Source organism: Malus domestica, chromosome 06 (genome assembly GCF_042453785.1).
Source record: "Malus domestica chromosome 06, GDT2T_hap1".
Classification (NCBI taxonomy): domain Eukaryota; kingdom Viridiplantae; phylum Streptophyta; class Magnoliopsida; order Rosales; family Rosaceae; genus Malus; species Malus domestica.
The window spans coordinates 1,460,540-1,604,718 of record NC_091666.1 but is presented as its reverse complement, the minus strand read 5'-3'; the positions used below and the strand labels follow the sequence as shown (position 1 = coordinate 1,604,718).

General features: G+C 37.6%; 9 protein-coding genes and 1 long non-coding RNA gene across 14 annotated transcripts; 2 read left to right on the top strand and 8 right to left on the bottom strand.

Moving 5' to 3' along the window:
- Nucleotides 1-16,978: 16,978 nt before the first annotated feature.
- LOC103436810 (agamous-like MADS-box protein AGL80) lies at nucleotides 16,979-17,925 on the bottom strand. Its single transcript, XM_017332901.3, has one exon. The coding sequence runs from the start codon at nucleotides 17,883-17,885 to the stop codon at nucleotides 17,388-17,390; it is 498 nt and encodes a 165-aa protein (XP_017188390.1). The 5' UTR covers nucleotides 17,886-17,925; the 3' UTR covers nucleotides 16,979-17,387.
- Nucleotides 17,926-25,980: 8,055 nt separating this feature from the next.
- Nucleotides 25,981-27,976, bottom strand: LOC114825518 (uncharacterized). Its single transcript, XR_003774276.2, has 4 exons — nucleotides 27,661-27,976; nucleotides 27,459-27,568; nucleotides 26,841-26,907; nucleotides 25,981-26,170 (listed from the first exon to the last, which is right to left on the bottom strand). It is a non-coding gene; the product is annotated as an uncharacterized lncRNA (long non-coding RNA).
- Nucleotides 27,977-34,688: 6,712 nt separating this feature from the next.
- On the bottom strand, nucleotides 34,689-35,589 carry LOC103436407 (agamous-like MADS-box protein AGL80). The gene has a single exon (XM_008374837.4). It carries the CDS (start codon nucleotides 35,534-35,536, stop codon nucleotides 34,814-34,816), a length of 723 nt encoding a protein of 240 aa, XP_008373059.3. The 5' UTR covers nucleotides 35,537-35,589; the 3' UTR covers nucleotides 34,689-34,813.
- A 14,800-nt stretch (nucleotides 35,590-50,389) lies between these two features.
- On the bottom strand, nucleotides 50,390-58,351 carry LOC103436767 (uncharacterized). Its single transcript, XM_029104375.2, has 6 exons — nucleotides 58,160-58,351; nucleotides 55,544-56,584; nucleotides 55,004-55,198; nucleotides 54,764-54,918; nucleotides 53,339-53,449; nucleotides 50,390-50,773 (listed from the first exon to the last, which is right to left on the bottom strand). Exons 1-6 carry the CDS (start codon nucleotides 58,349-58,351, stop codon nucleotides 50,713-50,715), a joined length of 1,755 nt encoding a protein of 584 aa, XP_028960208.2. The 3' UTR covers nucleotides 50,390-50,712.
- A 3,940-nt stretch (nucleotides 58,352-62,291) lies between these two features.
- On the bottom strand, nucleotides 62,292-68,033 carry LOC103436766 (pectin acetylesterase 8). 4 transcript variants are annotated; one of them, XM_008375217.4, is made up of 14 exons: nucleotides 67,343-67,801; nucleotides 66,185-66,309; nucleotides 65,993-66,075; nucleotides 65,705-65,834; nucleotides 65,447-65,526; nucleotides 65,248-65,334; nucleotides 65,046-65,170; nucleotides 64,906-64,966; nucleotides 64,730-64,783; nucleotides 64,562-64,639; nucleotides 64,340-64,445; nucleotides 64,055-64,200; nucleotides 63,810-63,959; nucleotides 62,292-62,663 (listed from the first exon to the last, which is right to left on the bottom strand). In XM_008375217.4, exons 2-14 carry the CDS (start codon nucleotides 66,303-66,305, stop codon nucleotides 62,568-62,570), a joined length of 1,317 nt encoding a protein of 438 aa, XP_008373439.1. In that variant the 5' UTR covers nucleotides 66,306-66,309; nucleotides 67,343-67,801; the 3' UTR covers nucleotides 62,292-62,567. The 4 variants fall into 4 exon arrangements, with proteins under 4 accessions (XP_008373439.1, XP_017188511.1, XP_070680022.1 ...); XM_017333022.3 differs by lacking the exon at nucleotides 67,343-67,801 and adding an exon at nucleotides 66,989-67,164; XM_070823921.1 differs by lacking the exon at nucleotides 67,343-67,801 and adding an exon at nucleotides 66,498-66,615.
- A 24,210-nt stretch (nucleotides 68,034-92,243) lies between these two features.
- On the bottom strand, nucleotides 92,244-98,899 carry LOC103436765 (beta-amylase 8). The gene is made up of 9 exons (XM_008375215.4): nucleotides 98,297-98,899; nucleotides 97,868-98,197; nucleotides 97,514-97,717; nucleotides 96,780-96,974; nucleotides 96,346-96,510; nucleotides 95,787-96,047; nucleotides 94,297-94,506; nucleotides 93,870-94,089; nucleotides 92,244-92,679 (listed from the first exon to the last, which is right to left on the bottom strand). Exons 1-9 carry the CDS (start codon nucleotides 98,735-98,737, stop codon nucleotides 92,648-92,650), a joined length of 2,058 nt encoding a protein of 685 aa, XP_008373437.3. The 5' UTR covers nucleotides 98,738-98,899; the 3' UTR covers nucleotides 92,244-92,647.
- A 1,762-nt stretch (nucleotides 98,900-100,661) lies between these two features.
- On the top strand, nucleotides 100,662-118,542 carry LOC103436763 (lysine-specific demethylase JMJ29-like). 2 transcript variants are annotated; one of them, XM_070823920.1, is made up of 14 exons: nucleotides 100,662-100,885; nucleotides 109,811-110,633; nucleotides 110,717-110,832; nucleotides 111,295-111,397; nucleotides 111,509-111,647; nucleotides 112,159-112,222; nucleotides 112,321-113,044; nucleotides 114,130-114,459; nucleotides 114,665-115,099; nucleotides 115,405-115,477; nucleotides 115,752-115,837; nucleotides 116,505-116,624; nucleotides 117,278-117,330; nucleotides 118,144-118,542. In XM_070823920.1, the coding sequence occupies exons 2-14, from the start codon at nucleotides 109,851-109,853 to the stop codon at nucleotides 118,256-118,258; spliced, it is 3,141 nt and encodes a 1,046-aa protein (XP_070680021.1). In that variant the 5' UTR covers nucleotides 100,662-100,885; nucleotides 109,811-109,850; the 3' UTR covers nucleotides 118,259-118,542. The 2 variants fall into 2 exon arrangements, with proteins under 2 accessions (XP_070680021.1, XP_028960206.2); XM_029104373.2 differs by lacking the exon at nucleotides 100,662-100,885 and adding an exon at nucleotides 100,888-100,906.
- On the bottom strand, nucleotides 105,449-107,661 carry LOC139196973 (uncharacterized). The gene is made up of 2 exons (XM_070823354.1): nucleotides 106,713-107,661; nucleotides 105,449-106,266 (listed from the first exon to the last, which is right to left on the bottom strand). Exons 1-2 carry the CDS (start codon nucleotides 106,992-106,994, stop codon nucleotides 105,532-105,534), a joined length of 1,017 nt encoding a protein of 338 aa, XP_070679455.1. The 5' UTR covers nucleotides 106,995-107,661; the 3' UTR covers nucleotides 105,449-105,531.
- Nucleotides 118,543-125,720: 7,178 nt separating the features above from the next.
- LOC103409419 (rop guanine nucleotide exchange factor 14) lies at nucleotides 125,721-132,485 on the top strand. Its single transcript, XM_029104371.2, has 8 exons — nucleotides 125,721-126,127; nucleotides 127,269-127,399; nucleotides 130,016-130,405; nucleotides 130,612-130,766; nucleotides 130,852-130,926; nucleotides 131,037-131,306; nucleotides 131,471-131,818; nucleotides 132,051-132,485. Exons 2-8 carry the CDS (start codon nucleotides 127,333-127,335, stop codon nucleotides 132,405-132,407), a joined length of 1,662 nt encoding a protein of 553 aa, XP_028960204.2. The 5' UTR covers nucleotides 125,721-126,127; nucleotides 127,269-127,332; the 3' UTR covers nucleotides 132,408-132,485.
- Nucleotides 132,486-132,635: 150 nt separating this feature from the next.
- Nucleotides 132,636-135,426, bottom strand: LOC103436762 (glutathione S-transferase F13-like). The gene is made up of 3 exons (XM_008375213.4): nucleotides 135,207-135,426; nucleotides 135,016-135,064; nucleotides 132,636-133,346 (listed from the first exon to the last, which is right to left on the bottom strand). The coding sequence occupies exons 1-3, from the start codon at nucleotides 135,351-135,353 to the stop codon at nucleotides 132,889-132,891; spliced, it is 654 nt and encodes a 217-aa protein (XP_008373435.3). The 5' UTR covers nucleotides 135,354-135,426; the 3' UTR covers nucleotides 132,636-132,888.
- Between the last annotated feature and the right edge of the window lie 8,753 nt (nucleotides 135,427-144,179).

The following is a 144,179-nucleotide window of genomic DNA, read 5'->3' as shown; positions in this document are numbered from 1 at the left end:
TGATGGAGTGTGCTTGGAAGTAAAGGTGAAGTTTTCGAGCAGACATGACCAATGCTAAAGCCAATTTCTCAATGTTGGAGTATCGTGTCTTCGCATCTTGTAAGGCCTTGCTAGCGTAGTAGACAGGCTGTTCGATATTACCATCATTTCGAATGAGAACAGAACTTACCACTGAAGCCGACACCGACAGATAGATAATGAGAGTGTCACCAACCTCAGGTTTGGAGAGCAAATGGGCTTTACTCATGTAGTCTTTGAGGTTCTTGAATGCCTCCGCACATTCATCAGTCCATGTAATGTACTTCTTACTTTTCTTAAGTGCTTTGAAGAAAATAGCACATTTGTCTGTGGCCTTAGAGATGAACCTAGTTAAGGCTACCACCTTGCCAGTAAGGCTCTGGATGTCTTTTGAAGTTACCAATTCCTTCATGTCGAGGATTGCTTTGATCTTCTCAGGATTAGCCTCAATGCCTCGTTGGTTTATCATGAAGCCTAAGAATTTGCTTGAGCCTACGCCGAAGGCACATTTATTGGGGTTCAACCTCATTCGATACCTCTTCAGAATGGTGAAAGTTTCAGATAGGTTGGTGATGTGTTGGTCAGCATGTTTGCTCTTGACTAGCATATCATCAACGTAAACTTCCATGATCTTCCTAATATGTTCGGCGAACATTGAATTGACCAGTCTCTGATAAGTCGCTCTTGCATTATTTAGGCCGAAAGGTATGACTTTATAGCAATATAGTCCCCTGTCAGTAATGAATGTTGTGTGTTCTTGGTCCGGAGGGTTCATGAGGATTTGGTTGTATCCTGAGTAAGCATACATGAAGCTCAGGAGTTCACATCCTGCCGTAGAGTCTATAAGTCTGTTTATGAGAGGAAGAGGAAAGTTATCCTTCAGGCATCATTTGTTTAGGTCGGTGTAATTGACACACATTCTCCACAAGACCTTTTGGAACAAGAGACTTTCCTTGGTCAGATTTTTAACAAGGACAACATTTACTACCCACGTTGGATAATTGACTTCGCGGACGAAGCCTATGCCTTTGAGTTTTTCAACTTCTGCCTTCATTGCCTCGTACCGTTCAGTATCATAAGATCTTCGCTTCTGTCTCACTGGCTTGGTCTTAGGGTCAATACTTAAGCGATGACATATTATATCGAGAGAGATGCCTGGCATGTCCTCGTATAACCAGGCAAATACCTCAGTGTTCTCTTGCAAAAAAGAGATCAATGCCAACCAAATGAGTGGTGACAAGGTGGTACCAATCTTCACCATGCAATCCGGATAATCTTTTGAGATAGGGACCTTCTCCAACTCTTCAGCGGGTTGTGCTTGCTGGTTAAAAGAGTCATCTCGAGGATCGTCGGGTTGACTGTTGCCACCGTGAAGATCCAAGTTGGCTTCGTCTGGGCTGGTCTTTATGACTTAGTCATGTATAGAAAGGGTTTCCTTGGGCACAGGCAGGTGTTGTTGCTTGACCAAAGTGTTATAACATGATCGTGCACTAAGTTGATCTCCTCTGATGTAACCATTGCCATAGGGGGTTGGAAATTTCATCAACAACATATATGTGGATACCATGACCTTGAGATCATTGATGTCTGTTGATAAGCTCATATTTATATATATTTTACATAAAATTCACTTGTCTTTTCTTAGTTAGTTCCTTATATTTTTTAGCTATTTACTATGTTTTTGTGAGCTTAGGCTACTCTTAATTTCCCTCACCCAGGCCTGTGGCTTGCAATCCACCCTCGAAGCCTTAAGGCCTTGCCTATTCACGGCACCCAGCCCAAATATTTTAGGGCTATATTTTCGATCCAATAATATCATCTTAATATTATTTAGGTTCTACAATCGACCCCGTATGGTCCGATTTATTGAATTAATTAAAAGTGACCTGCAGTCCATTAATTTGATAATGAATTCAAAATTATTGACATGAAGATCACTTCTGGACATTAACGATTCAATAATTTACTTTTATACTTTGAACCGTCACATACTTTCGTAGTAATGAAACTCTCACACTTGAGTTCCCAATGAACCTCAAATCCAATATATTCAAATTAGTATATTGCATTCTGTGTTTCTTGCAGGAACCTCTCATTATGAACTAATTGTTCGTAAAACTAAATTGAACCTGTAGTTTCAAATTTTGTGCCTTTGAAATCCGAAGTTTTCATTCAAAACATACCACATGAAACCTGTAGTTTTCATGCATAAATTAAACCAATACATGTCTATAGAATCTGTATGTTCTACGATATATGTATATGGCTTATCACTCACGTTTTTTCCTCCATTTTAGGGACATGTCGAACTTGAACAAGCTCGATTTCTCCGTTCTAGAAGTCTCTGGAAGAAACTATCTGAAGCGGGTTTAAGATGTGAAGCTCTATTTGACTGCAAAGGGCATTAAAGCCACCATCGAGACACTTATCGTCGACAAACCTGTTGACGAAGCTCAGAAGGCTATTCCAATGATCTTTATTCAAAGACACATCCATGATGCACTACAGACTGAGTATCTAGCTAAGGAGGACCCACGCGGTTGACCGTTTCGATCACTAGAAAGACATATACTTACCTAAAGCAAGACACGACTAGCAGCATCTTCGCTTCTAGGACTTTAAGCCTGTGAATAAATACAACTCTGAAGTCTGTAGAATCCGTTCTTTGTTGAAATTATGCAAAGTGGAACTAACCAAATCAAATATCTTGGAGAATACCTATTCAACCTTCCATGCCATCAATATTGTCTTGCAGCAACAATATAGGGCACACAAATTCACCAAGTTTTCGGATTTGATCTCTGTTTTACTTCTCACTGAAAAGCAGAACCATCTTTTGATGAAAAATCATCAAGCTCGACCGATTGGCTCGAACGCCGTGCCTGAAGCGCATGTGATTAATTCTAGCAGCCATAAATAACGAAAAAATCTTCGTAACTGTGGCAATGGGCGACAAGCCTCACCACGGGCCCAAGGTCAACAGAGTGCCACACCTAAGGGAAGAAATGTGACCCAGCAGCGTCCACCACTCGTCCCTAAGGCCTCAAACTTCAAGAACATGGGCAAAGCTCCCGTTCAGCCCGCTTCTACTGAACTGGACACATGCTATCGCTAAAGATAAAGGGATCATTGGTCACGTGTATGCCGAGCTTCCCTTAAGGCTATTGCCAAGTATCATTCCCGTCGTGAGCCTAACTTTGCACATGTGGATTATCTGGAAGATGCAACTACATCAATGAAGATATCAGATTTTCAGAAGGCGTCAGTGCCTATGGATGAATAAATTAGACATGTTTTTAGGGTGTTTACCCCTAGTGGCCAAACCCACTAGGAGTGGTCGGCCCTACCCCCTATTTTCTAGGTTTATGGTTTAATTTTGAACAATTTTTCTAAGTATTTGGAATAATTTGTCTAGTTTTGGTTTGTTTTGAATTAAGGATTGTTATTTGAATGGATATTATCTTCTCTAATTGCTTAATTGAATGAATGGACTTATATGTATACATGTGATCAATTCAATCAATTTATTTCTAGGTATGTTTAGTGGGGAAGTTAGTTGTCTGGTAGATAGTGTAACCACGCACACCATCTTGCGTGAACGACACTATTTTACTAACTTAATACCCAAGAAAGCTTATTTGACAACTCTCTCAGGCCCATTCAACCTGATTGAAGGATACGGAAAGGCACGTATCATGTTGTCTAATGGTACAATTTTGACCATTAAAGAGGCACTATATTCTCCACGTTTCGGAAGAACGTTGCTGAGTTTTAGAGATATTCGAGATAATCAATATCATCTTGAAACCACTGAAGATAATGGTTCTGAATTTATTTGTATCACTTCATACAAATATGGCCAGAAGCATATTCACGAGAAGTTGGAACGTCTACCGAGTAGGTTGTACATCACAACCATTCGCGGCATATAAGCCCACAGTGTGGCCGGCCCTATGCCTGAGTTCCAGGACACTTTATTACTTTGGCATGACCATTTAGGACATCCTAGATATGACATGATGCGCCTTATCCTCAAATCTTCACACAGGCATAAGTTATATCCTTATGTTGGACTCCCACCATGCAAAGCGTGTTCTGTAGGGAAGTTGAATACTCAACCCTCCCATAGAAAGATTAATCACGGCCCCCCTAAATTTCTTCAGAGGATTCAAGAGGATATTTGTGGACCTATCCAACCAACCTGCATACCATTTAGATACTTTATGGTGTTGGTTGATGCATCGACAAGATGGTCACATGTTTGCTTGTTGTCCACATGCAACGCCGCGTTTGCTAAACTCTTAGCTCAAATCATTAAGCTAAGGGCGCACCATCATGATTATCTGATTAAGTCGATTCAACTGGATAACGCTGGAGAGTTTACGTCACAAACTTTTGACGATTATTGCATGTTAGTAGGGATTGATGTGGAACATCATGTACCCCATGTTCACACCCAAAACGGCCTGGCAGAAGCTTTCATAAAGCGTCTTCAATTGATATCTCATACTTTGGTTATGAGAATCAAATTGTCGGTATCTGCCTAGGGTTATGCAATATTGTGCGCAGCTATGTTAGTTTGCCTGAGGCTCACCACTACCCAACCATATTCACCGTTACAGTTGGTCATTGGATACGAGCCTAACGTCTCATATTTACGGGTGTTTGAGTGCGCCATTTATGTGCCAATAGCGCCGCAGCTACGTACCAAAATGGGTCCTTAGAGAAAAATAGGAATCTATGTCGGTTATGATTATCCATCAATTTTTCACTACTTAGAACCCTTGACATGAGATCACTTTACCACATGTTTTGCGGATTGTCACTTTGATGAGGCAGTTTTCCCGTCATTAAGGGAAGATAAGCATGCTAACGTTCCCGTAGAACACCGCGAATTGTCGTGGTATGCTCCCACTATGTCTTATTTAAATCCCCGCACTGCCCAGTCTGAAACTAAGGTGAGTCGAATTATAGATCTTTAGAGCATTGCTCAAAGCATGCCAGATGCTTTTAATGATCTAGGAAAGGTGACAAGATCACATATACTCGCTGCAAATACATCTGCAAGGATATATGTACCTCTCGTATGTCAACAACCCATCTGGGAAGGCCGGACCGTCCCTGAAGGTGGGAAGGTCGTACCCTCCACGCGGTAAGGTACATTGGTGGCTAGCCAATCACCTGTTCCAACCCTGAAATGTGGCAGACCTCTTGGTTCAAGGATTCACAACCCTAGAAAAGGAAGATGACACCAACTAGTGACCCTAGTTTGAATCCAACCATTGGTCACTCATCCGTTCCAACGCATGAGGTTATTCTAGATTACGGTGATGCTTCAAATGAAACATGCTGGCCTCCGGAGAATCGTAAGATTTCAATTGACTACATAGTATTGGATAAGGTTCGGAATAGGAATAAGATGATCGTCGACGATGCATTCGCGTACTCAGTAACTACTGACATCATGCTTAGCGATGACATTGAACCACGTTCTGTCGATGAATGAAGACGTATAACCGATTGGTCAAACTGGAAACAAGCAATCTAGGTCAAACTCGATTCGCTCGTGAAATGTAAAGTATTTGGACCTATCGTTCCTACACCACCACGCATGAAGCCTGTTGGCTACAAGTGGGTTTTCGTCAGGAAGCATAATGAGAAGAATGAAATAGTGCGATACAAAGCACGCCTCGTAGCGCAAGGCTTCTCTCAGCTCCCTGGGATTGATTATGAGGAGACGTATTCCACCGTAATGGACGTTATAACGTTCCGCTACCTAATCAGTTTGATAGTTTTCGAAAAACTGAATATGCAGCTTATGAAAGTGGTAATTGAGTATCTCTATGGGGATCTAGATATGGAAATTTACATGAAAGTTCTAGAAAGACTTCCATTGACTGGTTCAAATAGTTCTAGACCACAGAACACTCTCTTAATTAGGTTAAGGAAGTCACTCTACGTATTGAAATAATTCGGGCGGATGTAGTATAACCGTCTGAGTGAATATTTAACAAGTCAGGGTTATGTGAACAACGAATTATGCACATGCGTGTTCATAAAAAAGTCACATTTTGGATTTGCAATCGTTACAGTTTATGTCGATGACATGAACCTCATTGGGATTGCTACACACTTGAAATCGAAATTTGAGATAAAGGATCTTGGAAAAACTCGATACTATCTTGGCTTGGAGATCGAGCATTGTTTTGATGGAATACTATTACATCAATCGAACTACACCCAAAAAGTGTTGCGTTGTTTTAATGAGGATAAAGCAAAACCTTAGAGTACACCCATGGTCGTTCAGACTCTAAATGCTAAATGAAATCCCTTCCGTCCAAAAGAGGATGAGGAAGAAATTTTGGAACCCGAAGTTCCTTACCTAAGTGCAATTGGGGCTTTATTGTACTTGGCTCAGTACACTAAACCTGACATCTCTTTCGCTGTGAATCTTTTGGAAAGATACAGCAATGCGCGCACACCCAGGCATTGGAATGGTGTTGAAGACATTTTCTGCTACCTTAAAGGTATAACAGATTTGGGCTTGTTCTATACCCACGAATCTCCGAATTTTACCGCCCCCTATGGTCCTCGGATTGATTCTCGCCTTCTTGGTTACGCAGATGCTGGATATCTGTCTGACCCACATAGAGCATGTTCTCAAACGGATTATGTCTTTACCGTTGGAGACACCGATATATCTTGGAGGTCTACCAAGAAAACGCTAGTTGTTACTTCGTTTAACCATGCTGAGATTCTCACACTGCATGAAGCATCGCGTGAATGCTTCTAGTTGAGAGAAGTTATGGGACATATTCGAAGCACTAGTGGTCTTACATCGGTCGTTGACCTTCCTACGATGATCTTTGAAGACAATGCGGCATGTATCGCACAGTTGAAGAATGGATACATCAAGGGAGATAACACCAAGCACATAGCGCCGAAGTTCTTTTACTTACACTAGCAGCAGCAGCATCAGAACATTGAAGTCAAGCAAATCTGTTCCCATGACAACCTGGCCGATCTCTTCACCAAGTCATTGCCCAAGTCTACATTTCAGAAGCTCGTCCAAGGAATCGGTATGTGTAAATTATCTTAGTTGAATCACTTATAGTTCTCTTATTTAGAAGTTATGTCTAACTCAGGAGGAGTATCTAGAAGCATACTCACATGATCTTAATGTACTCTTTTTCCTATGATTAGGAGCATTTTTCCCACTGAGTTTTTGCTACCTAACGAGGTTTTAATGAGGCACCCATCCTGGGATGATCATACTCCGTTGGATTCACTACTTTCATCCTGTTTGACGTTTGTTTTAGACATTATGCATACTTCTCACTTTTCTCCTTAGTCTATGGGGTTTTTTCGTATGCCTTAGGTTTTACCATAGCGAGGTTTTTGTGAGTTTTACTACAAATGCATACTTCACTTAAATTTGAGACTCGCAATCACCCGTTGTGCCGATGGCTTCATCAACTATTCCACCTTATTTATTGAAGATCTGATGTGATGATTTGTTGAGTATTTACACACTCAAGGAGGGAGTGTTGCAGACATATTTAGAATAGGAATGTGATTGTAGTAGATATGGGAATGTATCATATATTTCTATTAGGAGTGGATTACCTATTAAATGTTGTAATCCTAAATGGAAAGGTTTTTACCTCTCCTACTACTATAAATAAAGGCACAATGGGGTGAATCAAACACACCTCATAATTAAATCATTCTCTCTTCTCTCTAACCATAGTTGGCCCCATCTCTCTCTCTCTAAACCCTAGATCGTTCAATCAAATAGGTTTACAACAATTTCATTATTTTATTATTGTTCAAAATATCATTCATTATTTTGTTTTGGTCCAAAATATTAGGGCTTTTACATTTAAGCCTTTCATAACGCATTCAACTGCTTGGAAGTAAAGGTGGGCATGGTCTGGTTCGGCCCGGTTCCACCCTCAAAATGGAATCGGAATCGAAAAATTTCAACATTTTGGTTCAGTGCGGTTCCCCTTAAATTTATTACTAAAACCGTACAGTTCAGTTCAGTTCATGCCGGTTTACGGTTCTAACCAAAATTATATATATTTTTTCTAATTTTTTGCTTCTAATACCAAACACATATTTCAACCACAAATTCAAGTAAATTTGAGTTTCCACTACTAGATCTACAAGATTTGTGGTGTGCATATAAATCAAAAGATAGAAAGGCTTATATCAAGACCAAACTGTAGATCTTAAACTAAAACTAAAATGTACATAATGCATAATATACTGGAAAAGAATGGAGAAAAATAATGTAGGGGGAGAAAAGTGATAAAACAACAAAGGAGGGGGAGAGAAGTGAACAAAAATATTGGGTTTATGCACATGGTCTTCTAGGAAAAATGTCTTATTTATATAAAAATAATAATAAAACAATAATTTATATTAAAAGTGGTTCGGTCCGGTTCTTAATATTTCCAAACCGGAGCTGGAGCCGTTTGAAACGGTTCGGTTCGGTTCAGTTCGGTTTTTGTTTCGGTTTTGACTTTTTTGGTCAACGCAGTTTTTTACTGTTTTTTTTATCATGATTCGATTCGGTTTTCCGGTTTGGTGGTTTTTATGCCCACCCCTACTCAGAAGCTTAGGCCATTTTCAACCGAAGGAGGACCAGATGGCTCGTTTTAGCCCTCTGGCCCTCCAAGAAATTAATATTTTAATGAACAATGCAAGGCCATATTTCTTAGGCCATCTCCAACCGAACGAGGGCCAGAGGGCTCGTTTTAGCCTTATGGTCCTCCAAGATATTAATATTTTAATGAACAATACAGGGTCATTTGCCTCTATCTCCAACTCAAGGCCAAATGGTCATAGGCCTCGTTTTAGCCCTGTGATAAAAAATCGTCTCCAACTAAGGGCTAAAGGGCTATAGGGCCAAACATAATTTATTATTTAAATTTAAAAACTACACTAACTTAAATTTAAAAAGGGTGAAAATTATGTGAAAAATGGTGTCGGAATGGCTTAGGTATTTATAGAAAAAAAAGGACAATATTGTCCGATATATCCAACACTAAAGAGGACAATACCGTCGAATATATCCGACAAAAAATGTATTAATAATGAAAAATCTAGCCCGACCCGGGGCTAGCTAGATTGGGCCAGCCGGTTGGCCCTTTTGCCTTTTTTTGTCCAGTGGGGCCCATGAGCCATTTAGCCTAGCCCTCGGTTGGAGACGATTTTCGGGCTATTTTCGGCCCTCTGAACCCTTCGATTCTTAAGCCATCTCCAATCGAAGAGTCCATAGGGCCAGAGGGCCGACAATAGCCCGAAAACCATCTCCAACCGAGAGCTAAGCCAGAAGGCTTGTGGGCCCCACAGAATCTGAAAGGGCCAAATGGCCAAAGGGTTGGCCACAAGCAGCCAACCAGCCAGCCCGGGCTGGCCAGAAATTCATAGCAATCTTGTCGGTTATAACCAACAGGATTGCTTAAAGAAAATTTGAATCCAACGGCTAGCTAACGTCAGCTAGCCATTTGTTACCGTTGGATTAAATTTTTTTTTTATTTTTTTGGGCCAATTTTATTTTTTTTAATTCTAAAAAATTCTAATTTTTTTCCTGTAAATACCTAAATCGTTTATTCACCATTCCTCACAAAATTTTCACCATTTCAATTGTCATATTTTCTTTCCTCTTTCAAAAATATATCCTTCAATTTTTCAATAATTTTCAAATGGCCTCGTCTACAATGAAAGGTAGGGCTTGGAGCCGAAAAGAAGATGAAGCTCTTTGCAAGGCTTATAGATGAGTGTCGGAAGATAGTGTGAGGGGGAATTGTCAAACAAATGACGGTGTTAGGACTCGTGTGTCCAAAAAATACTTAGAGTTCTATAAAGGCACCACTCCACTGAATATCCGAAACCACGAATGTTGTTCTTCAAGATGGAAGAAACATCTTCAGCCAAGTTTGAACAAATGGCATCAAGCATTGTTAGCAACTGCAAGTAGACATGAAAGTGGTGAAGTAAGTGTTTTCACAATTTATTTTAAATATTTAATAATATTACATTTAATTTCATAATTTATTTTCCCTTAATTTTTTTAGGTACGCCAAGTGGGGGAATTGTCACAGCCCGTCCCGAATTATTACTATCAACAATGTAAAATGATGATTTTATCCTTGGACGTGGAGATTGTAGAGTGTGTAATGTGCTTTGGGACTTAGATGTGTTTTCTTTGGTTAGTTGGTGACCCACGTGGAACACACACACACCCAAAACTCTCCCTCTCTCTCCTGTGCCTTTCCTCTCTCTCCTTCCTCTTGGATTTTTGCAGAAAACCCGTACAAACGTACAGACAAACTCCAAGCTTCCATTTCAAGCACGGATCGATGTCAAAAAGGTAAGATTTGAACTCCTTGCAAGTCCCTGAGTTCATATATGCCATTTTTAGGACTTGAAAACCTCAAAAACCCCGAAAACTCTAACCTCCGATTTGGCACACTATTCATGCACACTTAAATGTGAAGGTTTCAGGTGATTTGAAGCTTGTATGAAGCTTTAAAACATCCCTACAAAGCTCGGAGAACAAAAACCAAGCGATTTGGATGTCGGGATCGTCAGTTTCAAGCTTGGTCAGTTTTTCTTTAAATTCTCCGACCAGATCCCGTGAGATTTAGGCCCTAAAAACTGGTATGGGTTTGTTCTACAAGTCCTAAGCTTCATTTTGATATATAATTCGGGAAATTTGGTTGAAAATCAAGTGAGATATCAAGATTTAAAGATTTTCCCAATTTCCGATGCCGACGACGGTCGCCGGAGTCTTGAGGTTAGGGGTGACGGAATATTCCGTCAACTTTGACGAAATATTCCTAACGGCATTGGTTAGTTTTAACGGTTTTTGTTAATTTTGATCGAATATTCCTAACGGCATCACTGTTACTGTCAGTGTGCCTGGCACGTGCCTGTGCGTGGGTGACGCATCTGGCCGTGCCTTAGCCTGGGCGTGGCAGCGCGTGGGTGGTCGAAAAATTATTCTAAAAATATGGAGATGTTCGTCGAGTTGTGTAGATCACGTTGGTATATTCAAACACCCTATTTGAGCATTGTATGAGAAGTTATTTGTTAGTTTTGGTTAGGTGCTTTAAATTAACGTTTATTCAGTTAATTCGCATATAGGTGAGACTTATCCCGAGGACGAGTGCAATCAAGGACGACTCCGGGGCTACAACCCTTCAACATATCGGTGAGTGGGCTTTTGTTTTTCAGTATATATTTATATACTTGATATTTTTCCAGAAAATGCGTTTAAATGAAAGTATGCCTTGAATGCCATGCATCTAAATTTATATTTCGTATATGAATTAGTATATGATGCTTATATATAATTGTGGTGTTGTGGATGCTCAGGTAAGTACCAGGTGAGTTATGTTTTGTGATGAGAATTAATGATTAATGGCATGTGATTGAATAACATTGAGCTCATAAAACTGCACCTAGGGTGATTGTGATTTAGCCAAAGATATGGCACAGGCCTGTTATTACAATGTCACCTCCCGCACCATATGCTCATATTGGATCCAATTTAGGTGCATAGTCCTGTCGTACAGACCTTTACTATGGTTCCGACTCGTAGGTGACTAGCGATTTATTGCCCAGCTATTATGAGAGAGTAATATTGAGCATAATTATATTACACCCAGTATTGTCATACAGACTTTTTCATTTGGTTCCGACTCATGTGCAGTAGAGTGCCGTATAGGTCATTGTAGTGACTCCAGCTAGATTTGACTATTGAGCTATGAATTCAGCCGTACAGACTTCCATAGGGGTTCCGGCTAATATGTTATATTTTCATGAATTTATTCTCACCTGAATTACTTACTATGTTTTATCTTGGCATGGCATACTTATGATTATGAATATGTGAAGCATGATTTGAATTGATATATTAACATATATATGTATGCATATGTTTATATTCTATTTCTGAGAAAATTATACATGTTTTATGGTAAGGGGGTTAGAACTTTGAAAACTGAAATGGTTTTGTAAAACATTTGTTTTTGCCCACTCACACTTTCTGTTTTGCGTCCCTCCAGGTTTTAGTAACTACTGTGGTGGCGTAAGAGGATTCCGGCAGTTCTGACATATTAAAATAATTGTAGGACATCTTATGGTACTGTATAATTAGTACTTGTCCTAATGGACTGCACCTAGACTTTCTATGCTCTGATTAGGAGTAATTACACTTGTATTTCATTCCTAGCACTTACTGTCTATTAGTGCACTTTAGTAGCTTTTGGTTTTTATTTATTTGTATGACTCTTATCTTTATTATTTCCGCACTGTGCACATGGCTACGTCATTCTCACGTGACGGCCAGCATGCCTTGATCTCGGTCGGGGTGTGTCAGGAATTGTATATGGAGAGCAGCTCGAAACCCTTTCAGTTTCACAGTTGTTAGAAAATTTGTAAAGGGTGGGTGTTATTTGAAAATCCACCACATAGAGCTCATACGTCGGTGTTCAGAACTGCATCCTCAGCTGCAGATATGGATGAAGATGAAAGTCCTGCCATTCAACAAACAAGGGTAGAAAATCCGTCTTCGGGTGAAGGTTCCATACCTAGGGCTATGGGACGAAACAAGGCACGAATGTTGAAGGAAAAACGCAAGGCAAATGATTATTACGTCGCTCAACATGAAGTGGCCGCCTCATTGTTATTACTGGCGAAGCAAAATGCCCTTGAGGCGAAAGAAAAGAAGTGTAGGCATGAAGTATGGGCCAAACAAATACAAGAAGAGATGGATGATAAGAATATGGAAACGAACACTTCGAATTACACTCCAATGAGTAAAGCCTATTTTGATAGGAAAAAGAAAAGAAATTATGACTCGGCGGCAGTTGTTTACCTCTAACTATACTCCTACAATGGTGGATGATGAAGATGATGTCGATTATGAATATTAAATTTAAGTTGTTGTAGTTTTTAAATTTAAGTTAATGTTGTTTTTAAATTTAATTTGTAGTTTTAAATTTAATTTGTCGTTTTTAAATTTAAGTTGTAGTTTTCAATTTAGTTTGTCGTTTTTTAATTTAAGTTGTAGTTTTAAATTTAATTTGTAGTTTTAAATTTAATTTGTCGTTTTTAAATTTAAGTTGTAGTTCTTAAATATAAGTTGTAGTTTTTAAATTTAAATAATAAATTATGTTTGGCCCTTTGTGTCACAGCCCGTCTCGAAGAAGTATATTATTTAATTATCGACGGTGTGAAAAGACTAAAATGCCCTTAGGCGTTGAGATGTGTTGTGTGTGACATGCTATTAGAAGTGGACTATATGTTAAATTCCTAAGTTTTTGGGACCAATTGGAACTAAAGGAAATTAATGGTGATTGGTTGGTTGTTTGTAAACCACACACACAAAAGTACCACTTTCTCTCTCTCTCACTCACGTGCCCTCTCTTTCAGACTCTCTATCTCTTCCTTCTCCGTACGGACCACACCTAAACCAAGCCAAATCTTCACAGATCGAGGGATTCAAGGTCACCATCTTGTTCCTTGTGACCTTATTGAATGCTACTATTCTCTAGGATTAGAACCTCCATTTTCCCCGAGAACTAAAAAATGTGCATTGTTCATGCACACGTAAAAACGAAGGTTTCAATGATTTTGGAGATCATAGGGAGCTTCTAGACTTCTCCAAAAAGCTCGGAGTAGTCCGTTGATGTGTTTTGGACGTCGGGATCGTGAGTTTCAAGCTTGGCCGGATTTTGTGGAATTTCTCCGGCGAGATCCCATGACTTTTGGAGCTTCAAATTGGTAAGGTTGTGTTCTTCATGATTAGGGCTTCATTTTGGTGAAAATTTCATGGAAAATGGTGTTAAATTGGCTAAGATATGAAGGTTTTTTTATTTTCCAGTTTTTCGGCCACGGCGAGAAGTCCGATGAGCAATCGGAGAAGACGAGCGAATATTCCGTCAGAGTTAACGGAATATTCTGATGCCGTCAGGTCAACTTAATAGAATCCGTTAGCTTTTAATGGAATATTCCTAACAGGGTTAGAGAATCTGTCAGGATTCCCTGCATGTGGCCGCGCGTATTGCCGTGCACTCGCCGGTGCATGCAGGGTAAAAAAATTATTTTAAAAATTCCTGGGTGATCGTGACGTTGTGTAGGTCACTGTGGTATATTCATATACCCAATTTGAGCTATGTATGAGAAGTTATTACATAGTTTGGTATATGTACATTAAAGTAACGTTTATATAGTTGCTTTTCCTATATGCGAGACCTATCCAGAGGATAAGCGTAGCTAGGCTAGGCATGGAGGTTACGACCCGACTTCATATCAGTGAGTGGGCAGTTATTTTCAGTATATATATATATATATATATAGACTTGACGTTTTTCCCATAAAACGTATTTAAGGAAATGTGATTGAAATGCCATGCTATGCCTATATTTTATTTTAGTATATGCATTATCATAATTATGCATATTGTTGCATGGTGTTATGGAGGCTCAGGTAAGTTATGTTTGGTTATGTGAATTGTCGATGATGTGATATGTGATTGAATATTGTTGAGCTCATAAAGCTGCACTTAGGGTGATTGTGATTTAGCCAGAGATATGACACAGGCCTGTTTATTATGTCACCTCCCACACCATATGCTCACATTGGATCCAATTTAGGTGCACATTCTTGTCATACAGACCTTATTTATGGTTCCGACTCGTAGGTGACTAGCGATTTATCACCCGGCTATTATGTGAGAGTAGTATTGAGCATAATTATATTACACCCATTATCGTCGTATAGACCTTTGCATTTGGTTCCAACTCTTGTGCAGTATATTGCCGTATAAGTCATTGTAGTGACTCCGGTTAGATTGACTTTTGAGTTATGAATTCAACCGTACAAACTACCACAGGGGTTCCGGCTAACATATTGTATTTCTATGAAACTATTCTTACCTGAATTGCTTATTCTGTTATATATAGGCATGGCATACATACAAATATGAATCTTGATTTTTTAGCATGATTTGAAATATATACATATTTATGTATTCTATTTTTTGGGAAAGTATCTATATACTTGTTTTACGGTGAGAGGTTAGTATATTCAAAGGAAAATAAGGTTTTTGTGTAAATGTGTTTTACTAACCCGCTCAACTTTATTTTTCGCCCCTCCAGGTTTTAGGTAGCAGAGTTTGGTGGCCACGAGGAATCTAACGGTGTTCTGACAGAATCCAAAAAGTAGGATTCACCTTAGGGTGTTGTATCTTAGTAATTGTCCTATTTGACTGCAACTAGATCTTCATATTGCTCTGAAAGTGTATTTATACACTTAGACCCTCACTAGCATCCTTTCTTAACTGGAATTGCTAGTTGCTTGGTTTTAAATTGTTCGTTTTTCCTTATTCTTTATCGTTTCCGATTTGTGCACAAGGGTATGTCACGCTCACGTGATGCCCAACACGTCTCGACTTCGGTCGTGGTGTGTCACTTTGGCCCTCGGTTGGAGATGATTTTTTGTGACAGAGCTAAAATGAGCCCTATGGCCCTTTGGCCCTCGGTTGGAAACAGAGGCAAATATGGTCATGTACTGTTCATTAAAATATTAATATCTTGGAGGGCCAAAGAGTTCAAACGAGCCCTCTAGCTAGCCCTCGGTTGGAGATGGCCTTACCATCTCCAACCAAGGGCCAAAGGGCCATAGGGCCAAACATAATTTATTATTTAAATTTAAAAACTACAACTTAAATTTAAAAACAACAACTTAAATTTAAAAACTACAACAACTTAAATTTATACGTTCTCGTGCCACAAACAAGTACCTACAATCGAATCTTGTTGCACACCTTCGGGACAAAAGAAGGATGGAGTAGGCGTTTAAGTTTTATGTTGTTAAATATTTTTAAGTTTCATGTTGTTAAATGTTTTTTTTTTAAGTTGTTTAATGTTATTTAATGTTGTTTAACATTGTTTCATGTTGTTTCATGTTACTTAATGTTATTTAATGTTGTTTAATGGTTTAGGAAGTTAACATTGTTTCATGTTGTTTCATGTTACTTAATGTTATTTAATGTTGTTTAATGGTTTAGGAAGTTATAGGAAAAAAAATATAATTTTATATATATTTTTTTTTTAAAATTGGAAAATAAAATATTTCAAATATAACGTCACGCTGACGTCAGCTAGCCGTTGCATTCAAATTTGTGGCCCTGCCCGGGCCTGGCTGAGTTGGGCCAGTCGGTTGGCCTTTTTTGTCCCGTGGGGCCCACGAGCCCTTTGGCCTAACCTTTGGTTGGAGACTATTTTCGGACTATTTTCGACCATCTGGCCTTCTGGACCCGTCGGATAGAGATGACCTTAGAACTTTAAGATTGAGAGAAGCATAGATGTTGTTCGCAAGACTGTATTTGTCTCATTATGAAGCTGCCCATTTATCCTGCATTTTATGTCGTCCTATTCTATTCTAAATAAGATAAAAAGGCTTAACTTTCCTCCAATCGGGAACACGAGAATCTCCACTTTTGCTTGATCTAGTGTCTCAAATTTTCCATGTTATCCTCATCTAATAAATTTGTGTTCTCTTGACATTTACTTAAGTAAGAGCATTAGTTGAGTTTTTGTTTAATTTAACCCAAGATCTTTTTTATTACATATATTGATATTAATGCTAGGAGGAAATTTTTTTATAATAATACGTGAATTAGTAATCAATAATTTTTTTACGTACAATACAAGTATCGATCATAGATCTTTTTTTAAGTTGAATAAAATGTACTTCTTCGCACAATAACTAAAACTATTTGATTTCTTCTGAAGGATACATTCCAATCAAGTAGGACGTCTACACCGACACTCCAATCAAGTAGTTCTTTATGCAAAGTATGTTAAATTGAAAAAGAAAAACCAAGGGATGAACTAAGTATTTTATTAGTAGCGAATAAATTAAAGTTACATCCAAGAAATATAAAATTACTAAAATTAAAACAACAACCTCTTTCTGGTTTACTTAAAAAAACAAACAAAAAGCTCTCCTATGGTTGGTCTCAAAAGAAATCTGCTTAAAAGAAATCACATAATTATTCAAACACTGGTGAGAAACTCATGTGGTTCATATCATAAGAAAACTAAACAGTACGTCGCCGACGTTCAAGGGAAAAATGGAGTATTAGGCCACATAGCATGGTGGTCCTGGTTCTCAAAGGACAGAAAGTCGTCCCCTGTGTTTGCTCCAAGCCCCGCCAGCTGCTGTTGCGGCTGCTGGTCTTCTGGGGTCGTCATCTCCATCGGTACAACCTGAGATTGAGCTTGTTGCAAGTTCATCGTTTCGCCACTGATCGATGGGGGCGGTGGCGATGTTGGTACTACTTGGACTTAACTGCTCCCGTTCCTAGCCAGCTCGTCATTCACTTTCTTCACCTTTTTATTGATCTCTTCCACTTTGTGGTCAACCACCCACCCTAGGTCTTTCAGATCCCCCATGTTCAGATCTTGAAGGGACCTCCCAGTCAGACACTGGTTCATCAGGATTGACATTTCTTTCTCCCGGTTCTCCTTCTTCTGTTTCCTCAGCTGTTCCTTTGCCTTCTCGATCCGCTGCCTCAGAAAAGTCACCATGTTCAGTTGATTTTTGGTCTGCTCCATTGACGGCATGGCCCTGAACTTCGCGTAAGTGCCTTGTACTCCCGAAGGGGATGGCCAAACCTCGGGCTGAGTATCGTTCTGTCCGTAAACAACAGCACATGCCTCAACATCACAAAGGGCAGTGATTTCACTCATCTTCTTCATGAAACCCTTCTTTCTTTTTTTGAATGTTAGTTTTCGAGTCGTGTCGTTTTGGATGTAGGCAAGCTTCACCTTCTTTCGAGACATGGTTGCTAGCTAGGGCACAAGGAAATGCCTTAGGGATTGCTTAAGGAGGAGCCCTACGGTTTACTTGCTTGCTTAACCCCAACTCCACTTACTGGTATTTATACTACTTGTAAGGACCCTCCTCATTAATTTTCTCAGATTTAGTCCACAACAGAAAGTTAATGCTCTTAGGTTGCGAGATTTACAAAATATGAGTATAGACCATTGATATGTGTATATATACACACACACACACACACATTGGATGTGAAATTTATGACTGCCAACAAATTTACAATGTGAAATTTGGTGGAGGGAATCATATTAGCAAATTGTGATTTAAATTAAGAAAAAATTGTAAAACGTGAGTTTGTTGGGTGAGTATTTGATATTATCCACCCTTGGTTTTATATGGAAGGCTTTTCTATAAATTTCCATGCATGCATGAACATTCATGCATTAGGACACAAATTTTTTCGTGGCTCATTCATCCATTGAAAGAATGTTAATAGGGCAAACTTTGGTAATTATCATTAACAAGGTAAATCTAGGGGGGTTCTCCATTTTAATCCTTGATAAAGATTGAAATTCAATTAAAACCTTATGTTAGATTATATATTCATTATAGTCCTTTGACTAAATTTCCATGTCAGCATAAATATTAAAATTTATATTTTCTTGTTTTTAAATATTTAATGCGTTTTTTTGGTTCCTATAATGCCCCTATTAAATATTTGATTTTAATTTGCTTCATATTTTTTGGCATTGATTATTGTCTGACTTTCTAAAATGATAAACATAATTCAAAAAAATATTAGTGATACGTTACAAGAATTAACAAATACCTAATTCAAATTATTCATTATCACCATTCAAAGCATAGAGGAAATATAAATAGTCAAATCATATATTTTACATAATCGAATGCACTTAAACCATGTCCTAATGTGCTTAAATCATATAACCTAGTCGAATGCACATAAATCATAGTACCAAGTCGAATGCACCTAAACCATGGTACCTATATGAATGCACCTAAACCATGGTACCGAAATGAATGCACCTAAATCATGGTACCTATATGAATGCACCTTAATCATTTAGGTACTATCAATTAGGTCTTATCCATTCGGTATGGTCGATTAGGTACTATATAGTGTATGTCCGATTAATTTGGTATGGTCAATTAAGTTGTGATTTCACATTCTATTTTCTCAATTTGTATTTTTTTTTTTCATTTATCTCTGGATTCACCGTCAATTTGGCATCTAAAAGCCCCTTTTTTCTTCTTTCTTCCGAATACAACGAGATTTTTGGTTTGTAAGTTTTATGGCTTTTTTTGTTTGATCATGGTTTCTGAGTTTTTTGGGTTCTTTGATTGGAATAACACATGGAGATTTATGTTATAACAAACATGTTAATTATGGATCTAGTTAATTAAGCATTCTTGAAAAATTAATTATATATTTGTTTCTCTAATTGGTTCTAAGAGAGTTATAAGGGTAAATAGGGAAACTAAAAATGCAATAAATTTATTTAAAAATGATTAAATGTGACATGGAATACTATAATCTGACATGGAGGACTATTTTTAGTTTTTAATCTTACATACAATATTATTGAAAAAGCAATCTTATTTAGGGATTAAAATGAAGTTTTCTAGTAAATAATCTAGCACCCTCTTTTTTGTTGATAAGGATGAGAGTTCCATTCCAAATATCACAACAACATACCTACCCAATAAATAACAAATACATAAAAAAAAAATTGTATGCAGACGGTCCTAAAAATTCAACTTCGTGAATTGAGTGGCCAAGATTTTTTTTTTATTTTATTTATAAAAGGTAAAATTCATTACCAATTCTTACAAACATAAACAAAGGCCTATAAGCACAACAAAAACAAACAAAAGATGGGCCTCCATGATAACAACCAAACAACCCAACCCGAGGGTCAAGGCCAAAAAGGAAAAGCACATAAACTACATAAACTAAACCCTAGCCTCCTGGTACCCCCGTCGCGGCCAAAGTACGCCATGGTGACCACAAGCCAGCTTCCCAACCAACATCGGAGGTGAAACCAATTGAATATCAGAGTGCAGAACAAACAAGACTACAAAATAATAAGAATATTATTAATAGACAAGAATGCCGGAATGGCTACAAAACCCTAAGATGCTACATTGTGACTAACTTATTCTCTAATGAATAACAAAGCACTCTATTTATAATAAACTAACCCTAATCTCTAACAAAACCTAATTCTAACGGGCTGAGCCCAAATGTTAAATCTATTATTTTCCAACACCTTCCGTCAAACTCATAGTGGTAAACAACATGAGTTTGCCAAAAAGTAGATGTGGATGCAGGTTTCGTTAGTCGGACAGACAGGCAGACTCTGCAACACGAGCAAATAGACAAGCAGGATCCGCAACTCGGACAAATAAACAAGTAGGCTCCGCAATGGGGACAGACAGACAAGCAGGCTTCACAATGCGAACAGACATACAGGCAAGCTCCATAATGCGGACAGACAGACAGGTTCCGACAAACGGACAGACAAGCTATGTTACAAGCGGACAGGTAGGTATGCAAACAAGATTCGCTACAAGCGAACAAGGCAAGATCCGCTACAAGTAGACATGCACTAATGCTAACAGTTACAAATTTTGGCAAACATATGTTGGAAGTATGGAGCCCGTCACTTAACGACGAGATTCCTATAACCCAACGACAACAAATAAGAAGACAGAAACTTCGACAATAATCACTCGAGGCAGTCACTAATCCAAGCACTCGAGTGACGGTCACAAAACAATCTCAAACAAGCCAACAACTCGTGTGGCCCAAAAACAAACTTAACCATGTTTTTCCCTTTGCCCGTGTAGGCCTAAAACAAACAGCCAAAATTATTTTTTTTTCCTCTTTTTTCTTTTTTTTTTTTATCTTTTCGTCGGTTTTCTTTTCTCCTTCCCTTCAACCTTTCTTTCTGGGCAGTGGTTTTCTCCAAAACAAACAATACAATTGTGAGTGCAGTGGATTCAACGGAGGTGTGCATATAGTGGATACAGTGGTGCAAAAGGGTCTGGTACGACTTGACAAAGATAGGTCACGTGCGGATTGTTCAGGCTGGTCTGGCAACGGGTGGTGGTGGACGGCGATGGATGCAGGCGACAAGCAAGTCGGTTACAGACGAGGTTCTGATCAGGCGACCATCTGACCGTGCGTTCAATAACGTATGTGGTATAGCGGCTGTGCGGTCGTCCGAACTGGTGTAATGTAGGAGTAAGTGCAAGCTGAACGATTTTTGGGCAGGATCTGGTGAGAGCGGTGGCTTCAGTTACATACTTTAGGTTTTGGCTTGGTTGCGACTCAGGACGATGACATTTTTTATATATTTTTTTTTTCAAACTAAACCAACAACAATCTAAATAATGAACAAGACAGACAAACAAACTGATACGAATCAAGGGAAAATTAAATCCCGAAGGATCAAACATGCTCTGATACCAAGTTGAATATCAGAGTGCAAAACAAACAAGACTACAAAATAACAAGAATATTATTAATAGACAAGAATGCCGAAATGACTACAAAACCCTAAGAAGCTACATTATGACTAACTTATTCTCTAATGAATAACAAAGCACTCTATTTATAATAAACTAACCCTAATCTCTAACAAAAACCTATTTCTAACAGGCTAAGCCCAAATCCTAAATCTATTATTTTCCAACACCAACCAAGCCCCAACAAAAAGAGAAGCCGCCATACTCAATCAAGCTCCACAAAGAATCAATCTGCCACCACCAATGGTAGAAAACCTAGGAGGAAGTCTGTGGATCCATTGTCAACAGTGCCGAGACCGACACACAAGTGGAAGGTGGTAGTGTGAACACCCAAGCAGAAGCTCTACATCTTCCGATAAAACCGTTGAAAATGGCAGAACAATGTGGAAGCATATCGGTTCAAAAGTGAAATCGAGATAGGCTGAACCCAAGTGGGAGAGAAAGAAGAAGAAAAGAGTGAACGCATGGAGAGGGAAAGGCAGTGGGGGGAAGAAGATACGGGAGATCGGAAAAATAAATTTTTTGATCAGAGAAAGGAATGGTTAAAATGGAAGAACAAGGGCTAGGAAACAGAAGCGAAAACTACGAAAAGCAAAAGAAAAAGCATAAGAAAATAGGCTGTCACCGACCTTGGCCGGAGCTAAGGCCAACGACTAAACTAAAAGACTAGATTGGAAACACTCACATAGGGTGAGAAAAGCTCTCAACTTGAGAGAAGAAAGCCTCGTCGATGAGTGGCCAAGATTAGTAATAGCATCCATCATAAAATTGGCTAATTCTAAAAAAATGTGGTGGCATGAAGCCAATCAGAAACTGAGTACAAAATAGCTTATGTTAGAAATGATTAATTTAAGCGTCAAAAGAATCGAATAAGGACCGACCACTTAGTACTACTGTTTAGTATATTCCTATTTACTTGTAAGTGAAAGGTTTTAGGTTCGATTCTCACCAAATGACAAGTTGAACCACATTATTGCTAGCCTATTGTGAGGCTTAGCCCTAGACCCGGCAGTTTCTGACACGACACGAAAATAACAGGTTTCGAGTCAACACGATAACGAATCGGGTCATTATCGAGTGACCCGTTAATAACAGGTTCTTAACGGGTATACACGCAGGTAACAGGTGGGTAACCCGTTTCGACCCGTTAAAAAAAATATTTTGATAATTTTAAAGTTTAATTACTAAAAGATTTATTTTAAAATACAATAGCCATATTAATATATACAATATATTATATATTAAATATAGTTTTGTATTATTATTCTATATGAGTTAAAAAAAAAGTTTTTGTCATTATTTATTTTTATTATGAGAGTTCCTTATTATCATTACTAGGATAATTTTTACTTAACATGTTGTCCAAAATTAAAATAAACTAGTATAGTATTTGTATAGGCAAGAATTAAGCAGACATACATACAAGTATGAAAAATGTGAAAGAATATATAAACACTCGTGATTCATCATTATTCCTCCACGAGTAGATAATGGTTACACTTACATTATCGTTTAGATTTTTAAAATCCTCCAAACCCTCATGAATAATGTTTTTTATTTGACGGAAAAATTAATAATAACTATTGTAGAAGTGTAAAAAATGTAAACAAAAATATAGTCGGCTTCGAAATCCAACACTATAATCCATAAGCCTTAAATTTATATTTAACGGTCGATTGTCATTTACGCTTTATTCTTCTTACTGAATTTTATTTTTAAAATTTTCTTTTTTGAAAACATGATCATCTGGCGGATGTAAGAATATGAACAGTTCAAATCTTTGATATCACGTGTCGATATTTACGGTTAACTGAAATATGAGTCGATGTCATATAGTTTGTAGAAACTTTTTAAACATCAAGCAATATTTTCACTAACCGTAAAACTCTGAACGTAATATCAACGATCCAAACCATTCATCTTCCTGCATTCTCTAATAGATCATGTTTTCAAAGAAGAAAATCCGAAAAAAAAAAACAAAATTTGATGAGAAAAATGAAGCGTAAATGTAAACAACAATCAACAATTAAATTTTGATATATGATTTATATGATTATAGTGGCGAATTTCAAAGTTAAGCTCTTCACGAAAGTTGTAAAGCTTGTCATTACAAGCGTTTATATATTTTTTTTCTATATTTTTTACACTTCTACATTAATTAAAAAACTATTAAAGACTTTACTTAAATAACAACCGTAAGATAAACGAGACTAAATATGTACCTTGGATTCTATTTCACTTATATTATTAGAACTTTTTTGGACAAAAAAAAACCCTTCTATTCCATTATTTTCCAATTTTACCATTTGATCAAAACAAAAGCCCTAATCCCTTTCTCTCTCCCCACTCCCGTAACTCTTTCTCCCGATCCCGCCGTCTGTTTTTCCTAGCCATTCTCTCCCGCCGTATGTTCAGTTCTTCCAGTAGGCTCTCGCAGTCTCTCCTTTTTCCTCCCTCGTGCAGTGGACGAAATCATCCTTGTCATCTCTGGTCGTCTCTACAGCTCTGCATCTCTGCATCTCCATTCTCCAGATTCCACTTCATGTTCGATTTTGTCTATACATCTCTGCATCTCTTTTCTCCATCTTTTTAAGTTCTTCATTTTCCCCATTTGTTATTAATTTTATGTTTTATGTTTGTGTGTTCTTTGTTCAGTTGGTTGGTTGTCTTCTTTTTAATCTTTTAAATTTGTTGTTATCATTCTGTCTGACTTTTTTGAATCTCTGATTGTGCATCACCTTGGGGTTGATTTTCATATTTTCTCATTACTTTTTTGGGGATATTAAGTTACTATCAATTTCTGTCAACATTTATTCATATTAATTGTTCTGTGGCAGGCATTTGCAGTTAGATCATGTTTTATATCTTTACCATAAAGTTGATATTTTCAATTTATTATAATGTTAAACTTGCTGTTGTAGAAGAGTTAATTTCTGGTAGGCAGATGATTATAGTGTTGTTCCTATTATGTATAAAGCTGTGGTAATAATATTGCATAAATCCAGTAATGGTTTTGATAATCAGAAGGTAATCTCTCAACTTCTTTGTGATTATAGTTGCTTTGATACTGTCATAGGGACTTTTATAATACGTTCAAATTAATTTTGATATATCCATTTTCTGTTTAGTATTTATAACACTCTTTGCATATTTACATGTGAAAAACATAATCTATAGTTATATTTTCGCTCTCGCAACAACGTGTGGATAAAATTTACCAGTTTATATCTGAAGGTAGATTAAGGTAACAATGGTGCTTTTAATGTTTCATTTCCAAAATTTCTACGAAGTAGACTATCTGATTTACATCGTTGGTGACAATTCTTTGATATAATTATTAGTTTATATATATATTAGAGAGTGATGGGTGGATCTATGCATCATGAAGTTGAACACTAAACTTTTCCTGGAGGTTGGGTTATAGGTGGATCTCCCTTACTCAACTCTTCAGCCAATTTCTTTTAAATTACCATTGTCTTATATCAGTGTTGTTATTTGAATTATAAGTTGTACTAAAATAATGTCTATACTAGGCATGTTTAATTACTCACTTCATTGCTTAGTAATATCCATTATTGGTTTGTGTTACTGTTTGTTCATGCTTCTATAAATTGGATTGAGTTCGGGTGTTCCTAGAATTCTACCTGTTTAAAAAGCTATTAATTAATTTATACTCATTTTGTTTGAGAAGCAATGAATGCTAAAGATTCAGATTCAGTAAACCATAGTGATGAGGAGTCTGTGGAGATTATAATGGGACCAGAACGAGATTTTGGAAGCAAAAGTATAGACAATAGAAAATTGGATACTATTTTTAAAGATGGTAAAAGTCGTGCTGAATGCAAAGATTGTAAGAAAGTAATGATAGATGATAATCATCATGGGACAGGTAATATGAAAAGACATTTGAATACATGCCCTGCAAAGAATAATGTTGAATTGTTAACGTCGGCATCTGAATTGTGTTCCCAAAAGTTTGATCCAGTGGTATTATGTGGCTTATTAGTAGAGGCAATCATCAAGCATAATCTTCTTTTTAGTTTTGTTGAACATGAGGGAATTAAGGCTTTGTTTGCATATGTATCTCCTGATATTAAGCTACCATGTTGAAATATTATCAAAGCTTGTGTGTTGAGGATGTTCAAAACTGAAAAACAAGCACCGCATAATTTGTTAGGCTCAGTTGAAGGTAAAATTTGTTTGACATCATAGTTATGGTCATCTCAGTGCACTGATGGGTATCTTGCACTTACTGCTCACTTTGTAGACAAGGATTGGAAATTGAATAAAAAAATGATAAGTTTTTGTCACATGCCTCCTCCGCATACTAGTGTTGCATTATGTGAGAAAATAAGTGTGTTAGTAACTGAGTGGGGGATTGAGAAGAAGTTATTTTCTATTACTTTGAATAATGCTTCTTCAAATATTTGACACACCCCGACCTGGAAAGGTCGAAGCATGTTGGCCGTCACCATGAGATGACGTAACCATAAGGGTAAGTGATGCAAAAAGTGAATAAAATTAAATTAGAACTCAACAGTGAAAGAGTGTGCAATTTGTGGGTTGAACCCACTACAATTATTCAGAGCGTAATAGACTGTGATACTACGAAAGAGTAGTCAAAGCAACCAAAGTACACTTATTACATAATAGTGATAAGTTCGTACGTCTAAACATAAGGAAATGTCAGAACTGCCGTGATTCCTCGAGTGCCACAGAGAGTACATCTATCTAGGTCCTGGTGGGGCGAAAAACAAAGTTGAGTGAGTCAACAAAACAATGCTTATAAGAAAACCTTTATCTTTGAATATACTAACCCCTCGCCGTAAAACAAGTATAGTTTTCTAAAATATACTACGTAAGTATGAAATCCAATATATAAGCCATATAACTAGAAATATGACAAGTAAATGATGTATCATATGCCACAATAATAATCATGTGATAATCAATATAACTAAGTGCTCATCCATCTAAGCTAACACACAAGTTTGAACATATGGTTTCTGACACGAACAGAACTGGGTGTAATCAATATGTTCTAGTACTACGATCACGTGAAGACCGGTGCAAAAGCACATCACATACAAGTCGAATCACCTAATGCAATCTACCCGACAAGACTGGCACCTAAACTTGGATCCAAGGTGAGCGAATGGTGTAGATATGAACATACACGTGAAGGACTGGTCCTGGCCCTGGGGCAAGTACTAACACCGGGTGCAGCAAGATGAGTATGTACATATGTACATATGAATGCCATGACAGTAATATCACAACCATATAGCAGCATTTATCACAATTTATATCACAATAATGATACTAGGCAAGTTAGGCGTAAAAGTGAAGTAAATACGCATTTATGGAAACTATAAATATATATAGGTATAAAACAACTGCCCACTCACAAGTATGTCGCTGAGTCGTAGCCCCTGAGCCTAGCTTGGCCTCGAAAATCCTCGGAATAAGTTTTCCCTATATGTGAAATAACTAAATAAAATTAATTAAATTACATAACGGAAACCTAAATAAAACCCCCATAGTTTGCTTAAACCTAGGGTGTAAATATATGAAATCGATCTACTCGATGACACAAACACACACGTGTCAACCACACGCCGGCCGGAGGCTGGACGCACCCCCACGTGCTGCCTAAAGGGGCTATCCACGCGCGCCCCCGCGAGTACACTGTACTCGCCTTCTTCGCGAAAATCTGCAGTTTTGCAGATTTTTGGGCCAACTTCCAAAGCCCCTAACGAGCTCGATTATCAACCAAATTCACTTCTACAAAAGCCAAATTAAAGCTAGTAATGTTCTCTACTAATCTCAATTTACAGAAAGTTCAGATATGGTCTGAGTTAATCGGAAATTTGGCCTGAAAGTGGCCAAACGACCACGGTTACAAATTTTCCAGAAACTGAAATTTTCTTCCTAACTTCCAAAGTTGATTTCTAACTCGTTACTTAACCAAACTCAGTGATTCAAAAGCCATTTTGAAGTTATAAATGTAGAGAACAATTTTGCACCTAGAAGAAGTCCATTTATGGTCAAGGTTGACCAGAAAAATGGTTTGAAAGTGACCAAATGGCCACGGTTCTTGAGTGAAAAATGGCAGGTTCTTCTTCTTCTCGAGTTTCTGGGTAAAACCACACGTTCAAAACACAAACAAAGGATCAATAACAACCCATAGAAGTGAAATGAAGGTTCTAAGGGTTTCTCAAGCCTTACCTAAGCCATGCATGGCTTGAAAATCGATATGTCGAACTCGCCGAGTCGACCTTCCGAGTTGGTGAGTCAAAACTCGTCCACACCAAATTTCAAGGACATGGTTGTGATCGTGGGACTGAGATGAGCATGATGATGTAGTTTGTTTGTTCGATCTACAAGCTTTGGAGCTCGCTCATGGATTTGCAGAGGAAGAGAGAGTTCACAGGAGAGAGAGAAAGAAGAGAGTGAGGTTTTGAAATTTTCTTTGCTTTTTCTGATAGAGGGGGGACAGAACATACAAAAAAGATGGAATAGGTGAGACTGAATGATGAAGGGAAGTGCACGGGTATGATTTAAAAAGAATCCAAGGATAGCGTTTTAGATTTCCTACAGTAAAAGGAAATCGAAATCTATCCGAAGTAGATGTTTTTACACTTTAAAATTTATGCCTACTCGTACTAGCGTGTACAATTTAAATGCGATAGCGAGAAATAAAAAGGAAAGCGATAAGAATAAGTCCATGTTACTTGCCGATAAGGGCATAATCGTCAATACACATACTCGGGGAGAAATTACATAGGAAAATTAGGGACGGGTCATCACATATTTGTTTTGTTAACATTTTGAAGATTCAATTAAATATTAGAGGTCTTCACTTGATGAATGGTGACTTCTTTCATGTGCATTGTTATGCTCATATTTTTAATTTGATAGTCCAAGATGGACGTAAAGAAATTGATTCTTTGGTGGCAAAAATTCGTGAATGCATCAAGTATATAAAGGGTTCTAAGGCTAGGAAACTAAAGTTTCATGAATGTGTTAGGCAAGTAAGGATATTGGATAGTAAGAGAGGTTTGAGACAAGATGTCCCTACTAGATGGAACTCAACCTATCTTATGCTAGATTGTGTCATTTTCTATCGATATGCTTTTATTAATTTAGGATTGAGTGATTCAAATTTTGAAAGTTGGCCTTCTTCTGAAGAGTGGGATAAAATGGTGAAGATTTTGAAGTTTTTGGGGTACTTTTATGATGTTACATGCTTATTCTCTGGGACAAAGTACCCCACATCAAATTTATTCTTCCCTAACGTGTTCGTAATTCAGCTTCAAATTAAGGCAGCCATTGATGATTGTGATAGTTTCATGAATAAGATGGGGGATTATATGCACATGAAGTTTCAGAAGTATTGGTCAGATTACAGTTTGATTATGTCAATTGCAATCATCTTGGATCCTCGTTATAAGCTACATTTTGTGGATTGGGCTTACACAAAGCTTCATGGCATGAATTCTATGGAATATAAAAATGTTTATGGCACATTGACTGCTCTTTTTAATGTGTACTAGGAAATATATGCTCATCTTAATTATTCAAATATTCCAATGAACTCGGCACCTAATCATCAAACAGAATGTGAAGATGCTCTCTTGAGGTAACATAAAGTTTGAATTTTCCTTTTTATACATAGTACTTTAAAACTATTAATATTATATTTGAAATTGGGTTATGCATAATTTTTATGATGTTTCTGTTTTTTTATTTTATTTTTTATGATGGAGGATTTTAATAATAATTACAATGGTCCAAATTTAGTTGAAAAAAAAAGTGAATTACAAAAGTATTTGGATGATAAAAAACTAGATAGAAAACAAGATATAGATGTTCTTTCTTGGTGGCAAATGAAGCATTTTCACTATCCAATACTTTTTCAGTTAGCACGAGATGTGTTAACAATTCCTATTTCAGTTAGAATCTGCTTTTAGTATTGGGGGTAAAGTGCTAAATCAATATCGTACTTCATTGTTGCCAGACACGGTTCAAGCTTTGTTGTGTACACGAGATTGGCTTTTTGGAAAAAGAGGTAGTATATCATTTATATAGTATTGAACTATTTTTATTTCTTTTCATAATTATTTTTAGTACCCATAATTTGAATGGTTTACAATGTTTGATTTTTCTATGTTTAGTTTATGTGGAAGAGAGTGCTAATGTGGAAAGCCTCTCTGAAAACATCATCAATATAACTCTTGAAGACAATATATCAAGCCAAAGTTCCAATACTGTTTCCCATGGTGATTGAGGAAATTTGAAGGGTTTGATTGGAAGAAAATGTGCAAGGTTCCAATGTTCTAATGTTCCAATGTCCTTAATTTTGCAAATCTTTTGAACATTTGATATTTTGTAATGTTCTAAAGTTTTTTTTATTATGCTCTTATTTTGGGTATGTAAATATATACTTAAAAGAAAATTGCGTTGACAATATGATATGTATATACTTATTTAGTATTATGTTTTTCATTTGATTATTTATTGGTTTAAAATATATTTTCCTTAATGAGTAACGGGTCGGGTCATATTACCTGTTAATATTGTCATGTCGATTTTGGGTATGGTCATTTTACTCGTTTATTTTAACAGGTGTTACACCCGTTAAGATATCAAATATGACACGAAAACGACACAAACACGGAAAACACGACACAAATGTCAGGTCTAAGCCCACTCCCCCACCCCAGACCTACTCCAACCCTGGGACTAAAACTTAAATTTTAGGTTCCACACCTATCCCAACTTGCTCCAACCTTTTGGCCAAATATGAGCTTTAAACCAAAGCTCATTTCTAGGGCAAATTTAAGAAAAAATTCCTCCTGAATTAGTGGGATGGGCCACCATATATGTATTTTATTTTTTTTTGTATTTATAATTCATCAAATCCAACGACTAAGATCTTATTTGATCCAATCCAATGGCAAAAAGAAAAAATTTGATGGTTCAAATTTAAATCCAATGGCTAAAATAATAAAAAGAAAATATTTCTTGTGTATCATATTTTGTCATAGTGTTCCACGAGTATCATGATGTAAGTTTAGTAATTTTTTAATATTTATCAGAATCTAAATATTTTTAGTTTAAAATATTCATAAAATTAAATATCACAACGAAACATTAGTTAATTAACAAAAGACATAGTAACACGGGTAACATTGATCAAAATAGCAAATCAAGTCAACATTGATCGAGTGTATGGAGAGCACAAGTGCATGCAGTCACTTCCATACCCGTTGCATGATCCTCATCTTTTTTTTTTTTTTAAGATAAACACATAAAAATATGAACTTCAAAAGGAAAAGAGAACAACAACTAACACGAAGCTTAATTTGAGAGCCCGTACGACATTTGAAGTACCAATCTGAAACACCACTCGATTCTTTTCCTCATCGCACGTCCGAAAACAACACTTCCAGTACCTCTCTCCACAAAATCAATGGATCCCTAATTTCTCTGAGCAACAAACAAGCACAAACAGTACACAAATTAAAATTCCCAAACTTAAGCACTCTACAACTAAAATGGGTCAAATTCTTTGCTTCCATAAATCTCCAGGAAACAAATATATAAATATGGGAGACTTTGGATGCGGTCCCTAGTTATGAATAGTCTTTGACTGAAACCTTGTTGGTTTTCAATTTTTGATCCAAGTCCCTGAAATTAATTGATAATTTATTTCTATGTACGTTACTATATTTTTTAAATTAAAAATTAAAATTTATAGTTGTTTATAGTAATGAGATTTTAAATAAAAAACCATAATTTGTGTGATTAAAAATATTAAAATATAAATATACTATTGTGTGTGTGTGTGTAAACATGGGTACATTCATAAAAAATAACCAAAAAATTATTGTATCAAAACATGGGTACATTCTTCAAAATGGGTACATTTAGCAAAAATAAAAATGGGTACAAATAAATAAAAAAATATGGGTACAATACAAATAAAACTTTAAAAAATATGGGCACAAAAAGAAATTAATATATGGGTACAAATTAAAACTGAAAGGAAAATTGGTACAAATTAAAAAAGGGTTGCAAATTAAAAATGGGTACAAACTAAAAATAAAAATATATGATAAAAAATTTAGCCATAAATATAAATATACTAATTGTAATATTTTTAATATTAAATGAATATATTTAGAAATAAAAAATATTTTATTATTGAAATAATTAATGATATTATTAATACAAAGGACCTTGATCAAAAATTGAAAAGTAATAAGGTTTTAATCAATAGAGTAGTAAAAATAAGGATGAAAACCTAATTACTCCTATAAATATATAACTTGTGACAAAACCATGTGAGAAAAATGAAAAAGGTATCATACCATTGAATTTGCTGTGGCATTTGACAAGTTTATATATGGTCGATAATTTCTTCACCGTAGGTTATATCAGCTCCATATTCAGCAGCTAGTAATTGAAATTAACGGCAAAGTCCCCTAATCAATTTTGAAGAAATTTGTACGTAAATAACAGGAATTAGAAGGTTAACTTTTCACTGAAATTGAAGCAAAAAATAGAAAAGAAAGAAGAGAGGGTCTACTGAAAACGCAAACCATGGGGGACAAGGATTGTCTGCCCTCCACTTCAGGTGCCCTCCCTGTGCCCTCCTATTTGTGTGATCACGGTTAAGTCACGTCAACATTTTATATTACTATTCATTTTTGTCTTATTATATCTATAAAAAAAAAACAATATAAAATGTTGACGTGGCTTAACCGTGACCACACAAAACAGGAGGGCACGGGAAGGGCACCGGAAGTGGAGGGCAGACAATCCTTGTCCAACCATGGGGGCGAGGACAAGTTTGTTGCCGTACTCCATCTTCGTGGGCCCCGTCGGATAATTGGATGATCTGGATGGACAGAGATCCCAGCCAGATCTCACCCCATCAAATCCTAAGGATCCAAAGATCCGGACCGTAGAAATTTGATTTAACGACTACAAATAGAAGCCCTCTAAAAGTGATAATAATTGTAGTCATTTGATCAAATTTCAACGATCCGGATCTCTAAATCCTTAGAACTTGGTGGAGGAGATCCGGCTGGAATCTCTGTCCGATCTGGATGGCCTTGACCAGGAGAGGAGACCCTGCTCCTATTTGCGGAGAATCCGCAGGACCAAACTTAATTACTGTCTTCGTTTTCTAAAATTATTCATTTTTTTAATTATATTTCATTATTTTCTTCTTATCCAAAATATTGTTCATTGTTTTATTTGGTCCAAAATATTAGGGCTTTTTACAGTTAAGCCTTTCATAGCATTCAACTGCGTAGAACTTATTTTTATAACAAATTACATGTCGGTTTTGACTAATGCGACATAATAATGTACTTGTCTCATTATGAAGCTACTCATTAATTCATCTCGAATCTCATGTCGCCCTATTCTGCTCTAAATAAGATAAGAAACCTTCACTTCCATCTAATAGAACACAAGAATAGTCACTTTTGCTTGATCGAGGTGTCTCATATTTCCCATGTTAACCTCATTTAATAAATTTATGATCCCTTAACATCTACTTAAAGTAAGAGCATTTGTTGAATTTTTAAAAACTTAATCCAATATCTTTATTTTTTTTTAGTACATCGATTTTTTTACACTAAAGAGAGGGAGTGTTCGGCTAAGCCACACAATGGGCAACCTAATTTGGTATCGAATTCACCATCCATGATATTCGAACCTAAGACCTCTCACTTCCAAGTGAAGAGGAATATCACCAGACCGTAATATTGAGAGACAATCCAATATCTTTTTTATTATATATAGTATACATTCTTTTTATATTCTCCTTCCCTTTCAGCTTGATCGTATCAAAGTTTCAGATTTTTCTACCAAGCGGTTTGTTTATGGCGATGAAATAAAGGTTTAGCGTGCAGTGCTGTCAAAGTGATGTTTCATGCTTATTTGGGCTTTTTGGCGTCCAAGATGATGTCTTTTGGGTTCGATGCCTTCTGCAATTATGTTCAGGACATCTCAAGCTTTCATTTTGGGCCTGTTTTGGAGCCCTAAAGATCCAAAAACGTGACTGCTTTTTGGCTTAGCAGATTTCCCAAAGTTAGAATATGAATGTATTTCCTAGTTATCTTATTCTATTATGTTTCCTAGTTTTTAGAAGATCTTTTCTAGTACAGATGTTATTTTGTAGTGGTATAAATAAGGCTTTTTAGCCATTAGGGTTTTTAAAAAGGGGAGAAGAACGCATTATTTTAGAGAATTCAGCTTAGAGAGCTTTTGGCTATTTACAAGGTGTTTTCTATCCTTATTTTTAATAATATTTTGTTTTATGATTGTTCCTAACTAATTTCTGTTTGCTAGGGCGTAGGCCACGAGCCTTAGCAAGAATATGTAGTTTCTTTTCAATTTGCTTATGATATTATGCATGTAGGTTTTGAATTATTAATCACCATGTTTAACTAGCTATCTAATTGTCTTAATGCTTGATCACCATTAAGATATTTAGAAAAGTAATTTGATGCAATTTTGGTCGGAGGTCAGTCCCTGAAATTTACGAAAGCTTCTTGTGGTTAATATGTGCAAGTTCACTTAGAATAAATATCACGTCTTAAGGGTTGTATGGTTTTTCAAAAAGTTTCACAAAACTTAATGAGTCATGTATGTTTAGATTTAATCTGAATACCACAAACGGAGATTGGATTTTTGATATAAGCTCCATGTTGAGGTCCAAGTAGACACATATTAGGAAAACCTAACTTTCAAAATATGTGTGTTAAGTCATAAGTAATTTGAAGAATTGTGTAGGATTGTTAAGATGACGGCAGAAGCCTAGTGCATTTACAATTTAACTTTCAAAAACCGTTTTCTTTTAGTTTATTTTATTTTGTCGATTTATTTAATTATTTCTATTAAATTTGTTTTTATCATTTTAAATCATAAAATCGCCTTTTTCTGAAACTTTGATTTAAATAATTAATTAAACTTTGCTAGAGCCGACTATACTACAATTACTTTGTACTCTTGCAAGTATTTTTTATCTCTACTTTTGCAGATAGTACAAATCTTATCATATGTTAAACTGAAAATAAAATATAAAATAAAAATAAAAATGAAAAAAAAACAATGGATTTTATTAATAGCGACTAAATTAAAGTTACATCCATAATGTAAAAATTACTGAAAATAAAACATCCTCTTTCTCGTTTACTTACTTAAAAAATCAAACAAAAAACTCTCCTTGTGGTTGATAAAAAATAAAATAAAAAAATAAAAAAACTGGATAAATGAAATCTCATAATTATTAAATTAAAACACTGAGGAAACAACATATGGTTCATATCATACGAAAACAAAACAGTACGTCGCCGACGTTTCAAGGGTAATATGGAATATTAGACCACAGAGATTGGTGGTTCTGGTCCCCAAAGGGCAGAAAGTCGTCCCCGGTGTTTGCTCCAATTGCTCCCATCTGCTGTTGCGGCTGCTGGTCTTGCAGGGTCATTATCTCCATCGGTGCAGCTTGAGACTGAGTTTGTTGCATGTTCATCGTTCCAACACTGATCGCTGGTGGTGGCGGCTGTGTTGGTACTACTTGGACTTGATTGCTCCCGTTCCAAGCCAACTCGTCATGCACTTTCTTCACCTTTCTATTGATATCCTCCACTTTGTGGTCAACCACCCACCCTAAGTCAGTCAAATCCCCCATGCTCAGATCGTGTAGGGACCTCCCTGTTAGACACTGGCTCATCAGGATTGACATTTCTTTCTCCCGGTTCTCCTTCTTCTGTTTCCTCAGCTGGTCCTTTGCCTTGTCAATCCGCTGCCTCAGAAAAGTCTCCATGTTCAGCTGCTTTTTGGTTTGCTCCATTGAGGGCATTGTCCTGAACTTCGCGTAAGTGCCTTGTACTCCAGAAGGGGATGGCCAAACCTCAGGCTGAGTATCGTTCTGTCCATAAACGATAGCACATGCCTCAACATCACAAAGGGTAGTGATTTCGCTCATCTTCTTCATAAAACCCTTCTTTCTTTTTTTGAATGTTAGTTTTCGAGTCGTGTGGTTTTGGATGTAGGCAAGCTTCACCTTCTTTCGGGACATGGTTGTTAGCTAGGGCACAAGGAGATTCCCTAGGGTTTGCTTAAGGAGGAGCCTTACAGTTTACTTGCTTGCTTAACCCCAACTCCACTGAGTGGTATTTATACTACTTACAAGGACCCTCCTCCTAAATTTTTTCAGATTTAGTCCACAACAGAAAGTTAATACTCTTAGGTTGCAGGATATATAAAAATCAGTAGAGACCATTTTGATATCTGTATACATTGGATGTGAAATTTATGACCGCCAACAAATTTACAATGTGGAATTTGGTGGAAGGAATCATATTAGCAAAGTAGCAAATTGTAGAAAAAATTGTAAAACGTGAGTTTGTTGGATGAGTATTTGATATTATCCACTCTTGTTTTTATATGGAAGGCTTTTCTATAAATTTCCATGCATGCTGAACATTCATGTATTTGGACACAAATTTTTTCGTGGCTCATTCATTCATTGAAAGAATTTAATTATGTTTAGCTTAGGTAATTATCATTAACAAGGTAAATTTATCACCCTCTTTCTTGTTGATAAGGATGAAAGTCCAGTTACAAAGAACACGACAACATACCTACGTACCCAACAAACAAACAAATATAGAAACATGTTTTGATGCAAATGGTCTGTGAAATACAGTGAATTGAGCAGCCAAGATTAGTAAAGCATCCACAAGGAAATTATCTAATTCTCAAAACATGTGGAGGCATGAAACTAATAAAAAACCACTATGTTTGGATGAAGAAATTTAAGATTACTAAGGAATTTTAAAATGACGGAATTTTTTTTTTTTAGGATTTTGTAAATTTTCTTGTTTGGTTAACCTAAAAGAACAATGAAATTTGAAATGGAATTTGATATTTTTAAACTCTCACTTATATATGGAAATTCAGAAATAACACCTATTTACATGGAATTTAAACTAATTAGAGGTCCCAAATTCCACATTTTTTTTCCACCTGAAAATTCTAAATTTCTATGTTTATAAATCCAAACAAAAGAATTGGTGCAAGTCTTCATAAATTCTAACTTTTATCAAAATTCTAATTTTATTTCCCTCATCCAAACATAGTAAGTGCAAAATAGCCAATGTTAGAAATGATTAATTTAATCCTCAAGGGAATGGAGTACGGACGGTTCTTTTGTAGAATTTTTTTTTGTTCTGCGTCTTCTCTCGAATGCATATCTCCTTTGTTAAGTCTGAAAACCCTAAAACCTATTTTTGGATTTTTTTTTTTTTTTTTTTTTTTTTTTTTTTAGTAAAAAAAAACTCTCTTGGTAAACATTGGATTTGATCTCAAGGGTGGAGTTAAATTGACGTTCTTTTCATGTTTTAATATTAATCCATGATATAAAATCTAATGGTTAATGATTATGAATCCGTTGTTACATGGTGACCAGTATACTTGCATGTTAAATAGCTCAACGAAGCACGAGTTAATTACCAGAAGACATAGTAAAATGCTTAACATCGATCAAAAGTAGACATACGAAGCACATTTCAATCGAACTAATAAACTAGGATGAATATGATATATTTGTTCATCAAACCTTTCCCTTGTCGGAGGTAATGCCGATTGCAAGCAGTTCAATCCATTTCTACTGTCGTTAAATATTACATTTTTCAATGAGAGCAAATAATGGCGGGCAGCCATGATCATACGAAACATTTGTTATCGTTACCTCAGTGCAAAGCTTTGGTCCTCGTCTGTTCGTCCGTAGGCCTTCAGAAGAGTGAAAAATAACCGTCTCAGTTCTCTGCAGGCGACACCTCAGATTCAGCAGCTAGTAAATAACATGAATGAAGGTTAATTTTTCACTGAATTTCAAGCGAAAGATAGAAAACAAAGAAGAGAGCACTCACAATAATAGAAAACAAAGAAGAGATCGAGCACTCACAACGCGAACAATGGGGGCGAGGACAAGTTTATTTTCCTACTCCTCCGTCGGCGTGTTGTCGGATGATTGGATGATCTGGATGGCCTTGACCAGGAGAGGCGGCCCTGCTCCTCTTTTCAGGGTAATATATGATGGATGAAGACACATGGCAGTAGATCAAACACATGGCAGTAGATCAGTGGCTGCTGCCATGTCAGCTTATATGGTTGGAAATGGTTGCTGCCATGTCAACCAATGTGGTTGAGGTAGTTGTAGTTGGTTGTAGGTAGTTAGAATCTGATGGTTAGGATCTATTGTCTAGATAAGGAAGGGTATTTTAGTCCTTAAGAAATGTTACTCTATAAAGCTTTGTAATCATGCTTTACAGATTCATTCAATACAATCAGCACTTTTCTTCTTATTTCTCAAACTTCTCTATTCTCTCTGTAATTCCTGTTTTGCATTTCCTTTGAACCTTCCTTTCGTAGCTATGGTTTCTGTGAAATACTTTTGTAATCATGGTATCAGAGCCATCGATCCGTTGTGGGTAGGCGAATGTTCATGGGTTCTGCAATTCTGGGTCTCTTCGGCTGAAGTTGTAGCGGTCGATTAAGCTTCTGGTATCTGCGGATCTCAGGTGATAAGTTTCTGTTTGGAGGTGTTTCTTTCTTTTGCTATGTTTGTCGAGGCACGAAGCCATTTCTTGTTGATTCGTTGAGGCATGAAGCCATTTATCTTGTGAATTTGTTGAGGCACGAAGCCATTTTCTGTTGATTTGTGAATTTGTTGAGGCACGAAGCCATTTCTCTGTTGATTTGTTCGTTGAGGCACGAAGCCATTTTTCTTGCGAATTTGTGAATTTGTTAAGGCACGAAGCCATTTTTCCTGCTGATTTGTTGATTTCTGCGGCACGAATCCATTCTTGCAAATTCTCTGTGTTTCTACAATTCTTGGATTTGAGGAAAATGACGGTTCCTGGTGTGAAAATTGAAGGTCTTTTGGGGATGTTGACGATTAAACTGAATGATAGGAATTTCTCTAAGTGGGTTTTTCAATTGAAGTCAGTTGTGAAATGGTACAAGTTGTTTGATCATTTTGATGGATCTGTTGTGTGTCCTTCAAGGTATATCATTCATCCAGAAAATGGGGTTACCACACAAGTTTCTGAAGCTTTCTTGGAGTGGGAATCTATTGATATGGCTTTATTGAGTCTGCTTCTTGCTACTTTGTCTGATGAGGCCATTGAGCATGTTCTTGGATGTAGAACAGCACATGAAGCTTGGTCCAGTTTACAAGATAGGTATGCCATACTCTAAAAACTGAATTCCAAATCTTGCAGAAAGGGGGAGATTCAATAGATCAGTTCTTGTCCAAACTTAAGGATATCAAAGAACAATTGCTTAATGCTGGTGAGACTATCTCGAATAATGATTTTATCTTGGCTGCTTTATCTGGGTTACCTCGAGAGTATTCTACGATAAGGACAGTAATTCTTACTAAAGATACTCCTCTCACATTGAGAGAATTTCGTGAACAGTTGTTATGTGCTGAACGGGAAGCTGAATCTGTCTTAAATAATGTGTCTTAAAGTTTTTCAGGATTGTATATGCAAGGGTCATCACAAGGCTCATCTCAGGGATCTACTAGTACTTCACAAGGGGTTTCGTATACCACTGGTGGTGTCCTTACTCAAGTGCCAAGAGGAACATCATCTTTCGGAATGCAATCATCTGGTCTATCACAGGGCACTCCCTTAAATGGTGGTTCTGCGTCATTTCCACTGTTGCCAATGCCAGTTTCTCCTACTATGCCAGTGCCTTATCCTCTGCTTCCTGGAAATCCATATGGTGCCTCTCCATATCCATTTCCACAATATTCTGAGTTCTCAAATGCCTACGGTTTTGTGGGAAATGCCGGTGCTCCAAAGCCTTACTCAAATCCAAATAATGGTTCTAGATCTTTCAGGCCTAACAACAACATGAATGGAAATGGTGGTTTCAGGTATTCACAGGGAGGAAATACTACAAACAATGGCAGAGGTCAACCTTCGGGTAACCGACAGAATACCGGAAGTTGGAATTCGTGGTCCGGTAACACTGACACCAGATCAAACATTGTTCAAGAATGTCATATTTGTTTTAAACGGGGTCATACTGCTCCAAATTGCTGGAAAAGATCTAACAATGCAAGTTCAAGTGGCTCGGTAGTTGAGTGTTAGATCTGTGGGAAGAAGGGACACAGTGCATTAGACTGCTATCACAGGAATAATTTTGCCTATCAGGGTACTGCACCATCACCAGTGTTAACTGCAATGCAAGCTGAAGCTCAGCCTAATTTCTTGCCAAATGATTCCTGGATTGTGGATACAGGGGCGTCACATCACATGACTGCCGATGCGAATGCTCTTCAGCAAGTTAATACATATGATGGTACTGATCGAATTACAATTGGCAATGGAGAAGATTTGCCAATTCATCACATTGGATCTGCAAAATTATACACATTACCTCGAACTTTAATTTTGAGAAATGTGTTGCATGTTCCTACTATTGCAGTTAGTTTGTTGTCTGTTAAACAACTGTGTAAAGACAACTTCTGTTGGTTCATATGTGATGAGAATAATTTCTTTGTGCAGGACAAGGTAACCAAGGCTGTGATTTACCAAGGAAGAAGCCATGAGGGAAAGTTGTTCAAGATTCCTACCAAGTTACTTACAAGCACAGCAGTGAAGTCTAAGCACAGGTCAACATGTTTACTTGGTCAGAATGTGAAGCATTTAGTTTGGCATCAGAGATGTGGGCATCCCAGTAATGAAGTTCTATCTACAATGTTGAAGCAATCTCATATACATAGTATTGTTGATGACACACACTATATGTGTTCAAATTGTATTTCTGGAAAAATGACTAGGCTACCTTTTCTAGATAAGAAAGACAGATCTGTATTTCTTTTTCAAAAGGTTCATTCGAATCTTTGGCGTCCCTCACCTACTAAATCAGTTGAAGGATTCAGATATTATGTCAGCTTTGTAGATGAATTTTCTAGATATGTTTGGATATTTCCATTGGTAAATAAATAAGAAGTATTTGATGTTTTTCTCAAGTTCTACAGTTTTGTCTCTACTCAATTTCAAGTTGGTATTAAGTGCATTCAAACAGATGGAGGTGGTGAATATATGAGCAACAGATTTCAGAATTTCTTAGCACATAAGGCTATAGTTCATAGAGTTTCCTGTCCATATACCCCTCAGCAAAATGGAATTGCTGAGAGGAAACATCGCCACATTGTGGAGACAGCTATAACCCTTATGACTGCAGCTGGTTTATCTCAGGAGTTGTGGTTTCATGCATGTGCTCATTCTGTTTTTTTTTATTAATAAAATGCCATGTAAGCTTTTGGATTTCAAATCCCATTATCAGGTGTTGTTTGGGCTTATTCCTCGATTACAAGAGCTGAAAGTGTTTGGTAGTGCAGTCTATCCATATATTAAGCCATATAATGCAAATAAGTTGCAACCAAGAGATGTACAATGTATTTTCCTTGGGTATGCACATGGATATAAAGGTGTCATATGTTATCATCCATAGACTCAAAAATTCATTATTTCTAGACATGTTCAAAATGAAGATATGTTTCCCTGTAAGAGTAGTTATACAGTTTCAAGAGATCAATCTAAACATCAGTCTAATTCTCATGAAGCTACAGATAACAGGTCATCTGCAACATTTGTTCTTCCCTTGCATCCTAGAGCTGCTAGTTCAGTATCAGATACAGTGAATTCATTTTCTAGTAATGCATTGCCTAATTCAATTTCTGAGTCTGCATCTTCAGTATTACAGTCACAAGTTCAAGTCTCAAGCTCTCCATCATCTCAACAATCTGAACCAACTATCCCCTCTCCAAATCCAGCCTCTGTGTTACCTGTCCTTCATCCTGCACAATTAGAGGTACTTCTCCCTCTTGATACATCTGATATTGCTCATGATTCACATAGTGCTCCTCACACTCACAGGATGCAAACCAGGTTACAAACTGGTACTATTTCTAGAAAAGATTACTATAGTTATATTGCCTCTTTGCCCGAATTATCTACTTTGAAATTGGATGATATAGCTACTGGTCAAGGTGGATTTTCTTTTCTGGCTCATAGTAATGATATTGTTGAACCACAATCCTTTCGAAGTGCTGCATCAAATAAACATTGGCAGGATGCAATGCAAGAGGAGTATGATGCATTGAGGAGTCAAGGTACTTGGATTTTAGTTCCCCCACCTCCTCATAGAGCAGTTATTGGAAGTAAATGGGTCTACAAACTGAAGAAGAATCCAGATGGTTCCATTTCAAGATATAAGGCCCGATTGGTTGCTCAGGGCTATTCTCAAGAACATGGTCTGGATTATTTTGAGACTTTTAGTCCGGTTGTTCGACACACCACAGTCAGACTCATTATTTCACTTGCAGCACAACACAGATGGGAATTGAGACAACTTGATGTGAAAAATGCATTTTTGCATGGTGAATTAGAAGATGAGGTTTATATGACACAACCAAGAGGGTTTGTTGATTCTCAGCATCCAAATCATGTATGCAAGTTAGTCAAATCTCTGTATGGTCTTAAACAAGCACCTCGAGCATGGAATGCGAAGTTCACTGGTTATTTACCTGCAATGGGATTCATAATGTCTCAATCCGACACTAGTCTATTTGTAAAGCATGATGGAGTGGATGTTATTGCATTATTACTCTATGTGGATGACATCATTCTCACTAGATCTAATTCTACAAAGGTCCAAGCGGTCATTCAAGAATTAGGGGATGTATTTGATCTTAAGGATATGGGTAAACTGTCATATTTCTTGGGACTGCAGATTGAGTATAAGTCGAATGGGGATATTTTTCTAAGTCAGTCGAAATATGCTAAAGACTTGTTACAAAAGGCAGGGATGGATAATTGCAAATCTGTAACTACACCATGTAGACCTCATACTCAATTTCTTTATTCTGATGGAACTCCTTTGGCAGATCCTACATTGTATCGCAGTTTGGTTGGTGCCTTACAATATATCACCTTTACAAGACCTGACTTGGCATATGCTGTCAATGCTACATGCCAATATATGAACACTCCCACTGAGGTGCATTATGATCTAGTTAAAAGAATCATCCGATATGTGCAGGGTACAATTTCATATGGCCTCACTTATTCATCTTCATCAGATAGTTCACTTGTTGCTTTCTCTGATTCCGATTGGGCGGCTGATCCTAATACTAGGAGATCCGTCACAGGTTTTGTGGTGTATCTCGGCCACAATCCAGTTTCCTGGCAATCTAAGAAGCAAGCTTCAGTTTCTAGGAGCTCCACTGAAGCTGAATATAAGTCTCTTGCTCATTGTACTGCAGATATTACATGGATTCTGAATTTGTTGCGCGATTTGCATCAGGTCTTACTGGAACCTCCTCTCATCCATTATGATAACTTGTCTGCTTTGGCTTTGTGTTCCAATCATGTCTTTCACACACGAATCAAACATCTCGACACAGATTTTCATTTCATTTGGGAAAAAGTTCAAAAGAAGGATATGCTTGTTCAATATGTCCCCACAGAGGAGCAAACAGCTGATATTCTGACCAAAGGATTACACAGTCCAGTGTTTTTTAAACACCGTTGCACTCTTCGCCTTGGTTCCCCAGCCAAGATTGAGGGGGGATGATGGATGAAGACACATGGAAATAGATCAGACACATGGCAATAGATCAGTGGCTGCTACCATGTCAGCTTATATGGTTGGAAATGGTTGCTGCCATGTCAACCAATGTGGTTGAGGTAGTTGTAGTTGGTTGTAGGTGGTCAGAATCTGATGGTTAGGATCTATTGTCTAGATAAGGAATGGTATTTTAGTCCTTAAGAAATGTTACTCTATAAAGCTTTGTAATCACGCTTTACAGATTCATTCAATAATCAGCACTTTTCTTCTTATTTCTCAAACTTCTCTATTCTCTCTGTAATTCCTGTTTTGCATTTCCTTTGAACCTTCCTTTCGTAGCTATGGTTTCTGTGAAATACTTCTGTTATCAATATCCGTACGCAGTACATACACACAGTAAAGAAAAAAAAATTGGTCAATGCACCTAGCAAAATTTGATTAGTGCGCCATTTTATTCAACGTCTCGTTTTTTAATTTTGTTGGTTAAACATTTCTTCATTTTAAGACTTTAATTAAACATTTTTTTTTTTTGATAATTTTATTAGAGGTATATTTGCTTATATTGGTACATTTAATTACCTATAATATTGGTACATCTGATTTTATGATATATTTGTATTTTTGATATATTTTCTTTATTGGTACATTTAAAATCTAACGTACCAAAAGGCACGTTTATTTTCAAATGTACCATAAGTTTTATATACATTTTTTCTTATATAATTATCTGTAAAATTTTAACAAATTAATGAAGTTTATGTATGAAAGGATTAATGACATTTTTTAATGATGAAAGACACTAATAAAATATAATAACATAAATAACAAGTTACTTTTGTTTAGTGATAGTGAGGAATTAGTTAAATTAATATTTTTAATAAGGCACAAATTAAAATTTTCAAAATTTTAATAATTCAAAGTATCAAAATCTCACCAAAATAATTACCAAAAATAATAAGAATATGGTAAAATATATAATATAAAATTGACTCAACAAGTAGCTTCTCTGTCTAAGGGATTCCTTGGACCAATTCTCCAAGATCTTACCAAAATGTCTCCTTCATACTCTTATCCAACCCCACTTGAGGTGTATACAAACTAATTACATTGAGGAGTTCGTGTCCTAACATAATTTTAATTGCTATAATTCTATCCTTGACTCTCTTAATATCTACAACATCTTTTGTTAGTTTTATCCAATAAAGTAATGCTAGAGAGGTCAACTTTTTAGACTAGTTTTTGTAGACTACATGAAGTGATAGTAAATGGCTCCATTCTCCCTTAAATTATTAAAAAATGAGATCAACCATCAATTGCCGCATCATGTGGTGTACAAAAGATGGTCTAAAAATTTGGTATCTCCAGCATTTTCTTTATTAATAGCATTTGCAAAAAAAAAAAAATCGTTTCTATCAGAGGCGAAATCCAGTCGGAATTGCCTATGATCTCTGATGATGGGAGAATAGGGTTGATTAGAGGGTGTGATTGAATCCAAATTGGATTGCCAACACATCTCTTGAGTGGAGAATCAAATCATTGGTGTAATTCTAAGAAATAATGGTGTGATGTGAAATAAATTGTGATCCATCCTTGACAAATAACCTATGACAGGGCGTTAAGGACTTCTCCATACACGTGTTTATTCATAAAAGGCGGTGTATCTGAGAGACGAGTCTCTGCTAGGCAATGGAGAATATAAGAAAGATGTATCTTTAGTTGTGATTGATCAAAGAATCCAGATGAGTGTCCCTTAATAGATACTCAGGCGATAGTATTTATAGAGATCTTGAGAATCTTTATAGAGAGAGTGATCCTAATTAAATTGGGAGACTATCTAGGAGATATAAGGATAAGATATCCCATCTTCCTAGGATTACATTGTCTGATCTCCAAGAGATTCTAATTTGACTTGAATTAGGGTTTCCGTACTTGGGAAACTAGTAATATCTATAATGGACTTAAGCCTAACTCGTCAGACTATGCTTCATGGGCTCTAGGCATTCTGGTTCTTCTTGCCACTCGAGGTGCCACGTGTTATGGTCCCAAAAAATTATGGTCCCATAGTTGCCCTTAACTATGCTTCTGAGATTGCACTCCGCTTTGAAGATGGATAGTTACCAATGAACCATGAGTGAAACATCCTAGAATAACTTTTCTAAAATACGCATTTGAATGACCTTCAAAATTCTTGTTGATCTGAAGATGGCCAAGTTCGATTAATCCTACTTTCTTGTCTCTCAAAGATTCGATCTTTTAGAATTCCATACCATATTGTAAACATTGGTTGGAGCTCTGGATGCATAACTAAAAAGCTGGGTGGGAGGTGGAATGTGCATATATATTCTTAGAAGAACTTAGATGCCTTAGGGAATGTTTTGCTAAGTGTGTTTTACTCAAGTCATTAAGCCTACTAGAGTCAAACACTTAGAATTTTTTATCCTTTACTTCCTAAACGCAAAATGTAGTTTAATCTGACAATCTTTTCGAAGTAAACCAACTTAGGAGTAAAGAGTACTAGAGAGAAATACAAGTAGAATTGTACACCTGGGACAGAACTCGAAGACCCCTTAGTAATGTTGATTCGAAAAAACATCACCTCCCAAACTTAGTGTTTATAAACATTTTATGGGGTAATCGGAGTACCACTTTACTCCGGCACCTTGTACAAAACCCATGAGAAATATTTTGCCCCATGTTTGCTTTTATGTATTGATCGAACAAAAGATGAGAAAGTGACGAATCATATCTAGAATGACCTCCACATATCAATGTCAGTCTGACATGTTTGAGCTACCTTGTTTGTTTATAACACTTTCAGAAGATTAATCAAGTGTTGCGAAAGATTGAACATAACTCTAATTTTGTTTGTTCTTTCACCTTACCCAATTATAGGTCTAAGTATTTTACATGTCACCGAGAAGGGGTTTCCTTCCCAGTTCGAAATGTGTGTCCGTCCCTAGTGAATCTTAAACAAAAGTTTGTTCGTGACTTTGTCACCTGCATGCAGGTCAGAAACACTTATGAAATCCTTTTGTCGGATCTTATGTGTCGAACCTGAGCATTTCCGATTAAACTACACTTATCTAACTTGCATAAACATTTACGTGTATCGGAGCTCCATTGGAATAAAATCTTCTTGAAGATTTCTTAGTTTGGATGCCTCTTCCAGACTTGCATTAGACACATGGTGCCGTTAAACGTACTTGACTTAGTGCACTGGTCAGAGATAGAAGTAATTTTAATCAGGGTCGGAGTTTAGAGCCACCCTTCAAATAATTTCTAGATCACCTGTGATTATTCCCTTGAATTATGTAGAGTCCAGGTTTGAATGTTAGATGCCACAACCCTTAGGTTGTATAAACTTTTTGGATGCCAAATGGTAGGTTGGACTTCTAGAATCAGTGCCCATGTCCTTGTGTTCGTAGCCCGCCTATCGTAATCGCGCTTAATATAGCTCGAGACTTCCAAGATGTTAACTAAACACTAGGGAATGGGCAAAATAAGACTCTTCTAACACGATCACTTTGAATTATTGGACTTTCAATTATGATGTGTGTCATTCTAGAATTTAGGGTATTCAATGTACCGAAAAGAATGGTGTAAGAAAGAATAAACAAAGTCATGCGAGAATCTAAACAAATCATTGCAATATCATGTCCAGAATATGCATTTAATCATATATATAATTAAAAATAATCAAAAGTACTTATCTTTTGGAGTACTACCATGGTTTGGACCAAGGTTTTTCATCTGTCAGATGGACCTTCGAGTTATTTTCCTCATTCAGTTTTGATGAAACATTCGAGAATCTCATAAGATATCTAGGAATAGATATTGCATGGGAATCCAAATCGAACTTCTTCATGTATAAGAATCCAGATCCATAACCGTCATGTGGTGTAGGAGTCATTTGGATTCATGAAATTTTTCTTCTTACTCTAGATAGCATGCCCTCTATCATTTTCCCTTACAAGCTAGTAGTAGAAGAGGACAAATATGGAGTTGTCACACAGTGTTTTGCGAGTGACATTAGTTTTTAGCTTGTCGGAGTGGACTTGCATTGGTTGGAACCCTTAGGTTAACTGTTAACTTGATCATGATTGTGTATATTTTGAATTCATAGGTTGTTACGGTGTGTTGGACTTCATTTGATATGAGTTAGAAGGAACAACTTGAGGAATTAGCAGAGAATTCCAATCTCCAGTGAGTGGTAAAAGGACAATAACGCCATCTCCAACCGAATAGTCCAGAAGGCCAGAAGGCCGAAAATAGCCCAAAAGCCATCTCCAATCGAGGGCTAGGCCAGAGGGATCGTGGGCCCCACGGAATCTGAAAGGGCCAAAGGGCCAAAGGGCTGGCACCTTCCAGCCAGCCTGGAGCTGGCCATAATTTTGCTTAAAACTGTCGAATATAACCGACAGGAATAATTTTGTTTCTCGCAATAATGTCGGTTATAACCGACACGAATAGTAACGACTAGACAGGAATATTTTTGATTAATTGCAATCGTGCCGGTTATAACCTACACGAATAGTATGAAAATTTTGAATACAACGGCTAGTTGAGTCAGCTAGCCGTTGTATTCAAATTTTTTTTTTATGAATTTAAACCTTTTTTTTCTATTTTTAAATTCCATTTTTTTTCTATAACTTCCTATAACTTCTATTTTACAAAATTTGTTTCATATTTTTTTTTAAATTCTATTTTTTTTCCTATAACTTCTATTTTACAAAATTTGGTTCTTTTTTTTTTTAAATTCTATTTTTTTCCTATAACTTTTATTTTACAAAATTTGTTTCATTTTTTTTTTAAATTCCATTTTTTCCTATAACTTCTATTTACAAAATTTGTTTCATTTTATTTTAAATTCTATTTTTTTCTTATAACTTCTATTTCACAAAATTTGTTTCATATTTTTTTTTAAATTATATATTTTTCCTATAACTTCTATTTCACCAAATTTGTTTTATATTTTTTTTAAATTATATTTTTTTTTCCTATAACTTCCTAAGCCATTATACAACATTAAATTAAATTAAGTAATATGAAACAACATTAAACAATATGAAACCACATTAAATAACATTAACCAACATACAAATTATATAACATAAAAAAAAAACATTTAACAACATGAAACTTAAACAACATTTTAAAAAACATTTAACAACATAAAACTTAAACATCTACTCCATGCTTCTTTTGACCCAAAGATGTGCAACAAGATCCTGTTGTAAGTACTTGTTTGTGGCACAAGAACGTATCATTCTATAGCGCCTCATGTACTCATTTATAGAGATACTACCAGTTCTTGGATTGAAAGGCAAATTAGGCCCATCATATATTTTTGCACGAGCCATTCTTTACCTATTTGGATCTTCCTTGTCGTCATTGGACTCTCCATCAATATACCCATCTCACTCATTCTCCACTATCATATTGTGTAATATGATGCAAGACATCATGATGGAATCCAAATTTTCTCGACTCCACCCTCTTGCCGGTTCGTAATGATCTTCCACCGTACTTGTAGAATACCGAAAGCTATCTCAACATCTTTCCAGTATGCCTCTTGGTGTAATGTAAACAACTTTTCTGCGTTATTCCTAGGGTTTGGAATTGCTTGGACAAGTGTCGCCCACTTTGGGTAGATGCCATATGCCAATTAATACCCCATATTGTATTGACAGTTGTTGATGTAGTAGTCAAGTTAAGGTGCTTTACCTTCCGTCAAGTTATTGAAGAGGGGTGAATGCCCAAGAACTGTAATGTCATTTTGGGATCTATGGACTCCAAAGAAAACATGCCAGATCCATCTGTCATATGAGGCAATCGCCTCTAACACAACAGTTGGCTTTCTCGACCTTCTGCTAAAGCCTCATTGCCATCTAGTGGGACAGTTCTTCCAATCCCAATGCATGCAGTCTAATGACCTTATCATGCCTGGAAACCCACAATCTTCAGTTTTACGAATGAGCCGATTCAAATCTTCTTGATTTGGCTCGCGAAGGTACTCGTCTTTGTAAACCTGAACAATTATGTCACAAAATTGTTCAAGAGTATAAAGGCATGTAAACTCAAGCATACCATGGGTTTCATCCATCGAATCAGTTGGGGAGCCATAGGCCATCATTCGGAGTGCAACAGTAACCTTCTGATGAGGTGAGAAATCAGGGCGGCCTGCTCTGTCCCGCTTCTGTCGAAAGTATGGATTGACCTAATGGACATCACGAAGTAAACGCTCGAAGACATGACGCCTCATCCAAAAGCGACGTCTGAAATCCTCTTCTGTGTACACCGCGTTGGGGTTGAAGTAGTTGTTCATCAGATTGGCATGCGACATCACTCTGTTTCTTGGTTTGTAAGAGTGACCAGCAACAGAGCCACCTCATTGAGGTTGTTCCTCAGTTGGCTGACACACCATGGCCGCAGTCATGGCTGCTGCTCTGTTTTATTTGTTGCACCTTACTTGAACTTCTTCATCAGACTCCTCATCTTCTCGTCTCATTTGTGCCCATTTTGCTTCCAATTCCCTCTTGCCTGATGTGATACCGATTAGTTTATGTCGAGGCGTGAAGATGATGATTTCTCCATGGATGTTCTACGAGTAGACGTGGCGCATATGGAAGATGATCCTCTATTAGACGTAGAGAGAATATAAGAGAGATGTATGTTCAGTTGTGATTGATTAAAGAATCTAGAGAAAATACTCATGCAAGAGTTTTTTTAGAGATCTTGAGAATCCTTGTAGGGAGAGTAATTCTAATTAAATCGAGAAACTATCTAAGAGAGAATCAATGATAAGATATCCAATCATTTTAGAATTACATTGCCTAATCCCATGATATCCTAATTTGACTTGAATTAGAATTTTCTTATTTGAAAGACAAATAATATCCTTAATGAGCTAACCCTAGGCTGTCGGACTACGTTCCACAGGCCATGGGCATTCCGGTCCTCCTAGCCACCCAAGGTGCCACATGTCATGGTCCCAAAAAATCAGAGTCCCACAATTTCTCTTAAAATGCGGCAGCATGAAACTAATCGATATCCATTGAGGGCAACTTGGCATCTTTTAGTAGTTATTAATTTAAGCCTCCAAGGAAAGTAGCTACCATTTTTACAAATAAGTTTTTGGTTTTCGTCCTCGCTCTTATTCATATCTGCTTTGTTAACTCGGAACACCCTAAAACCTAATGTGGATCTAAAACAATGTTCTCTTGGAAATCTGGAGACCAAGGAATGCATTGTCATTCACCGTTGAATTCGATATCAAGGGTGAAAATAAATTCATGTGCCTGATATATTTCTACTGAAAATTCACCAATAACAAAATCAGGAATCAACCAGAATGCACAGAATTTGGGATACAACAATGGGGACTCTCCTTTCCTCCCCCTTCCCTCTTGCCAGAGGTGATGCCGGTTACAAGTAGTTCAGTCCATTTCTACATTTGCAATGAGAGCAATTAATGGCGGGCAGAAAAGGACTGAACTTCCTAAAATATGATACAAACAAACATTTCTTAAAGTTGCCTCGGAAAGCTTTGCTCCGCATTTGTTTGTCCATAGGCCTCCAGAAGAAGAGTGAAAAATCACCGTCTCAGTTCTCTACCGGCAATGCATCAGATCTACAGATATCCCTGCGACACAGCGGGCATACCCTGCACACAACATACAAGTTAGACTTTTCCATTAGAAGAAGCACCAAAATATATGAATACAAACTGAAAATGTCAGCAACTAGTGGCACTGATACTTCAGGCACCATCAGTTATCTTATCAGTTCGTACTTGTATGAGTTAGAGTGGTGGCATGAAGAAACAAATGGCTCTTGTAATATCTATGGTGTTCAATAAAATCAAATGCAGAAATAAAATACAATCCCAAGGCATCCTTTGAATGTACTACATTTAAACTTCCATTCTATATTGTTAGGCCAAACAAGGAAAACTGGCTGCTGTGACATGTATGAGAATCAATGACCAAGAATTGGGCAGATGGCGCTTTACCGCAATGGCAGAAAGCAATCATGCCTATGCCCTATCCCCCTAACGACTAATAATTTAACTCAATAACGCTATCGTTTGTCAAAATTGGGAGGACTACAAAACTTATCATGGAAACCAAATAATGCAGCTAATCAGTGTTTCATTAGTTGCGATCAACAATCAGACAATCAGTGGCAAGGAGTTACATAGGACTTGTGTTTCCAAGAAAATTATTTCAGCGCCGAGTTCAAGTACAGCTAAGAGAGGGAAATGAAAAAGTAAATCAAGAAAGAAGTTATCTCCAACTATAAAACATATGAAAGAGAGACCCATTGGAAAGGAAACAGATGTTAATTAGAAAGCCGCCAGATCAAACTAGTGTTTTAAAAACCACACCTATGCAGCATTGGAGGTGGGGCGACAATGAAAACGCCTGTCCAGTGGGAGTAGGCTTAAACTTGCCTAGACGTGGTGAGGCGCACCTGAGGCGGTCGACTGGGTATCATTTTTGTTTAAAAGTTGCTGAAATCTAAAAGTTTTAATTGCAAACACGTTGCACTTTAAGAACATGAAGAAGACGGCCTCGTTTGGAGTTTTTTTTTTGCTGATTTTTCATTTTCTTTATTATTTTTTGGCTGAATTTTTGGCTTTCTTTAAACTGACCCACTTATTCCCCAGTAGTCCAGCATATTCCCTTCATTAGAATTTTTGTTTTTAATATTATTTTATAGATCAAACTCAAAATAAGACATTTTTATAAAAGCATTTTATATCCCTAAATTATTCTTTCCTTAAAACGCAATTGTTCAACAAGACAAAAAAAATATCTTTTTGTTTTTAATTTTTGTTTTGTAGCTATATATTATTCTTTCTTTTTTAAGTTGTATTATCCTTGTTTTTCTCTTTTTAAGTCCACATAACAAGGATAATATAACATTTTAAAAATAAAAAAAGAATAATATATAACGTTAGATAAAAATAAGTATCCATCACATTTTTAAGGAAAGAATAATATAAGGTTATCAAATCATTTTATAGAAATGTCTTATTCTGAGTCTCTTGAGATCTATAAAATAATATTAAAAATAAAAAGTCTAAGAAAAAGGAATATGCTGGAGAATATACTGGGGAATATGCTGAACAACTAGGAACAATTGTCAATGCGACAGTTTAAAGAGAAAAAAAGATAATAGAGAAAATGAAAAAACAGCTAAAGAAATTAATGTTTTTCAAAGTGCAACGGCTTTGCAACTAAAACTTTTCGGCAACTTTTAAACAAAAAGGACGCCCAATCAAACACCTCGACCACGTCTAGGCGAGTTTAAGCCTACTCCCGCGGGCAGAGGTTTTCATGGTCACCCGCCTCTGAAGCCTCCTTAGATGCATCTTAAGGCGCGCTTTTTAAAACACTGGCAGCTCCTCAACAAGATAAGTCAAAAACCCATTTGGCTGTGCAAAGCCTAAAACCTCATGATGAAGAATACACTCACCTAGAAGAGCTAAGGGCTGTTTGAACCATTTGGTTTTTTAGTCAGTAGTATTCTTTCTTTTTTTTTTTTTTTGGCTATAGATAGGGGAAAAGTATGGAGGAGAAAATATGAATGAAGAAGTTGAAGAATGGTTGAAGGAATGTATGGAATGACACACAAATGAATAAAGAAAGGTAGCCAAAAATGCACAGTAAGGGAGGATAAGACGGAATAGATTAACGTAAGCTAAAATTGGAGCGTTACTGGTCAGTTTAACATATCAAAACAATTTGTTCAAAAAAAAAAAAGAGAACATATCAAATCAAACAAAATGGCCATTCCAGCAACAACTGAAAGGAATTTTCATTTTTATTACGACAAGATTTGAACCTAGGACCTAAACATTTCCCCATCCTCCCAATTCCACTTGAGCTAAAGGTCTTGGGCATAATATGCGTTCTCATCATCTATCAGGTTAACTTCAACATATTACCATGAATACCAAACATTTCCAAATTCAAGCTTATGTTACCAAGACCAGCATGTATCAGACCACCAAGCACCAACTACCATGCAAGCACTACTAATTTACTAAACATGCAAAAAAGCCAGAAGGACAATTTATCCAATGATTTATTCTTTTCCAACCCAACTAGATACTAAATTTAGCAAAACCCCTTTCAACATTATCATGGCCAGAACATATAAAGTACATGTCGGTTTAAACTGGTCATATTAGAATATTCAAAAGCAGAAAATGTAATTGAACCTGTGAATCTCCTTGAGCCACTTGTCAATACAAGTTTTATGAAATTCATGATGGCAAGGCAGTATTCTCATTCTGTCTCCTTCTTCATACTCCACAAGGCATATGTAGCATCTGTTGCATTAAAGGATACGCAAAGCAAAAGTTATTAAACTCTTTCTATATTAAAGGGATGCAACTTACATTCCTTTTCAGAACCTAAAAAATGCCATTTCGGATACAAAAAAATCAAGTAGAGATATCAAAACCATGTTATAATCAGCCCATAAAAATCGTCTTTCTAAAGACACTTCATTTTGCTAACAAGAGAGAGATAATGTACCTACAACAACACACATATCAGATTATAAATGTAATACCAACATGCATTTATATAACATCAACATGTTTACACAAGTTACTAACTATTTTTTGGTACCATTTTCTTGAAACTAATGTTAAGTCAAGTAGAGATGAGCAAGGAAAGATAAAGATATGTTCGTAACCTAAAATATATAAACCATTACATTAGGAACATCATCTCAATCCACTAATTGACAGTCATCTGGATGCTCCATAGGGATTGCAAATGAATTTGTACTATTTTTGGGTTGCTTGAAAAGCTTATCCATTATGGCAGTTTATTTCTTGTAAAAAAATGAGAACAATCTAAAACAAGGAAGTAGAACTCGACTCAGGAGGTTCAAGTATTAATTGCAAGACAATATGCTTCTTGTGATTTAGAATGCTTTTTCAAATGGACATATACTGAGATTCGATATATTGTTAGGCACTCAGGAGCCGCTCAGCACTAAACAATGCTGTGATAATAGCCGTTTTCATGCTTCTAGTGATTTAGAATGCTTTTCAAATATGGATACAAAGTACTGAGGTTCTACATATGGTTGGGCACGTAAGAGCCGCTCAGCACTGAATAATGCTGTGAAAATAGCTGTTTTTCATGCTTTGTTCCAAATCCATGAATAAAAAACTGAGATAATAACCTTAGGTATTTTTGGTTGAACTGAACTCTCTGAAGCATGAAACTTGCACAATTGTGCTAGACAACCCAAAACTTTAGAATGCACCTACAAGCGATACCTAATTCACTTAATGTTTGCATCACAAACAAAAACCAAAACACTGGATTTGTCTATTTCAGTGATTAAAATGGCAGAAGGGGGACGTTAATTTTTTATTTTTATATATACACAAGCTCTACTCTTATTAACTAGCACTACGAAAATCGATGTTAAATTCTCAAATATTTTGTTCAGTGATTAAAGAAAGTAGTGGAACAGATTTCCTTAGCTAAACATTCACTTGCATCTCAAAAACGGAAGCAGATAGATTCTTTTACTCTGGCAACATACTGAATCAGGTCAGCCACATCCTTCAAAGATATAAGGTGAACTGAATGTTGAATATCAGATAGACTTAGATACTTACTGTGCAGCCTCCTCGTACTCATTTTTTTGCAACTTCGAAAACAATTTGACAGGCAAAGATTCCACAACTTCATTAGGAGCAGGAACAGATCCAATTGAAGATACAGAAGGTCGGGAAGATAAAACCACAGATTGCTGGTGAATTTCATCCAGAACCTAATTAAATTAAGTTCAAACGGTTCAAGTTATATAATTAGTAAGGAAACACAATGACAAAAAGGTAATCACACATTAACATTACCTCAAACAAAGCCTCAGCTAACATAACTATTCTTGATATGCTAGCCCTAGCACTGTTGTCATCATTTGGACGGGCATCTTGATTACTCGTACGACATGTACAACGACCTGTTCTCTGTTGACCAGATAAGATACAAGACCTCTCATGTCCAGGCATGTTTTCAAAGCGGCTCCCCAACCGCTGAAGTGCACGAACCTATAAAATACACATGTGCATCAGCAAACCAAAATGTTACACAAAAAATAAAAGAGTGAGGAAAATGTATCAAGAACAGATTGTAAGAAGTTTATATGGTCCCCTTAACAAAGTTCTGCACAAGTTAGACCTATAAACTAACCATTAGGAACATTGGGTATAAAAAACATTGGGCATAATAATGTCCATAAAAAGGCAGCCAACTGGTTGGTGCATTGGATTAGCAATAAGCGTAAGGTTGCAATTATTAAATATCCGTTTAGAAGATCATGAACCCAAGTGCTATTTATTGTTCCATTGAATCTCACTCAAAGCACCAAAAATGACTGTGAAAAAGAAACAAACCTGCGATCGTATTCTTCTCCTACGCTCTAGGAAATTTGATCTGTGTTCAAGTAGATCATGATACCTAGCCTGTCTTGGTCTTGATGATTCCACTCCATAGTCTTGAATGCCAAACAATGAACTAGGCATATTAGATGGAGAATAACCAGACCCATTTTCGGAGTTTACAACATTACCTTCAGGTTCCAAACTTCTTGTATCATCTCCCTGATTTGTATCTCTCATTTCTTGTTGCAAAGAAGAAAATGTTAAATCAGATAATGATGATCGACGAAGTACCCTGTCACGAAGTCTTCCAACACTTAAGGTTCTGCTGAAACGAACATTCCGTTCAACAGGTTCCCGAGCCCCTGAACGTCTATCAGAAGGTCTAGTTCTGCTGCTCCCCGTTTCATTATGAATTCTAGGAGAACGCAAGTTTACACCAACGCCCATTATTGAACCGTTAGCATTTCTACCAGCATCACGTCTCGAAGAATTTGTTTGGTTATCTTGCAAGAGACCAGAAAAACCAGATCCCAGAGTATTTAATCGTGCATTACCAGAAGTGTCGTCATAAATATGTGCTGGCATCCTATTAACCTGTGATTCTGGAAGAAAGTCATTGGTTTGTTGGCTTTCATCTGTATCTATCAAACTGCTAACAGGCCTTGCATGTAAATGAAGCTCATCCTCATTGTTCGTGACACTTGTCGAAGATAGAGGATAAGACCTGGATGACCCTATACTTGTTGCCCGGCTTAACCTGAAGCTTACATTACCTGGAATGAAGCTAAAGCGAGAAAGGAAACGACTTGAAGGGTTGATAGTTGAAGAGGCAGAAGGTTGGGCAGAGCTGCTAGCAGTTCTGGAAGCAGTATCAGTGATACTAGCCTGACCCCATTCAGTCAGCCGAACATTTGGAGATATACAAGGCATTTCATCAGGTTGTTCAACTTTAACCTTTCTGAAACATTCAATGTTTGCATGATCTGGCACTGTGCCATTCAGGCTTCCACATGGAGCATTATCCCTGATTTCTTTGTTCCGATGATCAGAAACCTAAAGCATGAGTCCACTTTAGTTCCTTAAATAATTTGTGGCCAATTAACACCAGCCATTTAAAAATATAAAAATTTCAAATGACAACGTATCAGAAATATTTCCAAATACCAATGTTTGGTAGCAGGGAAAAGATAGAAGTCTTGTGTAGGAAAACAGAAGTAACCATGAAAAAAGAAAGTCCCACGTGAAAAGTCAGCTACTTTTTTTAACAGTTAAAGGTTTACAGGTAAAATGTGATTGCTGCTGGTTTATAATATACCCTACATGTACGGCAGGCATGCTCCTCTTTGAAATACAACTTTGGTGAGAAACTTTACATAGTATACATGGATATTAGGATTCAACATGTAGTTGGATTATATTCCATAGTTTCTTCGCTTGCTAACAAGATAGAAAAGCTAAAAGCTCTGATTTCAGTGAACTTTATTTAAGGGTTTGGAGGTGTAACGTTTAATAGATTTCCAATCATCACATTTGAAGGTTACTAACTACAAATTTATTCTTTAAGGTCTGGGTTAGCATTGGTGAGCTATTAAATTTTTCCTCACAATCCTAACTTATACTTCAGAAAATAAATTCAAATATCTTGATTCCTGAGGTTGAGTACAACCTATAAGAACTGTTCTCAGATTGTTTATAACAGGTGAGGTTAAGGAGATGACTGTAAGTTCTTACACGGGTTGTTGACAGGGACGGTGGTGGGGAGGAAGGATGACCCAGGTTGGAATAGAAAGGACTGCTAGGTTCTATACAGATTCTCATCACGAGGAGAGAATCTCTCATGCAAACAAAATGTAGTCCTACTAGCATCACCGTCCAATAAATCATTGCCAAGTGTTCAAACATATGCACTACCCTAGACAATTGACACATGGTAAATTGGCTACATGAGAGAACCACTCCATCACGAGACCTAAATAAATCTGAGAGTAGATGTGTTTTCTTACTACAAGAATGGAACGTTGCTAAAAAAAGTAGCCACCTTTCACAACGCAGCCTTGGACGAGATTGCTACATTATTGATTCTGGAAGGAACTTTCTACATGGGAAAAGTTAATTCAACTTCACATGAGCTGAGGCAACATAACAAGGCCAAATTAGAAGGGAAAAAAAAAAAAAAAAAAACCTTCTTTTACTTCCATATTTTGACTTTATACCAAAACAAAACCAAAAATGGTTTAACAATAACAGTGGAATACATTTCTTAGAGCGAAACGCAACTCTCCGATCTTCTTTTCCACCATTTAAACACTCTTATACAAACCTTGACACCTAAATACTTAATGTCCAGAACCAAAAGTATAACTAAAGCTTTATTTAATTAACATGTATATAATTTTTTTTTTTTTTGTAAAGTTCAAAAACTAGTACTTTCAGGCAGCATTTTACAAACCAAGAACAAAAGAATTTTTTTTTTCTTCTGTTGCTAATAAAATAGAAGTAAAATTAAAGATTGTGCTCCAAAATGAAAATTCAGACATTGATGCTCAAACTCAAAGAAAATTAAATAAAAATTCAAATGCAGGGGTAAAACAGGAATCAAATTTAAATAGAAAAACAAAGAGGAGGAACCTGGTGTTCATCATCGCTGTCGTGAGATCGAGATTTGGTTCCGAGTCCCAAACAAGAATACGACTTGAACAGTCTGCGGCATTTGGATTTGGATCGACGCCTCCGGCTCCGGCCATTTCCACCAAACGACAACGTCGAGGAAGATAATGCCGCCGCCGACGACGACGTCGCTTTGCTGCCACTCGATCCCATCTTCCTCCCTCCGTCCGGCCAGGCAGGGTCCACTAGTCCAATGCCCTTAAGACTTGACCCTTCAAATGTGATTCAAATTACATCATGAACCACGCATTTGAGATCTGGAATCATGGAGCGGGGGAAGCTGCAGGGAGGAGAAGATTGGGTTTTCAATAACATTTTCACCTTTTTATCGATATAAAAAAAAGTGATAAATTTAGAGAGAGAGAGAGAGAGAGAGAAGAAGAAGAAGTTACTTACTTGCAGGGGAGGGAGAGAGAGAGAGAGAGAGAGAGATGGCAGATGTGGAAATGGAGGTTTCTGGCTCTTTTTTGGTGTGAGTGACTGACGACACTGACTCGTCTTTTTGAGAGGACGACATGAAAGCAGAGAGAGTGGCGTTCCCTCTGCCTCTTTTTGCGGGATTCAAAATTGGTTTTCGTCCCAACTGGATTGGATACTTCTTCTTCGTCCTTGGGCTTTTCGGCCTTGGGCCTTGGGTCCAGCCCGACTTCTTTCTCTTATATTTTGCATAACTCAAAAACCATCCATCTAAAACTCAAACGTGAAAATCAAGAAATAGAAGGAACAAAAAGACACGTGCACCAATTTGATCTCCTAAAATTTATACTCTTCCTTACGTTCATGATTGACAAGTGCCAACAATACATTAAATTTCAATCCCACATTGACCAACTCTACAAAGTTGGGCTGAAGTAAATGAGTGTGATCAAAGGTGTGGGAGCCAAAAATTACTCTTCCACTAAACAAGCAACTAGCATGCTAAACATGGGGAGTGGGGGCAAAGTAAATGAGCACGATCAAATACATCCATGAATGTGGAACATGGAGAAATATAAGGAAAGTGGGACTTCAAGCCCAAGGCTTGAATGCCTATAAAAGGCCAACAACTCCACCAACATGGACGAGGGAGGAGGAAAGTATCATATCGCTTTACAATGTACTACAACCATTTTGAATAAAGATTGACTTGATGGCGAGCGAAGATGGTGTCTAAAGCTTATCAACATGGTTATAAGATTTACTTATTGGAGGATTAGAGGAACCAAATTTTTTCGCTTCAACATAAGGATACCAAATTTTGAAATCAAATTTACAAACCAAATGATGTGTCACCAATAGGAAATAAACACATTAATCAACACTTAAGTAATAGTTCAATCATCAACATCCACATCATTTAATTCACAAAATTTGGTTTAGAAATTTGGTCTCCTTAACATTACCCTTTATAAAAGGAACTGAAAACTCATTTTTATAGGGGGTAACGTTGGGGTACCAAAATTTTCAAACTAAATATGCAAACCATATGATGTTCAATTAATTAAGTGTTGGTTAACATACTTATCTCTAATTAGTGACACATCATTTGGTTTGCAAATTTGGTCTCTTTAGCATTATCTTTTTACAAGTAATCATTCATTCTCAAACACCACCATGTTACCACTAAACACTACTCATGCACATGTGACACCCTACACAAACTTTGCTAATGTTGACGCTAAAAACTATTATGGTTATCAAAAGATTATGATGGTCAAATATTGTTACGTGATCGTTGTAAATGAGAAATTTAACACTAAAAGATTAAGTGATTCGCCTAAAAATGGGGGATACGTCAACTGAAAAGCTATAACTAGTTACAAAGTATCAAATGGAGAGGGGTAGGGGGACCTTAATAGATGTTAATAGCCAAAGAAATATTAGGTCTCTCTCTCTATATGTAAAACACAAACTTTCTCCTAGAGTCTCTTACTCTTTTATATGTCGGCGGCCGCCTTCTTTGGGCCAGAATTTCTTTGCCATGTTTTTAAAGATTGAAAAAAAAACAAGATAGAGAACCATCTTTAAAGAACAGACAATGTTAGAAACTAAAATGGTGTGGCCAAAGAAGAATTTGGTATTCTTCTTAGTACTACGGTCTAGTGATATTTATCTTCACTAGTAAGTAAGAGGTCTTAGGTTCGATTCTTACCAAAGACAAATTTGAACCACATTATTGCTAGCCCATTGTGAGGCTAAGCCTCATTTGTTCAAAAACAAAATGGTGTGGCCTTATCCACAACTCAAAAAAGCTTTAGCATATCCTGTCCAAATAACCACAAGACCCGTGGAGAGCAAATCCCACATATTCGAGCAACAAATTCGTAGGACTTCTAAACTGATTTTAGAAAACTAAGCTGTATTGATGATGGGGATGGTGATGATGATGATGGTAGAATAGACATACTCAGCCGTCAAACACTCCCAACTAATCACATCAAAAGCCATATGGCTCACAAAAAATTAAGGTCCAATGATTGTGCGACACAACAGTGCCATGGTTAAAAAGGGCGTTCAAGGTGTAAAAGAACTAAAAACTTATGAATTTTAACCACGAACTAGTGGTCTAGTGATAAATGGCAGATTATGAGGCTTCCTTAAAACTAAAGCCTGGAGGTCTTGGGTTCGAAACCCATTGTTGGTGTGGAAGCCAGACTTGTGGCCAAGGGAGGCTGAAATGCCTCTATGAGTCTTCCCGGCCCTTGGAAGAGGTGGATAACCATGATTTGCCACCAGTTGTCCCCTTTTTTAAGAAAAAAAAAACTTATGAATTTTGAGCAACAAATTGATCAAAAAAACAAGAAGTTTTATTTGCCAATAGGATCCTCACCAAAAGGATCCATAGAGGATCCTATTGGCAAATAAAACTTCTTGTTTTTTTGATCAATTTGTTGCTCAAAATTCAAAAGTTTTTTTGATCAATTTGTTGCCAATAGGATCCTCTCTGGATCCTTTTGGTGAGGATCCTGGGAATCCATAAATCATGTCCATTCATTGTACATCATGCGATCAATTTTTGTCAAGTACTGTTTATATTTAATTTTAAATAAAAATATTTAAAATAATTTTTGATCGCATGATGTACGATGAACGGATATGATTCACGGATCTCCGGAATTCTCACAAAGAGGATCTGACAAGGATTCAAATTCTTTGATTTGAACTCAAATATTATCTCAACTTAAAAGTGTGCCTCATAAACTTCCCATTTTACCCAAAAATGTAACTTTAAGAAACACAGACAAAGAAACCCACTGAGCATGATAGCAACAACCTCTCGTCGACCTTCTATCCTCTTTCGTTGTTGTTCAGTTTTTCTGAGCAACCTCCATAGGGCTGGATCTTGTTCCGATTTATTTTCTTTTCTTCAATGAACTAATAATTAAGCTCACCGATTGTTGTTTTGGGGGGGGGGGAAGAGAGAGAGAGAGAGAGAGAGAGAGAGAGAGAGAGAGAGAGAGAGAGAGAGATAGAGAGAGAGAGAGAGAGAGAAAGAATTATGGATTAAGCTGGTTTTTTAGTTATAGGGTTGATGCTTTTCTTGAGAGTTTGGGTTTGATGATGAAGTAGAGTGAAACAATACAGAATTTGGGTTGGGGTGGCAATGGTGAATATGAGTATGCACCAAATCTTTTTCTATTAGGGTTTATGGTTACAACGAGAGATCAAAATTGAGAGAGAGAGTGGTGACCTGCTACTCGACGGTGGCCGATGAGGAGGAGGTGGAGGCTATTGTAGTCTACAACATTATAACCCCTCTCTTTTATCTTACGAATCTAATCCAACTATGGCTACATTCCTCCTATACCAGCAACCAAACCCCACAAACCCTCTTGATCCCCTACAACCGACCCATTTGCCAATTGTTAATTTTTTTTCTCTACACCCATTTTTTATTGGGAACTTTAACGAAAAACTTATGTACTGTTCACTTTAACGAAAAACCAAATTTTTACACTAAAAAGTCAATTCTAATACCATTCATTTTACTCTTTATTTTGTATTAATCGTCAAAACTCAAAATTTTCCAGCAATTTTCATTAGTTTTTTTTTTTTTTATTTAAGACAAAATTGGAATATAACTAAAAAAAAAAAACAATGGGTGGAGAGAAGATTGCAGGTTAAATAAAGTTTCCCATCAAAAAATTATTATGAAAGAAAAATGTGACAATTTTTCAGTGACCCAATTCCAATTTCTGCATATCTCAACAATTCCCCTTGAAAAAACTGTTCTTACCCTCCAAGTTTTTATCTTTTTTCAACTAACCACATAAACAACCATTTGGTTCATATAATTTAACATCAGGTAGCTAAATTCTATGACCTACATTCCATTCAATGGAAACAATCAATTCATGTTCATACACTACAATTAACTACCAATTTATGCTCATACACCAAAATCGAACGACGACCAGCAGCAGCCATGGAAATTTGGAAAGCCAAGGAGGTGCACGAAAATCAGGAGCGGCCATGGAAATTCCTTCTGCAATTAACAACAGCAGCAAGTTCAAAATTAATTCAATCCTTCCCTGTCCACCGAATTCAATCCTACCCTTAATATCAACTAAATTTTAATTTGGTATTAACAACAAAAACCCCCAAAAAACAATTTAATCTGCCCAAGAACCCATCTAATTGATGCCAAATTCATCCAAAGCCACCAAAACCCAATACCCGAATCCTAGCAACAACTACAATTTCAAATCTTTGATTCAATTTGAGGAGAGGATGACGCTGGACTTAGCTTCCGTCGGCTACGGAGACGGCGGCGTCAATTAAATGTGAGATCTCCACTTGTGACTCTGAGGGTGAGATGTAGAGCAGAGAGTTGAGAGAGAGAGAGAGAGAGGAGAGAGAGACGAGAGAGTGAGACGCGAGAGGAACACGAGGGATTTCCCAAAATTTCTTAAGTTTTACCCGTGAGTTATATGGGTTTTTTGGACCCGGAACTCAGTTTTAGGGCACACACCTAATTTTACTTTTTTCATATCTTTTTAATTTTTATCAGTTAAATCAGATAAATTAAAGAACATCAAATGACAGAAATTAATAAAAGGTGTGAGAGAAATAAAAAAAAAGTGTGTGGATAGCATACCCTAGTTTTATTGTGAGCTGATTTCACACTAAGCTTGCTTTGATTGATTTGTTTTCAGCCGTTGAAATCAGATCCAACGGTCCGAATTTGGTCCGCACGCAAGGTCCGTAAAAGGTGGTCCGCACTTAGAAATGGCGGAAAGTGAAAGACCCTACTTTTGGCGGCTGGCCTTGAACAATTTTCAAGCCCAAAATTAAAAGAAATGACCTTGTTTACGGTCCGCAAAAGTACACTCTTAAGTCGTATTTCATTGAATTGCTCTCTAAAATTGTCTTCTGAAACTGAATTAAGGTGGAAGAATGTGAATACAATCGAGATTAAATGACTAATTACATAAACAATGAGGGAAGACACACCCAGCACACAAGCTTCTGTGCCGTGGTGGCCTTCGATTATTTTCGTACTACTTGATCAATGACATTTTTCTTTTCTTTCATATTCGACATAATTAACTTGACCTATAAATCTAGCTAGTAAAAATGAATATATATGTGTCTCACAAATTGATAAATCTATTTTCTACATTTAATATACCTTTCTCGACATTTTGGCGAAATTACTGTGTTGGTGGTGATTTGGATCAAAGTTACGGTTATGGCAAGTGGGATTGCAAGGGTAAGGACAATCAATCTTTTGAAAGGGAGTTCGGTCGTAGAACCAGTCTCCAACTGCCTTTGCAATCGTCTGCCGATGAAATACAGTTTTAACAACAAATTAGAACTGATGTATAGCAGTAAGTCATGGAAGATGCATGAATGAAAGCTGTGTTCAATGTTTACCGTCTTGTTCAGTACTGGAGAGTCGGGCATTAACCATGTCTCCTGCAGTTCAGTTTGGCAGTGTGCATAGCAAGAGTCTATGAACATTCCTTTTGATCGAGAGCCGCTCACACCACCAATTGCACTTAAAAACTGCGCCCTGAAATCTGAAAACGGGACAAAGATTCATTCAACCAGGATCAACTAATTTCTGTTTCGGGTTGAAAACTTTTGAAGGCCGGATGGCCTAGCTATAGGCCTGTCCGTTGATACTGGCTTAGTTTTCTGGCGTTTATAATTACGTACCTTGCATGGTTTTGAGTTGAGTGGGTTTACAATGCGTTATGTCAAGCTTGCAGTTTTGCCAAGTCCCATGGGGATCGGCAACTCCAGGTGCCAAGATGTTCTTTATCTGGATGGACACAATCAGATCAAGTAATAAGAGGAAATCAAAAGGAAAAATAGACAACGAACTGAAATACAAGGGAAGCAACTTAGCAGAGTTCGTAACAGAAAGAATAAGCTAACCTGCCATGAATCGTAGGCTGCATTTACATAGAACATTGGCGTCCGGATTTGTGAGGCAAAATATTGCGGGAAAAAGCACTAGATTATTGTTTCAAAAGTATCATTAGAATTTACAAATGAAAAGGATATAGTTGCAATTGAAAATCTTTACAAATGTCAAATACTTACCAAACCTGGACTCAATTTTGAAGTGCAAGATGGAGGCAAATTCTTCGCCGAACCCTACACAAAGATTGACAATGAGAAGTAACGTGGATTAATATTTGAACCACATTAGGAAGGGCTGACAAATAAGGGAAACTCTCTTTTCGCGTCTTATATAGAGAGAAGGAGAGAGGGAATACATGTGTTGCAACCACTTGACTAAAAAACTGTTCAACGTGTCGTGCTCCAGAAACATCCTTCCTGCAATTCATTACCAGGTGGATAAGCAACTCTCGTGTAGTTTGGGAATCGGAATACAAGGTACTAAGCGTAAGCTTACGCATTAATGAAGTAACCAGCGTCTGAAACGCATTTCACTTTAGCTCCAACAGGTAAGAGGGCATGGAAGTTGTCACAGTGAAGAATGGACGCCAATCCACCAGCAGAACAACCAGAGAGAATAGCCTGCAGTAAAATGTGCTAGCAAGTCATCAGAGCTGACGACAACTGAGCTGAAATGGTTGACAGTTAAGGGGTCATACGTTTTTAGCCTTCCCCATTCCTTTTGCTAATAGTTCTTCAATGACTGCACGAAAAATCCTTGCTCCTCTGAAGAAAAGACCGGTAGCCTGCTCAAATTGTTATTTCATTGATAATCCCACAATCAGAAATGAAATGAGAGGCTTAGATTCAGGACAAATGGTGTCTGCAAACTCAGACTGCTACTTGAAGGTAACTTACTAGGTTTACAGCTGCAACATCACCAGTGAATGATGCCCCGTCGCAATACCTAACTTTGACTCTATTCCAGTTGTAAAAGTCTGGCATGGAATACGGACTTTTAGTTCTACTGGTAAAAAGCAAGGAACTCAACAGACAAAAGAAGAATGAAAGCTATATTGATCAACTATACTACTAAGCTTTTCATCTTAAAAAAGAAAATTGTTCAAACAATGGCAAGAAGTACTGAATCTTGATTAGCGAAAATAGATATCAAACCCGGATTAAATATATGCCTGCTGTTCAGAATCCCAGAAAATGCAATTTCCTTGAGCATTTTCTTAGATGAACCTAAACGGTTGTTTTTCCGGACAAGACAAGTTGTGATATTGTTACACCATCCTCCTCCCTAAGATCAAAACATAAAGAAGAAGAATTACGGCATCAGAACTTCACGAGCTATCAAATATTCAGATTTTCATGAAAATTATCGATATAACTTGTTCTTTTTGTTCTCTCTTATCTTGTGAAATAAACTGTACTGGGAGCTGAGAGAAAAGGACAAACCTCAATGTGAACCAACCAATTGTTAATTCCTGAACCATATCCCTTATCAAGGTGGTAAGCTGGGGGACTCCCATCCAAGCAAACTGCACAACATGTCAAATTCCAAATTCTGAATCAAATATTTGTTTTGAAAATGAAACTCGAAAAAAAGGAAATTACTCTCATCAGCATATTTGCACAAGAGTTTCTCACCGGCTCCTTTGGCAACCGCACTATGAACGTAAGTTATTCCCACAGGCAATGCGGCTGCTTTCAGCAGCATGACTGCACATACTAGAACAGACAACCATTGGCCTAATCTTGCACCAGCCATCTGCCTATACGAAGTAAAGAAATCAATATACCAAAAACAAAACCGAAGGAAAAAAGAAAACACCAACGAAAACAGAGAAATTCATTTAGAGGCATAACCAATTGACAAAATCAATCAAGAATCTACATCTACTGGGACAATCATCGATATATCGTGTCTACAACATGCATACATACATACATACATACATACGTAAGTAAAAGAAAGGGAATCTAGTTTGCAGGTTTTCCACCATAACAAAAAAATAAAAAAAATCCCAGAGTATCTAACTAGAGCCGATCCTCCTCGAATGATCCAAACCAGTTTAATTCTCAGCTTTTGTATTGCTTAATGGTCAAGGATGAGCATTAGCAACAAAGAGCTTTTTCCAACTTTTGCAAGGTATCAAGACTTCAAGGCCATAAAGTTGGTTCTTTTCAAAACTAGGTGGCTCCTTTTTCATCCAGCCAACATTATACACTCAGAAAAGGAAAAGTTACCAAAATAATAATAAATTATATTAAAGAAAAATAATAAAAACAGACTCATCAATCATATTATATATGCAAACATTTCCAAATCTAAATGCTAACAAAATCATTCAGAAATCTATTGGCTGACATAAACAAATCGATTTTTCTCAGAAAAAAAAAAAAAAAAAAAAAAAAACCATCTTTGATATTGCTTCAAAGTACCCAACTTACCCTTGGCCTTGGTTCAGTGGAAAATCCCAGTTCAACTTCAACCGCACAAAGAAATATACATATATTTTGATATACAGACAGAGGAAATATTAATAGCTCACTTAAACACTCTCTTAAAAAGGAGAGTGCTAACTGAAAAAATAAAGACGGCAACGCCAATGTGCTGACTGACATTAATGAATATATATATACACACACAGAAAGACATATATAAATGTATAATGTGGGTTGTTGATGTTGTTAAGCATACAAACAAGAAAAAAGTGGATCCAAATTTATGAAAAAAAAAATGTTGTTTACAACAGAAACAAAATAGCTTACTATTATGGCAAAACCAGAAACAGCATAATGTACCTGAAATGAAAGATCGAAATTGATGGGTTGGAGGAGTGATGCAATGGTAGCCAAAGGAAAAGGATGGAGAGAGTGATGAGAGTTCGTTTGCAAAGTTTTCGTATATATATGCACAGAGAGAGAGAGAGAGAGAGAGAGGGAGAGAGAGAGAGATTTCTATTGAGTTTTTGGAGCAGCGAACCCGAGAGCCGACACTAATTTTCGTTCCCTCCCAACCATTCCCCAAAGAAAAGGGTTAATGATTGGATATGGACTCGGGTTTGGGCCTTTCCTCATCTAGTATGACCCGACCCAGATGACAAGGAAAGCCTCCACTGGCGACTGCTTAATTCTGCTGCTGCAACGAACCTTATCGTATTACGCTGTATTTTAACTTTTATTTGAGGCAGAGATGGTGTATGTAGGGCGGAGAATCCTCTACCTGTTTCTTATGAGAAGAATCCTCTCTACTTGTTTCTTAGTGAATGACAAGAAAATGAAAGTTTAGGGTGGTTGGTGAGGTTATAATTTTCTTTCGAAAGAAAACGAAAAGCCATGACAACAAACTCCACTAAAAAAGAGATTTGTCAACGCGTCCGGACTATATAATGATACACCATATATCATTATACAAATAGAAAATCACTTAAAAAATAAAATTTTCATCTACTTATATAATTATGTATGATGTACTATCTGTATGCCTGCATACTGATTACTGAGCCAAACTGCCAGGCATGTAAAGCTTTCATGAGGCAAAACATTAATTCAAACTTGTAGATCGGCTTTTTTACGGCTTTTTTTTTCTTTTTGGTACCTAATTCATCATATTTGGTGACTTTTTAAGGAAGCAATTATAGTTGGGCTTTTCCCCAAATCAAAAGAAAAATTAAAGATCGGCACTACAAATTGATACAGAGTTTTGAACCCTAGATGCGCTGGTAGGAGGTAACACTATATTCACTAGAAAATTAAATCAGATGTCAAGTAACCAAGTTTCTTGAACAAACCTACTATTGTCAATTGTCATTGTAGTTTGATTTTACTTCTGTAACACGTTATCAACATTACATTACGTGTTAATCGCACATTTTTTTCTCCTTGAGTTGGATTTTGGCATGACCAATATTCGTAGCAACAATCTCAATCTTAATTCTACGTGGTGCGGGTGTTGCGAGTTATATATTAGTTAAAATGTAAATAGTAGTCTATTGTCTCACACTGATAAAGTGCATATGTAATACCAATTGTAACTCTCAAATATTGTCACATATATTGTTGGTATTTACCATGTTTAGTTTAATATAGCATCAGAGCAGTTCGCTCTTGGTGACATGTGTGCTTTAATTTTGTGTCCACCTTTGTCGTGATTCCCTTTGTTGAAAAAAAAAAAGAAAAAGGGCGAAAGTGAATAGTGCCACGCTACAGTACAGTGCCGTGAACAGTAGTCTACTACAGTGTTTGTGGACAGTAATATGTTATAGTGTCGTGAACAATGATCTGCTACAGTATCATGAACAGTGTTCTGGTAAATTGTTTTCATTTCGCTGCGTATCTTTTGTGCCTTTATTGTTCGTAATTTAGTTCAATGGCTCAATATAATCATAGTGTTATTATGCATCTTAATGGAACAAATACATGGATAATTAATACTGGAGCCACTGATCATATGACTAGTGACCCTAGAGTGTTTGATGAGTATGTGACTATGTTCGTGATCCGTGTATTACTAGTGCAAATGAAGCACATTCCCCTGTGATGGGTGAAGGCATTATCTCTCTTACTCCGACCTTATCATTGGTCCATGCTTTACTTGTTCTTGATGTTAAGTGCAATCTTTTGTCGGTAGGAAAACTACTGGATACCTTATATTGTTATGTTCACTTCTACCCTATGTATTGTTATTTTCAAGACATTCAAACTCAGAAAATAATTGGTCGTGGTAAAAGAATAGGGGGTTTGTACATCTTAACTATGGAGGATAATGTTGTTTCCGGTTCAAATAAGTTTTAAGTGCTAAAGTGGATGATAGACATCAAATTTGATTGTGGCATCAACGATTGAGACATCCATCATTCAATTATATGAAGCATCTATTTCCTTCTTTGTTTTGTACTTGTAGTGATTTAGAGTTCAAGCGTGAAACATGTGTCATAGCTAAGAGTCATCGTGCTTCCTTTCCCATAAGTGATTCTAAAGCTACTTTGTCGTTTGATTTAATACATTCTGATGTGTGGGGTCCGCCGAATGTTACTTCTAATGGATTTCGTTGGTTTGTTACTTTTATTTATGATTGTACTCGATTAACTTGGATGTTCTTGATGAAGAATAAGAGTGATGTTCCTTTACTTCTTCAAGAATTTTGTTCAATGGTGTCTACTCAGTTTCAGACCAAAGTTAAGGTCTTCAGATCTGATAACGAAGGAGAATATGTGAATCACACTTTGACATGTTTTTTTAGTGATCAGGGTATTATTCACCAAACGACTACTTCGTTTACACCCCAACAAAATGGTGTGTCCGAACGGAAGAATCGTCAAATAATGGAGGTTACTCGCTCCTTGATGTTGGATAAATGTGTTCCTAATCATTTGTGGGGTCATGAAGTTTTGGCTGCTGTGTATTTGATAAATTGTGTTCCAAGTAGGTTCTTGATTTTAAGACACCGCTTGATATGCTACAAAAACATGTTTCTCTTATTTTTGTATCAAAACTTGCTCCGAAGGTGTTTGGGTGCATTGCGTATGTGCATGTCTACTCTCATCAACGAAGTAAACTTGATGCATGTGCTATTCGATATGTATTTATTGGGTATGCTAACAATCAGAAAGGCTATATGTGTTATTATCCTCCGACTTATAAAACTTATATTACCATGGATGTCACATTCCACGAGGAAGTTTCGTATTTTGTGAAGTTCTCTTCCAACTCTCCACTTCAAGGGGAAAGGGGGAGTGAAGTGCAGATTCGAAAAGATGGTATGGATGATGTGTTACAGGCAGAGTTGGGGACAGAACCTATTATGTTGTGTGATATTGATCAGTCGGCTATAGATAGTGATCAGTCACCTGTTATTCCAGAAAATATTTCTACTGATGACAGATCAGATGTGCCTAATGAGTTGCATGTTAGTATGTCTGACGAATTACCTTATGATGACCGGTTGCTTGCTTTTGGTATGTCTAACGAGTTGCCTGATGATGGTTCGTCCAGTGATGATTCTTCTGAAAATTTGGTACAAGATGGTGACATACATGAGGTAAATTCTGATGATTCTTCTACTTATCAGTTGCCTCCACGAGCTAATCGTGGAAAACCTAAAGTACAATATGAGCCTGATATGCATGCCAAAGCCAAATATCCTATCAACAATTATGTGTCTACTTATTGTTTGTCCTAACCATATGCATCTTATGTAACATCCCACGTCGCCCAGGGGAGCGGATCCTGTAAGCCTTATATGTATATTCCCATCTCTACCTAGCACGAGGCCTTTTGGGAGCTTACTGGCTTCTGATTCCATCGGAACTTCAAAGTTAAGCGAGTTCACGCGAGAGCAATCCCAGGATGAGTGACCTACTGGGAAGTTCTCATGTGAGTTCCCAGAAACAAAACCGTGAGGGCGTGGTCATGGCCCAAAGCAAACAATATCATGCTACGGTGGAGTCGAGCCCGGGATGTGGTGGGGGCTCGGGCCGGGATGTGACAATTTGGTATTAGAGCCAATCCCTGGTGGGATATGTGCCGACAAGGACGCAGGGCCCTTAAGGGGGGTGGATTGTAACATCCCACATCGCCCATGAGAGTGGATCATGTAAACCTTATATGTATATTCTCATCTCTACCTAGCATGATGTCTTTTAAGAGTTCACTGGCTTCGGGTTCCATCGGAACTCCGAAGTTAAGCGAGTTCGCAGCGAGAGCAATCCTAGGATGGGTGACTCACTAGGAAGTTCTCGTGTGAGTTCCCAAAAACAAAACAGTGAAAGCATGGTCGTGGCCTAAAACGAACAATATCGTGCTACAGTGGAGTCGAGTCCGGGATGTGATGAGGGCCCGGGCCGGGATGTGACATCTTATATATGGCAACTATCTAGTGTATCAATTCCAACAAAATTGCACGATACTTTATCTAACCCTAAGTAGGTTAATGCCATGAAAGTTGAGATAAAAGCATTGGAAAAGAATTCTACTTGGGATTTAGTTCCTTTACCAAACAGGAAGAAAGTTGTTGGATGTAGATGGGTGTTCACTATTAAGCACAAAGCAGATAGTTCTGTTGACCGGTATAAAGTCAGATTAGTTGCTAAGGGTTATACTCAAACCTATGGGGTGGGCTATCATGAGACTTTTGCTCATGTTGCCAAACTTAATAATGTTCGTGTTCTTCTGTCCTTAGCAGCAAACTAGGATTGGTCTATGTTGCAATTTGATGTTAAGAATGATTTCCTTCATGGTTATCTCAAGGAGGAAGTTTATATGGATCTTCCACCTGGTATCGGACCATTTCCTGGAAAAGGTGTTGTATGCAGGTTGCAAAAGGCTTTGTATGGTTTGAAACAATCTCCTAGAGCGTGGTTTGGGAGGTTTACAAGTTCAATGAAGAAGTTTGCGTATGTCCAGAGTCATTCAGATCATACTTTGTTTCTAAAACGACAAAATGGTAAGCTAACTGCATTGATTATTTATGTTGATGACATGATAGTGACTGGTGATGATCAGAATGAGATACAACGCCTTCAAAAGTACCTAGCTACTGAATTCGAGATGAAAGAATTGGGTGAATTGAAGTATTTTCTTGGAATCGAGGTTGCACAATCCAAGCATGGTATTTTTTTGTCTCAACGGAAGTATGTTCTTGATTTGTTAGCTGAAACAGGTATATTAGATTGCAAACCCGTTGATACTCTGATTGAGCAGAACCATCGTCTGGGCTTATTTTCGAATCAAGTTTCTACTCATAAGGAACAATATCAGAGGCTTGTGGGGAGATTAATTTATTTGTCTCACACTTGCCATGACATTGCTTATGCAGTTAATGTGGTAAGTCAGTTTATGCATGATGAGTAGATTTTATATTATATATTTTACCCTAATCTTAGTATATTTTGGTTAATATATTGGAAGAATTTTGATACTTTGAATTGTATTTTCAATATAGGACTTTCGACTTCCTCTGGAGCAAAACAGGACCAAATGGACGAATTTTGGAGTAATTTCAGTTGGAGGACGTTCGTGAGTCACTTAGCTTGATCGTACCAAAATTTGGGATTTTTTCACCAAGCAGTTATTTTCTGGCGATGAAATAAAGAAGCAGCGCGCAGTGTTGGAAAATGACGTTTTTGGGCTTAAATGACATTTTTGGAGCCCAAGATGACCTCGGATGGGTTCGTGGCCTTCTGGAAAAGTGTTCAGAATATTCCAAACATTAAATCCAGCTATATTGAGCCAGTTTTGGAGCAGCTTATGGGCCAAAACGTGGCTGTTCAGATTTTAGACGATTTTTACTATTTTAATTTAGGGCTATGTTTGTCTTTAGGGGGATTAGGGTTTGTGTGGTGGCTTAGCAAATATATTGCTTAGCCGTCTACAGTTTTAGAACGCTTTATTTTATGCAATATTGGAGACAGAGAGAAGGGCTAGGGTTTTGAAGATTTTCTACTTGAAGGTGTTTTCAATCCTTTTCTTAATAGATATTTCTATGATTTCAATTATGAATGTGCGGAACTAATTTCTTTTGCTAGGGCGAAGCCTTAAGCCTTAGCATGAATATGTGATTTTTATTTAATTGCTTATGATTGATTGCATGCGTACTTTGAATTGTTAATCACCGGGATAAAAACTATCTAATTGTTTTAATGCCTGATCACCATTAGGATTTTTAGAAAAGTAATTTGATGCAATTTTGGTCGGAAGGTTCCCTGAAATTGACATTGGCTTCTTGTGATTAATAATTGTAATTTCTCTTAAGATAAATATCACGTCTTAAGGATTGCATGATTTTTCAAAGGATTTTCATAAAGCATAATGAGTCTTTCATGTTTAGATTTGATCCGAACGTCCGGACGGGTTGCATGTTAGATATACGTTCTATGTTGGAGGTTCCAAGTAGAATATGAATTAGGAAAATCTAATCTTCAAAGTGGCATGTGTAGATTATAAGTAATTGGTAAAAATTCATAGGATTGCTAGGTGATGGTGGAACCCTAGTGCTTTCTTAATTTTATTCTCCTAAAACTGTTTTCTTTCTCTCTAGCTCTAATATTGCAGATTGTTTATTTTAATTCATTAAATTCGTTTTTATTTTAATTAGGTTATAAAATCAATCACTTCAATTTCTACTTTACAATAATTAAATGGAATCTGATTAGTTCGAATTATTTAATAATCCCTGTGGAGATGACCTTGCGAAATCCGTTTATACTACAATAACCTTGTGATTCTTGCAAGTAAAATAGGAGATTTAAGCCGTTCACATGAGTGGTAAAAATTCCTATCAATGCACTCACCTAGTGAAGCTCATATGGATGCAGTTATCCATATTTTGGTTTTCTCCGAGAATGGTCATTTGAATATCGAAGGGTATATAGATGCAGATTGGGAAGTTTTATCATTGATCGGCGATCTACATCTGGATACTTTACGTTTGTGGGTGGTAATCCAGTTACTTGGATAAGCAAGAAACAAAAAGTGGTGGCTAGGTCAAGTGCTGAAAATGAGTTTCGTGGTATGTCTCATGGTGTATGTGAGTTGTTGTGGTTGAAAAAATTGTTGAGAGATCTTGGATTTAAACCCAAGGTGCTATGAAACTTCATTGTGATAACAAGGCTACTATTAAGATTGCTCATAATCCAGTGCAACATGATCGAACAAAACATGTGGAGATTGATCGACATTTCATCAAAGACAAATTGGATGCTGGGATTATTATGTTTCCGTTTGTGAGATCTGAAGATGAACTCGCTGATGTACTTACTAAGGCTATGTCTAATGGTGTGTTTTCCAACTCGCTTGACAAGTTAGGCATGCATGACATCTTTGCTTTAACTTGAGGAGAGTGTTACGAGTTATATATTAGTTAAAGTGTATATAGTAGTCTGTTGTCCCACATTGATGAAGTGTATATGTAATACCAATTGTAACTCCTATATATACTCCACTTTGGAGATTAATGTATATATAAGAAATTCCCAAATATTGTCATATATATTTTTGGTATTTACCATGTTTAGTTTAATAGCGGGTGTGGCTAAGCTCTTAAAAACCTGGTTGGCTTAAAAGTCAATTTCTATGGTGCAATTTGTGAAACAAGCAAGAATGGCGGCTTTTAAGTAATGAAGTATGTTTTGATGAACGATTATTAATATCACCCTATTGCCTCTACTTAATTGGAGAATTGATAATTTATGTGTTAATAGATTATATGCTACTTTTGTATCTCAAAAGTGGCTCTAAGGGTTTATAATGTTTTGACTATTGTTCAATAAACATGAGTTTTCTCTCTATTTTCCTAGTGGACTCTAAGGCTTGCTAGTGGATTCTAGATTGAGAATTTCGTTCGATTTCCCTTGTCATATATCTCGCTGCATCAAAATAACAATTGGATTGTCAGAATCATAACCCAAAAGCTTGACAATATTCAATATAGTACAATCAATACTAATATAACACAGTTTACTCAATTCAATACGACATACCAATCAAAGCCTTGTGCTTCTTATTAAAGAAAGAAAAACAAAGAGTACTGCTTCAATATTCATACTTACATGAAGATCTAACATCATTTTACTGTAAAAATAAATAATAATAAAATCAGAATCGTTCATTTTCTTTATCATCATTTAAAGATCATCATTCAAATATTTCATTAAATTTGAAGACCATTTAATCGTTGATATAAATCAAATGATCGTTAATCATGAATACCATAATCAAAATGAATTTCATGGGTGGTTCTAACTACTAATAGAAATAGACCGGTGAATCGTTGGGGCGGGAGGGGACCCAGTGAGTTGATGAAATTTGAAGATAACACGTGATTGGCGGTGATTAGTGGGTGAAGAATCCAAATCGTTGGGGTGTTTATTCACAATGCACAATTGCACATGATGAATCAGTGGGTCTTGTGCTGCTGCTGCTGCTGCTTCCTTAACTTGCACTTTTCATGGCTGCTTACTTCCAAAGCTGTCTGTCACCCAATCCAATCAGACCTTATATTATATACTTTCAACCATTAAATAAAATAAGTTTAATTAAATAAATATTAGTAAACAAGTGGTGGACTTATCACTTGTACCATGTCCTCTATTTTTTAGTGCCTTTTTTTATTTGTGAGATTGTATTTATATAGTTTAGTAGCAGACATTCGAACTTAGCATTTGGTAATTGGTACGAGATCTATGTTAAATCTAGGACTTCACACGTTGCTTAGTACGTATAATTTGTTAACTTGACACGAAAATAATTGGTTTTGCGTTAACTTGTTAACAAATTGAGTCGTTGTTGAGTCATCTGTTAAAAAACTGTTAACGAGTTAGATCGTTATCAGGTCACTTATTAATAATCTAATAATATATTGTTTGTTAGATCTAGACATTAGGTATGATAATTTTTGTATGATTCATTAACCCGGCATGAAACGACACAACCAGTTGACGAATCGGGGTTGTTATTACCTGTTAAGAACTCATTACAATAACGAGTTTGACATGACACGACCCTTTAAAATAACGAATACGACACGAACACAACTTGTTTATTAGATCTAATTGGGAGAGTTGGAATCATTAATTCATTTACTAGAGGGACAAAAAGAGAAACGTGGAATTGGTGGGAGAAATTTTTTGAGAGCTGCTAGACCCACCCCGTTGTCTTATTTCCCACCCACCCCCGATATATTTACACCCACAATAAAAAGTTAAAAAAATTAAAATATTATTTTCCCACCCACTATTATTCCTAAAATAACCCTATATATAATTAGAGATAAATTTCTCTTATTTGTACTGTTTGTACCATACTTAGGGCTTCCGTATTTAGATCTCGTATAAATACTCCGGGGACTTAAATGTAATTATGTAATAAAGGAATGGGCAAATATGTAATAAGTGATGAGCCATTATTCTATAAAAGGACCCCTCACCCTCATAATTAAGGAGAGCCTCACTCTCACCCTCAGAGGCCAATTCCTAGGCCATGAGGATCCTCACACACTCTCCCTCACAATCATCTCAGAAATACAATATCAGTGTGGACGTAGCTCAAACCTTGGGGTGAACCACGATACATCTTGTGTTATTTACTTTCTTGCAGATTCACGGTCGGATTTACATTGTTCCAAGACCCCTCCGGTTTTGTGCATCAACATTTGACGCCGTCTGTGGGAAACGACACAAAAAGCTATGTCGGTTCTCTCTCAAATTTTCACATCCGCCGTGAATCTGCAAAATCACAAAAACCCAAGAAACCAGTCCCATCTCCCTCTCCTCTGACTGACCCACACTGAAGTCGCCTCTCTGCTTTCCCTCTCGTCAGTTCTCTCTGCTCTCTCTGCAACACAGAGAATACCACCTTAGGCAAATAAAAAAACCACCACCACTCCATCCTCACGAAACACACCGCAATAATCTCGATCCTACCTCCACCCCCGGCGCACGTTAGCACAGAGCCATGGCAATAACTACAGCTGTTGCCGCCGCTACATCCTCCTTCGTTGGGACATGCTTCCCGTCCAAGGTGTACTCGAACTCGGGTCGGGTTTAGGGCCGGTTCAGATTCGGGACCAAGAAAAGGCCGCCCAAGAAATCAACAAAACCCACTTTCTCGACTGACCGCCTATTCTAGTACCCGGGTGCAAATGCTCCAGAATGGCTGGACAGGACCCTGGTGGGCGACTATGGGTTCAACCCGTTTGGTTTGGGCAAACCTGTGGAGTATTTGCAGTACGACTACGACGGGTTGGACCAAAATTTGGCCAAGAACTTGGCAGGTGACATCATCGGGACTCGAACAGAAACCCCGGACGTCCAGTTGACGCTGTTTCAACCTTACACGGAGGTGTTTGGATTGCAGAAGTTTAGGGAGTGCGAGTTGATTCATAGAAGGTGGGCCATGCTCGCCACGCTTTTCTGGAAGCCATGAACTGATTACCACCACCCTATTCATCATGGTCACCAGCCCGGGTTCGTGTACCCATCTTATGGCTATGCTTCTCGGGGAGAAATCTAGGAAAATTAGATTCGATTGCGAAGAAAAAGATGTAGATCAAGAATAAGGTTTAACCTCTCTCCTTCTGTTCACCCAATTGCTGGGGACCTCTATCCGCACGTGTGCCAGCTCAACTGGAACCTGGGAAAATTGGAGCCGGAGTGAAAGACGCAACTAGCAGAGAAGCTATGACTGCAGCCGAGCCAGGTGGCCGTGTGGTTCCAGAACCGCCGCGCTCGGTGGAAGACCAAGCAGCTCGAGCGGGATTACGACCGTCTCAAGTCCTTTTCTTCTAGCTGGAATTCTTCCAGTGTCCATCCTTCCAGCAGTAAAGGAGCCACGTGCTCCACCGAGGCCACGAGAACCCCTACCACGTTATTCTCTATTTCTGTCACAATTACCCCTGTTGTTCTTAATCATGTCATCAAGCGACATATCCAAAGTAGTCGCTCATGGAGAAAAGCAAAAGCAAAGCAGAAAAGAAAATGGAAAAGTAAAAGGCAATTGGCTGGCGACAGTGGGGCAATTTTGTGGCTTTCCTATCATGCTTCCTCACTATTTCATCCCAGCAAGCAGAAAGAATCCAACCCCTGCAGTTTTGAAAGTTGCAGGAGATGGAGTAGGAAACAAAAGCAGAAAGTAAAAGCAGAAATAAGATATAAAAAAAGCAAACATAATTGCGGTGGTAATGGCATGCAGAAAAGAGAATTATGGGCGTGATCCATTGAGCAGAGAGTCGAATTTATTTTTTAATGATGTAATTTATTTTCCTTATCTTTCGGAGACATTTGTATAACCCCATCAGAGGGTAATAATAAAAAAAAATAAAAAATAAAAAAAAGGGCAAAGCCCAAAATAAATGGGCTGGAATATTATGTGGAGAGCGAATGCCCATAAGCCCAAAATAGCACCAACCAGGTGACCAAAAGTACGTCCAGTACTACAAAAAATTATTCGGCATCCCGCCGCTATTATCACCAACCAGGTGATCAAAAGTACGCCCAGTACTACAAAAAATTATCGGCACCCCGCCGCTATTATCGCCAACCAGGTGATCAAAAGTACGCCCAGTACTCCAAATTATTCGGCAGCCTGCCACTATTATCACCAACCAGGTGATCAAAAGTACGCCCAATACTTCAAATTATACATAAGCATTACTCATGTCAATCATACATAAACATTCATGAGCATCACTCATGTCAACATTCATGAGCATCACTCATGTCAACATCCATGAGCATCACTCATGTCAATCAACATAAACATTCATGAGCATCACTCATGTCAATCAGCTTCAAAAGCTTCATTTACAAAGCTCTAGCTTCAAAAGCATCATTTACAGAGCTCTAGTTTCAAAAGCTTCATTTACAGAGCTCTAGCTTCAAAAGCTTCACTTGCAAAGCTTCACCTATAAAGCTTCAGTGCTGGGTATACAAATACCGCCTCCGAACAACTGCCACTTCGGCCCATACATGGATTCAATTTGAAGTCTCCAGCCAACATACTCTATTAACCGAAGACTTGGGGGACTACATTATGTACCATATATTGGGCCTCAACTGGGCCTCATGAAAAATACTTGGGGGACTTAGCCCATTATTTATGTACTGATGAGCGAGCCCTTATTCTACAAAAGGGACTCCCTCACTTTCATTAGAGAGCACCCATTATTCATGTACTGAGGAGTGAGCCCTTATTTTATAAAAGGGACTCCCTCACCATCATTAGAGAGCATTGCCGCCAGCTGAGCAACCGCATCGCCGCGAGCATCACTCATAACCCATCACTTATGTATTGAGGAGCGAGCCCTTATTCTATAAAAGGGACTTCCTCACCATCATTAGAGAGCATCGCCGCCTATTGAGCAACCTCCTTGTCGCAAGCACCAACTTTAGCCCATCATTTTTTTATTAAGGAGTAAGCCCTTATTCTATAAAAGGGACTCCCTCACCTTCGACGCCACAAGCCGAGCCAACCAAGGCAACATAAGCCACAAGCCGAGCAGCCTCGCATCATATGCTACTTCTAGTTGAGCATCATTTCAGATTGAGCATCGCCTCATATCGAGCATCAGTTCAAGACAACATCTAGTTACTTCGGCCCACACATGGACTGAATTTCAAGTCTCCAGCCAAAAGACTCTCTTGACTGAAGACTTAGGGGACTACTGTTTGTACCATACTTAGGGCCTCCGTATTTAGATCTCGTATAAATACTCGGGGAACTTAAATGTAATTATGTAATAAAGAAAGGGGTAAATATGTAATAAGTGAGGAGCCATTATTCTATAAAATGACCCATCACCCTCACAATTGAGAAGAGCCTCACTCTCACCTTCAGAGGCCAATTCCTAGGCCATGAGAATCCTCACTCTCTCCCTCACAATCCTCTTAGAAATACAATATCAGTGTAGACGTAGCCCAAACCTTGGGGTGAACCACGATACATCTTGTGTTATTTACTTTCTTGCAGATTCACGGTCGGATTTACGTTGTTCCAAGACCGCTCCGGTTTTGTGCATCAACATGTACCATACTTGACCAATCCCGAAACTACCAAACACCAGTCAACGTTATAGCGTCAAGGACCCAGAAGAGTTTCCCTCAAACCAAGATGCCAATCACAGCGCAACACGTGTCAACACCAAGAGGCCAATCACAGGGCGACACGTGTCAACATCAAAGGCCAATCACAGTATGCCAGAACAAAGCTAGAAACTTTCTTCTATAAAAAGAAATCATTCTCCACCAATAATCCCGAATGTCATTTGTACTAAATCATTTACTAGTACTCACTAAAGGAGAGCTTGAACCCATGTACTTATGTAAGCCTTTCACAAATAATGAGAACTCCTCTACTCCATGGACGTAGCCAGTCTGGGTGAACCACGTACATCTTGTGTTTGCTTCTCTGTCTCTATCCATTTACATACTTATCCACACTAGTGACCGGAGCAATCTAGCGAAGGTCACAAACTTGACATTTTCTGTTATACCAAAGTCTCACTGATTTTGTGCATCAACATTTGGCGCCGTTTGTGGGAATCACACTTATTCCTACTCTCTTCAGCTTTATTAAGTTGGTTTCCACCATTCGTACATTCTCTTTTGACAAGGCATCCCTCTCCAACATGGGGAGCGAAGGAAGCCACAGCACGCAGAACGATACCCTCATCGCACCTAGTACGAAGCAACGAAAGAAGCTCGTTCTTCAAGCTAAAGTTGAGGAGCTGAAGGCTCAGAACAATAAGATAGCAATAAAGAATGAGATACTTTAGGAACAATATGAGAAGCTCTTCGAGACACTCCACAAAACTAGGCATGCTCAAACACACAAGCTTGTTGCCCCTGTGAACATCAACCATCATCTGGGTGCCCCCCAACACAAAGGGTCACCTTCCTTCGACATGGGTATCCCTAATGAGGAGTGAGCTAATCATCAAAACATTGATTAACATGAGACTTCTCTTAACTCAACTGCTTCGACCTGAAGTAGGAGAAGTGGAGGAAGACACCACCTTGCAAAAGGGTTAGAAGGATCAAAAGCCGTTTATCGTGACTGCCGAGACTTCCTAAAGCAATGTCGAGAGAATCCTTTCCACATAAGCTCGAAGATCAATGACCCAAGGGTTTTTGAAAGACTCGGTCCCCTCCCACGACCCAGGCCAGCTGCCAATTTAAAGAAGGAGCGACAGGTCCCAGAGAAACATGAATGTACAGGGAACTTGGAGGTATTTTGACAGACATGCCCTAAAAGTCAGTACGGCAAGTCCAAGGAAAAACCACACGCTCTTACTCAAACTTTCCTATTTCCAATAGGCGATGAAGACTTACGGAAGAAAATTCCAGTGGTACATGACTCTACTCAAGACCCATTTGTCCTACAGCTCCTTGAGGAAGTAAACAAGTTGAAGGCCGAACGTCAGGCCGAGATACTTGATTAGAACCAACCCAGGCCTGGCCTTCTCACAAGGAGGATCCTCGACACCCCCTTCAAGCGAAGACAAAAAAAAAAGCTTAGTTTACAACTCTATACTGGAAGGAATGACCCGATTGAACACCTTAACCTCTTTGAGTCCACCATGGCATATCGAATGCACACCGACGAAGAGCGATGTCTTATCTTCCCTTCCACCCGCTCTAGCGGAGCGCTAAACTGGTATTGTTATCTTCCACCTGAGACAGTATACTTATTTAAGGAACTAAGGAAACTATTTGTCTTTCAACACATATTTCAGACTGATCGCTTACATTCTGCAGATGACTTGTACATTATTCACTAAAAGCCGAACGAGTCACATACGAGAGTATGCTGGTTGCTTCAGCTATGAGTATTCTCGCTGCGCTGAGGCAGATGACAATACCGCCCTTAAAATCTTCACGGCAGGCGAACGTGATTGTTTCTTCAAGTACATGATCAATGCCAACACTTGGAAGACTTACTCTGAGGTGATGACACAGGCTTACAACCACGCCTCTGCCGAAGCGAGGACATACCAAGGGAACCCCCATATGGTTAACCCCTATCAACAAGTAGGAAGTGGAAGTCAAGTTCTACTAAGTGAGGAGATCTTGGCCATTCAGACACCCATTGCATCATCTTCTGCCTCATTTAGCTACTCGCTAAGTCACCAAACGTATTTGTCTCTTTGTAAGAGGAAGGATTTTTACTCTCAGCAAGCCCATTACAACAAGAGGGATAAAAGTTCGTATCAAGACAACCAGGGGTGAACGTACCGTCGACTATTATGACTACGGAGCCAAGCCTCACTCTTTCAAAGTGGAGGACTAGGTACTGAAGGAAATGCTATTATAAGAAGGCATACACATTACAAATGTTTTGACCCTCAACCGCTTGAGATATTTTGTCATACAAGCCATTCGGCCAATATTTAAAGAAGAGGGAATTCAAACAACTTCTTCTGAGTCTTTTGCATTCCTAGCACTGGAACACTTGGTCTACACTGACCTACCTCTATACTCCAACTCAGAGCTTCAACATGTGTACTTTGACACAAAGTATGTGATACTAAGTGTGACAACCAACATGGTTCACATATCGAAAGCATGGATCCCTTCATGCATAGCAAAACATTCATAAGCATCACTCATGTGAATCAACATAAACATCATACATTCCAACACATTCATACATAAACATCATACATTCCAACACATCCATACATAAACCAATTGTGCTTCAAAAGGGTTCAACATACTTTGTGTCATTCGACACTTGCTACAATGTGCCTCGACACCTTACCCTTACAGGTGATGAAATGTACAACCCGTCCTCTAATATTATTTGGCAACTTGCCACTCTTATCACCAGCCAGGTGAAGAAGGAACTCACCTTCGTGCCACCAATCAGGTGATGAAATGTAAAACTCGTACTCTAATATTATTTGGCAACTTGCCACTCTTATCACCAACTAAGTGAAGAAGGAACTCATCTTCGTGCCACCAACCAGGTGATGAAATGTGATGAAAGGTGATAAAGGAACTCACTTTTGTACCATCAACCAAGTGATGAAAGCAACTCATCATTCATTCCACCAACCAAAAGACGAGTGGTACAACTTGTACATGTGAACTCCTAGCATTCACAAATAATCAAAAACCCTCAAGCTTTACAACTTAACTAGGGGAGCACTTATACCTAACAAGAGTTATAGTATCCAATAAAGTTTTATTGCAAGCCAATAACGGCTTCAGTGTATGGTATACGAAGATTAAGCTCTACAGCCTTGTTGCATTTGCTTCAGACATTTCTCTTCTGTAACAATGCAAACACTACAACTCATAGAAAGCTTCACACACTCTTGATTAAGACTATTCGAAGCAAATTCAATTTATATGGTTCATCCAAACCTTCGACTACTACAAGGTGTGGCTTGCATCACAATTTCTTGCTCAACAGTGTGGAAGCAAAATTTGTATATGTTGTCTTTCCCACATTTTCAAATTTCTAGTTTTCCCAAAAAAAAAATGGAAATTGGGAAATTCAACAACTTCAACAAATGGAAGGCAACTACAAATGCCAAAAGCTTCACACACTCTTAATCAAGATAGTGTGAAGCAAAATCTATTCATGGTACCCAACAAAGCTTCACCACAAAAACTTCACCAACAAAAGCTTCAACAAATGGAGGGCAACTACAAATGCCAAAAGTTTCATACACTCTTGATCAAGTGTGAAGCAAAATCAATTCATGGCACCCAACAGAGCTTCAACCTCAAAGCTTCACCTACAAAGCTTCAACACAAAAGCTTCACCACAAAAGCTTTAATTCCAAAGCTTCACCTACAAAAGCTTCAACTTCAAAGCTTCACCACAAATGGAGGGCAACTACAAATGCCAAAAGTTTCACACTCTTGATCAAGATAATGTGAAGCAAAATCAATTCATGGTACCCAACAAAGCTTCACTACAAAGCTTCACCTACAAAGTTTCACCACAAAAGCTTCAACAAATGGAGGGCAACTACAAATGCCAAAAGCTTCATACACACTTGATCAAGATAGTGTGAAGCAAAATCATTTCATGGTACCTAACAAAGCTTCACCTACAAAGCTTCAACAAAAAAGCTTCACCAACAAAAGCTTCAACAAATGGAGGGTAACTACAAATGCTAAAAGCTTCACACACTCTTGATCAAGATAGTGTGAAGCAAAATCAATTTATGGTGTCAACAAAGCTTCACCTACAAAGCTTCAACATCAAAGCTTCACCTACAAAGCTTCAACTCCAAAGCTTCACCTACAAAAGCTTCAACACAAAAGCTTCAACTTCAAAGCATCACCTACAAAAGCTTCAACACAAAAGCTTCAACTTCAAAGCTTTACCTACAAAGCTTCAACATTAAAGCTTCAACACAAAAGCTTCACCTACAAAGCTACAAAGCTTCAACTCCAAAGCTTCACCTACAAAAGCTTCAACACTAAAGTTTCACCTACAAAGCGTCAACATTAAAGCTTCACCTACAAAGCTTCAACATCAAAGATTCGCCTACAAAGCTTCACCTACAAAAGCTTCACCTACAAAAGCTTCAATACCAAAGTTTCACCTACAAAAGCTTCAACACCAAAGCTTCACCTACAAAAGCTTCACCTACAAAGCTTCAACACCAAAGCTTCACCTACAAAGCTTCAACATCAAAGCTTCACCAACAAAGCTTCAACTCCAAAACCTCACCTACAAAAGCTTCACCTACAAAGCTTCAACACAAAAGCTTCACCTACAAAGCTTCAACTCCAAAGCTTCACCTACAAAAGCTTCAACACCAAAGCTTCACCTACAAAGCTTCAAAAAAAAATATATATATTCAAAATTTCGAAAAGAAAAAATGAGAGCCTAGGCCTCCCCTTCTTTGGGCCTAACAACTGTCATAACAAATGTACATGAAAGAGGAGTTTTGAGCTACCACTTAGAAAGGAAAGTGGTGAAGTTTTGTTACTTTGGAAACTTGGCTACTAGCAAGACACCTCATTCATCAACTTCCTCGACCGGAGACTTGGGGGACTCCTACCATATGCTACTACACCTCGGTACTTGGAAGTTTCACGATTACTCAGTGACTTGGATCTTTCAAGTCTCCAACCGAGAAGTTTTCCTCACTCGGGAAATTAAGGGAGCATTACCTCAACCTACATGCTTCACTCACAGAGCTTCAACATACAAGCTTCAACAAAAGAAAAAATTCAAAGAACTTAGTGAAAGAGGCCTTGGTGTATTTAACACAATACGTTGAAATGAAGCAAAGCTTATTTATTGATATCTCTGATAAGTTACAAATATGTACATATACATGAATCAAAATAAACAAACAAAAGGGAGCCTTCACAAAGGTTGCTCAGGAGAAGTCTCAGCAGTCGGCAGAGCCCCAAAAAAAGGAGGCACCGGAGGGTGTTCATTCAGAGCCTCAGTACTGGGCAGAACCCCAGAAGGAGGAGGCACTGAAGGGTGATCATTTGAAGCTTCATTACACGGTACAGCCCCAGAAGATGAAAGCAATAAATGTCTTTGGAACAAACCCACAAACCTTTGATGATCAAGTAAAATCTGACCATCAGATTCATGCAGCTCGTCAAGCTTCCTCTTCATGTTTGTAGCATAGTCATGTGCGAGCATGTGCAACTGTTTATTCTCATGCTTGAGCTCTCTGATCTCCTGTTTGAGACTTATCACTTCAGCCACCAATGATTGCTTTCTCAAAAATCGAAGAGGCACCACTATCCAAATCTCAAGAGCCAGACTTCCAACATGATTACTTTCTCAAAAATCGAAGAGGCATCGTTATCCGAATCTCGAGAGCCAGACTTCCACCAGGATTGTTTTCTCAAAAATCGAAGAGGCATCACTCTCCGAATCTTGAGAGCTAGACTCCCACTAGGATTACTTTTTCAAAAATCGAAGAGGCAACGCTCTCCGAATCTCGAGAGCCAGATCCCCAACAGGATTGCTTGTTCGAAAACCGAAGAGGCACCGTTCTCCGAACTTCGAGAGTCAGATTTCCTTGGATAAAATTTGTCTGCAATCTTCACACGCAACAACAGCTCTCCGGATACCACAGACCACTTTTTCAAAATGCTCTGACAAAGTTAAAACACGTGAAGCTTACAGCTCCCATTACATTGCTATGACCAAGAAGGGTAAGGAATAGCATTACTACTTGTTGTTGGGGAAACTCTTATATATGTCAACCTCCATCCTCCACGGACAGGCAGACCTGCAAAAATGCTCAACCCTTCCTCATATCTGAGAAGGCACTCCCAACGAAGCCTCTGGAAATACTCAGCTTTCTTCTCCCCCCCTAATAATACCTCTGCAAACCAGCCATACCAGAACAAGAGTATCTCATATCATCATGGTCAAAAGCAAGAGTATCTCATATCATGCTTTTTTCCTATCTTTTCCTTTGCTTTTGTTCTTACCTGCAAGACAATGAGAAAGAAAGCAATCAGTCAGCACTTAGAATCAAGCTTCCAATCAGGAACTGACTGCCTGGAACCCCTTGCCTGATTACTTACCTGGCATTGCTCTCGAGTACTCATCTTCAACATCTTGTGCTTCCAGAAAAGATACCATTTTCTGTTGTACCAAAGTCCTCGCCGATTTTGTGCATTAACAACTTTGACAACAGAAAAAGTATCACATATCATCAAGGTCGAACACACTCTTGATTTGATAGACTTGTTTTGACCCTCAAATTCTTGAGTCGACATTATACTCTGGAGGAAACCAAAAAACCCTCCAACCTAGTTCAAGAATAAGCCTGTGGAAAGTTACTTCTTCAAAAGCAAAAGTATATCATATTATCTCTTCTCCATGTCCTTTTCTTTGTCCTTGTTGATGTCTACAAAACAAGGAGAAAGAAAACAATTAGCCGGAACACGAGATCAAACATTCGATCTAAGACTGACTGTTTAGAACTCTGATTGCTTACTTTTTATGTCACCTCTTTCGGCAAATCTCCTCACTCAGAGACTTGGGGGACTCTTACTATAGGGTTTGTATCACGCTTGACCAAGCCCGAAACCACAAGTAAGCTTTAAGTGAAATTAATACATTACCTTGTGCATCCCATCTGTTAAATATACCACCCCTGGATGGAGGAAAAGTACTTCCAGAAAAGATGCCACATCTACTTATGAGACAGATAAGGCAAATGAAAACAATATCACACTTCGGTACTTAGAAGTTTCGTGATTACTCAGCGGCTTGGATTTTGCAAGTCCCCAACTGAGGAGCTTCCCTCACTCGGGAACTTAGGGAAGCACTGTTTGTACCATACTTGACTAATCCTGAAACTACCAAACACCGGTCAACGTTATACCGTCAAGGACCCAGAAGAGTTTCCCTCCAACTAGAAGGCTAATCACAGCGCAACACGTGTCAACACCAAGAGGCCAATCACAGAGCGACACGTGTTAACATCAAAGGTCAATCACATCATGACACGTGTCAAGACCAGAACAAAGTTAGAAACTCTATTTTATAAAAGGAGATCATTCTTCCACAATAATCTATAATGTCATTTGTACTAAATCATTCATTAGTACTCACTAAAGTTGAGCTTGAACCTATTTACTTGTGTAAACCCTTCACAATTAATGAGAACTCCTTTACTCCGTGGACGTAGCCAATTTGGGTGAACCACGTACATCTTGTGTTTGCTTCCCTGTCTCTATCCATTTACATACTTATCCACACTAGTGACCGGAGCAATCTAGCGAATGTCACAAACTTGACACTTTCTATTGTACCAAAGTCCTCACTGATTTTGTGCATCAACATCTCTTAAAAAAAGAATATAAACAAATAATATTACTCTCTTCTAAAAGCCAAAAAAAAAAAAAAAACCGTTTCCTTTCCAAATTCCAATTGGGGTGGGAATGAAGAATTATGGGTTCATGCTTTGTTTTTCCCCTTTTGTTTTCTTTTTCATAATCATTTTCCATTTTTGCCACATATGTTGGAGATTCTCTTACTTTGTCGCACATTTTTACTTTCTGGGTTCGTTCTAGTTTTGTAAGTTATTGGAATTTGTTCAGAGTGATATGTGAACAATGGTTTGGAGCTTTTGGTCCCTCATCCTCCTCATCCATGCCTTTCTTCTTCTCTCTCTTCTCTCCTTTGTGTTTCTCACTCTAAAATACCAAAAACGAAATTAACCCATAAACCTTAACCCCCAGTGTTGTTGTTCCTTTACATGTAATCTCATCCTAAACCCTCTTTCTCTTCTCGATCTCCCTAAAACCATGTCTCTGGAATCTTCACTTCCTCCGATCCCAACCGTCTAATCCTTGTCGGAGCCCTAACAGTAAGAACAACCCCCTCATAAGGACAACAAGGCATCGGCCTTAGCCCATACGCCTCCTTTGTACAGGAGCAACCGCCCCTCCTACACCTACACCTTACGCACCGTCGCTCGAATACAGCAGCAGTAGAATCACCCCGCTGAGAAACGGCAAGTTGTCAGAAAAAAGGAACAACAACAACAATAGTAGAGAGACGACGAGCGGTTATCGCCACAATGTAGCAGCACCAGCAACATTGTGACTTCGTTGGTGTCCCCCGCCCTCGTTATTGCCTCGCTAGACCCTCCGCTCTGTATGGGAATTGGCTTCTGTAAACAAATTTACCCTAACCTAATAAAAACGAATTCCAAGAATTCTCATAGGAAAACGTGAAACAAATTGCACCCTAACCTAATGCAAATTCAAATAAAAAGTTACAGAGTTATGCTTCAACTGTACGATGTCGACAAATCAAGATGACCCACATAAAATTATCTTTTATCTCTTCAACAGAAACATAATCATCTACTTCTTCCATAGAAACGTCATCTTCTAAGTTCATTCTTTTTGCTTTCTTTGAATGATTTTGCTTTCTCTAAATGAAAGGAGATGGAAAGGTTGAGTTAGGGTTTAAGGAAGACAAATTTTCTAAACATAGTGTGAGAGTTATCACGCCAAAACTTTTTTTTTTTTTATAAAAAAAAAAGTAATGCAAAAGGGGGTAACTAAGGTCCTTATTAGTCATTTTACAAATGGACAAATTTGTAATTAAAAAATTCATAAAAATGTTGGTGGAAAGATAAGACATTAGGGTGGGAATAACACCTCTCAATTTTAATTTTTTTTAAATCAGATGATGTTTAGGGTCGGAATTGGATATGCTCCGGACCTTAGTGTTCAGAGCTAAAGATCAATCCATCTGGGCCGATGATTGGTGTGTAAAAGAAATCAGAGTTGTTGGTTTGTGTGTGGTGGTGGACCAAGAAAATGAGTTAATGGAAACTGTTGGATTCAATTTGTGCGGTCCAGATTAGTTGATCCCTAGGCTTTGGACACTATAGTCCGGAGCGGATCCAATTCCTTTAGGGTCACCTATGGATGAGACCTTAAAAAAAACTGTGAAATTTAGTTTGTATGAATTTATTTTATTACTCATAATTTTATTTTGTGGTAAAATACTAAATTATCTTTTCACCCTCTTTTAGTTGACGAAGAGAATTTTATTAATATGTAGTTCGGATTTATTACCATGGAGTTCAAATTTACGGATTCTATTTCCATACAAAGCAAATAACAGTTCCAGAAACTATAGTGGAGGAAACTAAATTATGTAACAAATACAACATTCACTAACGATACCCTAGATTAGCAAAACCATCGAACTCTCAATCGTATAATTGAGGCATGAGCAAGGAAACAAACAAGTAGCTAGTCAGCCATTACTTTTGAATTATTGGTGGGACAAGATTCAACTTAAATAAGTGAAGAGCAAGAACTTAACATATCCACTAGGGATATGAAAACGAAAGTTTAGAGACGCGAATCATAGTTGGCTGGTCATGTAAATCTCATCTTTGCTGTTTTGGATGGAAATGAATGCGGACGCAGAGCAGCACGGCAGCCAATTTTGAGTTTTGTGGTCGGACAAAGACATTTGAATTATTGGCTCCAATGGGGAGACATTTTCATGGACATAAAGCTCATGCATGTCTTGATAGGGGAAAATAATAATTTTTTTTTTCTCAAAGGGGGACTAGTTGGTGTCTTTGCCAAGGCAACACATCTTTCTGGAGACCGAGAAAATTCACAGAGGCATTTTAGCCTCTCCTGGCCACCCTTTGTGTTATTCACCAGCTTCAAGAATCAAATTCAGGACGTGTTGTATGGAATATGGATCTGAAATACTTTTCCAACCACAATTGTCTTAAATTTAATTCTTCCCACAAACTATTATACATAGAGAAATGTTTATACACACTTACTTTCACCATAAGCAAACTTTATGTAGGGCGAGTAAACAGGGTGTGGAAATCATTTTCTTTTGAATTTTGGGAGATATCAAACGGAGCTAACGGACATAAGAAACATAGAAATACCAACCAGACCATATCTGCTTTTGCGCCATCACAGTCTCAAATTAATCAATGGACCTAGACATATTACTCCAGTACTAACCAAAGATGCAACGTTACGAGTCATATGATCATCATAATTATAAGGAATTTGTGATAAGCACGTAATTAAAGTATGGATAAGCTTGGACTGATGTCAATATGCCATTGCCACCAACATATCATGTGAGCCAGAATTTGCTACACGTTGTCATCTCAAAATCCATGACATGAAAAAACAAGACTAAATGATGTTGTATCAAAGATTAATAGTTAGTAATGCACCTCTAGGCGTGGGCGGATGTATATTGGATCAAGGTGGTGTCAAGACTACATTGAGTCTAAAAAATATATATGTGAAGGTTTTTTGAGTATTTTTTGAGTATATTTTGAGTATTTTTTGAATGTTTGGTACAGGTCTTTTTTGTGATCAACAAGTGTTTGAGGTAATGCATGCAAGCATATCTCAACAGGTTGTGTCAGCACCCGACAGGTTATCTCGATATCACTCATCAGATTGATTCAGCATATGTCGATATCTATTGACATAGACCCAACATAGTGTTGCTGACGACAACAGCAGAATCCCAAGCATTGCAAAAGCATGTAGGAGGGATTTGCAAAACCCTACTTAGGGGTATCATCTACAAAGCACTCACACATGCTTTTGTATTGCTTGTAAAGGGTTTCTCGAATTCCCTTTATATGATATTTTTGTGATTCATTTCTTCATAACTTGACATCGATTCTTTAGGTCTTGTAAATCCTCGTCCAAACATACCCTAAATTTAAGAAAAGGGCATATTAATTAATATGGGATACAACTGACTTTTAAATAAATATATTTGGGTTAATTTTATATTTTTCTCGGAACTTTTTTACTTTAATCCTTCAAAGAATCAAAGGTATTGAACTTTTGAAAGTGTGTTTAATGAGGACAAAAGCCACATTAAATTTCCGTATTGCATAGTAGACACTGGGGTTTAAAGTGGCACGAAAATATCAGCCTTATTGACTTTCCCCGACCTCTTTCAACTTTTGTCTATGGTGTCATTGTTATGTATAATGTACCACTGTTTATATGTGAGGTGGAGATCGAACGATGTGAAGTTATATTTGTACGTAAAAGTTTTGTACAATAGTATATCATGTGTGGACGTAGTTTGAAAATGTTTTTAAAATGACTTAAAAGTGTTTTCATGAAAATGCTTTTGAAACTAATTTTTAGTAAAAATACAAATGAGTTCTGGAAAAAAAAACTCTAAGTGCTTCATGTAAGAAGCAAATTACTGGTGCTTCTTCCAAAATACATTTTAAATGTTTTTAGAACCCATAAACGATTTCATTTATTTTAAAAGTATTTCTAAAAGATTTCTAACCGTACCACCTTTCTGTCTTTGGTGGTGTAATTTTGCTTTAGCCTTGGGCCTTTTGGATGCTCTATTGGGGACTAGGCCTTATTTCGGCCTGCCCTACCTTTGCTGGTTTCCTTGTTAGCCCTTTCTTCTTGGGTTCCTTTCATGCTATACTTTTTGACACAAAGTGATTTTGTACCACAACCGAGCACAGAACCTCAGGTGCATGCATCGAACATAAAATCTCAGGTACAATCGAACATAGAACCTCGATTACAGTTGCAAATGGCCATATTCGTTCGAGCTGTATTGTATGTATGTATACAATACTGCTAGATGAATGAAGCTAAATCAAGAAAGGAAAGAGTTGCCTCCCAGTAGTGACCATTTACAACTGCACTTTTAGGCGAATAAGAAGTGAAATACAGTAGAAATGTTTGGACGACAGTTCAAAAGACAATTCCATTCCATTAATTTGGAGTAAACGCATCGCCGCCGATCTTTCTTTTCATACTAATACACAGCGAGAGGAATTACAAACATTACATTCATTACATCCAACTTTGAACTATATACCTACTACCCTTTTCATTTTCTAATCAGAAACTGCACCAGCTTTCATTCGACACACGAGTTGGACGACACCACACAATGAAGTTTATGTTGTTACATCTTTCTTTGGTTATATCAAACCTAAGGACATATTTATGAGATTTTTGAACCCTCTGCTGTTGCTTTTACCCCTGAAACCATCATGTTCACTGTTTCATTTCACCTTGGAAGATCTGAGCCATCAGCAGTTGAAAAGTCCATCCCGGTGTTCTAACAATCCGCCCATGGAATACTGAATCCTTAACACGATACTAGATCTTCAGCACTCTCACCTGAAAAACACAATTGCAAAATCGTTGTAAGATTTACGCTGATATTGTCCTGATGAAATTTATACACGTCTTCATTACAAGCTAACATAAAGGTTAAAAACCAGATATACGGATTTACCCCCCAAAAAAAACCAAACATGATCAGGGAAAAGCTATAGCTAGGAACAGCACTATCATGTAGTGCGTCCAATCATCTATATAATTAATTATTCAACAAGCAGATTATGGTAAATCAAGCCTAAAGGCAAAAGACTAATATGCGATATATTTTAAGGGCAATCACATCGTTTCTATATCTTTGGCAGTCACAGAAAATTATAAAATAACGTTTGTAGGTCACAAAGTTGTCAGTTTGAATCATTATGAATTAAAGAAAAATGCTTCTTAGAACTTAGAAGTGTCCACACTAGAATATGGGCAATTTTCAGTGCAGTTTAATTGGCAAGAAACAATCAAAAAACCATCACATGGTATTCCTGTAGCCCATTCATATTCATGTTGTCTGCAGAGTTAAGTACGGATAACTACCCAACCTTTTGGGGTGATTTCAAATTAATCTCAACCTTTTAAATCTTTCCGAATAACTACCTAACGTTTTGAAAATTAGATATATGTTGGATCACTGGCATTAAGTGATGACTTTACCAACATCAAGTGATGACATTACTAGCATTAAATGATGAGTGGACATATACTAAAGTTGATTTTCACTAATCGCCGTCTTTATAGCTCTAATTCCTCAAATCAACCCTTTTAACAAAGTTAAACCGTAAATTTGCTTGGAAAAAATGCGTCGATTTGGAGATTCAAAGCTCCATAGATGACTTGAGAGTTAGAACACACTTTAATATATGTCCATGTCATCACTTAACACTAGTGAATCTAACAAAAGAACATTTTTCAAAACGTTAGGTGGTTATTTGGAATGTTTTAAAAAGTTAGGACCAATTTAGAATCACCCCTAAAGCTTGGGTAGTTATCTTGACATTATTATTTTATGGCTGCAAGAAAGTATGAAAGGCATTTTCTAGAGTGAAGGAAGAAAATAATGAATGATGCTAATATAGGGCTTAAACATCAAGGTCCAAAAAATCTTATCAAAAAATACCCATCAAATTTATCAAGAAACACCACCAAATTGAATTTTTCTGACCAAATCTCATTGCTGTGTGAGAATAGTAAATACTTACCATGCATGCACTTAATGAAAAAACCCAACTCAGGAAAGCAAATTGTGCCTTGAACTAGAGGAGACAGCTGCTGGTATACGAAAAATGAAAAGTGGTGACGATCAGGATCATTTCTTGGCTTGACCATCTCAACTATTCTCATGCACCCTTCTCTATCATAACATGAAAGTGCATTTTCACCAGCTACAGTCAATCCTCGATCCCAGGCTAAATTTAAAACCTGTAGAAACAAATGAGAATCTAGCATGACACGAATTGATTACAGACAAACATATCCACATAATTAAACATTGTATTGAAAAACTGCTACTATAAAACTTAATATGTGCCTTTCAATTTTTCAAACACCAGGAAACTCTAGTCTCTAGGGGTAATACTGACACTGTAACAGTTAGAAAGCCCAATGAGAACGGATATCGGCCTTTACCTGCCAACTCAAACCTTCCGGATCAGCCAGTGCTTCATTATCCTGACTAGAAATCTGTGGACCTGAGCAAACAAACTTCACCGTCGCTAAATGTTTCTTCAGAACTTCAAAAATGGGAGAGTACCCATCCTGGTTTGTTGGGTTATAGTACCCAGAAGTTAGCTCGGCTGCATGGCTAGTAGTCTTATACCACCAAAAAACTGCAGGAACCTGCCCATTGACATCTTTTAATTATTTTTCATTATGGAACAAGTTACCATAGAGCACTTTAAGAAAAACATCACAACCACGCACGCCTTGGTTCAGTTCTAGGTACACATGATTATAAGTAATAACGATGTTAATGAACATCAGACAATTTAAATATAACAAATCACTATACTACTTCTAGGTTAGAAGCTGGGATATCTCGATGTAACTAATCTTTAAGGCCATTTCTAGGTGGGACGCTAGGACTAGACTGAACATAACAAATCTGTAAACCATTTATAAGACTAAAGGCATGATTTAACAATCCTAATCATGCATAAGCTGCATTTTATACCTAACATCATGTACACAGATAGGAACCATACAGTTTTTTGAGGAATCATGAACCAAATGTTCAAAGCCTTCAACGTATGGGTGTTTGCGATGAAACTGAAATTGAAGGATTACCCTTATCCAACAGTTAAAAATAAAAACCCAACTTTCCTCAACATTACAAAATATGGTTTAAGTAAAATTTCAGCCTTTCAGGTTCTATCATTTACATGTCACTCTTCATTTCTTTGGTTCCAGTGTCCTATGCTGGTCATAAGCACATATAAAGAAGGAAGACGAATTCATTGTCCCATGAATACATAACAAAATTATGGATTTTCTTTGGAACATCAATGGCATCACAGAAGGATTACTTACTCTTTTTTTTTTTCAAACGATAGATTTTGTTAGATTAGATGTTAGATTAGCCATCGACGGGGTTTAAACCCACGATGTCATGCAAGGGCTCAACACCTTTCCACCACTGAGGTAAAGGGCCACTTGCAGAAGGATTATTTACTTCATTTCACTGGATGTTATTGTTAATACAGAAACAAAATGAAACAAAGTTTCTTGTAGTGATCAATATGTTATCCAACTTATTTTCTTCTCTCTCGTAAGTTGATTGTTAGATTTGAAAGTTAAAAATTTACGACAGATTTTTACATTCTATCAACCCTTCCTTTCCTCTTATAAGTCATAACACAAAGTTGGGGTCACAATGGAGTGAAGAAGTCCTTTATAACCAATCCACACCGCCGTATTAAACACTAAAACAAAGGAACCACAATGGTCCTGCCTATTTTTCCTTTCGATCTAAATGCACTGTTAGTATAATATTGCTAATCAGAGGAGCAAAACCAGAAGAAAAAAAGAAATTTAGAAAGACGAGAAGTGAAGAGAAGTGAAGAGAACATAACACCATCTAGCACAGACAGTAAAGGGTGGGGCATAGACCAGATACATACCTTGACAATTAATTTGGTTTCATCAAAGGCAAGGCTTGCAAGAGACAGTACACTATCCGCGTGATCAATTAGTGACTGTGCATACCAATGAAGGAAAAAGCGTCCATAATAACTATCATAATCACCACGTTCACAGAAAAAGCCAGTTTCATGTGGCCGAGAATTGTATTCCCCAGCATTCTCAGGTCCCCTGGCCCAGAATGAGTGCCCACGCAATTTAGCAGCTTTCTGCAGACTCTGTTGTAAATATCTATCATAACACTGCAAAGAAGTGACCAAATGTTATTCAACACAATTGCAATGTGAGTCTACAATTTGAAGGAGCATGAAGGACCAATCTTTTTCAAGAACGCCACAAACTGTCTAAAAACATCGCCGCTACAATATATGCAAAGAGGGAAATAGTTTGAGAAAAGAGAGAGTACTTTCAAGTAATTATTTCTTTATCTCATCTATTTTAACCTGAAGAATATGGGGACAGAAAGACTCTAAATGGATATACAATTAGCTCCTCCAGAAAAGAGACAAATGGATGGCATGATTCAGATTTAACGGATACCTGAAACTCACCGATACCAGGATACCTCCACCCCATCCTTTCTGAAAAGGAAGGATACTTGAGCTCCCCAGATGCTCCAAGTCCAATTTCCACAGCAGAAATGAGACCCTCAGTAAACAAGTCGTCAAACTCAGTACGAAAACTTCTCATAAAATCAAAATAGACCTGCATAAAGAAACCAATTGAACAACACAGACAAAAGGTAAATAAGTTTCAACTTAAAACAAGGCCAGACAGAACAGGGATATAAAAAAATTAAAAAAATAAAAATAAAATAAAGTATATATAACAATTCACCATAAAAGAAGAAATGGTACAGAGGCACATAGTGGAGGACCGATTATATGATGAAGTAAATCAAAACAAAATGTGGATGGAATAGTTTAATGTTCCAAGCTAAAAGGCAGCTCAACATTCTGTAGATATTTTCATACCTCGACACCAGTTCTTCCTTGTAAAACTCTTTCTTTATCAATCCCAAGAGATAGACATTCAGTGTTCCTCCTTCCTTCTCGATCTGTAAAGAATATGTCTGGGTTTTTCTTACCAATTTCTAAGATCCATTGTGGAAGAGCGATGAGGGCGTCACCAGACTCACTTCTTCCATACTCATGAAATGCCATCACAACCTTCAAAAGAATGATTTCAGAAACTACTTGTCAACAGAATGTCAGATGCTCCAATATAGCATATGAAGTGTTAAAATAAAAAATTCTTAAGGTTACAAGATTAGAAAGTAACAATAATGCATCTTAACAAAATACATTCTCCCTTGTTTGACACCACAGTAGATTACGTAGGAAGACATAAAACTAAATGGTACAAGCAGCGATGCATTTTCAACCACTCAATGTGTTCAAGAAAATTTGAGACAGCAATAAATAAGTTCATAAGGAAAGGCACTGAAAATAAAAAATATTTTCGTAAGTCTAGCCATAGCTTCATTAAGCTTAATTTCAATCTTTTTTATTCACAAAATTGTGCTTTCCTACACTTACTAACTTGAAATGTCTTGAACTCATAATCTAGCATATAGTATAGTTCTACATATGTCCTTAGAGCATCTCCAATGGAGGTAGGCAAACCCATTTTAATGAGCCACGTAGGCAAAACCTAGCTCCAATGGTATAGGCTATAAGAATGGGTAACATAAGTCAGGGAGAGGTACCTGCAATTTGAGCTTAAACTCCCGGACGATGTTAAAAAGAGCTCTGTAACCAGACCAGACATATTTCTGGGGGCTCCAGCCTTCGACAATCCCCCACCAACAATCCACAACAACACCATCTATATTCAGAGATTGCACATGAGCTAGCTCCTGTCTCAATCCTTCAGGATCAACCAACTGACAGTAACTGTTGATGAACCCAGTCTGCAAAACAAGCCCCAAGAATTGTATCACTTAAAAAACCAAATTTTACCAAAATATGAAAATACAGGGAACATGGGTTTCTCTTAGAATCAGACAATAAGCAACGAAAACAAAATGCAGAGCGAAAAAAAGACTGAAAATTTGACTCACGGCAAGGGCAGCATAGAGAGGAACATAAGCCAAGGCAGTGGTGGGAATGCCATGGTCCCCGGAACTGATGGAATTGGAAAGGTGATGCATGAGCTGATCACCAGCCTCCATTTCCAAGCATTCAACGGAGTTGTTGGTGGCGGCAGTGACCGTGGCGGTGGCTGTGGCTGTGGCTGTGGTGTCTCTCTCTCCAATTACTACAGAATCAAGGGATGCCGGTGACAAGCTCTCATCAATTCTCGCCATTGATGATGGGTTCGTTGCTTTTACTCCTGATGAAACTGGGCTCTCCACCGACCTCATACCCATGGGGTTCTGGTACGCCGCTGCCTGTCACCATTTTCGACAAACTTTGAGTCCCTTAAATTGACCCTAATTCCTAATTCCGAAAATCAAAAAATGAATTACTTAGAAATGGGATGTACGGACCATTTGGGAGGGAGGAGGAGAGTGGCGGTAAGTGGTGCCGTCGGGCTCGACGACCCAGCCGGCCTCACGTGCGAGGGCTGCGAGCACATCGTTCATGTCCGCACGCGCAGGCAGCGGAAAGTTGCCGTATTGGCGGAGGCCGGCGAGCATCCGGCTAGTGATGGATCGACGGAGGCGTTCTCGAAGCTTGGTGCGCTCCTTCTCCTTCTCCCTCTCCCTCTTGCCCTTGTTAGTGGTGGGGGTGGAGGAGGGACTGGTGGGACCCGCTGAGCCAGCCGCAGTGGCGGCGAAGCCACGGGGACGGCGGGCCTGGGGCTGGGGCTGAGGGTGGGATTGTTGGGGTTGGATAGGGTGGGACGAATGGTGGGGGTGAGGGAGGTAATCGGAGCTGTGGTCGCTTTGTGGGTCCAGATCGTGGCGGAGACTGTCGTCGTCGTTCATGTTTTTCGAAGTGAAGGCCGGAAAAGGGCATATAATTTGAATGTGCACCTCTCAACGCCAAAAGTTATGTCCGCTGCTCGGTCGCTGATACAGCTTCTTTCGTTATGTGCTTTTTTCAGAATTTGACACTCTTTTCAGTTGAAGTGCTTCCATGTGTTTGTGCTACTTGAACTGCTTCTAACTTATTTTTCTAAAATTATTTTATATTTTTACTAAGAATTGACTTCAAAAATCACTTAAAGTATTTTTGTAAGGATCATTAAATTTGTGTTTATTGCATGAAGCACTTTAATTACTTTTGAACTCCAAAATATTTACTTTTAAAATGCTTTCAGTCATTTTAAAATGTTTTTCAAACGAGCCTTTAATAATGTGACCTTTTTTTTTTTTTGAAAGAATAGGTGAATTTCACTTTCGAAATATGGTTGCTGAAATAATTAGCGTTTTTGCGATAGGATAATACTTGCATTCCTCTTTGGGGATGAGCTCATTCCACATTGAGAATAGCATACCTTAATCGTAAATATTTTGTAATCAAAATCATTCAATTTTTTGATCTTCATTTGAAGATCACTCCTATAGAAAATCATTTGTAATCGTAGATCATTCCACATTGAGAATAACATACTTGCATTCCTCTTTTGTCATCGGAGATCATTAGTCATACAAATATATAAAACAAATTGACGGTGTAGGTACCAAGTAACATATTCATGATAAACCATCAATTTATTTGATGCTTTTGGATGTTAAATGATCTCTAATTTTACTATCCCCAAATGAAAGTTGATAAATTGAAAGGTTCCGATCTTTTATTTTATTTGGTCAAGATACCTTATTCGCAAATAACAAGACATGTGCATCTCTCACACAGGGGGATGCTATATTTTTAAGGTGAGAACCTAACGCTTTTCGAACGTCATTTTCTTGTAATCAAACATAAAACTTCGCATTTATAGGTTAACATATATATACTAGATTGTCTCACATCTCCTTTTTTGTATTGTCTTCACCCATCTCCCTTCTTCCTTTCCTAACATAACCATTTCAACTGAACAAAGAAAAAAATCATGGTCAAAAAATTCAATGTCCTTCACGCTTCACCCTTCTCTAGCCTAAACCTAATCTGCCTTCGCTCTTCTCTTTCTTCATTTTGAAATGTCAAAACGTCCAACACCCTGATTTCAACTAAAGACAACACAACCAAATTGTACCCCAACCCCGGTATATGAAGTGAATTTTAGTGAAATTTTTATGGGTTGTGTTGCTAAAGGTTTTGGGTCACTGACGTTGCATTGAGCATGTGTAAACAAGATCGTCACAATATTACACGTCCAAGTATCGTTTATGTGAATGCAAATTGAGGTCTTAGTAACGTTTATGTGGATGCAAATTGATGTCTTTGAGACCATGATTTTTTAGTTTCCTGACATGTGGTGCACAAGACAACCCGAAGGGCCATTGTATTATGGAGTGACTAATGTGATACGAATTAGGTATTCTAGATTGGGCTATCGGAGCAAGGCACTTTGATAGGCTCCAAATTGGTAAGGGAGATTTGTCTCTTCAAGGAAGACTTGCTTGTCATCCAAGAATGGGAAACCTATTCAAACCTTGATTAGGTATACATCCTCGGATATCTTGGGAATCCCTGTTATGATAAGATTAGCATGCGTCTCATGCAATCATTATTCTAGGAGGAAAATTATAACAACCCGTCCCGAAATAATTTTACAGATTTTGGAATTGAGGGCAATTTGGTAATTTCACCTAGGTTGGAAGATATTTTTTAAATGGTTGCTTTATGGGCCTTATTTTGTGTGCCTTGTGGGACCCACTTGGGGATTTTGGTCCCCTTATCCCTTTCTACCCGTGACCCCTCCCCCTTTTTCTGATTTTATAACACTCTCTCTCATAACTCCTTCACCGCCCTCTCATTCTCTCTCTGAAAACCGGTATTCCCCGAGGGCATTACAAGCAACAACAACGACAACACTCCCACCACCACCCAAACCAAAAGCACCACAAGCTTCATCTCGTCCTCGCGAGCCTAGAACATCCAAACTCACCTCAAACTTCCTTCCGGATTGTCGAGATTGAAACCAAGTCGGGCCGTGACTTTTCAGGCCATTTTTTGACCAAACCACGGTGAGTTAGCCATCTAGAAAGGTACCATTCTCTTCGTCTCGTTGAGAAGTATGATTTTTATTTTTGAATCACTTGATTTAGTTGAGTATGGAATAAGTTATGAACGTTTAAAGTTTACCCAATTTCTGGCAAGCACCGCCACTTTCGAGGCATTTTCTGGCTAATCCACAGCGAGTTAGCCGTAGTGCAAGGTACCATACGCTTCATCTCATTGAGTACTACAACTTTGGTTTTTGAATCACTCGATTTGGTTAAGTATCGATGAAGTTATGAGCATTTGAATTTGTACCCAGAAACCGGCCAAACCTTGGCTTGAAACTAAGTCGACCCGGTCCGATTACCCTGAAACCCAGATCCAAGATCCAATCTTGTAGCCAGCCTAACCCAAACCCTTTGGGCCAGGCTACCAAGCCCAAGTTTATAATTATGACCCAATTACCCAGCCCAATTGCCCAAGCCCAAACCCACTAAGCCTAAACTTAAACCCATGACCTAGACCAGACCTGTTGACTTTGACATTACCGTTGACTTTGACTGTTGATCGTTGACTTTGACTTTGGGTTGACTTTTTCGGGTTTCGACTGAGAACCCTCCCAAACTAATTTCAGTGTCCGGATTCCAAATTTGTACTCCGTTTTTCAAAATTCAATCGTTTGAATAGAGTTTTATTAATCGGTACACTTTATGTGCTTAGGTACGTTTGTTAGTGGTGTTTTCATCCTTCCTATTTCGCATGGCTCTTCGATGACGAAGTATTTGTGAGTGGACCCCTTATAAAGTGCATATTTTACTATTAGAAATGCATACATGAAAAACATGATTTTATGTCTACGTTTTATGAAAAGTTTATGAGTAAATTGGTTTCATGCATTTATGAATTATCATGCTTTATCGACTTTACGTTCCTTGTGGTATATATGATGGATGACTATATACATACTTGTAAACGTGGTTTTACGATATGACATTTTAGCTACTAAACTCCGATTAAGATAGATTTATATATAGTAGAAATATTATGTTAATGTTTTTAAGTACTTAGTGGTTATTTATATGATATGCCTATGGGTGATTGATATTGCCTACATCTATGGGCGAATGATACATTTATATTGGGTTCGGTCGAGAGATGTAGTGCCTTCGGGCGAATGAAGATATTTGTTTATATATATATATATATATATTTATATATACCCTGTACTACTACTACCAAGCACAGTATATGCGATATATGTTTTATGAAAGGTTTTATGGCATGCTAGGGTTTTCGGAAAATTTTATTACTTATTATCCTATACAAGTTTTATAAACCTAGAGGTTAGTACGTTAAAGATTAACTGTTTTAGTATTACTTATATATCAACTTGGTCCACTCATGTTTTATTTTGCGCCCCCTCAAGACTTAGATTCAAGGCGTACAATCCTAGTGTCAAGGCACTCCTGCATCGGTATATTCGAGTCCTCTCGGTGTAGGACCCATCTCTTTGTTCATTCAATTTTATATTATTCATTTTTAGTGTCTCATATTAGTTGTATGCTCTGAATACGTTTCTCGATTGCATATTCATTATAATTAAATTTACAAGTTTTATTTATGTCGGTTAATTGTTTCTAGTTCTCATGCATCATAATATGGCTTCGTCACCTTCGGGTGACGGCCACCACGTGCCTACCCTGGTGTTTGGTGAATATCAGGGTCGGGCGTGTCAAAAATAAATCTCTCCTTATGTTCCCTCTAGGATTCCTTCAATTATTCATAGATTACTATCCTTACAAGGACTATTCTCTTATTAGTGTAAGTATAAATACACATGTTAGGGTTATCACCAAAGGTACGAGATACATACGCTCTCAAGTCTACTATTTGAATTCTAGACACTTATATTGACTTGATCATTAGAGCAACTCCAGTGTAGGAGCCCTCCCCCCAGGCAATTCACTATTTAATCCACCTAGTGAACAGTAACTGCCCTTAATGAATAGTGCATTCCCCTGTCAATTGCCTTTTGCATCTCCACCCCTGCACTGAATAGCCCTGGCAATTGGCAATAAAATATTAATATTTTTTTATTTATAAAATAATACATAATAATTTTATTTGTAATTTCGGATAAGATTTTTAATCGTTCTCGTTGCACCACGTGTCATTATCCGAAAAGCCAATAGCAATAAAATTTTTGTATTTTTGTATTTATAAAATAATTCAAAATAATTATATTTGTTATTTCGGATAAGATTTTTAATCGTTCTCGTTGCGCCACGTGTCATTATCCGCAAAGAAAATTATTGGTGATGGATTTCCGATAAGATTTTTAATCGTTGTGTCAAGGCACGTGTCATTATCTGAAAAGACAATTATTGGTGATGGATTTCTGATAAGATTTTTAACCAATCACGTCGTGCCACGTGTCACAATCCGATTACAATCTTTGAGGATAGATTTCCACCAGATTTTTAACGAATGACGGCATGCCACGTGGCATTATCTACAACCTAATCCCTTCTAAATCCTCCATATAATCCCCCATCCATCCTCATAAATCTCACACCAATTTTCTCAAGATCTCTATCATTATTCATAGTTTCTGCTTCCTTCTTCGCCAAAATCCCTATCATTATTCATAGTTTTTGCTTCCTTCTTCACCAAAATCCCTATCATTATTCATAGTTTCTGCTTCCTTTTTACAATGTCTTCTTCTTCTTCTTCAAAGATGATGTGGGAAATCGAGCAAGAAGAGGAAGAATTGTTTAACCAATCACAAGGAATGTTCAATGTTAGGGATTGGGCCCAAAATGAGATGGAAGAGGATGACGAGCGTAGACGGAGAGATGACGAATCAAGAATGGCAGGAGCCTCACAATCCCGTCGAGTCGTCCAAGCTGTGGCTCATATCTGCAGGCCCAACCGTGCTGTAAACATTGATAGAAACAGGCAACGACGAGGTCAGGAGCTCTTGGACGATTATTTTGTCCGTAACAGTGCATTCCCTGAAACATACTTCCGACGTCGTTTTAAAATGGAACGACATTTGTTCAACAAAATCATGGGCGCTGTTTGCAACCATGATTCTTACTTTGTGCAAAAGCCGGATGCTTTTGGTGCTATGGGTCTCCTGCCTCAGCAAAAAATTACTGCTGCCTTGCGGATGCTTGCATATGGAGCAGCTGCAGACCAAGTGGACGAGATAACGAGGATGGGACAATCAACCATTATTGAGTCCCTCATGAGGTTTTGTTCGGCAATCGAATCTATCTACACCGCAGAGTACCTCCGGAGACCTACTCATATGGACTTGCAAAGGCTTCTGAAGAAAGGCGAGATGCGAGGTTTTCCAGGGATGATTGGAAGCATTGATTGTATGCACTGGACTTGGAAAAACTGTCCAAGTGCATGGCAAGGCGCTTATGGGGACAGAAAATGATCAAAAAGTATCATTTTGGAGGCGGTGGCATCTTTTGATACATGGATTTGGCACGCCTTTTTCGGGGTTCCGGGAGCTCAAAATGACCTCAACATCCTTGCCCAATCCCCAGTGTTCAACGATGTCCTGCAAGGAAATGCACCAAAAGTCACGTATGAGGTCAATGGACGTATGTACGACGGGCCATACTACCTAGCTGATGGCATTTACCCAAGGTGGTCAACATTTGTCAAAACAGTGCCACGTCCGCGCAGTGCAAAGGAAAAACACTTTGCAAGATGTCAAGAAGGGTGCAGGAAGGATGTGGAGCGTTGTTTCGGTATCCTCCAAGCTCGCTGGGCGATCATCAGGGGTGCTGCCAGATTGTTTGATGTAGAGTCGCTTCGATCCATCATGATGACGTGCATCATTCTTCACAACATGATTGTGGAAGATGAGTACGATTATGAAGCCGTTGATGAATATGAGCCAGACACGATGAACAATTCAAGAACACGTATATATTGTGCTCATGACGCCACCGATGAGCCCGTGCAACATGAGCCATTAGAAAGGGATGGACGTTACAATGAAAGGATCATCCAACGATATACTGCACTTCAAAGATCAAATATGCACAATGCCCGCCAACTTGACTTGATAGAGCACCAGTGGGAATTGAGGGGTGCTGACGATACTTAAGTTCATTAGTGTTTGTTTTTATTTGGTGTGTTTATTTTATTTTATGTGGTGTGTTTTTTTAGTTCATTTAGTGAGTTGAAATGTAATTTTATTTTATTTTATTTGGTGTTTGTTTTTATTTGGTGTGTTTATTTTATTTTATGTGGTGTGTTTTTTTAGTTCATTTAGTGAGTTGAAATGTAATTTTATTTTATTTGGTGTGTTTATTTTATTTTATGTGGTGTGTTTTTTTAGTTCATTTAGTGAGATGAAATGTAATTTTATTTTATTTGGTGTTTGTTTTTATTTGGTGTGTTTATTTTATTTTATGTGGTGTGTTTTTTTAGTTCATTTAGTGAGTTGAAATGTAATTTTATTTTATTTGGTGTTTGTTTTTATTTGGTGTGTTTATTTGGTGTGTTGATGTTATTTTATTTGGTGTGTTTAAATGTGTTTTGAATAAAGTACTAAGTTCAATAAATTGGAAACAACATAAAGTACTCTATTCAATGAATAAGAAATTACAACCCGAATAAGAAATTACAACCCGAATTGATTGGAAAATTATGGGTTCGTGAATGGATGATAACCATCACCTAACCAATTTGTGGTGCTAGGATGATCTTCTCTTGTCATGCTAGGATAATCTTCTCTTGTGGTGCTAGGACCATCTCCTCTTGCTCTCGCTTCTCTTGCACGCCTCCTTCGCAACACATCCGCTTTCTCTGACTTCCAAAAATATTTAGAGTCTGGAGACTTCCCTTCTAAAGGCTCCTTCATAATGTCACGATCTCGTTCAGCCATTCTTTCTTCTCTTCTATGTTCCCTTTCTTGCCGAAGTAGTTCTCTTTCTCTCTCATCAGCTTCAAATTTTCTCTCAAAAGCTGCAGCTTTTGCATCCTCTCTAGCCTTATCAGCCTCAAATTTAGCCATTTCCCGGGCCAAATTCAATTCACCTTGGCGGGCAAGATCTTCCATATACTTTGCATAATCATTCTTGGAAGCATTACCTTTTCTCTTTGAAGCCTTCTTACCTTGAGGCCTAATTGGATAACGGGTCGACCCCGACGCTTGTTCAACGGGGGGCGTTTCAGGCACTTCTTCATCATCTTCATCATGATCATGCGAGGCATGCTCAGGTGTAGAGTGTAGAGGGGTGCTGTTCATGAAAACTTCTGGACCGACATGCACAACTCTAAATTTAGGACAATCTTTGACAATATTCCAACATTCAAACCGGGTGAATGTTTTGTTTTTGCTTTTGGTTTTGGCACCATACCAAGCTTGTGCTTGAAGTTCCTACACAAACAAATAATTATAATGAGAATAGGTAACAAATAAATAATTATAATGAAAGTATGTAACAAATAAATAATACAAACAAATAATTATAAATGAAAGTAGCTAACAAATAATTATAATGAAAGTAGGTAACAAATAAATAATACAAACAAATAAATATAATGAAAGTAGCTAACAAATAATTATAATGAAAGTAGGTAACAAATAAATAATACAACCAAATAATTATAATGAAAGTAGGTAACAAATAAATAATACAAACAAATAATTATAATGAAAGTAGCTAACAAATAATTATAATGAAAGTAGGTAACAAATAATACAAACAAATAAATATAATGAAAGTAGCTAACAAATAATTATAATGAAAGAAGATAACAAATAAATAATACAAACAAATAAATATAATGAAAGTAGCTAACAAATAAATAATATATTGTTACCTGATCCGTTAAATTTTCCCCACTTCGAAGATTACCACTAGCTTGTGCCAAGGCGTCTCTCCACGTACTAAACGATTGACTAAGTAATTTCCAACGACTGGACATCGATTCCTTAGTTCTTTGCCCACCCATTTTCTCAAGATAATTGGTATGAATAAGACTCCACATTTCTCGCAACTGCATCTCATTACCCGTAATCGAATCATGAGTAACTTGAACCCAACTAGTACACAACGCAACATCTTCAAGAAGCGTCCAATTCGTACCTGGTTGAGTAGTCATTTTGTTGGAAAAAAATTGGATTGAAACTTTGAAAGAAAGATAGGAATGTGGTTGAAAGTAGTTGAGAAAATATGAAATTGTGGTGTAGGGTAGAAGATAATGAGAAGGTATTTATAGGTGAAGTGAAATCAAAATTTTTTATAATTTTTCATAATTTTTTTTCGGATTTTTAAGAATTTTTTTACATTTTTTTTTAATTTTTATTCACCTAATTAATCTCTGCCGTTGGATTTAAAAAAATTTAAATTCCAACACTCCAGATTGTGCCACGTGTCACAACGGTAACATTTTAGATTTTTAAACTGTTTTTTCTTTTTTTTTTTAATTTACAAAGCCTAATAACGTGGACCGTTGATCTTAGATCAAACGGATGAAATTAAATTAGATTTTTAAATGTTTTTTACCGTTGGAAATCCAACGGCCCATAAAATAGGACTGTTTCAATCAAACGGACATGGGGAAGCCACGTGGCTTCCCCAACGGTAACTTTTCAAAACTGAAATCGCGGGCCCCTGCCCTGTTTTTTTGTCGGACGACTCGCGCCCACGCACGCGTGAAACGCACGCGCCTGACGCAGCCCTCGGGCTGGCAATCCTCGACGGGCCTGCTCCTCGGGCCTCGCCTGTCGCTCGGGCTTCCATACGCTGGAGGTCATCCCCCCAGCAATTTGCTACTGTTTGACCCACTGGCCCCCGAGCAACCTCCCCCGCTGGAGGTGCTCTTAGAGAGTCTTTGAGTGGACCTTTTATTGATGAGTAATGCTAGGGACACTCAGTTTAGAGACTAAAAGACATGGAATTTGATGATTGGTTTATTACTTAAGCATTGATAGACGTTCTCATTTCTATTGGTGACACATCATTTAGTTTGCAATTTCAATCTCCAAATTTAGTCTTTCTACCATTACTATTTCTTGATTGATCGATTAGTTGTAGATTGTGAGTGTTAATAATTTACAAGTTTTGAGAATTGAGTTCCAAATCATAATTCCTAATAAGTGAAATCTAAAGAATTTAAAGTGTTTAATTTGGTAGCAAGTAACCCTTTACTATAGTGATGGAAAGGAGTTGAGCATTTGCATGATGGTGTGAGTTCGAATCCTATCAGTGATTAATCTAATATCTAATCTAACAAAATCTATTGTTTGTCAAAAAAAAAAAAGTGTTTAATTTGGTTCAATTAATCGATAATAGCGAGAGAAAAATTGTGTATTGAATATTTACATGGTCTCTTCCCATTTGCTATTATTTAGTTTTGTACGCCTATTTGCCAGATGTGTTTATCTTGTGGTTTATAAGGCCTTTTTTTGGTAGACTACAAAATTGAGTATGATACTAATAATAAATGTATTAAATTTTTATAGAGCCAAAAAATCTGAGTGTTATCATAATGATTCTTATTTTTGAGTTAAGTATAACTCATGAATGTGATACACATACAATGACTACAAAAAAAAAAAAAAAAAAAGATGGCAAAGCGTCATAGAATACTAAAAATTCATCACATAATGGTTATTTGTGACGAATTTCATTGTCAAAAGGCTCGTCACCTAAGGTATCGTTTGATATACAGACATGACGTGACATAATGGAATGGGACGGGACGGGACGGAACAGAGAGAGAGCAAAGATCCCCTAGGATGGAAACAAAGAGGAAGAAGAAGGAGACATAGATGTTATAATTTTGTGTTCTGCAGATATGGAACGAGTCGTTCCAGGGGGTGAGGCAGAACAAAAATTCACCCAAAACTCGTCCCGTGGAATAACGCGTTCCACCCGTTTTAGGCACACCAAACGTGGGACGGAACGTCTCATCCCACTCTGTTCCGTCTCGTTCCACGTACCAAACGGTACCTAAAGTGTGATGAATTTGCAATTCGCCACCTATACTTTTGTACGCATGACGTGATTCCTCACATATTCTCAAGCTCAAATGCTAATTATAAGTTAGTTTGTGATGACCTAGACGTCACAAATCCTAAAATTATGTGATGAATTTTTAATCATTTATTCTTTAATTTTATCATTTATTATCGTACTCTCTCTCTCTCTCTCACTTTTATAATTTAGTCTCACAACATATTCTTAATATTATGAAGAAGATTCTTTTGTAATTAAATTTATTATGATAAAACTATTTAAATTATGAAAAGCGAGATTTGAACACAGAATTTTGAATCCATGAACGAATACTTTTAACAAGCTGAACTACAAATTACTTGCGGATTAACTTATGATTTAGTAAATATCATCTTGTACCCTTAAAAATAACAAATTTTTTTGAAAGGAAATATGACATAATTTGTAAGTAATCAGGGCACTGGAGCAAATTGAATATAAGAAGAAAAGTAAAAAAAATAAAAAGCAAATTGAAAACTCACGTCTCTCTGTATTTTACAAGAGTGTGTACTTTTCTAGGTCTGCACTACAGTTCCCGTAGGGCGATGACTAGGTTTGACGACAGTGTTAGGGCATTGGACTGCGTTTCCATGGCCATATCATCTTCCCTCCCAAAATAATTACCGCACTCAAATCACAGGTTAAAATATCCCTCATGGGATTTTAGCTGTGGCGCCATTTTTTCAAAATTCCCCCGCCCTCCCTCTCTGTGTGTGTCTCTCTCTCCTCTCCCACCCACTGTTTTGTTTTGAAGTTTAAACTGGGGCACTGACCGACCCATCGTTTCGGTACTTTCCACTCTCTCTCTCTGCCCCCCGCATAACCCCTTAATAACCGGGAGACATTTAAGGTTCCCATAAATAGGTTTCTTTGAGTTCTCCCACAAGCAAACAACACACTTTTTGCTTTCCTTTCCAGAGCCAGAGTAGAGAGAAAGAGTTGAGGATTTGTGTCTGTGATGGCGAGGGGAAGAGGAAGAGGGAGAGGCAGAGGGAGAGGAAGACCCAGAATGGTGCCGGAAAATCATGGGTCCACCACCAGTGTCGAAAAGGATGGTGCTTTAGAGGCGGAGGAGGTGGGTTTGGAGAATCAGAGTGAAGGGTTGAAAATGGAAGTGGAAGTAGTTGCTGCTATGACTGAGAAGAAGAAGCGCGGTAGGAAAAGGAAGACTGATTTGGAGGCTGTGAAGGCCGCGGAAGGCGGCGACGGAGGTGCTTCTGCCGCCAAGGAGGAAGGGGAGGCGGAGGAGGAGGGCGTTTTGGGAAATCATAATGGAACACACGGGGAGGAAGCTAAAGGAGTTGAATTGAATCAGAATGGAGCGCAACGTCGAAGCAAGAGAAGCAGAAATTTGGGGGTGGAGTATTTGGAGAAGGATGAGCACGAAAGCGGGGACGAATGCAGACACAATGGCCGTGCTTCTGTGAAGAAGCGCGGTGGAAGAGGTCGGAAAAAGTTGAGATTTGTAGAGGGAAAGGGAAGAACTGTTGGTTTGGAAGGGAATGGTGTAGTTGATGAGTTTAAATCGGAAGAAGGCAGAGGAGACAATGGAAATAGGGCCCCTAAAAAACGTGATAATGGGGGTAGGGAGGACGAAGAAGATGAACAAGTTTGGCATTCTGATGACACCGATGTGGAGAAAGAAGGTTTGCGAAGAAGCAAGAGAGCAGATTATTCAATTAGGGGCGTCAAGGATCCTCCGAACCAGGAAGAAAGAAAAGTAAATAAGCAGTCCAAGAAAGTAAGAAATCTGCACATTCTATGTTTATGTCATTTGTTGTCACTGTTGTGATTTATAATGATTGTCGTTATGGATTTTAACAGTTTGTTGAGGAGGTTTCGTTGATGTGCCATCAATGTCAGAGGAATGACAAAGGCCGGGTAGTTCGCTGCAAAGAGTGTAAGAGGAAGCGATTTTGTATTCCTTGCATACAGAACTGGTATGCATTTATCTGCTCTATATTTGTATTATTCTGATTTACTAAAGGTGCTGGGTTGTTTGAGTTCGTTTTGTTGGACTAACCACCCTCTTTTGGAGTGAGTTTGTATGAGTAGAATCCAGTAAATGATGTTTGATTTGGTTTCAAAAGGACAAAGGGGTTATAGTTTACATCTTAATTGATTGGTGATGGAATAATGTGTTCATTGCAAAAATAATAGTTATATAAGGCGAGTTTCAGAATAGACTTTTCTGTAACAAACATAAAGATTTGTTAACAAGGGTTTTAAAATCATATTTTAATGGATGAAACCTGGGGTGCATTTGGATTGGATCTGGAATTAGAGGTTTACGGGTATGTCTGGTTGTAAATCTCCAATTATGTTGGACTGAAATGCCAACTTTCTCGTTGCATTAATTTTTTAATTTTTATTTAGTATTTATTGTATTTTTGTATTTATAGGTACCCTTATACATCAGAGGATGCCATTGCTGAATCTTGTCCAGTATGCCGAAAAAATTGCAATTGCAAAGCATGCTTGCGCTTAGATTATCAGTCTGAGAAGGTGAGCTTCCTCTCCTTGTGCAAAGCTCCTGAACTTTGGCTTTTTTCAGTTGATCTGTTTCATTTCATACACAAGTGAAGTTTTTATAAAATGTTTTGGTTTTTAATGCAGGATGTTTACCCTGAATTTGAAGTTACCAAGGAGGAGAAAGTTGAGCACTCTAAGTATTTGATCCATACTTTGCTTCCATTTTTGAAAAGACTTAATGCTGAACAAGTGACGGAGATGGAGATCGAGGCTACAAGACAAGGTATTTTCTTTCTGGTAACTCATTAGAGGAATAACTCTTGTTTCTAATCATCTTTTGTTATGATTTTGAGGCAAGGTGTACTTAATCGAACAGTTTAAACTTACATTGTAGTTGTTAAAATATGTGTGCATACATGAATACAATCTGTTGTGTGCGTGTGTGTTTTTTCTTTTTCTTTTTTTGTTGGGGGAGGCGCGGGGGGGGGGGGGGGCTGGTTAGAAGATGAGCTCACATGAATACAGATGTTGTATCTTTTATTGGGCCAAGAGGTATGCTGCAGATAATATTGCCACACATTCAAAAGAGAGACTTATTACTCTCAATAGGTTGCAATCATTTATGAAATCAGGGATATTGGATGTTATTGCTGTCCTTGGCTGGGATTGTTTCTCATTGATGCCTGAGATTAGAAGTAATCACTGTCTCACTCATCCCATCTGAGACCTACCACACAATATTAATGGAACTTTTATTATTGTTTTAATTTGATTTTGGATGTTCTTTGGGACAGGGATATCCCCTTTGGAGCTAAAGACAAAAAAGTCAGATGTAGATCCTGATGAGCGTGTGTTTTGGTAGAACCTTTACCAGGAACATATTACCGTGTTGCATATATTCTGTAGTTTTTTTGCTCATTTGATAGTAACTTTGTTGTTTATTTTTTCTTTGTCAGCAACAACTGCAAAACTTCTATCTTTGACTTTCACAGAAGCTGTCCTGGATGTTCATATGACCTCTGCCTTATCTGTTGTGGGGAGATTCGAGATGGACGCTTGCAGGGAGGTGGGGAAGAAATGATTATGGAATATGTGAGTCGAGGCCTAGACTATTTGCATGGGGAGGAGGTAAAAGTGAAACTGCCTTTGGAAGCTAGCCCCAAGTCTTCTGTTAGATCAACATTTGAGTGGAAACCAAATGACAATGGAAGTATTTCTTGTCCTCCGAAGGACATGGGTGGTTGTGGTGATGGTATATTAGAATTGAGATGCTTGTTTCCCGAAAATCACCTCATGGAGTTGGTAAAGAAAGCAGAAGAGATAGACAAAACTTACAAACTTATGAATGCAAGTGAAACTGGTGCAGGGATGTGTTCATGTCTCAAATCTGTTGATGATGTTAACTCAAGCACTAAAATAAGGAAAGCGGCTTCTAGAGATGCTTCGGATGATAACTACTTGTACTGTCCAAGGGCTGTAGATATCCAGCATGAGGATCTGAAGCATTTCCAGTGCCATTGGGTTAAGGGTGAGCCTGTAATTGTGAGCAATGTGCTCGAAACTACATTAGGCTTAAGCTGGGAGCCATTCGTCATGTGGCGGGCTTGTCGTCAAATGCAACATATAAAGCATGGTCAACATTTGGATGTCAAGACTATCGACTGCTTGGATTGGTGTGAGGTTAGTTGTTCTCTGACTTTAAAAGTATAAATTTTATGGGGATTTTTTCGTTACTTCCTTCCTGCCTGAACAAGCAAGGATAGACATCTTACTGGTCAAGGGTCTAAAGTCTACCACAATTTCTTAGAATACGTATTGCGTTGCCTATGGTTCATGAGTTTCAACTTTCAAGTATTTTTTGTTTCTTATACATTCTGAACAGGTCTCGGGTTCGAGACTTGGGAGCAGCCTCTCCATAAATGGGGGTAAGGCTAGCCAACATTCACCTCTCCCAGACCCTGCGTAAAGCGGGAGCCTTGTGCACTGGGTACGACCTTTTATACATTCTGAACAGGAAATAGTATTGGTCAGATGGTTTGAAAATTATGAACACCATTCTAGCATGCTCTTAGAAAATCTTGTTCTCTTCTCAAATGAATTTAATGTGAAACAACTCATTTATAAACTTATCTACTCAGCAAAACAAACCATGTACGAAATAAATGTCATCTGAAATTGCCCTAAATGAAAAGGCTAATTAACTAAACAATTAGGCAGGGGATCTAAATGTGTTCCTTTAGTTATAATTCTTCGGAAAAACTTCCATTCAGATCTCCTTAATCAGTTTTTAAAACGGTGCCTGATGTGCTGTTACTTTTTAAATGTAGTGATTCAACTGGTTGCCATCTCGTAAAGTTGACCTCGAATCTGGAGTCATATTCTTTATTGAGTTTCAAGTGTCATCGAATGTAGGAGTTGAGTGAATTTTCTTCCTCCATTTCATTTTAAACAGAGGAATTTGTTAATTTAGCTGTGGAGAAATATAATATATATTTTAAAGGTAAAAACCCTGTTTTTGCAAGTTGTTAGAATCACAAACCTTCCTCAGATTGATGTTAAAGGGAATATTCATTGCCACTGGTTTATTGAGCCTTCTTAAACTGTTTCTTTTTAAGAGCCAAAAGGGTTTTCACATTGTTTGTTGCTCATTAGTTTTCTCCACTTTTTGTCCACAATTATTGCCATTACTCTGTTAAAAAAACTGAAATGTTTTATGGTTATTGATTTGAGTTTGATAAGTGTTATGAACTTGTGATGGAATGCAGGCGGATATCAATATACACCAATTTTTTACTGGGTATTCGCAAGGTCGGTTTGACTGGAAAAAGTGGCCCCAGATTCTGAAACTGAAAGATTGGCCACCGTCTACTTTATTTGAGAAGCGCCTTCCTCGTCATGGTGCCGAGTTTATAAATTGTTTGCCATTCAAGGAATATACTCATCCTAGAAACGGTTATTTGAACATTGCTACCAAATTGCCTGATAAATATGTAAAGCCAGACATGGGGCCTAAGACATATATAGCTTATGGTGTTGCACAGGAGCTTGGACGTGGAGATTCTGTAACGAAGCTTCATTGTGATATGTCGGATGCAGTATGTTTCCTTATCTTGGATTCTACTACTGTGCTTCATTTGTTTGTCATAGTTCAATTTTTGGATCTTTGATACTTTTGCTTTTCTTTTTCTAGTTTGAGTCATTGTTGAATTTTTTGGATCCAACTTTTAGCAGACTCATGTCTTTAACTTTTGTTTACCATATAGTTTTAATCATATTTTTGCCACTAATTATCTGTTTCAGGTCAATGTTTTGACACATACCACTGAAGTGACTCTTAATCCTAAGCAGCTTGCCACTATAGAAGAGTTGAAGAAAAAACATTTTGAGCAAGACCAAAGGGAACTTTTTGGGAATTGTCAGACTCGGGTTGACTGTGTGGAGAGTAACAATCCAGATAGTGGTACATCAGTTCAGGAGTCCGACGAACCAACTGTTCAGCATGATGGAGATATTTCAAAGTGGTCTCAGAGTGTGGAGGAAAAAATAGATCATGATGAAAATGGTGAAAATTGTGAGGATTCGCGAAACAGTGTGAATAAGTTGGAAGGGTCAATTGAAGCTGAGGGAGGTGCTTTGTGGGACATTTTCCGGAGACAGGATGTTCCTAAGCTGCAAGAATATCTCAGGAAGCACTTTAAGGAATTCAGGCATACACACTGTTGTCCGTTGCAGCAGGTAAATTGCTTAGCAACAGTTATTAATAAAAAAATTCTTCTCTCTTGGAGGTGAAGCTGGGATAATAATGGTTTGGGCTTTTACATGATCATTATTTTTATTTCAAATTATCAATTATGACATTATGTTGCAGTCTTTTGTATGCCCACAATTCACAGGAAGTTTTGTAATTAAGATAAAACGGTTTTAGGTGAATTGCAGACAAATAGCGTTTGGTTTATTTTTTTATGTTTTTAGAATCTTTAGCCTTTCAAAGCTTTTCTCTTTGGGTTCTACAGTATTTATTGTCTTTTTTGGTGGTGTAGGTTATTCATCCCATACATGATCAAACCTTTTATCTGACCGTGGAGCATAAAAAGAAGCTAAAGGAAGAATACGGTTAGTTCACAGTATACTTATCTATGTTAAGGTAACCCTCTTTGTGAACCAAAGAGGATAAACTTACTCTTGTACGCTTTCAACTTTAATAAGTTGAATAATAGAATCGATTGCTAAGGCCAATCAAGTAATATTACCCTCCATGCAGGCATGCACTTGCTTTTTTTTTTTCCCTCCCACACTTAAATTTTTCTTTCTGCAAGTGATCTTATTATAAATCATGTGTGTATTTGTATTCAAGTTTTGTATGATATGTTTAAATGCTCTCTACTAGGAATTGAACCGTGGACGTTTATCCAAAAACTTGGGGACGCTGTCTTTATTCCTGCAGGCTGTCCGCATCAAGTCAGAAACTTGAAGGTAACTTGTATTACAAGCATAAATCGTATATTGAGGTTTACTTTTTCTTGGGTAGTTGATGCTCTATCTGTTTGTTTTATTTATTATACTGTTTTGATTTTTTCTGTTGATGCTATGAAATATTAGATTGTTGAGATTCTTTTACATTTGGGATTTTAGACACATTTCTTCTCTTTGGAAGGCCTTTGTTTATGCCATCAATATATCAGTCTTTGTTGCAATGAATAGTACACAGCCATTCTATGGCTATGTGATGGTGTAATACCGGCAATGATATGTGATGCTTATGTGAAATTTAACCTTGTATTTCATGCATATATGGACTATGTGGAATGTCAAGAAAGGTGCTAACTTTGGCTCTATCATGATTAATTGACTTAGATCATAAATCAAGAGCTATTGATTGTTTCACTTACCAATTTTTTTAAAATGGCTTCTCTTTCTTAAGCCTTCTGTTGAAGATTGCTGTCTCGTATTTTTCAATAGACTTTCTTACATGAGTCTTATTAAGCAGTTTCACTAACGCACATTGTGATAGGAAATATTTTATTGTCAATATGAAACTCTCCTTTCTCTGTTTGTGAAATATGAAATTGGTTTGTATGATGGAATAGTTTACATACATCCAGTGTAATATATCTTACAAGTCACCCTTTTATTTCTTCAGTCATGCATCAAAGTTGCATTGGACTTCGTTTCACCTGAAAATGTCAGTGAGTGCTTCCAGATGACGGAAGAATTCCGAAAACTTCCACCAAATCATAGGGCCAAAGAGGACAAGTTGGAGGTATGTAGTCTTGTTTGTTGTAAAAATAGGCTTTTGTTGTTGCTACATTGACATGTTATGAAAGTTGGACCGTGTAGATTTTGTTAACCAGACCATTCTAATTTCTTGAGTTGCATGTGGTTCTTTGGTGATTTGGTGGGTTGATATGAATGCTCAGAATTACGACTAAAATTAGCTTCCTTTACACGACGACTTTTCTATTCATATGCTCAGATTTACGACTAAAATTAGCGTCCTTGACACTATGCATTTACCTATTCATTTACCCGGGAGATTTTGGTGTTAATCTAAGATAAGACTTTGGTGTTAGTATAAGATTTTGTTTGGATGCTATATTGATGTTTTTTATTTTGAATATTATTTAGAAGCTTAAGTTGGTGGTGGGTGTATATGAATGTACAAAACTATGCGTAAACGTGAAATTTTCTATTTATTTAGTTGGGCAATTTTGGTGTTAATTTAAGATTTTGTTTGGATACTGTGTTGAATTTTGTTGCTTGTTTCTGTTTTGAATATTACCTGGAGACCTAATTAGGCATTCATTTCGTCTTGAACGGTATAGAGTGCTACTAGGATATTGCGATATGCACGAGTATCATATATGTGATACATTTTGTTACGATGGACTTACCATACTGCCCCTCCTAAAACAGGTCAAGAAAATGATTGTTCATGCTGTTGAGGATGCTTTGGATCCGAATGCGAGGTTAGTTGATTAGCATACATATGCAATGCCTTTAGATCAGAATGCTGGTCAGGCTCTACTTGTCTAAAGGGCGAATGCATGATAGGAACTGCTCTGTTCCTTTCTATTCCTTAATATCCAGATCAATGAACTTGCTGATCATACTTCTATTAGATTGGTTGCATATATGACTCACATTTGACAAAATACAGTTTGGTTTCTTGATCTTAGGATCAACTATTCTGAACGAAAAACATTGTTTCTTGATTTAACTGCCTTCAACACACACATGCATGCAAGCACACCTTTAAGCGTATTGAATGCTGCAAGATACTTTGATGGAATCCCGATATTCATCATTTAAAAGTGAAAAATTACTTTTCTAAGAGTTGAATATCAGTTCAAAATCCAACGACTAGTGCACTAGGTTTCCTTGTTTTAGTACTTGCATGTGTATTATACTGCACTGCTTGCAAAATGTAGATCGAAAGCAGTAGATGGACAAGTTAAGCACATGATAAAGTTCTGTTACCGAAAATTTAAGAAAGTTCTAGTAACACACTAATATTTCCTTACTCTGCAGATCATATGAGCAGTAAAGTAATATGAAAGTTGTTTCTCTATTCTGCATATCCTATGAAACTATATCTCATTTGGAGGACACATTGTCACAAGAAATTGGGAAAAGCTTATCTACAAATATTAGATTGTAATTAGTTTATTCACTGTGGTAATACTAGCAGCTGGAACATTGAGTTTTTAAGTTCATTTTTCTCTATTCAAGTACCTTTGAATTCTGTTGAGACAACGCATTCTTTATGGTTTGATTTCCAGGTCCAAGAAAACTACTGGTCCATCACCGAAAGGTAAGAAAGGTAAAAAACGAGGGCGAAAGAAAGCCAAGATCGTGAAAGGTAAGGGAGGTTCCTCACCCGTCATCAAGGGATGAAATCAAGCATTGAAAACAGCTTAACTGGTAGAATGGTTCTGTTGAGCTGTGTATGCTGCTAGATCTGTACCATTAGAAGTATTATCCTACTTTTTGCTACATATCGACTGATGGAATGTGGTATTTTGGACTCCATGCTCACATTCCACTCGTTTGTTGCTCGGGAGTGAGTTTGGAGTTTATTTTGTTTTGTTTAAAATCCACAGTTCCATGCTCAATTCGCTACGTTATTCAAATCGTGTAACACAGTTATGTCATTAGTATTTGAATCTGTGTTGCCACTATTTTGAGTAGGCCTTGTAAAGCGCAGAAACAATGAGGTTTTTGGTTGCATTCAAAAGTTCATTGCCCATTTATCCATCTTCTTTATTTATTACTTATTTTTTTAAATTTCTTTTAACAAACGTTAATGGGGAAGGTCGAATTGGGGACATTAGAGATGCCGGAGAGAATGTACCTAACCAACCTCTTGCATTTTTATAAAGAATAAGAAGTGAAGAAACAAACTTCTTTGGAAAAGGGCAATTCATGACAGAGCCCGTATCACGCTTAGGATTTGAGGTCGGTGAAAAAAATAACTCCGCGGCCAGGGAGTGATTGCCCAGACTAGGATAAGTATTGGTTTGGTACTAAGGTAGTTTTATAAAAAGTGGGTATAAAAAAAAGAGTGTTATCTACTCACCTCTTTTTATTTCTTACACACCCCTTGTTAATTTCTGTCATTTGATATTTTTCAATTCATCCGATTCGACGGCCGAAAATTAAAAGGGTGTGAAAGAAGTAAAAAATGGTGTGTGGATATCACATCCCCATAAAAAAGTTAAGCTCAAAAAGGTGTTTGGTAAACATTTAAAAGTGGCTTATTTTCGTAGTTTTGGGTGAAAAAAAGTTGAAAATGTGAAGCAGCAAAAATAAGCTTATTCTCACAGCACAGCAGAAACAATTTTTTTTTCAAAGCACAGCAATACCAAACCAGTCCTAAGTTAAACTATCGTATCCCAACATAGACGCACCAAAAACAAGGAAGTTGTGTGTGCCACACATTCTGTTAATGACTAATTATATATGCAGAGAAATATGAGATTAATAAGATAAGAAATGCTAAGAGGGTATTAGGTGGAGTGAGGGAGGGGAATTGGATTTGCCATGGACCTTAGTGTTTGGAGCTTAAGGATCAATACATTTGGGTCGTTGATTGGTATGTAAAAGAAATCAGGGTTGTTGGTTTATATGTCATGGGCCTACGAAATGAGTTAATGGAGACCGTCAAATTTAATTTGTGCGGTATAAATCTGGTGATCTTTAAGCTTCGGACATTAAAATCAGGAGCGGATTCAATTCTATGTGGGAGGCATTGGATTTTTCCAAGCACTTGTTATATTTGTGCAGTAGATTAGAATAGGAATGTGAGTGTTGTTGGAGTCGTGATGCAAAAAGCAAAAGGCAAAGACAAGCACAAGGACAAGGCGTGGGTTTCAAAATTGAAAATTGAGACAAATTAGAAGCATACACCTCTATTTACACCCAACTAACCTTCATGCACGAGCTCACATGCTCACGCGCATACAAAAGACATTTTTTGAATCATGACGTGCTACGTGTGATTTACATGTTTTAAATTTATATGCGTAAATTGACAAAAGGAAAGTCAAATATTTGAAGTAAATGAATAATCTTAGATCATACTAAAAGAAACCCCTGATAAACCAATTAAAGCAGCTGAATCCACATAATAAAATCGATCTCTATTGAATTTATATTAGAAAATAATATTTAATAAACAACTGATTGGATCACATTATTGCTAGCCATTATGAGACTAAGCTCACCCCTCTCCCTAGGCACAAATGCGAACGTCACCGACGTCAACTTTCGCGCTAGAATCTCGATGTCGCCAAGAACACAATCCAAGCTAAAGTCAGCAGACACTTCCTTCCTGATCATTTGAATAATCAACTTAGCATCAGATTCAACAAAAACATGATTGAATCTATGGGTAATGCAAGCCGCCAAAGCAGTACGGATCGCAATAGCTTCGGCCGCAGCTGCGCTGTGACAAAGCACAGTACCCGAGCCACCCGCAGCTTAGAGCACCCCGGCAAAGTCACGCCCCACCCAACCCACACCAGCACAATGAGTTTCCTTACACCAGGCCGCATCCGTGTTGATCTTGATGGTCCCGTACTTTGGTCTTTGCCAGTGAAGGATTGGACGGGCAGCAGCAGCAAAGGATCCTACTTCCTTGACCCAATCGTCACCTTCCACACTAGCTAAAGCATCCCTAAATTCATTGATGTTTTTCCTCCATAAATCTACAACTTCTAGAGGTTGGCGATGCAGCCCATTAAAGACAACATCGTTTCTATTTTTCCAAAGTCTCCATAAACCAAAAGCAAATTCTTGGCATATCTCATCTGCGTTTTCCCTACCCTTGACACACTCATGGAAATTTCCCCAGCTTTCAAGAAAATCAACTTCTTCCAATTCGTGGGAATTCAGATGGAGAGGAGAGCAAAACCAGAAAAGATGACTGAATTTACATCGGAAAAATAGGTTGTTCTCCGTTTCATCCAGCGCATTGCACACACCACACACATTATCAACCCTCATGTGTCGTCTTTGAAGGTTGCTTCGCATAGCCAAGGCATTACTGCAACATCTCCAAATGAAGAGCTTGATTTTATTAGGGACCTGCAGGCGCCATATCCTGGACCAAACTTGGTTTAGCTGCTGCTGTTCACTAAGGGCACCTCGGCCCTTCTTACCCAAAGCACCATTTACCAACAAGTCCATTGTCACCCCCATAGCCGGATTTCACGGAATAAACCCCATTCGCAGAATGATGCCACACCAATCTGTCTTCACAACCAAACTGACTTAACGGAATACTAAGAATAGTAACAGCATCCTCACGGTGGAAGCTGGCAGAAATGATGTTAGCCTTCCAAGAGTTAGAGCCCGGATCTATTAGATCGCTAACCATGGTGGCATCAAGGTCCTCTCTAGGTCGAATTCGAAAGGTTGAGGGTTTAGGGAACCACCGGTCTTCTCTAATATTGATGCACTTTCCATTTCCCACCCTCCATCTAATCCCATTCTGCAGAACCTTGTGGGCTTAAAAAATGCCTTTCCATCCCCATGAAGTATTCTTTCCTCTCCCTGCTTCATTAAAGGATCTTCCAGGATGGTATTTGTCTCTAAAAACAGAAGCTAAAATGGACGACGGATTGAGGGACAATCGCCATCCAATTTTAGCCAGAAACGCCAAGTTAAAGCACTGAATATCCTTGAAACCCAAGCCTCCTGACTTCTTTTGTTTCGTTACCCTCTCCCAGGATACCCAGTGAACCCTTTTACGTTGATCGTTGCCTTTCGACCAGAAGTTCCGAATGGCTTTCTCAACATCCCTGCAAACACCAATAGGAAGCTTAAAACAACTCATGGCATAATTCGGTAAAGCCATGGCCACAGCTTTAATCAAGACTTCCTTTCCACCTTGAGATAAAAATTGTTCAGTCCATCCACCCAGCCGAGCTTTCACCTTGTCACGAACCTCTGCAAAAACAACTTTTTTGGAGAGTCCGAAATCAGCCTGCAACCCTAAATACTTTCCAAACCCCTGCTTGCATTGGATCCCCAACGTTTCCTCAATTTCCATCTTAATTCGATTTGAGGTTTTAGGGCTAAAGAACACCGAACTCTTAGTCAAATTGATTTCTTGACCAGAACCGCGAGCATACACCTTCAGAACCTCAACAACAGCTTTCGCTTCGTCCACTGTGACGTTGCCAAACACTACAGAATCATCAGCAAAGAGAAGATGGGTCAGCGGGATCCCATTAGGCGTAAACCTGAAACCATGTAGAGCACCTTGTTCTAGCCCCTTCCTGAGCAACATCGAAAAACCTTCAGTACAGAGGAGAAATAAGAAGGGAGAGAGTGGGTCTCCCTGTCTCAACCCCCTCTGCGGCAGGATGTAACCAGTCGGGGTTCCGTTGATCAGAATGCTAAAAGAGACAGTGGAAATACATTCCTTTATCCACTTACAAAAGAGCGGCGCGAACCCCATCTTAGCCATCGTGGTAATGAGGAAGTCCCATTCAACCCGATCGTAGGCTTTAGCCATGTCCAGTTTGATAGCCATACCAGCCTGATCCTCCCTCCTTTGATGAAGCAGGGAATGAAGGACTTCGTGAACCACAAGAATATTGTCCTGGATTTGCTTTCCAGCTACAAAGGCAGATTGATTATCACCAATCACTTTAGGCATCACCAATTTTAGCCTGTTGGTGAGAACCTTAGCAAGGATCTTGTATATTACATTGCACAGCGCAATGGGTCTATATTGCGCCATGTTCTTAGGGCATTTCACTTTTGGAATAAGCACCAAATTGGTATGGTTTAGCTTTCGTAGCAGAGTACCAGAGTGCCAAAATGCTTGAATAATCTTTACAACATCCTCCCCCACAGTATCCCAGTGATCTTGATAAAAACATCCAGAGAAGCCATCCGGTCCCGGGGCCTTAGAAGGAGGGATTTGAGAGACTGCCAACAAAATTTCCCCACTAGACACCGGGGCAGTCAAGGCAATATTGTCCTCTTGTGTGATCCTGGCCTCCACGTTTCTCTCAATGTTTTCAATTTGACTAGGTCTAGAAGACTGGAATAGGTCAGCAAAATAGGCAATGGCCGTATCATTTATCTCCTTGTCCTGTTCGTGCCACACCCCATGGGAATCTTCAATCCCCCGGATAAGATTAAGCCTTCGTCTTTTCAGCGTCTGCGCGTGAAAGAACTTAGTGTTCTTATCCCCCTCTTTAAGCCATTGAACTCGAGACTTTACTTTCCAGTAAACCTCCTCTTCCTTGTGGGCAGCGCTGAGATCTCTCTCTTTTTGCTTAAACGACTCAGAGGCAAATTCCTTAGACTGAAGAGCCGCTCTAATCTCATTCTTCAAGTGTGCAATCTTCATTTTAGAATTCTTGCCAGTCCCTTTGTACCAGAACTTTAATCTTCTCTTGAGTGATTTAATTTTCTCACAGAACCGGTAAGCATGGGATCCACTAATTTTGTCTTTCCATTCCCCAACAACAAGCTCGCGACACTCCTTCGTTTTGCTCCAACGACCATCATACGAAAACTTCCTTCCTCTCTAAACCCGAAACTTATCCGTAGATAGAAGCAACAAAGCATGGTCCGAACCTTCGAGGACAACATGTCTGATAATAGTATCGGGGTAGAGGTCGTGCCACCCATGGGTGACAAGCCCACGATCAAGCCTCTGCTGGATGGGAAGAGACTCCCTGCCACATTTGATGCATTATTTTGGGTTGCTTTTGAAGTTTTTTGTTTGAGGGGCATTTTTGTCCAATTCTTTTTGGTGAAGCTTGTGACACCAAAAAATACTGTTCATTGGGCCCATGACTTTATATATAAGGATATGCAACAAGAAAAAGGAATAGTATTTTGGTACTATAGGATATGTAAGAATTCTTATTTAATTTTTTTTGTAGTAGATTATAGAATTTCGTGTTTATAATTAGAATTCATTATGTTATTGTTTAGTTAATCAGCTGTAGTATTTCGCACTATTTATCACAATTGATTAACTAAACGATCCTAATTTTTATTGATTTTATACAAATCTTGATCTTTATGGAGTCATTTATAACATGACTAGTTTCGATCATAAGCATGACGTTCTCTAAATCGATTGCAAAGAGTTTTGAGTAGAGATTTGTAATGATTCCTTACAAGCCAAGTATTTTTTTGAGAAAAAAACAAAGCCAATGAACAATGATGGGTATGAAACTTGAAAGAGCATCGACAGCTCCATACTTGACAAGAGAGAAATAGACAAAGCCCCTTCCCACCGGCGCCTTTCGTGGCCACTATTTTTCTACAACGGTATAGTGGGGGGCACACACAAACGTTTGCAGTTTGGTTTTGAGCATCCCATAGTTGTAACCCAAAAACACAACAAAACAAAAGAACATGCCGGAGCGAGAGTTCCACTCAATTTTCATACTTGATTATTTTTTCACACGTATTTTTATTATTTTTCTTTGTTATGTTGAAGGGAATGCAACGTCATACTCTGTAACTTATTTTGAGACACAATGGTAGTGGCTTTATTATAATATTAAGAATTGATACAAATATTAAATAGATTATTCGAGATAACATTCAAGAGATCCTCAATCTAAAGTCTTGAAATCATGCCCGTGAATAAGTAAAGGAACACATCTAAGTCTTGAAATCATCCATATCCAAATTCAGAGGATTGAGATGACACTCTAAAGTCCGTGAAACTCCATTCATGATAAAAAGGCTAAACACTTTGTAAATTAGCATTTGATAACTTCTACGCACAAAGCCTTGCATATGAGGAACATCGTGACACTCTTTGACAACGAGCAACACCAAACTACGAAGAGAGCTGACAATGAAACCAACTGGTGTTGATACTAACATGAATTTTGTGCCCAACACCATCATGAAGATACCAATTCCAAGAAAAAGAATATTACTAAACTGTAGTACTTGTCGGGCAAATGAAGTACTGAACAAGAGATATTTACTGAGAGAATTACTGTTTCTGCATGTGGGCAGCATAAGAGAGAATAGAGAGTGGTGGGTAGATGGCATTAACATGAATGTGTTTTATTTAATGCACTCTTGCAATTTCTTCCACCTACAAATTAGGAAAACAAACATTTCAAATTCTATAGAAATAGGGGTGTGATATCCACACACTCCTTTTTACTTCTCTCGCATCTTTTTAATTTTCGGTCGTCGGATCGGATGAATTAAAGAAGATCAAATGACAGAAATTAACAAGAGGTGTGAGAGAAATAAAAATGGATGTGTGGATAGCATACCCCTAAAAATATTTAACACGAATATTAGCATCTCCGTCCAATTCTTACACCTTTCGGTTCGATTCAAATAATCAACCAAAAAACCTTTGTTTGTTTAAAGACTTTATAAATTTTGTCAAACTCATGACTGGGCACTTTCAAAATTGCCATGTGCTATTATTTGACGGAAAGGTAAATGGAATTGAACGAAGGTGTTAAGTTATAACGAGACGTTAAATTTTGGCGATTAACTTAAAAATAAAATTTAGTACATATGGTAGTATAACAAAATTGGAAAAGTTGAGGGGTTGTGAGATCTTCCCTTATTAATACGAAGAAAAATCTTGGAATTTAGATGTTATGAAGAAAAACTAGTATCTATTGACATAAAAAACAGATTGTCAAAAACCAAAACGAGGTAAGATTCAAACATATTATTTCAGTGTAGAAACAAGCGTTAATTCTATAAATACTACAAATTCCTTTCGCTCAATCAACTCGTATTAAGGTTGGTAAATTGCGCAAACTAACTATATTCCTATTCCGTTTGACATAAAAGTGAAGCCAATTTCAAATATGCTTCTCTTCGATTCAAATATGCTTCTCATCAAGTCCAGGTCAAGTGGACCTTCACCGAATTCCCCATACAAATATCTGCCGTCAAAAACATGATTGCGGGTCCCACTGGTTATGTATTGAACGGTTCAGATGGAGAGGAGGAAGAGGAGCCTCTCAAAGCAGCTCCTTGATATCCATGTCCTTATTCTTCTTCTGTTGTGTTCTTCTGCCTCTCCCTCTCTCTAAAAATTAAATGCCGCTGTGTATACACCCCCTACATACATTCTTTCCTCCTCCTCCTCCTCCTATCCCCAGTTCTCTCTCCCTCTCTCTCTCTCTCTCTCTCTCTCTCTAGAATAATAGCTCCAGTTGATTGCAGCAATGGCAGGTGCTGAGCTGGAAGAGGAAGTGATATGTTTTTGAAGATTGATTCACACTTGCAAATTAAAAGGTACGCAAAATGTGATTTGTTTAAGCTTTTAAGTGCTTTCTTAACAATTATAATCAAGAATTACGGATAAAGGTTGAAGCTTTGTCCAATAGTTTTGGGATTGTGTATTTATTTATTTGGTAATTTCTGTTTAAATGCAGGGATCTAACAGACTAACCCTATATATTCGAACTTATGCTTTTAAATCAATACGATAAAATATTACATGGGTTTTGTGGAAAAGTGACGTTTTCCAAAAGCACTTTCTTCATCTTTTTAAGATTTGGCAGTCATCGCAATAATCACTCTCTTTGTAAAGGTCTTTCCTTTTTGGTCCTAAGTTGCTTTTGAAGTTCCTGAAAACGGCTGTTGAGTGTTTGCCAACAAAAACGAAGCTTCATTTGAATCACCAGAGAAAATAATTGCACTTGTGGAACTAACAGTCAAAGACATGGATACTCGCCCACACGTCTTTCATTGCTTTTAAACAATTTAAAAAATATATATTTCTAACGCATACGTGAATTAGTTCAGTTGATTTCTTACGCAGATTTTAGTTTAAAAGAATTTGTAGTTCGTTCGTGAATCAAGTTAGTTAAGAGGAACAACTTGTGCGTACAACTATGGATAACTTCTTTTTATTTTTTGTAAATTATATAGTAATTTAGAGTGAGTGCTGTTATTGGCACGTTAAAAATTCACCGTGCCAATAACAACACCGCTTAGAATATCATATTGAAAAAGTAACTAGATGTGTATTGTAAAAATATAAAAGAGAAGAAAACGAGTGTGAAAAGGAAAGGGAGAAAATTTCACACTGCCTTGACTTTTACAACGTGTCATTAGCTATGGTGTGGACTTATGGTGTTTTTGCACATGGCTTGCAGGCAGAGTGGGTTTTTATTTTATTTTATTTTTGTATTTATCTGTATATTTAATATCTTCTCTAAGCAGCTACTGCTTAAGCGAGCTTAGTGTGTGTGTTTAATTGTTAAATAAGTGGGTAAAATATACACTTAGTCAGAGATGCGCATGTTAGTGAAGTGAGATTAAGACCCTAAGGCAATCATTAACATTTTCCCTTTAAGATAATGCATTTTTTATTTCAATTTTACAATTTAATGGACTCTAATACGTATTTTTAATCTTGATTGTTCCTTAGGTTTTATTGCTTGAGGACAATACCCCAATAGCAAAAAGATCGAAAGGAGCAAAAATAAACAAGGATGAGGCGAAGATTTGCTTGTTGCACCCGCGACCGGGAGATTAGCATCGACTTTGACGACCAAGAGAGTAAGTGCTTTTCAAACCATTTTTTCTTCTCTCCTACGGGTTGGATCACTGGTGTGTCCACGATTGTCAAAGGCTTGTCCAGTCGCTACATTAGCGGCACATAAATCATCTTGGACAACCAAATTTGTTAAGTAGTCGTAACATAATTGATTCGCTAAAAACAATAACGAAGCGATATTCTAATCTATTTCAGTTTCAAATTATTTAAAATTTTCGGTGATTTAAGTTGAATGGTCACCTTAAGTCGGTGGAATATGACAAACAAGTTGCGCAATTTTGTCCACTTTAGGGTTTTCAGGTTTCATATCAAATGCACCTGCTAACTACCACATTGGTGCGGACTGCAGAGTCACTCCCGAGCTTTTATTTTAGAGGGAATTTGGATCCTATCCGGATTCTCATATTTTATTTGTTCATCATACATTGTGCGGTTAAAAATTATTTTAAATTTTTTATTTAAAATTAAACACAAATAGTACCTGATGAAAGTCGGCCGCACGATGTACGATGGACGGATATCCTAACAAACTCACTAAGAGCATCTGGAGAGGATCCTCACCCATTTTAAAGTAGTGCTATTTACACTTATTTTTATCTCATACACACTTTGCCAATTTTTGTCAATTTATCTTCTTTAATTTATTCGATCCGACTGTTGAAAATTTAAAGGAGTGTAAGAAAGATAAACATGAGCATGTGAACAGCACCATCCTTATTTTATTGTACTTTTAGGGGATGGGGGAAATGCAAATTTGGACTTGTTTTTCTTTTGAGAAATTATATTCATACACCCCAAATTACTTCTCCCACACCTTTTTAATTTTTTAATATTTTTTTATCAAGTGTTAGTGGTGTGTAGAAAATATTAAAAAATTAAAAGAGTGTGGAAAAAATAAATTAGGATGTGTAAATATAATCTCTCTTTCTTTTTCACCATATTGCAAGGCTAGGTTTGAATCATGGGGAGGGGAGGGGTCCCAATGTGTATTTTGCTTGCCATGCATCCTCTGCTGTTTGCATTTATATGTTCTGACTGGAAAATTTATTGTACTATTGGAAGATTTAATGTTTTGTTCCAGAAAAGGAGACTAAGTTACATAGAACAGTTGTACTGTCATGCAACGTTTTAGAATCTCAATTAATAATACAATATTACATGTATAGAAACTTAAAAGTAAAATTATGTTATTAGATTAAGATGCTACAGTAACGATGAACTTGCTTCATGTTCGTCATTTTTGCCGGAGTAAGATCAAATGCAATTTCACTAGATCAACCAAATCGAACTGTAGGATGATTGGTAGGTATAAAAAATAAAAGTTAGGTAATAAATTGCCCGAATTTGCAGGGCAATAGGTATTTTAAGTGGGCCGGACTTTACCTTTATATGTGCGGACCCCATTGGGCTCTATCTCATAATTTGAACCCTTCGGCTTTGTTTTAGCATGGAAAGTAGGAATCTTCCTTCTTAGTTTTTTTTGTTTTAAAAATTTTTATTTCTTGAATTTGCAAAAAGGGAGATATACCAAATAGAGTGACTGATTTATCAAACATCCTGTTTGAAAGTGCTTTTAAAATTATCCAAAATGCTTCCGGTCATGTTTGGTATAAAATGTTAGAAGTGTTTATGAGTTCGAAATAGCACTTGAAGTGCACTCGAAGAAGCTCCTGTTGTGGTGCGCTTCTTTCAAAAAGCACCTCAAGTGCTTTTCTAGATAACACTTGCATTTTTATTAAGAATTTCAATGTACTTGTAAAAAAAAAACAAATAACTTGTAACTTAGTTGATTAAAAATTTAAAAGCATTCACCCTTTCGTCCTAGGTTTCATTATTTGATTTAGAATATAGATTAGTGGACCCGCACCGTATGGAAGCGTCATTTTAAGTGGAAACACTCCTTATATGAGACAATGAAGTAAGTGGGTGGCGGAGCGCAATAAAGTCATTGTCTTTGTCTGCAAGACTTTTCAATTAAAAAAGTACAATGATTTCCTTCTAATTTTTGCATGTATGCTTTAGGCATGTGTTTCATATCAGATTCAAATCTTAACCACCACACAATGTAATCGTTAACGTGGATGAGTTTTTTGGCATGCCAATAATAATTCGATTCTTAAATTGAACGAAAAATGCTTTTTCCCCTGGAAAAGTTCTCTATTGCTTGATCCAATTTGTACTGAGTGAGGAAGCTTCTGCTTTCAATTCAAATCTGTATTTTTAGTAGGAAAAAAGTGAACAATGATCATGGGAAGAGTCCTTTCTGATGTAAATTAGAAACTGACATCAAACAATAACACTAAGCCACTGCTTGTTTTTAGTGCTCACATCTCACTTTCTCTCCTGCTAAAGAGGGACCTAGGTAGAACGGGTTCACCGTCACTATAGTGTTCAGAGCCAATAATAGGAGGACAGATTTGACTGATTATGTCTTTTCCTCGACACGGCGTGTGAATTATCTTGTGTGTTTTTACTTGAAGTTCTTTGTGACAGTTTGGTAACAGTGCAATTACATTGCTGCCTTGCTGCCTTGCTGCAAGGATTAAAGTTTATATGGGATGATCCATCTGATATCTGTCTAAAAGTAGAAATGATGAGATTAAACTTGCGCGTTTCAGGGATAATGACATACAATGGACTCGAAAATTGCATACTCAGCAGTCAATCTTTTGAAAATGAAAGCGGAACAAGTAGGGGAGATGGCTTTGTAACTGACTCACTGGACGATGATGCATCAACCTGTTCTTCAGGAAAGGATGCTTCTGGATCTTTCTCGTCAAAATGGATGACGGTGAACAAGGATGAACAAAGTCTTGATGAATGGGATCACTTGGACAGACCCCAGCATTTCTATGTTAACCAAAAACCTGATTATCCGCTTCAGAACTCAGATGTCGAGGCAATGAAAGAAAAATTTGCAAAGCTGTTATTGGGTGAAGATGTCACCGGAGGGAACAGGGGCCTCAGCACTGCACTTGCACTGTCAAATGCCATTACAAACCTGGCAGGTTTGCTTTAAATTTGCTTCTCACTATGGCACATTACGTTACCATATTGCCTACACCATGTAGCCAGTAAGATTGGCATTATTCATGAACAGCCAACTATTCGTATGCTCGTATCAGAAGATTCGGAACTAGTAGCATAAACTATTTTTGTAACTGTTAGACATTGCATTCATTACACTGATATCAATATAAAACTGCACTTGCAGCAACGATTTTTGGAGAGCTGTGGAAACTCGAACCACTACCTGAAGATAGGAAAAGCAAATGGCGACGAGAAATGGACTGGTTTCTTACGCCTACGAACTATATGGTTGAGCTGGTTCCTGCCAAGCAAAATGGTGCAAATGGTAGAACACTAGAGGTACGTTTCAGTTAAGTTGGTTTGTATTGACTATACAAATGTAATTCAGGGTAATGAGATTGGTGTGTGATTCTTAATGCTGCAGATTATGACCCCAAAAGCCCGTGCAGACATACACGTGAATCTTCCAGCACTTAAGAAGTTGGACTCCATGCTTATTGTAGGTGGTCTCTTCATTGCCAACGATAACCATGGAAAATTTACTTGTTCTTTTTGCTTTTCACTTTAACTAATATCTTTTGTTCGCCTTATTAATCTTCAATTTATCAGGACACACTTGAGGCAATGGTCGATACTGAGTTTTGGTATGCAGAGGGAGGTAGCCGGGCAGAAGGGAGGAACAAAATGGCACGTCAGAGCAAGAGATGGTGGCTTCCAACACCCCAAGTACCAGCTACTGGGCTCTCTGATACAGCTAAAAGGAAATTGCTTAGTCATGGTAGGATAGTGCATCAAGTATTCAAGGCTGCCAGATCTATCAACGAAAGTGTGCTGCTTGAAATGCCTGTGCCAACCATTGTCAGGGATGCACTTCCGAAGGTAATACAGCCTCTCTTTTTTTTTGTTTCATAGCATTCTTAATCATCGATTACATAGGCAATTTAAAATCAAATTCTTGTAACTTCATCACGTGCTTGATGATTATACGTCTAAATGTTCAATACATCATTGATAATTAATTATATTTCTTTCGATGTATTTAGTCTGGAAAAGCAAGCCTTAGCGAGGAACTGTACAAGGTCTTGACTGCTGAAACAAACTCAGCTGAGGAAATGCTCAATTCACTCAATCTACAATCCGAGCACAATGCCCTTGAGGTCATTAACAGGCTGGAAGCTGCTGTTTTCTCTTGGAAAGAAAGAATTGCAGAACAAGCGAGCGGTAAATCTCCTGCTCGAACATCTTGGTCCTTCATTAAGGACCCTTTATCTGAGATTGATAAGATGGAGTCACTATTGGATCAAGCCGAAGTACTTATACAGCAGCTGAAGACCAAATACCCCAACCTTCCCCAAACTTTTCTAGATGTTACAAAAATCCAATACGGCAAGGTAAGCTTCGTAAGTATATCCGTTCAATTCCAAGAAAAGCTTGAGTTGATCTGCCTATTGCTTCAAAGTTCAAACTATATATAAGCTTCTTGATATTTGTTTTGTGGAGTTTCCGTACACAAACAGCTTCGATTTGAAAACCGAAATTTACCATATGAACGTTGATAAACTTGTTCAGATACTTGGAAAAGTGGGATGTAGATTTTGGTGATCACCTTCCTTTACTTTACAGGATATTGGTCATTCAATTCTGGAAGCATATTCACGAGTACTTGGAAACTTGGCATTCAGCATACTGTCCAGAGTAGGAGATGTTTTGCGAGAAGATGCTTTGCACAATCCCGACTCATGTACAGAATCATGTTACCTTCCGGGGACTAGTATCAGCTGTAACTCAAACACTTACTCATTCATTGATGGCAACAGTGGGGTTCCCCGGCATTCTGATTCTACTTTGGGTAGCATCGTTTTAGAATTTTCATATAATGTAGCTAAAGATAGCCCTGTGACTGCAACACCAAGCCGATCACGTGTATGGTGCATTGGTAGAGAGGCTTGTGTAAGTGTTTCCCCTACAAACTCCCCTTGATGAAAATGTATGGGAGCAGCAGAAACTCTTATTGTAAATGGTTATCATATATGTTTAATGCGGTACTACAAATCTCAATTTAGAACTCTCTGAGTAGTATAACACACCATTGCTTCTGTGCATCCAGTGGTAGAAAAAATTTGGCACAAAATTAGCCCGGCCAGAATTTGAACTGGGGCGTGCACGCACACACACCTTAACTAAAATTATAGATCACGTAAAAAAAAAAAAAAATCGAACTTTTAGAAATTTGGCATAAGATCAAGAACAATGGATCCATCACACTTACTAATGCACTTTTTGTAGCAGAGAGATTCAAGTCAGCCTTCTAACGACGGAAAACACTTATTCTAGCAGAGAGATTCAAGTCTGCCTTCTAACTACTGAAAGCACTTATTCTAGCAGAGAGGAAAGCACTTATTCTAGCAGAGAGATTCAAGTCTGCCTTCTGATGACAAAAGCTAGTTTTCGTCTGTGGACACTACTTTTGTCCCAAGGTCATAGCCTCGGCCACCTTCTTGAAAGCAGGCCTAGAAGAAATGTCCTCCCACCAAGCCTTAACGTGTGGACGTTCATTCACCAACGACGCCCCCGGAGTCTTCATGAAGTAGTAAGTGTAGGAAAGGTGGTGGAGATCAGCAAGGCTGTAGAAATCACCAGCCAGGTACTTGGTGCTACTCAGCCTGGCCTCGTACACGTCCAGAACTTTCGCGAGCTTCTCCAAGTTGGCGTCGATGACTGCCTGATCCGGTGTTTGTCCGCGCATGGGGACGATGATATGTTGGAAGACAATGGGAGAGATTGCAGGGTGGAAACTCTGGGACTCCACCTCTGTCCAGACCTTGACCAGAGCTGCCTCATTGAGGTTGTTGTGCCTGATCAGATCAACACCATTTTCCTTGAATTTCTCAGCCACATATGCAGTGATAGCTCTTGACTCTGCCATATAATTATAAACAAATGTTCCAAATGAGTATCATAAAAAGGTAACAAATGGTTCGCACCAAATAATTCCGGATTAAATCCAAAACATTAAATATTATTACCTACGGAGTAGCGTTTCAGTAAATATTTACGTGAATTAAAAACAATGAAAAATATCAAAATTTGAAAATAAATACACATGTGAGGCTAACTTTATATTTTTAGCCTCACAATTGAGGCTTACGTGCTAATATTAACAGAGAGTTGACAAAACTTTTAATTTTGAGCTTAACAAACATCGTTACATAATTTAAGATGCCTTGTTTTCAATTCACACATGCACATACATAGTTTAACGATGATAAAAGAAAAAAGAGGTTTATAAAGTTAAAAGTAAAAAATATATAATTACTATATTACATTTTTCTTAATGCATGCTGGGCATGTTATCAACAACTAATTCTTGAGAAGAACCATGCCATAAGCATTTGGAGTTCATGTCCGCCAGTCTTTTTGCACGGATTAAGATTCTCTCCCCTCATTTTTCCATCCCCTCATTTCACACTTTTTACTTTGTCTTTTTCTTTTTATAAAAAATTTATATAAGATATTAACGTGACTTAATCTTCATCGTTCAAATAAGAAGGGAAGGAAGGGAAGGACAAAAAAAAAAAAAAAGAGAGTAGAGAATCTTTTTCCCTTTTTTGCCCTTTTGCACCCGCGTGTTGTCAGCACTTGGGAGTACTCAAATTGGCGGGCCAATTTTTCCAGTTAAATTGTTATTGGGCTCCACCATTTCAGTTCCTATATAATTTCTATATGTGGTTACATGCACAAGTATCTAGTGAGTCTCTATACTTTAGAGACTCACTTTTCAATCCATTAGAGGTTTATTTTGTCACTACATTTGTTTTATAATCATTTTATACAGTGTTGTCCCTGTTTAGGGACTCCATTTGAGATGATTGTCCTTGTCAATAATTAAAAAATTTCATCTGTCTAATAGGGGGGACTTAGATTTTTTTGTAGCTAGTCAAGGTTTTTTTTTTATTTTTTATTTTTATTTTTTTATAGTGAGACTGAAAAAATTATGATATAGAGGTAAGTTCAAATTTTCTTCAAAAAATTAAAATTTGATAATTATAAAAAGAATTAAACATCAGCAAGGGATGGGTTTCAGGAGACTTGACGGTCTTAATTTGTGAAACGTTTTGTTTATTAAAATATTTCAAAAACTGGTAGAAAATCAACATGGACGTTGCCCGATGAGTGATGTATATTGAAATACCAAAAAAATAAAAAAATTTTAACGAAAAATTTCTGGTACTGTTTACTTTAATGAAAAATTATATTTTAACTTTAAAAGTCAATCCTGTACTATTTATTTTACTTTTTACTTTGCGTTTAAACATAAAGTTTCTAGACTATTTTCATTAGTTTTCTAAAAGTAAATAAATATAGGAAATCAAACCGATATTGGAGGAGGACGAATCGTGATGCTAATCAAAATCATAATTATGATGCAATTGCCAGAGAAATCTGAGGTTTGAAAATAATTATATTAAAAAATTGTAAAAGAGAGGTGCATATATATTTGTAAAAGCGGATCTGAACGAGAAAGGGAAAGAAAATTACAGGGAAACCATTGATATATACGTTAGAGAAAACAACGAAGAATATTTACCAAAAAGAGTGAGATCACCATCTTCAAGCACTGGAATCTGTCCGAAAGGCTGCAGAATTGTAACAAAAACGAGATCAGAAATATAAATCTGTATATACGTTGCGATTAAAAGATCGATTCGATCGATCCGATCGATCAATTGACGAAGAATATAAGGAATCTGATAATTAAACATGTAATTAATTAGTTACATTTTTGGCGAGGAAAGGGGGCTGCTTGTGTTCTCCTGCAAGAAGGTTAACAGGGACGAGCTCAAAATCAAGGCCTTTTTCATGGAGAATGGTTAAGACACGAGATGTGCATGTCGAGACAGCAACACCATGCACTTTCACTCCCATTTTCTCTGTCTTTGTCTCTTTTCTTGCGTGTAATAGAAAATGGAGATATGAAGATGTGAGGTAAGAGGGAGGCTCCTACTTTTATATATATATGGTAAATTACACAAAACTAACTTAACTATGGATCGAACTACAATCTCATACCTCATATTTTAAACATCACAATTTTATACCTCAACTTAAGAATTCATTGTAATGTCAGACATCTGTTAAATTTTCTGTTAAATGATGACGTGACAGAAGCTAGGCCCACTCTTTCGTCAACTGAAAAAAATAATATATATATATATATATATTAATAAATTAAGAAATTTTTATTTAACAATTAAAATTAATTAAAAAATATTTTGAAAACAATATTTTATTAATTAAAAAAGAGAAAAATTGTTCTTCTTCGGTTCTTCCTACCCGAGCACCTAGAAGCCTTATCTCCATCTCAAATATGAATTTTGTGGCAACCCATCTCCATCTCAAATATGGATTTTGTGGCAACCCATCTCTTGCTCCACAATTCCAGAAAGTGTTAACTCCAGGCCATATAATGTCTTCTCTCTCTGTATGGTTTTTTCCCAAAAAAAAATCCATTCCTTAAAAACCAGAGGGAAGTGGAATCAAAACCCCAGAAAACGCAAGAAAACCAGCGGGACTTCGAGATCGGAAAACCCCTCGAAAAAGGGAAAATTCGGTCGGTCTACGGTAACGATGAATTTCTCCTCAATCGAAATCGAAAATCTTCAACTTCAAAACGGTTGATAAGTTTTTGGGAAAAAAAAAATTAGGTTTTTAAAGTTGGGTCGTCGTCATCCGGGCGAGAATCTCCGTCGCGGCCTCAGATATCCCTTCAGAAATGGCCTTGTGACTGCTTGGAACATGTGGAGGTAGCAGGAGATTCCACGGAGGACGACGAAGAAAGAGGCTTTTGGCTTTGACTAGGAGCCGCCGGAGAAACAAATTTGGAAGGTTTGAGAGAGAAGAAGAGGAGATAGAGGGAAGAAGAAGGAGGAGAAACATGAAGGTACTTTGACGGCGGGGGTGAATCTAGGTTCTTGCCAAAGCAAGAACAACGGTCTAGAAGCAAACCTGCGATTTTGGTTTTTGCTTCTTTTTGAAATTACTTTTAACCAAGCCTTTTTAATTAATAAAATATTTTTAAATAACTAATTAAAATATATATTTTTAATTGTTAAATAAAAAATTCTTAATTTATTAATTCTTAATTATTTTTTATTCCAGTAGGCGAAGGAGTGGGCCTAGCTTCTGTCACGTCATCATTTAACAGCTAAATTAACAGAAAATTTAATGGAGGTTTGACATTACAATGAATTCATAAGTTGAGGTATGAAATTGTAATGTTTAAAACATGAGGTATGAGATTGTGGTTCGACCTATAGTTGAGGTAGTTTTGTGTAATTTACCCTTATATATACAAAAAACTAATGATAAATGCTTCAAAATTTTGACTTTTAACAAAAAATCATGCAATAACTTTATTTATGTTGTAGAACAGTTGACGTTTCAGACCCTATTAGTCTCTCTGTGTCTTAATTAAGTTTGAAAAATCCCCAGAGCTCCTTGTTACCTACAAGAAGTTAAAAGATAATTATGATGGCTTCTGCTCAGGGCAAAGAAAAGCCAGCAGCCATAAAGCTCCAAAAAAGCTACTTTGATGTGTTGGAATTGTGAACAGAAAAGAATAATAATAGAAATGGGGCCAAAGCTTTGAAAAGGTGTGTTGCACTATGTAAAAGACAAAATAGCAAAGGCTTTTTGGAATGGTGCATGTGAATGAATAAGGAATAATAATAATAATAATAAAAAGTAAAGGCTTTTGGATGATGTTGCGCCATCTAAAAAGTAAGAAGGAAAAATATTTATTTATGTGAATGATCTTGGTTTAAAAAAACACTTTCACAAGTTTTATTTACTTTAAAGCAATTTATTTACCATGGACGGTATTACTGCATACTGTTTTAAGTTTTGATTAATGTGAATGATGCTGAATTAAAGCCCTTGCCACAAGCTTCATTTACTTAAATGCAATTTATTTACTATGGCTGAAATTACCGCATATTACTTTAATTTATTTATTGTACTTCTCTTTTGTTACGATGAGTATATATAGGACCTGAAGTTCCTTGATCAGATCAGAATCTGCAGTTTCTTGATCATCATCGTATAAAAATGATTGGACCTGAAGTTCCATCATGCAAAAAGATCGGGCATGAAGTCCCTTGATCTTTAAGATTGGACATGAAGTTCCTTGATGAGTAGTTAAGTTTGAAGTGCCGCATTGCCTCAACTTAATTGTAATAAAGGATATAAGAGTGTCAATCCATAGACTATTAAATAAGGACCAGAAGTTCCCAATGTCCATACTCAAAATGGTTTAGCAGAAACATTTATTAAGTGGATGAAATTGATTATTCGCGTTCTGCTCATGAAAACAAAATTGCCAGTTTTTACATGGGTACATGCTATTTTGCATGATGCATTATTAATTCGGTTGAGATTTGTTACGAACCATCAATACTTCTCAGTACAACTTGTGTTTAGGAACCAGCCAAACATTATACATTTATGAGTTTTTGATTGTGTTATCAAGTGCTTATTGCACTGCTACAACGTACTGAAATGAGGCTTCATTGCCAATTGGGCATTGATGTTGAACACCATCTATCATTCAATATTTAGAACCCTTGATTAGGGATATGTTTATCGTGTGGTTTGCGGACTGTCATTTTGATAAGACAATTTTCCCGCCGTTAGGGGGAGAAAATAATACAGTTGCAGAAGAACGATAAGAAAATATCATTCCAGAAGAACGAAAAGAATTTGTCTTATTTTAATTCACGAAGCAATCAATATGAAAATGAAGTAAGAATAATTGAATGATGCAATGATTTGTCAATCAAATGCCAGATGCATTTAATGATGCAACAAAAGTGATGAAATCACATATACTTGCTACAAATGTGCCTACAAGAATTAATGTCCATGTTGGACAATATAGTGAGCCAGTAAATGATTTATCTGTTGCACGCTTGATGTCACAACCCGTCCTGAAATATTATATTTTTAGGCATGAAATTTCAAATATGCCCTTGGACGTTTTGAGTTGTGTTGTGTGGTTTAGACTTGGGTTGTGGACCAATATGTTAAGTTCTAATTATTTTGAACGAATTAGAACTAAACTTTCCTAGTTTGTGGTTGGTGGTTGTTGCCAACTTGGACCACACATTCACTCACACACATACACATCACTCCCGTACTCTCTCTCTCTCCTCCCTCTTAGACTTCTTTCCATTTTCCGTACAAGCCGTACGGACGAACTTCGAACTCAAGCTTTCATGCACGTATCGACGTCAATAACGTAATTTTGAACTCCTTGCAAGCTTCTGAGTTCATTTATACTAATTGTAAGACGTGAAACCTTCGATTTCACGAGGACAAGAATCCCTAATTCGGGGTACTATTCATGTGGTCGTAATTATGAATGTTTCAGGAGATTTGAAACTTGTAGGAAGCTTTAGAACATCCTTACGAAGCTCGGAGAAGAAAAACCAAGTAAATTGGACGTCGGGAATTTGAGATTGGCGAGTTTTAAGTTTGGCCGGATTATCGGAACTTTTTCCGGCAAGTTCCTGAAGTTTTAGGGTCTAAAAGTGGTAAGGTTTTATTCTACTCCTTCAAGGCTTCAATTTGATATAAATTTGGTGAATTTTGGTACAAAAATGAAGAAGTTATAAGGTTTTAAAGTTTTTCCAGTTTCCAGCGATGGCGACGGTCGTCGGAGTTCGAAGGTAGGAGACAACGGAATATTCCGTCAAAATTGACAAAATATTCCTAATGGCGACTAACAGCGTTGGTTGATTTTAACGGAATATTCCTAACGGCAGTTAGGATTCCGTCAAGGTTGGCCGCGCGTGGGGGGGGGTGTAGTGTCGTGCCCTCGCTGGTGCGTGACAACTCCAAAATTATTTCTAAGAATTTGGGGATGTTTATGGAGTTGCGTAGGTCACGATGTTATATTTATATACCCCATTTGATCAATGTATGAGAAATTATTTCATAGTTTTGTGTATGTGCTTTAAATAACGTTTATTAAATTATTTCGCATATAGGTGAGACCTATCTTGTGGATGAGCGCCATTAATCGAGGCTCGGAGGCTACGATCCTTCGACATACCAGTGAGTGGGCTTTCAGTTTTTTGTATATACTTATATACTTGAGATTTGTTTCCTAGAAAATGAATTTGAATGATTATACGTTTTGAAATACCATGCAAAGTATCTGCCTATTTTATTTATGCATTAGTAGTTGCATATATTTATAATTGGTGTTGTGGACGTACAGGTAAGTGCCAGGTAAGTTCATAAATTAAAGATTGAGATTACTTCAGTTATGTGAAATATGATGTGGTGTTTTGAGAGCTCATAAACTTGCACCCGGTGTTAGTGCTCCTGCTCAGAGTTAGGGTACAGTCCTTCACGTGATGTTCACCTCCCGCACTGTATGCTTACCTTGGATCCAAGTTAGGTGCACAAGCTTGTCGTACATACCACTTTAGGTGGTTTCGACTCATATGTGACTCGCGATCATTTGCACAGCCTTCACATGATCGTAGTACTAGAGCAAATTTACTTTACACCTTGTCTTGTCATAAAAACAATTGTAGGTGGTTCCGACTCGTGTGCAGGATTTGATTTGATATGATTGAGATTGGTTACGTGCTATATACTTAGCAGTGCAGTTTCAGTTAGAGAGATTTGGCTGATGCGATATTTGACATTTATATATTTTGCCTGGTTTACCTATAGCATTGCATTGAGAAATTTTGGCATGGTATACTTCTATGGATTTTCATCTTAAGTAAAATTTCAGATACAACTTATTATTATTATTATTATTATTTTCTGGGAAATTATACAGGTTTAACGGCGAGGGGTTAGAACTTTTGAGAAATGAAATGATTTTGAAAAGTTTTGTTTTTGCCCACTCACACTTTCTGTTTTGCGCCCTTCTAGGTTTTAAGTAGAAGTGCTTTGGTGGATCACGAGGATTCTGACGGGGGTTTTGACACAACATCACCATGTAGGAACACCCTCGGGTGTTGTATTATTAGTACTTGTCCTGCTTGACTGCACTTAGACTATTTATGCTCTGGTTGTGTATTTCGCACTTAATCTCTCACTAGCACTTTATCTTAACTAGTTCTGCTAATAGTTTGGTTTTTATTCCTTTGAAATTCCCTTTTATCTCTATTGCTTCTGCACTGTGCACATGGTTACATCACTCCCACATGACGCCCAGCATGCCTTGATTTAGGTCGGGGTGTGTCACCTGAAGCGTGGCAGACCTTCAGACTCAAAAGATTTAGTCATTTAAAAAAAAGAAGAATATGGCACTACTGAACTATTGCATTCTCGAAGTATAACTATTGCATGCCATAAGCATGATAGTCGCTGCATGGATATAAGTCCCAGAAAGGACAATCCGTGGACATGGGAATGTTGATGTCTCATGCATGAAGCATGATAGACGTATAGGTTCCAATGACTCAACTTCCGGAAGTGGAGATTAAAATCCAAGCTCTCTAACGCTCAAGAGGAGGTTATGATCCGCATTCTTTAAATTACGACTATCCTAGAAGAGATAGTGTAATGCCCTTGAAGAGGCAATGGATATCCAAAGAAATGAAAAGCTTTTATGCATGCACATGCACATGAGAATATGGGATCTTGAATTGATGATAACCAATGGTAATTTTAGTTTTTATAAGTAGCTACTAAATTCATCAATGAGCTATGTTGATATTGAGTCTTGTTCTTTTTCCATTAACAAAAATTATTGGCCAAAAATGGAGAAGGTCAATTCCATTACAATTTTGTATGAACATGGAAAAATGGACCTATATACTTGAATACAATACAAATAGCCAAAAGATGTTGAACCAACGAGGTTACATATGGGCATTTGTAATACAGTAAAATACACTCACATAATATGATACAAGGTTACTAATTGAAACATGAAATTATACCCTTGTAAACAAGTTCATATGAATGGAGAATTATATATGAAGGGTTATGAGTTGCCCACATCATATCTTTATAAGTAAATCCCTCAAGTTTACGTGGGAGCAAAATTGCTCTGTATAAATTCGAAAGGAAAATATGTCATAAAGTGTAAAAAATCTCTGAAGGATTCAAATTGCTTGAAGTAAGACCCGGAAGGGTAAAGCATAAATTATGTACTCAATACCAATGGATGGTATAAATTGCTTTAGTGAGTACTATCATTATGATATTGTTGCAACATACTAAAATCTCTTGCAAGAAGTTGATGATATTAAATTAGAACTCATGAAGAGTTGATGATATTAGATTGGGACTCTTGAAGAGTCTGAAAAGATTATAAAGTGTTGAGAGAAATATTGTCTCGAACTACAGATCGAACAATACGCCAACACGAATCTTAGCTATGATGTTTATGATATTAAAGAATCATATGGATTGAAGATTATGAGTTAAATACTTAAGTGAGTAACCAATATTTAGACACTAAGAACAATCATTTATCTTCATGAGGGAAAATATAAATTGATATTTGGCCCAGAAGTACCACATCTTAGTGAAGTATATGCTTTATTGTATTTAGCACAATACATAGAATGAAAAAAATGCTTATCTATTAATATCTTCAAGAAATTACAGATATGTGCATACACATGAGTTAAAACAAACAAACAGGATGAAACTTTCACAAAGGTTGCTCATGTGAAGCCTCAGTACTTAGCAGTACCTCAGAAAGGAAAGGCACTGGAGATTGATCATGTGACGCCCCAGTACTTGGAAAAACACCAGAAGGGGAAGGCATTAGTTGGCTTCAGAATCTAGCCACGTATCTCTGGTGATCACTTCGAATCCGACTTTCGGATTCTAGCAGCTGGTCGAGCTTTCTTTTCAAGTTCGTGGAGTAATTATTTGCAAGCACGTGTAACTCTCTATTCTCGTGCTTGAGCCCTCTAATCTCTTGTTTTAGACTTGCCACCTCAGCCATCAATGATTCAACTTGGCAAGTTTGAGCAAGTAGGCTTTGGCCTATATTGGAAACATAGCCCGCACACTGAACACTTAAAGCCAAAAAGTCTTGAACAGCCGATTCATCAGTCTTCTTTTATCTCTGGGAGTGAGAAGGTTCATAGCTACTACTGTAGCCGTTGTATTGTCTCTCATCATAGAGTCTTCAACCATAAGAGGACTATTAGAAGATAAGAAGGATGTGCGCCATATATTATCATGACGTAGCTCATCTGTATCACTTCTGAGACTCTAATCTAAGCAAATGTTAGATGGGTAAGCCATTTTCAGAAATGATGAAAGAAAAATGGGGTAAAATAAAATCTCAGAAGTGCAAGAAGGGGAAAATTTCTACAGGCAGCAACTTTCTGAGCATACTCTTGAAAACAATTGATGTCTCTATAAAAGAAGACGCAACATGGCCACTTGTTCAAAAATCAAAGAGACACCGCCCCCCCCCCCCCCGAATTTCAAAAGCTAGATTTTCTTGAATAAAGTTCGTTGGCATTTTTCAGATGCAATCTCAGTTTTTCGGATATCACGTGCAACTTTGTCAAAGATCTCTGACAAAGTTAAAAACACGTAAATCTTACTGTTCTAATTACACCACAATTGCTAACAAGAGTAAAGGCACATCACCACTACTTGCTATTGGGAAATCTCTATATATGTCGACCTCTGTTCTCCATAACAAGGCAGACTTGCAAGAATACCTAACTCTTCCTCATCTTCGAGAATGCATCTTCAAAAAAGCATCTCGAAATACTCAGTTTTCTTCCTTTCCGAGAATACCTCTTCAAATAATTCACACCATATCAAGAGTATCTCATATCATTAGGGTCGAAAACAAGAGTATCTCATATCATACTTTCTTCATGTCCTTTTCTTTGTCCTTGTTCTCACCTGCAGGACAAGGAGAAAGAGAGCAATTAGCCGGCACTTGGAATTAACCTTCCGATCTGGAACTAATTGCCCAGAACCTTTGCCTGGTTGCTTACCTTGCATTGCTCTCGAGTACTCATTTTCAACTGTTGATATGATGTTGGTTACTTACACTGAAGCTGGTAAGCATGATAAGTCGCTGAGAAGTGATGTTCTGAAGGACCATTCAAATGCAAAGGTTGCATTCCACTCCTGCATCAGGTGACAAATATTGCAAGAGAAGATGTCACACCTGCATGGGAAAAACTAAGGAAAATACCACTTTTGCAATAAGAACAGATAAGGCAAGTGAAAATGATACATTGAAGCATGTGCAGACAAGCATAACGAAAACACGTGCCGATTCATCCCCGATGGAGCCGAAGATCACTTGTCACGTATAGCTGCTCGTGGTCCTATTTCATTCAAGAACAAGTCCCAAGACCCTTGAACAAATCACAAGTCTGATTCAAGATCAATTGTCTAACACCCTTGAATCAAATTCAGCTACAGATAAAAAAGAAGTAAATTCAGACATTTGGAGGAAGTCTAACAGAAGGCCCTTTAGCCTAGTTCAAGAATAAGCATGTGGAAAGTCAACAAGCACATCATATATGGTACTACTCATCAGGGGGAGTATCAAACAACAGATCAAGATTTTAACGAGTCAATCGAAGACTTGTGGCCATTCAAGAGGGAGTGTTGTAGAATAATGGATGTCCACTCAAATAACTAAATAATGGGCAAGTTGCCCTTCCACTGTCTGCCGATAGAGGTGGGTTCAGTTGCATTCGGTTCGGTTTTTTGCCAAAACTGAAAACCAAA

Bases quoted from the DNA above. Each gene is read 5' to 3' on its own strand.
- LOC103436810 (XM_017332901.3), bottom strand. From the start codon at position 17,885: ATGTCTCGAAAGAAGGTGAAGCTTGCCTACATCCAAAACGACACGACT.
- LOC103436407 (XM_008374837.4), bottom strand. From the start codon at position 35,536: ATGTCCCGAAAGAAGGTGAAGCTTGCCTACATCCAAAACCACACGACT.
- LOC103436767 (XM_029104375.2), bottom strand. From the start codon at position 58,351: ATGGGATCGAGTGGCAGCAAAGCGACGTCGTCGTCGGCGGCGGCATTA. The intron at 54,919-55,003 runs GTAATGTTAATG...TAATTTAATTAG, and splicing joins TAGCTGAGGCTTTGTTTGAG to GTTCTGGATGAAATTCACCA. The intron at 50,774-53,338 runs GTTCAATTACAT...TGTTGTGTGCAG, and splicing joins TGGCTCAAGGAGATTCACAG to GGTATGCCCGCTGTGTCGCA.
- LOC103436766 (XM_008375217.4), bottom strand. From the start codon at position 66,305: ATGGCTGGTGCAAGATTAGGCCAATGGTTGTCTGTTCTAGTATGTGCA. The intron at 64,967-65,045 runs GTAAGCTTACGC...AATGAATTGCAG, and splicing joins GCTGGTTACTTCATTAATGC to GAAGGATGTTTCTGGAGCAC. The intron at 64,640-64,729 runs GTAAGTATTTGA...ACAATAATCTAG, and splicing joins CAAAATTGAGTCCAGGTTTG to TGCTTTTTCCCGCAATATTT.
- LOC103436765 (XM_008375215.4), bottom strand. From the start codon at position 98,737: ATGAACGACGACGACAGTCTCCGCCACGATCTGGACCCACAAAGCGAC. The intron at 94,507-95,786 runs GTATGTATCTGG...GTCAATGGGCAG, and splicing joins AAACCAAATTAATTGTCAAG to GTTCCTGCAGTTTTTTGGTG. The intron at 92,680-93,869 runs GTAAGTATTTAC...TGTGTTTTTCAG, and splicing joins TTTCATTAAGTGCATGCATG to GTGAGAGTGCTGAAGATCTA.
- LOC139196973 (XM_070823354.1), bottom strand. From the start codon at position 106,994: ATGACTACTCAACCAGGTACGAATTGGACGCTTCTTGAAGATGTTGCG. The intron at 106,267-106,712 runs GTAACAATATAT...TTGTTTGTGTAG, and splicing joins GGGAAAATTTAACGGATCAG to GAACTTCAAGCACAAGCTTG.
- LOC103436763 (XM_070823920.1), top strand. From the start codon at position 109,851: ATGGCGAGGGGAAGAGGAAGAGGGAGAGGCAGAGGGAGAGGAAGACCC. The intron at 111,648-112,158 runs GTATTTTCTTTC...TCTTTGGGACAG, and splicing joins GATCGAGGCTACAAGACAAG to GGATATCCCCTTTGGAGCTA. The intron at 115,478-115,751 runs GTTAGTTCACAG...GCTCTCTACTAG, and splicing joins GAAGCTAAAGGAAGAATACG to GAATTGAACCGTGGACGTTT.
- LOC103409419 (XM_029104371.2), top strand. From the start codon at position 127,333: ATGAGGCGAAGATTTGCTTGTTGCACCCGCGACCGGGAGATTAGCATC. The intron at 130,406-130,611 runs GTTTGCTTTAAA...CTGCACTTGCAG, and splicing joins TGCCATTACAAACCTGGCAG to CAACGATTTTTGGAGAGCTG. The intron at 131,307-131,470 runs GTAATACAGCCT...CGATGTATTTAG, and splicing joins TCAGGGATGCACTTCCGAAG to TCTGGAAAAGCAAGCCTTAG.
- LOC103436762 (XM_008375213.4), bottom strand. From the start codon at position 135,353: ATGGGAGTGAAAGTGCATGGTGTTGCTGTCTCGACATGCACATCTCGT. The intron at 135,065-135,206 runs GTAACTAATTAA...ACAATTCTGCAG, and splicing joins CCCCTTTCCTCGCCAAAAAT to CCTTTCGGACAGATTCCAGT. The intron at 133,347-135,015 runs GTAAATATTCTT...ATTATATGGCAG, and splicing joins TGGTGATCTCACTCTTTTTG to AGTCAAGAGCTATCACTGCA.